Below are 124,439 nucleotides of genomic sequence, written 5' to 3' on the forward strand. Positions count from 1 at the left end.
TCCTGACTCCAGGGCCCATACTCTATCCACTGCGCCACTTAGCTGCCCCTCATTGTCTTGATGTTTCCTGGAATTATTAGCTTCTACTTGCCCAATTCTAATTTTGCGGAATTATTTTCTTCAGTGAGCTTTTGTATCTCTTTTCCCATTTAGCCAATTTTGATTTTTAAGGAGTTTTTCTCTTCAGTGGATTTTTGTGCCTCTTTTACCATTTTGCCTGTTCTGCTTTTTGAGGTATAATGTTATTCAATATTTTTTTTTTGGCCTCTTTTACTACACTGTTAATTCTCTTTTCATAATTTTCTTGTACCACTAATTGTTTTTCCACCTTTACCTTTACTATTCTTATCTCTTTCATTAATTTTTCCAGGAATTCTTGTTAAATTTTTTGCTATATTTTAACATCTATATTTTAGCAGTTGTCTTCACATTGTTATCTTCTCCTGAGTTTTTGTGTCAGTCTTCCTTGCCATCATAGTAACTTATAATGGTCAAATTGTGGCTTTTGTTGTTGTTTGCTCATTTTTCCATCATATTTTTTGACTTTGAACTTTATGTTTCTATATATAGTCTATGATCCTTGTGATATATTGTTATAATATCCTTGCTAGCATTGTATTTATTTTTTGCATTAATATTTATTAGGGAAATCAGTCTATGGTCTTTATTTCTGTTTACCTCTTCCTCATTTTGTATCAGCACATATTTGTTATGTAAAAGGAATTGGGTAGATCTCCTTTTTCATCTGTTTTTACAAATAGTTTATATAGATTAGAATTAATTCTTCTTTAAATGTTTGGTAGAATTTACTTGTGAACCCATCTAGCCCTGGTGTTTTTTCCCCACCCTGGGGAATTCATTGATGGCTTATTCAATTCATTTTTCCAAGATGGGATTATTTAAATACTCTATTTCCTTTTCTGTTAATCTGGGCAATTTATATTTTTGTAAATATTCATCAATGTTATTTAGATTTTCAGGTTTATTGGCATATAATTGGGCAACATAGTTCCTAATAATGGCTTTATTTTCTTCTTGTTTCATGGTGAATTTATCCTTTTCATTTTTATACTAATAATTTGGCTTTCTTCTTTTAAATTAAATTAATCAATGGTTTATCTTATTTTTTCCATAAAACCAATTCCTAACTTCATTTATTAGCTCAATAATTTTCTTGCTTTCAGTTTTATTAATCTCAATTTTAGTTTTCAGGATTTCCAATTTGGTATTTAACTGGGGATTAAATTTTTTTTTTCTCTGTTTGATTATTTGCTGCTGTATTGGGGTTGTGGGCTTCAGTCACCCATGGTGAAGCTCAGGGCCTCTCACTGGCTTTCTGAGGCATGGTCTGATGCTGGCTTGCCTGGATATGGCCTGTCCTGGACTGAATTCCACCCCCCTCCTTTTTTTGTGGGGCAATGAGGGTTAAACAACTTGCCCAGGGTCACACAACTAATAAATGTCAAGTATCTGAGGCCGGATTTGAGCTCAGGTCCTCCTGAATCCAGGGCTGGTACTTTATCCACTACACCACCTAGCTGCCCCCAGAATTTCCCTTTTACTCCAGTGATATTGACATTTCCTACTGACCTTCCAAGTAGTCTTGAGCTGGAAAATTGTTTCACTCTGTCTTTTTGTTGATTCTTCCATTCCTGAATTCATTTTGAGGTGCTATTTTATAGTTGGTTGGAGGTGAATTTGGGAAAGTTCAGGTGATATCCTGCTTTACCCTATCATCTTGGTTCCTGGAAGTTGACTCATTCAATATTTTTAATTATGAATCCACCTTTGACCCAGCAATACCACTAAAAGGTCTGTTTCCTAAGATGATCAGGTCCAAAGGAAAAGAACCAATATGCTCTAAGATATTTATAGTAGTTCTCTTTGTGGTGGCAACAAACTGGAAATTGAGGAGATGCCCATTAGTTGGGGAATGGCTGAATAAGTTGTGCTATATGTTTATGATGGAATGCTACTTTGCTGTAAGGTATGATGAGCAGGTTGATTTTAGCAAAACAGAAAGATTTGCATGATATAATGAAGAGTAAAATGAACAGAAGCAAGAGAATATTTTATAAAGAAAAAGCAATATTGTGTGAAGAGTAACTATGAATGACTAAGCTATTATGAGCACTATGAATATTCAGATCGGGGCAGCTAGGTGGCACAGTGGATAAAGCACTGGCCTTGGATTCAGGGGGACCTGAGTTCAAATCCAGCCTCAAACAATTGACAATTTCTTGCTGTGTGACCCTGGGCAAGTCACTTAACCCCCATTGCCTCCTGTAAAAAAAATATTCAGATCAACTACAAAAGACCTATGAAGGAAAATGTTATCTCTGGAAAAAGAACTGATATGTGGTAGGTAGTATTTACTGCATGGTTTCACATATATGTTTGTGTCAATTATTGGCATTCTCTAGCATGGGACTGGTAAGCAGGGATGGAAATAGCTCAGAACTCAAAATGCAACAAAAACTAAATATACATATATATATATATATACATATATATATATATACATATATATATATATATATATATATATTTAGCGAGGCAATTGGGGTTAAGTGACTTGCCCAGGGTCACACAGCTAGTAAGTGTTAAGTGTCTGAGGCTGGATTTGAACTCAGGTACTCCTGACTCCAGGGCTGGTGCTCTATCCACTGCACCACCTAGCTGCCCCAGTAAATACAATTTTAAAAAGGAAGAAGACAGGCTGGGGTATTAGAAAAATCCTGGAGTCGAAAGAAATACATTTAAATTCCAGCTTTATTACTTATGCTACCTGTGTGACCTGAGGGAAGTAATTTAATTTTTTTGGACCTCATTTTCTCATTTGTAAAATGAGAGGGTTGGTTTAAATGATGCCTGAAATTTCCTGCACCTCTTATGCTCCACTGGAATTATGATTTGCCTCCCTCTCTGGCTTATCTCTGTATCTTTTTCTGACTCTTCACCTTTTTTCTTGACCTCTGATTTCTTGATTCCCAGAGTATTATCTTTGACCCTTTTCTCCTTATATTCTTTTCATAGAAAATTTCATTTACTACCATAATTCATTCTCTGTTGAGGGCTCCTTAATACTCATATCCAACACTGACCATTCTCTCCGAGTTTCAAACCTGCTTCCCCAGCTACCTATAGGAATTATTTACCATTATCTCAAACTCAGTATATCTAAAGCCAACACATTATCTTTTCCCCTAGTTCTGATCCTTTCCCCAACTTTCTTATTTCTATCAATGTACCCACCTCATCCTGTGTCCCATTTTGAAATTTTGGTATTATTTTGGCACTGTCCCTCACCTTTTATACTCAGTCAGTCATAAGTCTTTTCTTGCCTCTTCCTACCTTGTCTCTATTCCCACAGATATAATCTCCATATGGGCCCTTGTATAGATCCACCTAAATTATTTCTATAGTCTAATGATAGGTATTTCCAATGCATTCTTCACACTTCTGCCAGAATAGTCTCCCATATGCATAGGTCTAGCCCATTATCTGCTCAAGAATTTTCAGTGGCTCCTGATTGCTTCCTAAATAAATTTCAAACTCCTTTGTATGAGGTCTTCTACAATTTGGTGCCATGCTATATTTCTAGCCTTAACTTATGCAATTTCTTTCCATGTACTTATTGCTACCACCACATGAGATTATTCTTTTTCCTCTGAACAATTTCTGCCATTTTCCACTTCCATACCTTTTTGTATCTATGCCAATGTTTTCTGGGTCTCAAAGTCCACCCTGATATGAGACATTTGTAAAAGTGCATAGCACAGGGACAGCTAGGTGGTGCAGTAGATAGAGCACTGGCCCTGGAGTTAGGGGGACCCGAGTTCAAGTCAGGGCTCAGACACTTGACACTTACTAGCTGTTTGACCCAGGGCAAGTCACTTAACCCCAGTTGCCTCAAACCCCCCCCCCCCCAAAGTGCTTAAAACAGTGCCTGGCACTTAATTAACTAGGCATTTAATACATGCTTGTTCCTTCCCCTGCTCTTTGCATTTATTAGGCATTTTCTATGTGCAAAGTACTACACTAAGTGTTGGGAATATGAATTGAAAAGTAAGACAGTCTGTACTGTCAAGAAGTTCAAATTCTAATGAGTGAGACCACACATAAGGAAGTTTTTAGCTTCAAGTCAAATTGATGGGTTCTATGGTATTTAAGGTGAGGCGGTAAAATGCATAATGATGCTTGTTTTTTGGTTTTTTTTTAGTGAGGCAATTGGGGTTAAGTGACTTGCCCAGGGTCACATAGCTAGTAAGTGTTAAGTGTCTGAGGCCAGATTTGAACTCAGGTACTCCTGACTCCAGGGCCGGTGCTCTATCCACTGCACCACCTAGCTGCCCCTGATGCTTGTTTTTTAATGCATTTACCCTGATGAAATCATAGCAGTTTCTGATGATATACCATTTGATGGTGCCAAAGAGTTTGGTGACTAGAATTTTCTTTTCTGAGTCTTCAATAGATGTGGTTGTAGGACTTGCCAAATCAATTGCCAGGCTTCATGGTGACCATAATTATTCTCACAGTGATTCCTAGGATAGTTGTTTTCAACTTTAGGCTAGAAGCATTATTATTTCCAAAGTTTTTGAGTTGAGTATTTTGGACTTTCTCCATTGGGGTCAGAGGGGAGATGTTGGTCACAGGGATAATGGTGGTGGTGACAGTGGTAGTGGTGATGATCAACTTCCTTGGTATATCCTGTATCTTGCTTTTCTCCCTCAGACTGCCCTATTGCTTCAGCTAGACTGGCTTGCCTGTCTTGTGAATGGCACTTGGTTGGCAGTTGATAAGCATAGTCCCCCTTTCCACAAGAGTTGCCTCTAGGTAGGTGGTTGATGGCAGTGAGGGATAGACTAGAAGCAAGACCAGTGGTCTGCAGGGTGATGCTACCCACATATGCTATACATGTGTGGAACTATTACTTTGTCTAGTTTCTAGAATCAGCTTCTTCTTACTGTTGCTTATGTAAAGTGTCAGTGAATTCTAATCAAACCAATCTTTCAGGTGGTAACTAAATAAAGGCAGACAGGTGGTAGAATGGATAGAGCACTGGGCCTGGAGTTAGAAATACCTGAATTCTGGGAGCAGCCAGGTGGTGTAGTGGATAAAGCACTGGCTCTGGATTCAGAAGGAACTGAGTTCAAATCTGATCTCAGACACTCGACACTTGATAGCTCTCTGACCCTGGGCAAGTCACTTAACCCTCATTGCTCCACAAAAAAACCCTGAATTCTGAATCTGACCTAAGACATTTCCCACCTGTGTAACCCTGAACGGATCACAGATATAACCGATGTCTGTTTCCTTAATTGTTAAATGGGTATAATGATAGCACCTACATTATAGGGTTATTGAGAAGATCAAATGAGATAATATTTATAAAGTGCTTGGCACCAGTGACTTTAACATAGCAGATGCTTAATAAATGCTTGCCTTCTCCTTCTCCCATAGCACCTAAGAAATGTTTGTTAAAGAAATTGAATTTTACTAGCTTGCATTTGTTGTTGTTGCTAAGTATGGTTGTCCTTTCAGATTTTGAGGACTGGTGGTACAGTGAGTTCTTAGAGTTCTTTTACCTTGCTCAGCATATATTTCCTGGACAAGTAAATGAGTGATTATGTCTAAGGCACAAAAGGTATTAACTTGTCTTTTGTAGTAAGAATTTTATGCAATACAATGTACTGTTTAATGGGTATGATTGTAATGTCAAGTCAGAGTGTGGCCAAGAAAGACAGGCATGCAAAAAAAGAAAAAAATGAGAAGCAGCCATACAGAAGTACAGGAATACCTTGTACCATGCAGTACTATCACATTATAAAAGCATAAAAATCATAACAATAATTCAAAGTAGTCAAATAGAGCATCAAAGCACTTAAGGTTTCTATAACAAAGACAGGACTAGGCAAGTGGAGGACACTGGTGTCGCCTTTTTAGACTTACTTTTCTTCTAGCTCTAATTTATATCTAGACAAACCAGAAAGGATCTTGGGAATATATAACTGTTGGAATATTGGAACTAATTTTGGAACTCCTCTGTAACAGGAGACCTTGCTCTCTACCAAGACAGAAAATTAGAAAAGGAAAGACCTAATATCAGTCTCTGACCTTAATTTAGATTTTATTAGCTAGTTATATTATTATAACTAAAGAGCTCTCAGACTATCCTAATAAAGTTCTAGCCACCATACATGAAAATCTTGGCCTAATGCCAGAAATAGTTCCATATATAACCACTGATCTACTCATGTGGTCAGTAAAGAACCTCCCATTAGGAAAGTTCCTAAGTACTCAATAATTGGCTTACTCAGTTTCATCTAGGCAAGGAATGCAAGCACTCCTAAATATAATAAGTTTATCAAACTCCATCAATCTAGGTATATAAGGTTAATCCACTTTCTTATTAATGTCCTTGTAATGAATAAGGGGGGAAATCTAGGCCACCCACACTGACTGCCCCTAAGATCCCTCTCCAACTCAGTTCCCATGAATCTGTGCAGTAACCACAATCTGATATGAGAGACCCAGAGTTCTGGAATCTTGATCTTACCATATTCCTGTTACATCACTATCAGCGTTTTCCCATGAGACTGTGCTTAGCAAATTGCAGACTTGATTTCCTGTGAGTAATAAACTGCCTGACCTGTGAGCCATTAAACATTTGTGTTGCTTCTCAATACCTCACCATGTTCTAGTGACTAGAGATGAGCTTAGGTGACTTGGTTCTGAAGAGATGAGCTCAGAAGATTATAGGAGGGTGCAATGCCTAGCAGAAATTACTTTCCAAACAGAGCAGGAGGAATGAAGTACCAGTGGAGATTATATGGGGGGGGAACCAAAAGAGACATGCAGAACAATATATCCTGTGGATGAGAGTCAAGCTCAGTGTGAGCAGTGTGATAATGCCAGCAGAAGACATAAGGAGTCCTATAATGTTGGAAATGTGAATTACTCCTTCACTTGTGTTCTGAGGTGCAGGGTGGGTTTTGGAGTAAAGATGTAAGATGGGGCAGCTGGCATTTGTGGTAAAAAAATATGAAAGTTTTTTAACAGTCAGTTAGGATAACTGAAAGACGCCAGTTTTTTGAAGGACCACCCTTTCGGGGAGGAGACCAATGGCATGAGCTACGAACGCCAGTGCGCCACCTGCGCATGTCAGACTGCCTGCTATGCACTCGACTTCCGGGGTGCGAGCTGAAAAGGCAAGGAGAGAACAGAAGTGGGGCTTTTTCCTGCTCTGCTGGTCTCCTGACTGCTGCACAGACAGTCTCTCTCTCTCCAAAGGTGGCCTTCGGTTTTGGTGAGTTTTTATAAGGAATATAGACTAAGTTTAGACTTAAGAAGATTTGTATTGTGTTTCTACTTTCCTATCCTTCTAATCAACATCACCTTGTGACTACCATAACAATAAAAGGTCTATCTAGAAAACCAAAAGCTTCTTCCATTTACTAGTCTGGGAGATAAATTAAGGGAAAGGTTAAGTAGGGGAGATTTATGATCTAATATCCAATTTTGAATCTCACACATTTTATGGGATTTGGCTTTGTATGTAGCTTTGAGAATTATCTGTATTGTGGTAATTGATGCTGTAGGAGTGGATCACAGAACTGAGAGCTAGAAGAGGCCTCAGCAGCCATCTAGTCCAACTAATACCCAAAAGAATTCCCACCCTAACATATAGAACAAAAAGATAGCCAGATTCTTCTTGAAGACTTACAGGTAAATGAAAACACTATCTCGTTAGGTAGCCCATTCCATTTTTTAAAAACATTTTTTTTGGGCAGAAATGAGGGTTAAGTGACTTTTTTCCAGGGTCACACAGCTAGTAAGTGTCAAGTGACTGAGGCTGGATTTGAATCCTGAATTCAGGGCCAGTCCTTTATCCACTGTGCCACCTAGATGCCTCCCCCCATTCCATTTCGAAATTATTTTTTCATTTGATTAATACAGATTTATTTTCTCTTCTTTGTGCCTCTCTTCCCCTTGGGGGAAAAAAAAAAGAAAAACAAAATCCTTATAACAAATATGCATAATCACATTAAACTAATTCCTACAATGACCACATACAAACCCACTACCTCTCTTTTGGAAGGTGTGTAGAATAAATCATCAATGGTCCTCTTGAAGTGTGATTGGTTTACATAGTATCATTAGCTCATTCCAGTTTATGTATGAATGACTCATGTGGCTCCATTTGTTCTAATTGTGGAATTTCAGACAGTGAGTAAGGTATGGGAGTCTTGGGATACACATGAGGGTAAGCAAATCTTAATGATGGTCTATTCACAAATTAACTTAATCCTGATTATTGGACACTAGGAAGTGAGTAGTGTTAGATCAAGAGCTCCAGTTTCAGGGATTCGGAAGATAATTCAAAAGGTTTTATAAACATTTCTGCCCTCATTTCTGTTATGAGGATAAAAAATTTTAGAAGCATTTACTCTTTCTATCTCATCTCTTTCAATACTCATACCTTGGAATCATTTTGTTCTAGTTCAAGAAAATGAATAATATATAGTTTTAGAGTCAGTGGCAATTCCATGCATTGGCATATATATTGCTTGTCAAATAATAACAATTTCTTCTTGGTTAGCAGGAGTTAATTGTTACTATAGGTTCTTTCATCTTTCCTTTTAACTGTGCCCAGGATATATACCAACTTTACTAATTCATAGGAATATTTAATTGAACAAATCTTTTTCTTCCAATTATTTATTAAATCCCACAAGTTATTTTAGTTTTCAATGATATGTGAACAATGTGCTTTCATCATAATCACAGAACTATACTGCAGCATGACATGTTCTACCACCTCTTTTTTCATTTAGGTTTTGTGTCATTATCACTTCCATATCCCTAATTAATGTTCTAAAAGAAAAAAGTGTAGTGAAAAGAACAAACAGTTTCAGCTCAAAAAGATTATTGTAATCAAATCAAATATCTGCTTTTAGCTGACATTTTGGTTCCTGATGCTTTTGGATCTCATTCAAGAAGTAAAGGAATCTTGATTGTGAACAAATACAACCTTTTTTTAAATGTGTGTTTCACTGTCCTCATGAACAAGGGGTGCAAACTCTTTGTTACTTTTTAGAGGCTCTTTAAGGTTTGATTCATCAACATCTATTCCCCCACTATTAGAAGATCCAGTGTTGTTTTCTCCATATTTTTTCTTCATCATCATGTATAATATGATATATAAGATGAACACTGGTACTTCTAACCCTAAATATAAGGAAAAGAAGATGTTTCTGCAAAAGAAGATAAAAAAACAGAACTTTAAATTTTTTAATAAAATGGAATGATTCACATACTATATATGTTTAAGAGGATTTACAATGAATTGTTATAAAATAATAAAATTAAAATATGATAAAAATTAGAATTATGTTTTGTTCCTCTTTCATTGTATCAGCCAGACTATGAAAGTTGCTTAAAAAGATAGTTTAAAAATCAATTTAAGAATTTCTGTCTTTATAAACCAAATATATTCATTCCATAAACTGATGTATTATTGGTAGAGTTGACTCCTGTGAGAAACTAGTTAGTTCATTTGCATCTGGAACAAGTTTTAAAGGAATAAGTAATAAATATGTTGACCTAGAGCTCTTAATTAAGTAGACATATTTAGTAATGATGTAATTTTTCCTTCCTTTTATTCCTCTCATATGAATGACTAGGAGGAAAATACTCATTCATTAGATTTTGTGCATGGTGGAAGATGAGGCTGATTTTTCTTGGAATAGAAGGGAGATCAAAAGACAAAAACTGAAGAATCAGAAGAGAAGGAGAGGCCTTAGAGTTTTGCCCTCATTTTACACAGAAGAGGTAGGACCCAAAAATTGTAGAGTCTTAAAGACTTTTACTCAACTTGTTTCTACTATAGAGTTGGAAGAACCATGGAAAATGGGAAACAAATGAAGATAAAAGTTCCTACAGTATACCCGTTCTTTTTTTCTACTTTTGACTGGTAGTGATAGGACTAATAGAGACGCTTCTGTTAGGGGAAGCCTTATATTGAAGATTGTGATGCTGGGAATACACACACACACACACACACACACACACGTGTGTGTGTGTGTGTGTGTGTGTGTGTATATGACAACAATAACTAACATTCATGCATTATGTCCCCAAAGTTTTGGTATAGTTTTCAGTTCTAATAGCTTACCACAGTGCTTGGCACACAATATGTGCTTAATAAATGTTAATTAATTGATTAATAATTAAAACTGCCTGGGACATACTGGGACGCAGTGTAGAATGTTTTCAGACCTGTAAAGTGCTTTACAGTTACCATTTCATTTGAAACTCACAAATAACCTTGTGTTTCATTATTATCTCCATGAAGAAAGTGAAGCCCAGAGAAGGTAAATTACTAGTCTGGATTCCATAGCTTCAAAGTGCTTGAGCTAGATTTCATATCCAGGTCTTCATGATTCCACATTCAGGCCACTCTGCTCCACATAATTTTCAAACTAATTGTTGCTCATTAATGAAACTCTGCTTTGTTTTACTCCTTTAATAACACTTATTTTTTTCTTCTGGAATATTGTGAATATTGTGTTAACAAGTGGGGAATCCGTTTCAGTCTATTTGGTGGTACAATGAATAAATGTCTTCAGGTCTTCTGTTTGTGAGTACTCCAAAGGGAGTAAGAAAATTTCCCAAGTTGGTTTTGTGATTTTCATGTTATGAACATCTCTAACACAAGGGGAACATTGATATCACTGAGAAGTAGAAAGATGAGACTGATGTCTGCTCTTTGGGTGGGAAAGGTACAACTTATTCAAAAGCAACAAACTAGATTCATCAGGTGGTAAAGTAGCATTGTTTAATAAGAATATATACTTAGGTGAGAAATCTTTCAACTAGAGGTGGGTAACTTTTATGGGAGAATCATTGGAGAAAAGGAGCAATAAGGTATAAATATGCTGTGGCCCATTCAGGAAAAGAGAAGAAATGGAAATAGATCACAAATGTGGCAGGAAGTCATAAGTGACAGAGAATTTCAACTATACAGAATATATGTAGGAAGAAGAGTCCTGGTTTTTGATTTGGGTTCAAATCCTGACCCTGCTACTTACTACCCATGTGTCTTTGACATTTCTTTTTTCTAGGTTTTGCTTTTTTTAACCTTTGAAATAATGGGGTTAGGCCAGAAAATGTCTATGGTTTTGCTTTAAAGCTATCATCCTATTATTTGACTAAGTGTCCTTTGGGGATGAACAAAACACAAACTTTTCACTTGCTTTACTGATCTTCTGAAATTCTTCAAAAGTTGGAAAGAGAAAATGCTATTCTGGGCCTGATTCTGACCAATAAAAAGAAAATAATTGCCAAAGTGAAAATAAGAGGAGTCTTTAGAGGAAGCAAGCACAAACCCCAAAGTGAATATAGCATGACACACATCTTAAATTTTGAGAGCATAGAACTCAGATTCCAGAGAAGCAGAACTGGAATTTAATGGCCTGCCCTGGAAGTCTGCCTGAAAGAAATGGGATACTTTCAAGAATAAAATTCTGATCAAATTATGAGGACAGCAAACATTTATTGTTTCTCTCTGTGCCACACACTGTACTTAATGCTGGGGATACAAAAAAGGTGAAAAATATTCCCTATTTGCTTTCAAAGAGGTAGAGTCTGATGAAGCAGAAAAAAGGCAAACAATACTGTACAAACAAGTTCTATACATGATAAATTATAGGTTATAGGGAAAGCACTAGCATTAAGGGAGATTATGAAAGGCTTCTTGTAGAAGGTGGATTATTAGCTGAGACTTGAAAAAAGCCAGATAAGTCAGGAGGCAGATTTGAGGGAGAGAATTCTAGGCATTTGAGACATTTAATGAAAATAAAGTGTTTTGTTTGATGAACAAGGAGTCCAGCATCAGAGGATGTGCAGGAAATTAAGGTGTAAGAAGACTGAAATGGTAGGTGGGGGCCAGTTTATGAAATACTTTAAAAACCAAACAGAGAATTTTGTATTTGAAGCTGAGGGTAATAGGGAGCTACAAGAGTTCATTGAATACGAAAGTGACATGGTCAGATCTATGTTTTAGAAAGATCATTTTGACAGGTCAGTGAAGGATGGAGCAGAGTAGAGAGAGCTTAAAGAAAAAAACATAACCAGTAGACTATGGCAATAGTCAATGTAAAAAGTGATAAAGGCCTATACCAGGGTTGTGACACTGTCAGAGGAGAAAAGGGCATTTATACAAGAGATGTTTCAACTTCAGAATCAACAAGACTTGGAAATTGAATGGATATAGGGGGTGAGGGAGACTGAATTGAGAATGGCAAGTAGGTTGGGAGTCTGGATGAATAAGAAGTTGGTAGGAAAGATAATGAGTTCAGATTTGTATAACTTGAATATAAGATATCCATAACATATCCAGTTTGAAATTGCAAAACCCAAATTATTTTCATGAGTCAGAGAGAGGAGACTTTAGATTTTGATAAGAATGTAAAAGTTGTGGAAGTAACATCAGGTTACTGAGAAGAAATAAATTGGAATGCATGATCTTATGAGATAAAGGTCAAGAATGTTAATGATGACACAAAAAATCTGAGGCTGGAAAAAAGTACTCAGAATACAAAAACGAACTTTGTATCTATGATGGAGACAGGAGAAATAAAAATTCAGAGAGGATTTTCAGTTTGGATGAGTTTGATAATGGAGAAAAGAGAACTATTTTCTAAGTTTTCTTTTTTCTGCCAAGTAGAATGATCTTCAGACTGGTTAAAATGGAACAGAACAGGTCAAATGGAAATTGAGACACAAGATTCAATTAACTTAAACAGATATATTTACATATAAAATCCAAGGTACTAGAAACCAAGACAAAAATAGTCTCTACCTGTAATGGATATTTTGTTTTATTTAGGGATAGAATAGGCTTACAGATAAATAAATTCAAAGTAATTTGATATGAAGTAGGAGGGGGAGAAAACTAGCAAAGGGGGGAGGGATGGCACTAGATCAGGAAAGAAGAGGACATCTGATTTGAGCCTTGAAGGAAGACAAAAATTAAGAAAGATGGAGGTGTAAGGAACATGAGGGACATCCTGTCCAAATCAAAGGAACTGAAGAAGTAAGGTTGTGTTTGAAGAATAGCCAGAAGTCTATTTTTTCTAAATATGGAATTCTTGAAGTGGAATAGTATATAGCAAAGAAGGATAGAGAGGCAGTTAGAAACCAACTTGTTTAGGACTTAAATGAAATCCTGAGGTGTTTGTATTTTATTTTAATCTCTGGGGCAGGGTTCTTAACCTGTTTTGTGTCATAGACTTTGGAAATATCCTCAAGTCTATGGACTTCTCAGAATAATTTTTGAAATTAAAGATTACAGAAGATTGTGATTATGTTAAAATTGTTATTAAATATTAAAAAATATATACAGACCCCAGGTGAAGAATTGACATTGTTAGAGTTATCCACCACTGACATCATTGGTGTGAGGGAGATTATAGTGATTGTTTGAGAATGACACATTGGTGAGGGGAGAGACTGACATAAGGCAGACCAATCATGAGGTTAATATAATAGGTCTAGTAGAGAGATGATTAGGGGATTAAATAAGGGTAATGGTCATGTTATGGAGAAAATGAATTGAGTGTTAAGACTGAAAAGTGAGAGGGAGGTAAATAAATGGTGTAAGACATGTTCTGAAGGCAGAATCTACAATATTTGGCAATTGATTGGATAGGAGATTGGAGACATAAGGAATGAGGTTGTGCAGCAGAGTGATTGGAAAGATAGTGGTGCCCCAAATAGGAATAAGGAAGCATGTCAGTATATACATGGGTTTGGGGCATAGGAAATAGGTTGAAAGGGAAAGAGTTAAATTTTGAATATATTGATATTGAGATACCAATGGTTCATCTGGGAAGATGTGATATGAGAATGCAGATCAAATAAATATTTGTTGAAAAAAAAAGACTGCAGAATAGATGAGCCAGAGGGCATGCTAGGTATATCAAACATTTGAAGGGCTGTCATGTGGAAGAGGGATTCGATTTCACCTATCTGGTCCCAAAGGTAGAACCAGGGACAATTAGTGGAAATTCCAGAGGCGAAGATAGGTTTGATATTGGGGGGAAAACCTTCTTAACTTTTAGAGCTATCCAAAATTGAAATGGGATGTCTCACAAAATGGAGATTTCTCCTTATTAGAAGCCTTCAAATTGAGACTGTATAATTTGTACAGGAGTGCATAGAACAGATCTGTTGGTAAACGTAGAGAGAAAGTTAGCATTGCTCCCACTTGAGTGTAGTACAAGGGTTCCCAAACTGTTTCACTCCTAGTGTCCCTTGAATTTCAATAAATATCCCAGCACCCCCATTCAATAAGAAGAGAAATAAATTCAAGAGCTCACCATATATAAAAATCAAATAGTTAAATTATATCCTTATGAGCAGATTTAGTTAGAATATACCTTTTTATATACCTTTTCCAAAGGTATATAAAAATGAGTAACTTTCTTATTGGAAATAAGTTAAAAAATCAGATCAAAGTATTTTTCATGCCCCATTGACAAGTCTTTCCAACCCCTTTGGAGTCCATTGTCTGTGTTGGGAACTCCCAATGTAATGAATTAAGTGTCTGAAGGGTTTGAGAAATCCACCAAAAGTTATAGTTCACTTCAGGGTGCTTTAGCCCATGCTCCATGTATGTCTATGATGAGAACTTGTCAGATATGTTATAATAGGAATTCTTTTTGGAGTATGAGTTGGACTACATGGCCACTGAGGTCCCTCCTAAAACTGAAATTCTCTGATTCAGGGACTATGTCCAGTGAGTAGTTAGTGATGTGCAGCTGCAGTACAGAAGAGAACACAGGGTTAACTACATAGATTTGGTAGTGATCTGCATGGAGATGACTCTGAAATCCCTGAGACTAGAAAAGATACCCAAATAATAAAGTGTGCAGAGAAAAGAGGCCCAGGGATAGCCATGCCAAGATGGCAATAAAGAGAGAAAGATCCAGCAAAGGAGATATCAGACAGACAAGAGGAGAACCAGGAAAATATAGGATCAACTGACATTTATACAACTCTTTAGAGTTCACAAAGTACTTGATATACATTATCTCATTTGATCTTCAAAATAGTTCAGTAGTGGTATTATTATACTCATTTTACATATGAAGAAATTGAGGTTCAGAGAGATTAAATTACTTTTCCATGTTGATATAGTTAATGTCAGAGGCAATGTTCAAACTCATATATATATATTAAAATTTGTCATGGTTTGCCATAATGAGAGCCAAGATCCACCGAAAGTCAAAATCAATTTTTGTCCAAGTAGTTGTATCCTTTGCTTATTCCATCAAATTAAAAAAAAAAATTTGCAGGGCAATGGGGGTTAAGTGACTTGCTCAGGGTCACACAGCTAGTAAGCATCAAGTGTCTGAGGCCGGATTTGAACTCAGGTACTCCTGAATCCAGGGCCAGTGCTTTATCCACTGCACCACCTAGCTGCCCCCTCCATCAAATTTTTAACTTCTTGATCAGCTATTTGTGAGAGATCTAGTCTGCTAGCGAGTGGTCTATACATGACTTGTGACTCTTTTTTTTTGTTTGATTGTTTTTTTTATTTTTATTTTTTTTAGTGAGGCAAATGGGGTTAAGTGACTTGCCCAGGGTCACACAGCTGGTAAGTGTTAAGTGTCTGAGGCCAGATTTGAACGACTTGTGACTCTTTATATATTAAATGCCTATGTTGCTGCTTTTAAGAAAAAAAATAATTCTAAAACACTTGTTATACCTGATATTCTAGAGAATTCCTCACTTGTCACATGGTTTAGTAGAGGTAATGCATACTACATTTTTTGTTGCAAACTAGATGGCTATAAACTTCTTGTATTTGTACTTGTGGTGGACACCTCTTTGTTGTGAGGAATCCTTTCTGCCGTTAATGTACTGATTCTTTTTTGCTGATCCACAAAGAGGAGTTTGACTTGGTATTACAGACATGTAAATTCTTTACTCCATTTCCTGTTAGTTGTGGGTCTGGGGTAAACACAAACTTTGACAAAACCAGTTCAGGATGAAGGGTCTTTTCAATAACACATTACATAAATAAGGTGTTTTGCCTTCTAAAATATGCAACTGTGTACTCACTTTTCTAGCTAAACTAGACTGTTTGTTCCTGATCTTATTTTGTCCTTCCCACACTAGAAGGTAAGGGGAGTGGCTTTCCTCATGGTGAGTCTTCCCTTTTCTTACCAGGCCCAAGAAGACCTATAAAAGGTCTCCCTTCCTCCTTGCCTTTCCTTTATCCCTTCTCTGGTCTCTAGGCTACCTTGAAATGATGGGAGCAACAAATCTAATGGGAGATTGAAGACCATTAAACCTTACAATCTGCCTCTGTACCCTAATGTTCTGCAGATGTTACCATTACCTCTATGCACTCCATAATTTCCATCCTCCCCTACCCCATTATTTGGTTTGTTGATGAATCATGAGTACCCATGTGCCTTACTCTTCTTTTTATCCTTGTACTCTTAGAACTTCCTGGACTGTCAATCCTGTAAATGAATTCTCTTTTATACATTATCTTCCACAGTTAGAATATGAACTTCATGAGAACAGACATTGTCTCACTTTTCTATTTGTATCCTAGCACTTATCTCAATGCTTGGCACATAAAAAAACACTCAACAAATTCTCATTCATTCATTCATTCATTCTAGCTACCATGGATCCCCAATCTCTGCTAACTGAAATCCTTCACCTCTCCCAAGGCTCAGCCCAAGTTTTACTTTCTTCTTGGTGTTCAATTTCATCTCCTCTGTTCCCCTGATCTAGAGCTGATTTAGTTTCCCTATCACTCTTTTGACTTCTAAGCATATATTCATTAAAAAACCCTGAAATTAAAGTGATGTATTAAGTTATCTCAACTCTTCTTCTAATCCATAACCTCTAGAATGGCAAGAACTTATAATTTTTCATCTTTGTATCACAAGAACTTAGTGCAATATCTTGCATATACAAAATACTTGCTAAATCTTTATTGAATTAAATTGAGTTAACATTTAATTGAGGTATGTAAATCTGGAACTATATTCCATTTTCAGTGCCAGGGAAACCAAGCTATTGAGAGGTTAAGTAAGTTGTCTAAAGTCATACACTTGGTGGAGTAAAAGCAAAAATTAAGATATTTTAATTATCACCCTTTTCTAGTGATTTTAAAAGTGAGATGATGCATCTAATGTAAAAGTGTTTTGTATGCTATAAAGTACTATATAAATGTAAATTACAATCAGTTTTCACTAGAACATATCTCTTTGTGGGGTAGAAAAAATAAGGATACCCATCTTCATGCCTTCTATGGATCAATAGCTCTGAGGGAAAACAAATGGTAGAATGGAATTCTCTATTGCCTTCAGTTTTCTGTTTGTCTTTTTATCCAAGATTCCTGAATAGGATGTAAACTGTACTTAACCTGGCCTTCCTCAGTCCTTTCAGACCAGCTACAACAAGTTAAACATGACCTTCAATATCAAAGGATTATATCATTTCATTCATTTGGAATAAGTGTATTAATTGGTAAAAAGTCAAGTGATTTCTAGAATCTCTTAATATCAACTTACCTATAGGATATGGAGTCATATAATCTACAAGCTCCTTTACTTCCACATTTATTTTTGCCCCATTTCAGACATGATGAATCTATTGCTGCTCCAAAATAAATGGGGGCTAAAATTCCTCCTATAATAACAACAAAAAAAGTCAAACAAAAGAAGTGGTTCTTAACCTTTTGTGTGTGTGTCATGGAGTCCTTTGACAACCTTTTGAAATCTTTGTATTAGTTTTCAGAATATTATCTTTTAAAGTATAAAATAAGATATGAAATCATAATGTAAACCAAGTACATTAAAGTACCTATCAACATTTTAAAAAGCAACAGATTCACAGACTTCTGGTTAATAACCACTGAATTAAAGGATATATTTCAGAACCAACTGTGTTATACTCTATCTGGATAAATTTGAATAGGAAGACAAACAGGTTTATTGATTCTATCACTTTCACTTCCAAATGGATGAAAAAATTAGGACAACTCATTTTACTATGAAAGTATCAGGGATTATTTCTGGACTTGTCAGATACTAGATTATCATCTATAAGGTCTGATTTGAATCGTACCTAAAGATTTTCCTTGTTAAAAAAACAGTAGCCTGTTATTATGCCATCATAAAATATAATCAATGAAAAAAAGGAAGGAAAGAAGAAAAGATAGAATGAATGAAGTGAGAGACCAAGGGATAGTTAGAGAAAGAAAAAGAGTGAAGAGAGCAAGAGAGAAAGGGAGAGAGAAAGACAGACAGAGAACAAAGATTTTGAATGTTTAAAGTTCTACTGATTCTTTGACATGAGGCCTTCTCTGTTTACATTTTCCTGTGCTTTCTCAGTCTTGAAATTTCTTTGTATATCCCATATTAAACAAAAAGCTGAAAATTCAAAATAGAAAAAGGTACAACAGAAAGGACATACATATTGACTTATATTTTCATCCAAGTATTAAAGTAATGTAATTAACTTCTACAACACGGAGACCAGAAAGAGCCCAGAAAGATCCTTCATTTGCTTTTCAAATCAAGAGATTTTTTCCAGAAGCCATGAATTTCTAAATATAAACTCAGTCAGAATTTTATGAAGGACATTGGATAATTATGAGCAATATCATCTCATAAAACAGAGCCATGCATGGATAATAAAGCAGTTTTAAAGAAAAAAATTTGTAAAATACTTAGTTAAGGAAAATTGTCTACAGAACATTCCAGCATGAAAATCAAAAGACTAAAAACAGAAGAAAAATGAACAAAATTTGAAAAACAAATTGGGATAAATTTTCTACATCAAAGATCGTGGAATTAACATACTGTGTTCTAACATCATAGTTTCAGATATGCTAATAAAGAAGGAATAAATGTGAGTAGAAATGAGAATAAAAGTGGGAAAAACATCCAGGTTGGACCAAATATGTCTAGAGATTTATACTACAAACAATTGTGATATAATTATATGGGCATTGAAAACCAATATCAAGGTTATACAAAGGAGTGAAGGATACCAAAGGCATGTGAAAATCCTTGGAATAGAGTATATCCATGGTGGCAGAATAAGCTGTATGGCCAAATTCTGTACCCCCAACTACTCTAAACACAATATAAGAAGCAAAAAAGATTTAATAATGATAAGTAAATAAAAAAGGAGATTACTGTAGGTTATCTTATCTGCCCCATATCACAAGTTTGACTTACAGATTAGTGACCAGGGCAGAAAATGTGAAATAATGCTCAGCCAGGATTATAGATTCAGTGGCCAGATCTCAGAGCCAGGCCAGCATTTCAGCTGCTATTATACTCAGTCCTCTGTGTAAAACAGTATTAAAGGCATAGATTCTGTTCCCAGAGCTCTGAGCTAGGCCCACAGTGCAGGCTTTCCCAGAGGTGTTCAGAATGACAACTCATTATCAAGAGCTCTAAAGATTCTTTTATATCAAAACATATTTTAGATTTCTTGGTTCTCCTCAAAGTAGGGGGTTAGGATTACCAATTCAGTCCCTAGAGTTTCTAGCTTTCAAAAAAAGGGTTACCCAAGAGCAAAATGCTTAATGACTAAACAAAATAAATACGTTTGATGCCCAGGTGTCAAAGACAAAAACCAAGAAGAAGAGAATAATGTCCAAATGCCTACAAGCAAAACCTCAGAGAAAATCACAGCTTATCCACAAGATCAACTAGAATTTTTAGAAGAAATGATGCAAGAGTTTAAAAGTGATAGTATAACCAGAATTCAACAGTGTGTTGTTTACAAGAGACACATTTGAAACAGAGACACACACACATAGAGTTAAAATAAGGGACTGGAGCAGAATCTTTTATGCTTCAGCTGAAGTAAAAAAAAAAAAAAGTAGGTAACAATTATGATCTCAGACAAAAGAAAAACAAAAGCAGAGCTAATTAAAAGAGATAATCAGGGAAACTACATTTTGCTAAAAGATACCAAAGGCAATGAAGTAATATAAAAATATATGGAAGGGACAGCTAGATGGCACAGTGGATAGAGCACTGGCCCTGGATTCAGGAGGACCTGAGTTCAAATCTGTCCTCAGACACTTACTGGCTGTGTGACCCTGGGCAAGTCACTTAACCCCAGTTGCCTCACCAAACACACACACACACACATACACACACACACATATATATATATATGGAGAAATGAGTCAAATTTGTAAAAAAAACAAACTAAAAAAACAAAACAAAAGCCATTCCTCAATTGATAAGTGGTGAAATGATATGAACAGGCAGTTTTCAGAAGGAGAATTCAAAGCTATCTATAGTCATATAAAAATATTCTAAATCACTATTGATTAGAGAAATGCAAATTAAAATAATCCTAGATGAGGTACTACCTTATATCCGTCAGAAATAACAAATGCTGGAGGAGATTTGAGAAAATAGGTACACTAATAAAGTGTTGGTGAAGTTGTAAACTGGTCCAACTATTCTCAACATTAATTTGGAACATAAAACTTTCTCATTTTCTTTATTTTTGGGGCTTTTTTGACAAGACTAATGTGGTAGTGTATTGCATGATTTCACATGTCTAATTGATATCATATTGCTTGCCTTCTTTGTAGGTGGGGGAGGGGCTGGAGGAAAGGAGATAATTTGAAACTCAATAAAAAAGAATGGTAAAAATAAGTGCATAATAAATATAAAATAAAAATGACTATAATTGAAATGATGTAAGAACTATAAAAGAAAATGAAAGTTATGAAGAGACTGGAAAAAGAATAAATAGTTTAGCACAAAAAATACCAAGTCATCCAAATCTTTGGATGACTCTTTGGGTTTTTTTGTTTGTTTTTGGTGAGGCAATTGGGGTTAAGTGACTTGCCCAGGGTCACACAGCTAGTAAGTGTTAAGTGTCTGAGGCCGGATTTGAACTCAGGTACTCCTGACTCCAGGGCTGGTGCTCTATCCACTGCGCCACCTAGCTGCCCCATAACTGTCTCTTTGAATACTAGTATGGATCAAATATAATTTAATGACTCCATGAGACAATTGGAAATATTAAGATAAAATAAAAAGACAAAAATGAACAATATATAAAGTGCCTCATATAAAAATGATGGTTAGAAATTATAAAATGAAGTAATAAGAATTGTTGTTGGGCTACCTGAAAGACATAACAAAAAAAAAGAACCTAGGCATTATATTTTTAAAAAATCATTTAAGGAAACTTCTCAGTCCCTGTTAGAACAGAGGGCAAAATGGAAAAAAAAAATCCATATAAATTCTTGGAAAAAACCAACAAAACAAAATGGAAGTCCTCCCCACCCCCTGCAAGGAACATCATAGACAAAACCTGGAGCTTTTGGGTCAAAGAGAAGACTACAAGCAGCTAGAAAGAAAATGTTGAAGAATTGAGGAGCTACCATCAGGATCACATAAGATTCAGCAGCTACTACTCTAAAGGAGCAAACAGCATAGAATATGAAATTTCAAATCAATCTTTCTTGCTATAATGTCTTTGCTGACCTCCAATCTTTCACCTCCAACTGCCTTTCAGACATCTTGCATTGGACGTCCAGTAAATATCTTAAGCTCAACATGTCCAAAACAAAACTCTGTCTTTTTCTCTAAACCCCTGCCCCCCCCCACCTGTCCTATTACTTCAGAGGACAACACTATCCTCCCAGTCCCTCAGGTTCAGAACCTAGGAGTTTTCCTGGATTCCTTATTCTTTTTTACCCCCTCCTCCCTATATCCAAGCTGTTGCCAAAGCTTACCAATTTTACTTTTGAAACATCTCCAGATTATACCCTCTTCACACTTTTGACACTGACACCACTTAAGTGCAGGCCCTCATCACCTCATTCTTTGATTATTGGAACAGCTTGCTGTTGTGTCTGCCCCCCCCAAAACCTCTCCCTACTCTAATCCATTCTTCATTTAGTCACTAAAGTAATTTTCCTAAAATTAAAGTTTACTCATTCAATAAATTCCAACTCTTTTGACAAAAGGGAACAAATACAAAATGCTCGATTTGTCATTCAAAGCCCTTTATAACCTCCCTCTGTCCTACCTTTCCAGTTTTCTTACATCTTACTCCCCAACATATACTCCTTTTTTTCTTTTTGTGAGGCAATGAGGGTTAAGTGACTTGCCCAGGGTCACACAGCTAGTAAGTGTCATGCGTCTGAGGCTGGATTTGAACTCAGGTCCTCCTGATTCCAGGGCCAGCGTTTTATCCACTGTGCCACCTAGCTGCCCCATAAAATATACTTTTTAATGCAATGATATTGGCCTTGTGGCTATTCCATGAACAAGAGACTTCATCTCTTGGGTCCTAGCATTTTCTCTGGCTGTCTCCCATGCCTGGAATATTCTCCCTCTTGCTCTCTACTGAATTCACTGGATTTTTTAAAGTTCCAACTAAAATCCCACCTCCTACTAGAAGACTTGGCCAAGTGCTCTTAATTCCAGTGCTTTCCCTCTGTTAATTATTCCTATTTAACCTGTATATAGCTTGCTTTGTATATATTTATTTGCCCATTGTTAGATTGTAAGTTAGATTACGAGGACCTTGCGGGCAGAGACTGTCTTTAACCTCTTTTTGTATTTTCATTACTTAGCACAGTGCTTAGAACATGGTAGATGATTAATAAATGTTTATTTAACATTGTAGTATTTTTAAAGGACCCTAGAGAATCAACTAAAATCTAATTGAAACAATGAACAACTTTAGCAAAGTTGTAGGATATAAAATATGCCCTCGCCCCCCCCAATCAGAATTTCTATATTTTACCACCAAAACCCAGCATGAGGAGATAGAAAGAGAAATTCCATTTAAAGTAACTCTAGACATTATAAAACACAAGGAAATTTACCTTTCAAGTCATCTCCAGGAACTATATGAACACAAATACAAAACACTTTTTATACAAATAAAGATAGATCTAAACAACTGGAGAAATTAATTGCTCTTCAGCAGGCTGAACCAGTATTATACCAATAGCAATTCTACCTAAATTAATTTACTTATTCAGTGCCATATCAATCAAATGACTAAAGGATTATTTTATGGAAAAATTATAACATAATTCATCCAAATGAACAAAAGATAAATTTCAAGGGAATCAATTTTTGAAAAATATTAAGGAAGGTGGCCTAGCTATGTCATATCTCAAACTGTATTATAAAGTGGTATTATAAAATCATCAAAAAAATGTTGTATTAAGAAACAGAGTGGTAGATCAATGGAATTGATTAGATAAACAATATACATTAGTAAATAACCATAGTAATCTAATATTTGATAAACCCAAGGATCCAAGCTTTTGGAGCAAGCACTCACCATTTAACAAAAATTGCTGGGGAAACTGGAAAGCAGTCTGATAGAAACTTGGCATAGACTAACATCTCACATTTCATACCAAGATGAGGTTAAAAAATTGAGTACGGGGGGGGGCGGCAGCTAGATGGCGCAGTGGTTAAAGCACCGGCCCTGGATTCAGGAGTTCAAATCCGGCCTCAGACACTTGACACTTACTAGCTGTGTGACCCTGGGCAAGTCACTTAACCCCCTATTGCCTGCCCCCCCCCAAAAAAATGAGTACATAATTTAAGGGGGAAAAGGGTAATATAAGCAAATTATGGGAGCATGGAAAAATATAACTCAGATCTATGGATAAGGGAAGAGTTTATGACCAAACAAGAGATAGAGAGGATCACAATGAGATGGTTTTGGACCCATGAAGGCTAGGTTTAATCCATACCTCTACTTTGATACATACTGGTTATGTGACCCTGGGAAAATAATTTAACCCTTCAGTGTTTTAGGCAACTTTCTAGGAATAGAAATTATAGATAAGAAGCCAATATTTTTTGGTAGAGAGAATTTCCATATATGGGAGATTTCTGTCCATGAAATTAAAAGTTCTGTCCCCATATATATAATATTAACAAAACAAACAATGAAATTCCCTCAGATCTGTTTCACTTCATTCATTTTGTTGGCTTCAAATTTCATTTTATTTGAATTGCTAAGAAAAGACATCAAATTTATTAGCTGGCAATAGAACTAATCATAAGTAATAATGATGCGTGATGTCACATCAAACACAATATATAAAAAAATTCATAAATTGTCCCTCCTGAAATGCTTGGCACGATAAGAACATCGGGGGACTTCAATTCAAAAGACTTGTTTTCAAAATATGGCTCTAATGTGCAGGTTATCCTGCATGAAATTAGATTTATTTCCTCATCTGTTAAGTGAGATCAAAGCCAGAGATACTGATCCCAAATATACACAAATATTCATTTTAGCAATAGCAAAAAACTGATATGAAAATATTTGGGAATAATTGAACAAATTTTGGCATATAAAATAATTTGGCATAGGAAATAATTAAGGTATGAGATTGTGAATATTTAAAATACAGGGATTGTTCGACAGTTGTATGTAAAGATTCAGAGCAAACTAAACTAAGCCAGAAAAGCAATTTATTTAATTTCCAAAATAATATAAAGTAAAAAGAAAACCTTAAAAATATAGAATTCTGATCAATTCAGTGACTAACCATGACTTGGCAACAAGGGTATGTTTAGTTTAGAAAAGAGAGATCTAGGAGCAAAGGGAAGGAGTATTATAGCTATCTTCCATTGCTGAGGAAAGAGGAATTAGACTTGCTTTCTTTGGCTGAAGAGGGCAGAACTCAGAGTAAAGGGCAGAAATTGTAAAGATGGAAATGGAAGCTTGATGTAAGTAAAAGTTATATAACAATTAGAGCCATCCTAAAATGAAATAGGCTGCCAATAATGGCTCCTTACTTTCATTGAATATCTTCAAACAGATTACAATTTCAAAAGTGTTTTGTTATGAGGATTTTTCTATGTGTATAGATTAGATTCATGGCCACTATGTTCCCTTTAAAATATGAAATTCCAAGATTCAGTAAAAATGTAACTTCCTGCCTTCCTTCTCTCTGAAGAAAGGGCATGGATTTTAGATACAAAAGGAAATAACGTGTCACAAATGGCCAATGAATTGCTTTGCTTTATTTTTATTTCTTTGTTTTAAGAATGAATTTTGCTTTGTTTTTTAAAATTTTTTTTTAGTTAGGATAGAGCCATTAGGAAGTTTTAGAAAAGAACAACAATAAAAATATTGGTCAAAAATCAGAAGGGGTTGATCTAAATGGTCTCTAAGATCCATGTCAGCTCTGACATTCTGCAATTGTTTAAACTTTCCCCCTCATCAAAATTTTAGTATTTCTGTTGGCGATCATCCCTGAGACAGTCAGGTCAAAATCTTTGGAAAAAAAAAAAACTTTGACTTTTCCCTTTCCATCAACCTCATATAAAATCAGCTGAAAGTATTGTTGGCTTGGGCTCCATATCTCTCAAATCCTTCCCCTTATCTGTACCCCAAGTAACCATCCAGATTAAGACCTTCATCACCTCTTGTCTCAACTATTATAATGATATCCTAATTGGGCTTCTTCACTTGTCTCTTTTTCCTCCAGTATATCATTTATAAAGTTGCAACATATACTTCTCAATGCATAGGTCTGACCAGGTCACACTCCTGCTCAAAAAACTTCAGAGATTCTTTATAGAACAAAATCAGTTTTCAGCTTGAATTTTAAGGGCCTCCTCAAAATTACTCTAAGCAAATATTCCATCTTTATTTATACTGGTTCTCTCTGCACATTTTTTTGTTTTAGCTAAGTTGGATCACTAGCTGTGCTTTGATCTTGCTTTGCTGTTTCCTACCTCTGTGTATCCAGTAGGCTATTTTTCTTGGTTGGAATTCAATTTCTCCTCTTCATAAGACTATTCATTCACCAAGTCCAACCTCAAAATCCACCTCTTTCATTGATTTCACTAGTTAAAAACAATTACTCTTCCACTCCTCCCTTCAAATTTTCTTGAAAGACTGGATCCATACTTTCCCTTCACCACACTCTATTTTGTATCATATTTATGTATATGTACTTTCCTCTCCACATTACGTTATATGCTTCTTGAGGGCAAGAACTATGTCTTTTTAAGTCCTAGTATCTCTAATCTCTAACACAATTTCTCTCTTTTAAAATACTTGTTGCATTCAATTTCATAAACATTTTAATAGCTGATGAGTTTGTAATAATACATAAACACACATATGTATGTATTTCATACCTACTGCTCGCAAAGCCAGTAAATGGAAACCCATTGCAAGTGATTTCAGTTCAGGCTCAACATTACTGAAATAAAAACAAAGAGTAGTGAGACAACTCCAGATCATCAAATTATGGAACAAACACTATTCTTAGTGTATTTCATGTACATGCAATACAGGCAAATCTTCTGACTATATAATGTTCTAAAATGGCCCAATTTCCATTAACATATGTAAGGCAGGACTCAAGAAGTTTTAAAACATTCTGCAGGGACTAAGACTGTGTACTTAAAAATGTTTTAGTCTCTTTGGCTCCTCCTTCTTCCTTTTGTAAAGGCCAGCAATTTTTACCCTAGTTTTCAAATTCTTTCCCTCTACATTCTCTACCCAAGCTGAAGGCAAGAAAAATGAAGCCTATTACAAATATGTAGTCACACAAAAATAAATCCCCACATTAGCTGTATTCCAAAATTAAAAAACAAGAAAAAGAAGGAAATATGCTTCAATCTGCACTGAATTAGTTTTCTTTCTAGAGCTAGATAGTATGTTTTATCATGAGTTTTTTCTTAAATTATGGTGTTAATCATAGTTACTTAGTCTTTCAGAGTTGATTATTGTTACAATATTACTGTTTCATTGTAGATTGTGCTCCTGATTCTGTTGACTCTATATTGAATCAATTCATACAGATCTTCCAAAGTATTTTTTTCTGAAATCATCTCTTTCATCATTTTTTATAGTACAATAGTATTCCATCAGTTATGTATTCCAACTTGTTTAGCCATTCTCCAATTGTTGGGTATCTTCTCAGTTTTCAATTCTTTGCTACCCCAAAAAGGTCTCTAAATATTTAGTCCTAATAGCAGTCTTGCTGGGGTGAAGGGTATGTACAATTTAATATTCTTTTGGGTATAATTCCAAGTTGCTTTCTGAAATGGTTGGACAAGTTCATAGCTTCATGAAAAGTGCACTAGTGTGCTAGTTTATCCATACTACTACCAGTAGTTGTCATTTTCCTTTTTTTTGTCATCTCAGCCAGTCTGATGTGAATGAGGTTGTACCTTAAAGTGGTTTTGTTTTTATTTCTCCAATAATTAGTGATTAAGAGCATTTTTTTCATGAGGCTATTAATAACTTTGATTTCTTCCTCTGAATTGAACAGTTTTCCTTTATAATTTCTTGAAATATGACGTCTAGACTTTTTTTTTGTTCATGGCTTTCAGGTAGTTCAGTGCTTCTTAAGTTATATCTCGTCATTCTATTTTCTAGGTTAGTTGTTTTTCCTATGAGATTTTATTCTTTATTTTTAGTCTTTTGAACTGATAAAAATTCTTTATATTTCATGGAGTCACTGGCTTCCCTTTGTTCAGTTCTATTTTTAGGATTTATTTTCTTTAGTAAGGTTTTGTATCTCTTTTACCATTTGACTAATTGTGGTTTTTAATGTATCACTTTCTTCCATAATGTTTTGTACTTTTTTTACTAAGCTGTTAATTCTCTTTACACACCTTTCTTGCACAACTCTCATTTTTTTGGCCATTTCCCCTCTAATATTTGTACTTGGTTTAAAAAAGATTTTTCTCCCCTGTTTGTGTATATATATATATATATATATATATATATATATATATATATATATTTGTGGGGCAATGAGGGTTAAGTGACTTGCCCAGGGTCATACAGCTAGTAAGTGTCGAGTGTCTGAGGCTGGATTTGAACTCAGGTCCTCCTGAATCCAGGGCCGGTGCTTTATGCACTACACCACCTAGCTGCCCCTCTGTTTATATATTTTCAAAAAAAAAATGCTTCTAAGAATTTTTTGTTTTTTTTTGCTGGGCAATGGGGGTTAAGTGACTTGCCCAGGGTCACACAGCTAGTAAGTGTCAAGTGTCTGAGGCCGGATTTGAACTCAGGTACTCCTGAATCCAAGGCCGGTGCTCTATCCACTGCGCCACCCAGCCGCCCCCTCTTCTGAGAATTCTTATTGGGCTTGTGTCCAAATTGCATTTTTCTTTGAGGCTTTATTTGTAGATGTTTATAAGTCATTGTCTTCTGTGTTTGTGCTTTGAACTTTCCTGTCACTATAGAAGCTTTCTATGGTCAGATTCTCTTTGTTGTTGTTTGCTCATTTTCCCCAACTATTTACTTTGACCTTTATGTTAGTGTTGGACTCTGCTCACTTCTGGAGGAATGCCTGGCCTAAGCATATATCTTTTTATATCTTTATGCTATTTAACAGTTCAGTCTGGGGGCCTGTAAGTTTCCAATGCTTGAAAGCTTCAATGCTTCTGGGAAGAGGTTTGTTTATTGCTTTTCTGGTACAACCTCTGCAAGTTTCTGATTCTGGTTAGGGTCTGTTGGATTGTGTGTAGTTGAGTTTTAGTATACTAAATCCTACTAGTTTCAGCTACTATTAGCCTGTAGTAAGGTTCTGCAGATTCAGAGTAACCAGAATGCTTGACTCTTCTTTCGTGTTGGTTTCCTGTCCTGGTTATTCTAGTGTAGGCTCATGTGTGGAGCTAGCAATTAGAACTGAATTTCTCCTTTGCTCTTAAACTCAAAACCACCCAGCTAAATTTTTGGAACTTGTTCCTTCCTTCATACATGGTAGGACCTCTTTTGCTTGGGATCATGACCACTTCCTCCCTCACCCTTCTAGTACTGTGACCCAGAACAGGGTAATAGGTGACAGAGCTACTAACTGGTACACATTCCTATTCCCAGAGCTATAAATTTCAAGGGTTCAAGGGTCCCCTGGGATCTCTATCTGCCCTGGTGATTTAAAACCTTGAGTTCAGTCTTACTGCTCCTGGACATTAGAATGTTTCCTACCACTGCCTTTGCTGCTGCTGTGCTAGCTGTGTTCCTGGCCTGTCCCCACTTCCAGTGTCCATAGACTTCTCTGTCTGTGTTCCTAAGCTGGCATAGGCTGGAAAAAATAACTCACCTTGGTGATTTTTTTACTTTCCTCATCAGAATTCAACATAGCACATTTCCCAGGTTTTTGTGGAGGTATCTTGCGTGAACTGGGAAAAAAATGCTGACTTTCACTCTACCTTCAACTTGACTCTTTCCTCCCATTTGAATTCTGTCTTTTCAGCACCTAACCACATTGTGTGAAAAAGGAGTCAGAATAGGTAAGAAAATAAAAGCTTAGAAAATGTCTAAGACAGACCACTTACATAAACAAGTAAAGAATTCTGGAGGTGACATACTTAAAAGCTCTCAATAAACAATTTTCTGCTTACTTGCAAAGTCTAGCATGGAGCTGCTAAAATCTTTTGTCTTCTCTACTCAAATGCTGCTTAATGTAACTGGAGGGAATTACAAAATTGTATTTACTAGGTCTAATATAAATTTATGCTAGCTAATTTAAACAGGCATCTTACTACAGGAAGGAAGCCAATTCTAGTGCTTCTTAGTGGATTCCTTCATCCACCCATTACATCAACTGTAATAATGAGGCCATTCACTAAGACCTCCCTTTTCTCCACTCCTCTTCATGGAACATCTCCCTGATATTATCACACATCTATTCACTTCCTACATCTGGAATTATTTTCTTCAGTTAGCTTTTGTACCTCCTTTTACATTTGGCCAATTCTACTTATTAAGGAGTTGTTATCTTCAGTGAATTTTTTCCCCTATGGCCAATTGTATTTTTTATGGAATTGTTTTCTTCAGTCAATTTTTGTGCTTCCTTTATCAAGCTATTGCCTCTTTTTTCATAATTTTCCTGCATAATGTTCATTTCTTTTCCAATTTTTCTTCTCTCTTATTTTATTTTTAAAATCCTTTTTAGGTTTTTCCAAGAAAGCTTTTTGGTCTTAAGACCAATTCATCTTCCCCTTTTAAGGTATCACATGTAGGCATTTTGACAGTGTTATCCATATCTGAGTTTGTGTTTTGGTCTTCCCTGTCACCACAATATCTTTCTATGATCAGAGTTCTTATCTGTTTCTTACTCATATTTTAGCCTATTTTGTGACTTTTAAAGTTCATCTCTGCTCCTGGGTCACAGGGGCACTGTCCCCAGATTATTGTGTTGGGGACCAGGGCCTGACCATTGGCTTTCTTTATTGGGGCCTCAGGGACTCTTGGCTTGCTCATTGTGCTGGGGTGGCCCAGCCTAGCCACACCCATTATATGTGGGGTTTCCCGATTGGCAGTTTGACCTCTGTATTGGGGCTGGAGGCTTCACAGCTGACCTGCTGTGCCAATAACCTGCTGAGCCTGGACTGAGGGGCCTCAGCTTTTGATCTGTGCTGTGTCTAAGAGCCTTCTCCTGACTTGCCGGGACACTGTCTGAACTGTACTGGACTGCACTCCCCCTTTACCCAAGTGAGAAAGACCTTTCCTGAAGTCCTTCTAAGTTACCTTAAGCTGGAATATTGTTTCACTCCATCTTTTGTAAGTTCTGTAGCTCCTGAATCCATTCAGAGATTTGATTTAAAGTTGTTTTCAAGGGAAACTAGGGAGAGCTCAGGCAACTTCCTGGCTTCTCTCTGCCATCTTGGCTCTGCCTCTCACTTACTATAATATCTGGTAATGAGATGGCTCTTATGGTTGCCAGGGCCAACCTCTTTATAGCCTATCTATGTTTGTGTTTTCTAGCAGATTTCTTCCACCATAATCCCCATTCACTTGCTAATTTTCAATCTCTCCCTATTTATTGGCTCCTTCCTTTTTGTCTATAATTAAACCAACTCTTCTTCATCACTAAAAAAAATCTTCTGTATATCCTTCCCTGCCTTCCAGAAATCATTCCCTCACTCTTTTCAGCTAAAGACCTTGAAAAAGCCATCTAGAATTGGTGCCCTTTCTTCTTTCACTTTTTTTGTAAACCCTTTGCATTCTGGAATCCAACTGAAACTAATTTTTTGAAAGTTACTGATGATATTTTATTTTGCAGATCTAATGCATTTTTCTTGATAGTCATCTTAACTTCTCTGCAGCATTTGATTTCCTTAATCCTCATCTCTTTCTGGATATACTCTCCTCCCTGGGACTTTATGATGATGTTCTTTCTGTCTTCCTCACTTTCTCTGTATCCTTCTGTGTATTTCTTTTCTTTTCTTTTTTGTTTTTGTTTTTGTTTATTGTAGGGCAATGAGGGTTAAGTGACTTGCCTAAGGTCACACAGCTAGTAAGTGTCAAGTGTCTGAGGCCAGATTTGAACTCAGGTCCTTCTGAATCCAGGGCTGGTGCTTTATGCACTGTGCCACCTAGCTGCCCCCTGTGTATTTCTTTATCTCAATGTCTCTGTCTCTCTCTGACTATTCCTTTTTCTCTTCCCAGTTTTTCACTCATATCAATTGGGGATATCATATCATATCATATCATGTCATATCAAATGGGGATGTTTCTCAATGCTTTGTTAAAAGTCCTCTTCTCTTTTTTTCTTTATACTCTCTTACTTGGTAATCTCTTTAGCTCCTGGGGCTTCATTTTCATTTCTTTGCAGATTATTCCAAGATTGATTTATTTAGTCATATTCTCTGTTGATATCCAGTGTTGCAGTGCCAGTTGCCTTTGGGACAGTTCAGACTGGATCACAATCACCATCTCAAACTCAACATGTCTAAATCTGAATTCATTATCTTTACTCCTAAGCCTTCCTTTCTCCTGAGCTTCCCAATTTCTTTTGTCAGTACCCCTATCCTTCTAGTCACCCAGGTTCAGAACCTCACGGTTATCCCTGACACCCTCCATCATTTTATATGCCCAATCAGTTGCCAAATGTTGTAATTTTTCTCTACAACATATCTCATGTACACTTCCTCTCCACTCATACCTCCCTAATTCAGGCCATCAATAGCTCTGCCCTGAAATATCACATTAGACTTCTAACTGGTCTCCTTGTCTAGAGTATCCTCACCACTCCAATTTATCCCACACTCAACAGCTAAAGTGATTTTCCCAAATTGCAGGTTTGATTATGTCATTCATAGACATAGTGTCACACAGACAGCCAGAAACACATATCTCCTCAGATCTCTACTCAGTAAATTCTGGTAGCTCTCTATTACTTTTAGAACCATTTTTTTTTGTTTAGCATTTAAAATCCTTCATTAATTGATCCTTTTCTACTTTTCAATCTTATATTCTCCTCTCCTCTATGCCATCTTTGATACAGCCATAGTAGCCCATTTGATGTTCCTCTTCTATCTCAATGATTTTTTACTCTTTCTACTTCATGCCTGGAATGTTCAAGTGCCACTTTCTCCAGGAGGTCTTTCTTGGTTTCTTGGTCTACCAGTGACATACCCTATATGATTGTCTTCCATCAGTTTTATACTTATCCAATATGGTCTGATTTATACGTTGTCCCCTATTAAAATATGAACGCCTTGAGGACAGGGACTGTTTTTACAGTATATTTGTATCCGCAGAGATTTTATAGGATCTGGAAAATAATTAGTGCTTAATAAATGTTTGTTAATTGATCAATGCTTTCAATTAATTTCACATTAATTTTTACTTTTATATTAAGCAGATGATGGTATGATTTTATAAAGACTCAAAGATTAAAAATTGGAAAGGATCACAGGAAGCTTGTTTGTCCAATCACAAGAATTTTTTCTCCAACATTTGCTCTTCTAAAGAAAAAAGGAAATGTGCAGTCTCCTGAGGCAACCAGTTCCATTTTTGAATGAATTGTTCTACTTGTTCTAGTTCTAATTGTTAAAGAAGTCTAGTCCATCTAGTACCTCATCCTAATTTCTTTTCTATAGAGTGCACATACCCAGTTCCTAAATAATCTGATTTCAAAGAGATTCCCAAACAGTCAATCCGTTCTTTCGTTTCTGTTAACATATACTTAATTTTAGTTTTAATTGTTTGGTGCTCCACATATTCAGTGCCTTTACAACTCCTTTCTTGATGTATTTATGATATGAAAACCCTAAGCTTCTCAGAAATCTATAAGCCTTTGGTCATTTATATTTCTTGAAAGGTATATCATGATGATGCCATAACAGTCAAAATAGATCCATTTTTGTTTTGTTTTGTTTGTTTGGTGAGGCAATTGGGGTTAAGTGACTTGCCCAGGGTCACACAGCTAGTAAGTGTTAAGTGTCAGAGACCGGATTTGAACTCAGGTCCTCCTGACTCCAGGACCAGTGTTCTATCCATTGTGCCACCTAGCTGCCCCAATAGATCCATTTTTGAAAGATATAATACCAGCTAATATTGGCATCAATTTGTATTTTTACCATAGTGCAAGTAATTCCTCTGTATAATAAACAAATAAACAAATGAACAGCAATCAGATAAACAAAGTCCCCACTCTTCCAAATATCTGTATGGGGAAAAAAAAGAAGCCAGGATATAATTCTTGGGAAACACTAAATTCTATCAATCCAGCATTTCTTTATTTTAATGAAAATCAATAAGGTCAATATGTCTTTTTATCTATTTTATTCTTAATAGAAGATAAAATTATTTTTGTAATCATGTAAACGATAACGATTTTTACATTACTTACCTAAAAACCATCATAAGTCTAGGGGAACCTCCCAATCCTCCAATGAAAGAGCTCAAACTTTGTACTGCCATATAATAAATAAAGTTTCTTGAACAATCATCTGATCTTGAGCACTGACCCAAATGAGCTGAGGTGTTTCTGGATTGGAAATTGTTAGCTTCAATACAGCTACAGTTATGAAAGACCTAAAATAATTTAAAAAATTATTATAAAATGCATTGACAAAACACAACACAGGCCATAAAACATTTCTTTATATAAAAAAAAATGAAGGAAGCATCCATCAACTTAACTAAATATTGGAGAACTCTAAAACCTTCTTGAGTTGATATAGTCTTTCATTTGATCATAGTTTTAGAGTTTGGATATTATCTTTAAAAAAACCCAAATTATTTTTTTCATAGAAAAGGATATTGAAACTCATGGAGGGAAATGAATCGATCAAGATCATAGAAATAAGTAGCAGGACTGGAATTTGAACTTAGGTTGCCTGACTCCCAATTCAGTGCTCTTTTTACTGTGATAATTTGAAAGGTAAATAGGTTTCCTAGAAGTCTGTCTTTATTCTCTATGGTCTAATGTATTATTGAAAAATATTTGGAAGCAACTATTACTTTTTTTACTCATTATATTAAAAAAAATCAACAAGTTACTGCATAATGTCTAAAATGCAAATGAAACACCATTAGCTAATCATTTTAATCTAACTTTCTATATTGCTTTTACTCATAGTTATCACCTCATTTCTAACTTCACTATAACTCAATCACTCATTTGTACCTATTTATTCTCACCTACTTCTTATTAAGTATGACCATTGACTCAATATTGTGTTTGTGTGTGTGCACATTGTTCAAGTAGCTGTCACTGTGTATCAAAATTTGGTGAGCATTTATGTATGTCCATATATACACATATATGTATGAGTGAGTATATGTGATTACAACTCTATCTGTGCAAATGAAAAAGTGGTTTGACATATTTGTGTGTGTATCACACATACAATGGCCTTTTATAACTTAATCTTCCTAGCTGATAGAGCCTCTCTTCTTTCTTAAAATGATCTTGTTTTTTATACTGAATATATTTTGCATATTGTTGTACGGATGAAAAAGAAATAAACTTAAAAAACCACATTTGTTGAATATTTATCATGTACCAAACAATGTGGTAAGACTGGGCAGACATAAAATAAAATTGTAAAAGAGGAAATACCATCTCTTCCCCCAAGGATCTTATGTTTTAAGAGTATGGTATAGCTTATAAAGGAGTAAGGGGTAAAGGAGAGGTATTTTATTTTGGAAAGTTACAGGGAGTTTGAATGGAACCATACAGAAATAGAAAATAGATTGATATACCCATTCATGGAGCTATGACAAAACTGTTTTGATTTTTGTTTGAGAAGGAAAAGGTGTAGGGGAGGACAAAAGTTTGACAGCTAGGGTCAGACTTAGATATAAAGGAATAAGACCATTAATGAGGACAAATACCCCCTGAGCAAGAGTTTGTTTAGGGAGGATTAAAGGATTAATTAAGCGCTTTAGGACACAATTTTTGATCTGGGGCAAGGCATGCATATTGTTTTCCCTGACAACATATATTCTTGGTGACAGGAATTGTTTTGCTTTTGTATTTGTATTCCCAGGACCAAGTACAGTGCCTGATTGTAAGTGTTGAATAAATATTTGTTGATGTAATATTGATTATAAGACAATGGGCACAGCAAGGCAATGGAACTAGAATACCCAACAGGGGCTAGAACTAGAAGGTAGACCAGTCAACAAGGGTATAGTAACTTCTAGGATTTATAGAAGGCTGAAGTTTTAAAATTGAAAGGAATTTTAGAGATCATGTAGTCCAAGCCCCTTAATTTTATAGATGAGAAATCTGACATCCTATAGGGTAAAGATACTTATTCAAAGTCATTCAATTAATCAGTAGAAGAAGAGGAACCAGATACCAGGTCTCTTGTCTCCCAAGCTAATATTTTCCACTCCACTATATTGCCTCTGTTGTAAGAAGTGGTGTCTAGGAAAATAATTTAAGGAATACTATCAGGAAGATAAGATCCAGGGTCTGAGAGGTCAGAGGGCCAATGATAAATGCACTAGTGCTCAGGTACCACTAAGTCTAGCTGTGATCCCAAGGCAGAGACCGTTTATTTTCTGCCCTAGTTTATACTTTTGGACTGTTGTGGATACCCTTGGGCCTAAATATGTTACCTGAAATGAGAAGGAATACTGACTAGGACACACAAAAATCTATTGTTATCACTGAAATATTCTCATTGTGTTCCCTCAGAAATTCAAAGAGAGTTGTTGTTGTTCAGTCTTTTCAGTCATGTCTGACTCTTGTGACCCCATTATGATTTTCTTGGCAAAGATACTGGAGTAGTTTGCCATTTCCTTCTCCATCAGGAGTAAGTAGCCATATTCAAACTGTTCCTGATTATTATAAGATTTATGTTCTATGCTAAATGAAAGTTCCAAAGCTGCCTTCCATTAATACTGTACCTATAAAATAGGTTTGTGAAAATATTTATAGTTAATTGAATAGAAGTAAAAAAGGTCAATTATTTTGACAGTCATGATTTAACTAAATGTACCTCTTTCTTCATTCCTAATTAATTCCTCACTATAGAAACCTTCTTAGAAGAAATAGTTTTATATTCTAGGATTGGTACCTACCTAGAACATTAATTTCATTTTTGTTGGCTTCCTATTTTCTGGAAGGTCTCTTACATATTATCTCCAAGTGTCATAATATTTTACAAACACATACACTCATATTTACAAATTTAAGAGATATGTGACAGTGTGACCTCAGAGTTTGGTGTTTAGATATGGGAAGGTCTGCTTGTATCCACATATTTTGCCCCAGTTAGGAACAAATGTTTTTTTATAATCTCTCTGTATTCAGCAATAAACCAACACTCTTGTGATTAAGCATTTTCCTGAACTGATCAATGGTTGACTGAATTGAATGCAATTGCCCAATTAAATCTGTGATGATTATGATGCAGAAGACACAACAATCACCAAACATACCATGTCCTTTCCACGGCCTACTGAAGCTTTACAACCAGCCAAACAGGGGGATATATAAGTGAGTCCATTGTCCCCACAGACAGGATCCCAGACATTGGCATCACAATTGCAATCTGAGTTGCAGAGAGAAAACGGGGTATTTTGAGGATACGTCCTTGGGTCATTCCTGCAGTCAAAATGTTGACATATGTCAGAAATAAGAGAAAGAAAATTGTCTTCTAAGATAGCAATAAAAAAAACTGATAAAGATATCACAAAGGCAACATTTTAAAATGTATATTTTGCTCCTACAGTTACAAAAAATTGCAATAAATTCAATTAAGGAAAGAAACAAATATAACTAGTTATGACTTCCTGAAGAGAGGCCCTAGAAAAGAGTGCTAGAGTCATGGATTTAGGTTTGGGTTCCATTCCAATTTGGATATGTCATCCTGGGCAACTCATTCCCTTTCTCTGGACCTCAATTTATATTTGCAGCTCAAAAATTCTATGAATGTTATTCATATAGATGAAATGTATATACATATTATATGTTTTTATTATATAGTATTTTGCATAGATAGCCTTTCATCACATAAGTAAATACATTGCAACACCCTTATGTATTGTTATCATCATAATAGTTAGTATTTATACAGTGCTTTAAGTGTTTCACAAATAATATCTCCAAAAAAACATGGAGATTGAGTAGTTGCTACTATTATTCCCATTATACTTATGAGAAAACTGAGACAGTCAGATGTTAAGCGATTTGCCTGGGTCACTTAGCTTTTAAGTGTCTGTGCTAAATTTGAACTCAAGTCTTCTTGATTCTAGGTATAGCACCATGTACCAACTTGCTGCATTGGATCAATCTTGAAAAATCAAGGGAGTTTGAATGAGGCCAAATTTTCCTAAAAGATATTTTCTGGATCTACATGAGTTAATTCTCTTGAGGCAACACCTATCACTATACCATGCCCCATTAATATGTTCTAAAAATGGTGATGTTATTGTTTCTTTCTGAATTGCAGAAAAAAGGATGCCTTGTTAAGGTGCTATTTGGCTATTTCTGCAGTCAACACAAGGGAACATTTACTTAACCTTTAAAGAGCAGTAGTTTTCAGTGCAGACATGAGTCTATGAGGAATATTTATGCCAATGATATCTCCCCAGTGATTTATGCTAGGAGGTGAGAGGATGGCTTGAAATAATAGCAAAATAAGTGGTGGGCACTGTAATAAAGTTATTACTTCATTTGTGTGCTGGTTTTTAGTCAGGTTCTAGGAAAAATAAACCCAGGAAGTCTATACCTTCCGTGGAAGTACTGCTTTTCTTTCATGGTGCTGTTAAAATCACTCCCCAGACTTTACTTTTTTATTTTTTATTAGGCAACTTCCCCCACTATTTGAATAGCCCAAAGTACCAACCCATGTCAGAGGGTTGTTCTAGGGAGTTAGAAAACCAACAATACAAATATACAACTACTAGGCAGGTCAATTCTGATCCTGCATATTCTTGGTGTGGGAAGTCCTGGGCATCAGAAGGAGGCTGGAAGTGTGCATGTAAATCTTGTCTCTGATAGAGGGAAGAACAAGGATGTTAAGATCACTTCACAAAGAAATAAATAGCCTAAAAAAAGGAGGCGGAGGTGTATCCTAAGAATGGTTTTGAGGGTAAATATATATGGTAACCCCAGAATTTTAGAGAAACTGTAAACATTAATAATTTAATGTTTTGAAATATATGTAACATGATGTGGGATTTGGACTCAGAAAGACCTGTTTCAAACATTTACTAGCAATGTGACCATCAGTAAATCATTTGAACTCTCAACTTCAGTTTTCTCATCTGTAGTTTACATTGTCAAAGCACCTAATTCACAGTTACTATGACAATCAAATGGAATTACATTTATATGATATATTTTATATTTGTTACATATATAGTATACATACATATATATATTATACATACACATACATGCATAAATGTTTTAGGTAAGTATAAAATTTTCCCATGATTCCTATATATTTTGTGATGGAAATCAATGGATTAATTATGCTTGGGAATATATAGTACAGAGACTTTTATTTTCATGGTATATATTTAATATTAAAAATCATAATTGATATTATTTACATAGTGCTTACTATATTTCAGGCCTTGTGTCAAGCACTCTACAAATATTATCTCATTTGGTCCTGATGTTCAACGCTGGAAGGTAGGTGTTATTAGTATCATAATTTTACAAATGAGGAAACAGAGGAAAACAGATTAAGCAATTTGCCTAAGGTCACGTAGTAAGTGTCTCAGATAGGATATGAACTTAAGTCTTTCTGACTCAAGGCCAAGTGCTCTATCTACTGTATCACTTGACTGTTAATTATATTATCATATAATTGGGTTATATAATATAATCTTAATCATATAGCATATGTGATATATGATTATATAATATATGAAAACTATACTATGTCATAGATTATAATAAAATGTTATGTGAGATTTTAACATATGTTACATGAGACTTACAATATGGATGACAATATATATTATATAATATGATATATGACAAGAAAGTATATGATTATTTTTATGCAATTATACATGCTATGCAATTGAATAGTTGTTCTTCTGTAATTCAAATTGATAAATAATATTATTACATCATGATTTATTCATATTATTATATAAGTAATTGCTAATAGCTACATACCCATCATAAGTTACTGTTAAGCCAGCTATTGGTCTTCTTTCACAGTTGAATGACATAAGTAGTATTTGTAAAGAAACAGCACAAATGTGAGTAATGAAGAATAATTTGGCAATTCCAAGGTTTCTCAATTTTAATTTTTTAGAAATAAATCCTCCTAAAAAAACTGAAATACCAATAACAGGCATTGATATTACTCCTGGAAGGAAGAGAAGAAAAATAATAATTGAGAATATGTAACCACACTTCTCTGGCATATGTTGGGCAACACATGCATTTTTTTTTGCAGGGCAATGAGGGTTAAGTGACTTGCCCAGGGTCACACAGCTAGTAAGTGTCAAGTGTCTGAGGATGGAATCTGAGGTCCTCCTGAATCCAGGGCCGGTGCTTTATCCACTGTGCCACCTAGCTGCCCCACATGCATTTTTAAATTGAAGTCTTTAACTCACAAATACATTTTCATATTCTCTGAAGGCTAGGCTTCAATATGATTAATCATTCCACATAGGAAAGGAAGCCATCTATTCAAATTTGATGACAACAGTCATTGGTCATACTTCCCCTACTGGCAGGAGAGGATGGATGCTTTCTTTCTTCAAATTAAGAGCACAGCCCATTTTTATTTCTTGCTAACCTTATGCTCTCTACCTAAAGGCCTTGGTTCATTCCAATATTATTCCTTAGTCAAGAACTAAATTTCTGGAAATCAAAGGGATGCCCATCAACTAGGGAATGGCTAAACAACCTGTGGTATATGATTCTAATGGAATAATATTGTTCTATAAGAAATGACAATCAGGATGATTTCAGAAAGGCCTATAAAGACTTATGTGAACTAATGTATAGGGAAGTGAGCAGAACCAGGAGAACATTGTGCATAGTGACAGCAATATTGTTCAGTGAAGAACTGTGAATGACAATTATTCTCAGCAATACAAATGATCTAAGACAATCCCAAAGGACTAATGATGAAGCATATTATGCACCTCTAAAGAAAGAACTGATATCAACTGAACACAGAGTGAAGCATGCTATTTTTCACTTTCTTACATTTTTGACCTTTATTTGACTAATATGCTAATGTTTTACATAATTGCACATGTATAACCTATATCTGATTGCCTCCCAGGGGAGGGAGGAGGGAAGGGAGGGAAGGAGGGATAGGACTTGGAACTCAAAAATTTAAATAAAAATGTTTATAAAAACAGATTTAAATTGCTTGACTTCACACTAATTAGTATATTAAGCATTTTCTAAGTGCCAGTCACCGTGGTAAATGCTGGAAATAAAAATATAAGGAGAAGCAAAAGCAGACCCCACCTCCAAGAGCTTACATTTTAATGGGGGAATGACAATATGTAAAAGAAATCTGAAATATATTACATATATTTGAAGTTGGTGAAGGAGACACTAACATAGATTACTTGAACAAACACATACCATAAGATAAAGGTCACTAATTGTTCTATACTAGATGGTCCTGAACATAATTAATAAATTGATCAATCAACAAACATTTGTTAAGCATTTTACTATGTGCCAGCCCTGTATTACCCATTAGTATGCCAAGAAAAAATGAAAACACACCCTATTCTTAAGGAGCTTACATTAAAATGAAAAAAAAATTACATGAACATTTATAGGTACTTCTGAAATAGATAAAACATCTTAGAGAAGAGGATGTTAGCAACTAGGAGATGGGGAGAATCAATACATGACCCTTGAGCTGAGTCTTCTAGTTTTCTGGTCTATGTAATCTTAAGGCAAGTACATTGAAGAGATGGGGTGCTGGCACAGTGGAGTTTTTTTGTATTTATTTTGTCAGTGATTTAGCATGTATATATAACAAATTAATATTCCAAAATGAGGTATAGGAATTTTCTTTGAATGTATCTGAAAGTAGTAGTAAAAATGACTTCAATGAAGCTTCTCCACCCCAGTACCAATATCATATATTAGACATTTTCTCAGATTCCCACAATCTCTCTAAACCCCCAAACAGAAATTATGCACCAAAGAGAAAACAATTTCAGCTATTTTCATGGTATAGGAACTTGGAGTCCAAAATAAAGTTAAAAAATAAAACAAATAAACCCAAGGACTGATGATCCCTGACCCTGTGCTCACTCAGTACCCCTCCCCTACTTCCCACAATACCACTGTCAGGACTGCAGTAGAAAATCCAAGGATTCAACATAGGCTTTCATCAAAACCCATCCATATAATCATGCCCCCTCCCTCTTTCCAGGACACTAGAGCCCTGGATATATGCTGGGGAAGTTTCCTAGGGCCTCAACCTTCAAGCTTTTCAAGAGTAAAAGTCTAGTGTATTCTGAAATTCCAAAGTACCAATGCTAGTGCCAGGGAAAGCAGCCTCAGACAAATGCACTCTCTGCCAGTGCCAAGAAAAGCAGACTCTGAGCTGTTGGTGCCAGTGGCTTTGAATTCCCACCATTGAGCCCGAGAATGAAGGAACATAGGGAATGGGCCAGGTCACCAGACAAGACATTGTGTAGATGGGCAACTATGCAGCACTCTACCAAGCCTGAAAGAAGGGCACAAAATCCAGCTGGGACAAGTTCTGACTCCCCAAAAGTCAGCTTATGAATCATAAATTCCACAGTGTGGGAAGAGGATGAGACACCTTAAAATCCAGCTCCTTAAGGGGGCTACTTTTAAGAGGCAATGTCCTCTCTGATATCTGCCATAATAGGCACTGTTCTGAGAGAGAGGCAAAATGGAAAAGGGCAATCCATGGGGTAAGTCCTACAGAGCAGTGGGAGAAAGTACCTAAAGTTCAGAGCCTAGAATGGATATCTTGGAAGCTTTGATTGTATGAAGATTATAAAGAAGAGGGAGACCAGCTGATTATAGGGGTGATAAATCAGAGTGAGGGTTGAGAATAAACAGATACTGAAAGAGAAGATGGATAAGGAAGAGAATGAAAGAAATCCTTTTTTGAAGAGGGTCACAAAAATGAAATGAAAAAGAAAAAAATCAAACAAATGAACAGGATTAGCTGAAGAGGTGGAGAGAAAGGGTTTAGCTACTTAACTGAGAAGAAAAAAGAGGGAACCAGATAAAAACAAAACTCTAAAGGGAAAAGTATAATAAATGAGAAGAGAGGATGGCAGGAGAGAGGGAAGAAGAAGAAGAAGAAGAAGAAGAAGAAGAAGAAGAAGAAGAAGAAGAAGAAGAAGAAGAAGAAGAAGAAGAAGAAGAAGAAGAAGAAGAAGAAGAAGAAGAAGAAGAAGAAGAGAGCCATTGGGAACAGGGGCACCTTAAAAATATTGAAGCAAAGTAATTGAAGGTACATAATAATGCACTTATTGCAGAAGATGGGAAAAATCATAACCTGAAAAAATGTAAAGATATATGGAGGAAAATATGAAACTACCTCATAACTTTAAATGTGAATAGATTGGGGGCAGCTAGGTGGCACAGTGGATAAAGCACTGGCCCTGGATTCAGGAGGACCTGAGTTCAAATCCGGCCTCAGACACTTGGTGCTTACTAACTGTGTGACCTGGAAAAGTCACTTAACCCTCATTGCCCCACCAAAAAAACAAAACAAAACAAAAACAAACAAACAAAAAACCCCCAAATGTGAATGGATCAAACAATACAATAAAATGAAAAAGAATAACAGTTTGAGCCAGATAACAAAACCCTACAATCATCACTTACAAGAAACAATTTTTTTTTGGTGGGGCAATGAAGGTTAAGTGACTTGCCCAGGGTCACACAGCTAGTAAGTGTCAACTGTCTGAGGACAGATTTGAACTCAGGTCCTCCTGAATCCAGGGCCGGTGCTTTATCCACTGTGCCATGTAGCTGCCCCACAAATTTTTAATAATATTTAAATTGTTCTCCAATTTTATGTTAAAATAATTTTTAACATGTATAAAAAGTTTTGAGTTCTAAATTCTAGCCCTCTTCCCATCCCCACTCTGACCTGACATAGTAAATAATCCCATAGAGGTTATACATGTGCAATCATGTAAAATATAAGAAACACATTTAAAAAACAAAGACATATACAAAATAAAACTGAGATGGAAAGAACCCTACTATGCATCAAATCAATCCAAAAAAAGCAGGTGGTGTCATCATACAATCAGACTACACAAACATTCAAAAAATAAAAAAAGGGATAAACAAGGAAACTATGTTATACTGAAAGTAACCAAAGTCACAAACCAATATCAGTAATAAACATATGCTTCAAATTCCTTAACATCCAAATTCATAAAGGAAACATTTGGGGGCAGCTAGGTGGTGCAGTGGATAGAGCACCAGCCCTGGATTCAGGAGGACCTGAGTTCAAATCCAGCCTCAGACACTTGACACTTACTAGCTGTGTGACCCTGGGCAAGTCACTTAATCCCCATTGCCCTACAAAAACAAAAAAACAAAACAAAACAAAAAATAAAGGAAACATTTTCTGAACTTCAAAAATACATAAACAGTAAAAAAAATAATGAAAAAAACCCCTCCAATATCCTTTTACCAATTTTGCATAAGTCTAACAGAAAGATAAACCAGAGGGGGAATATGGAACTGAAAATTTCTAGAGAAAATTGAGTTGAGACTTCTGGTGTCCTTTAATTGAGATAGCAAAAGAATATATATATTTCTCTGAACCACATGGAACTTTTACAAAAACTGACCATATACTAGAGCCCAAAAATATTGGAAACAAATGTGAAAAGGCAGAAATAGTAAACACATCCTTAACAGTAATAAAAATAGAAATTGGTTCAGGAAAACAAACAAAAAGACCTAAATTGAGACAGTGATAAAATCTTAAATAATGAGTAGGTCAAAGAAAAAAATTATGGAAACAATAACTATGTAAAAGAAAATTATAATAATGAAAAAATGTACTAAAATTTCTGGGATGTAGCTAAAGCAGTCCTTGGAGAAAACCATATTTTTACAATCATACATTAATAAAATGGAAAAAAAGAGAAGATTAATGAACTGAATATACATTTTAAAATTAGAAAATCAACAAATACACCTCAAATAAGCATAAGAGAGGGGCAGCTAGGTGGTGCAGTGAATAAATCACCAGCCCTGGATTCAGGAGGACCTGAGTTCAAATCTGGCCTCAAACAGTTGACACTGTGTGACCCTGGGCAAGTAACTTAACCCTCATTGCCTCACCAAAAAAAAAAAAAAGCATAAGAGAAAAGATGTTAAAAACAAAAACTCCATGGAAATGATAAATAAAACTAAAATCTAGTTCTTTGAGAAGACTGATAAATTTGATAAACCTTTAGTTAATCTGATTGAAATAAAATAAACAAATACCAATTGATCAGGGTGGAACCATAGCAAAATGAGAAGAACTAAATAGAATAATCAAAGCATATTATGCAAAATTATACACTAACAAAACTGAAAACACAAAGGAAATAGAGGAATACTTTCAAAAATATAAAATATCCAAACTAACAGAAGACCAGATAGAGATCATAAATCATCCAAACTAAAAAAAAAATAAAAAGGAAATATATATAGCTGTAGAGGAACTACCAACTCCCCCCCAAAACTCCAAACCAAACCAAAGCAAAACAAAACAAAACTCTTTGACCTGATTGATTAACAGGAGAATTCTATCAAACTTTTAAACAACAGTTAATACTCATATTTCACAAATTATTCCCCCAAATTGAGAGAGAACCCTACCAGAATTCTTTTATGAAACAAATATGATTCTAAAATCTAAAGAAGTGAAAGATAAAACACAGAAAGAAAATATCGTTAATAACTGACTTAAAATTTTTAAACAAAATCCTGTCAAACAGGCTGCAGCAATTTATCCAAGAAATCATTCATTATGATCAAGTGGGTTTTATATCACAGATGCAAAGATGGTTCAATGTTAGGAAAACAGTTAATATAATTAATCATTTTGAACATCCAGAATCACATGACCATTTCAATAGATGCAGAAAAAGATTTTGACAAAGCACCATACTCCTTTATCCTAAAAACAGTGGTTTTTAGCAACAAAGAAAGCCTTGATTTATACTGACAGATAGGGGAATGTTATGAATGGTGAAGCAGCAAAGGAGATTGAAGATTAGCTAGGAAAGTTGGGAGGGAGGGAGAGACAGAGAGACAGAGAGAGAGAGAGAGAGAGAGAGAGAGACAGAGACAGAGACAGAGACAGAGAGTGAGACAGAGAGTGAGACAGACAGAGAACAGTGCAACCAAGATCTGACAGTATCCAGGAGTTGAGTCGAGGGTGGCCAACAGTGGCATCTGTTACTGGGAGATCAAGAACTATGAAGACTGAGAAAAGACCATCAGATTTGGCAATGAAGAGATCATTAACATATTTGGAGAGGGAATTTTATCTGGGTATTGTCATCAAAAGTCAGACTAAAGAGGTTTGAGAAGCACGCAAGAGGAGAGGAGATGCAATTAGTATAGACAGCCCTCCCCTATACACCCCATTTCGTCTATGAAAGGGATACAAGCTCCAGAATAATAGCTTGAGGAGATGGAGGGGTGTCTAGTGAGGATTTGGTAAAAATATGGGAATTTCAAGCTTGTCTTTAGACTCTAGGGAAGAAACTAATTGGAAGATATTGAAAAGTGAATGAGGATAATTGTGAAAGCAATTTGCTAGAGAAGATTGGAGATGAGATCTTTTTTTTTCAGTTCATTAAATCAACACCTATTTATTAAGCATTCACTATTTTAACAGCACGATGGTAGAGCTGTGAAACACCACATTTATATACAAGTGAGTCCATGCCTTCATGAAACTTAGAGTCTACAATGAGAGTCTCCTAATACAGATTGTTATATGCACACTGTTCTGTAAGTGAATAAGAGAAGTATGAAACAAAGTGCTAAGTGAGGTCCAGGAAGTCATTATTGGCCAATGAGATAAGGTTTCCTGCAGAAGGTGGCATTTGAGTTGGACTTTAGAGGAATTCTACCAAGTTTAGTAGGAATTCTATCAAATATTTAAAGAACAATTAATTCCAATACTAAATAAATTATTTGGAAAAAATAGGCAGAGACTAACCAAATTACTTTTATGAAATAAATATGCTTCTGGTACCTAAAATAAGAAAACCAAAAGCAGAGAAAGAAAATTATTATTTTTTGGGGGGGGGCAATGAGGGTTAAGTAACTTGCCCAGGGTCACACAGCTAGTGAAGTGTCTGAGGCTGGATTTGAACTCAGGTCCTCCTGAATCCAAGACCAGTGCTTTATCCACTGCACCACCTAGCTGCCCCTGAGAAAGAAAATTATAAACAAATTTCCCTAATGAATATTGATGTACAATTTTAAAATAAAATACCAGCAGTGGTATTACAGAAATATATCACAAAGTTCATACACTATGAGCAAGGGTGATTTATACCAGAAATGCAGGGCTGGTTCAATATTAGGAAAACTATCAGAATAATTAGCAATAATAATTAAAAAGCACCAAAAATCATGTGATTATCTCAATAGATGCAGAAAAAGCTTTTGATAATATATAATACTAATTTTCATTAAAAGGACTAGAAAGCATAGGAATAAATGAAACTTTCCTTAAAAGGATTAGTATCAGGGCAGCTAGGTGGTGAAGTGAATAGAACACCGGCCCTGGAGTCAGGAGGACCTGAGTTCAAATTTGACATCAGACACTTAACACTTACTAGCTGTGTGGCCCTGGGCAAGTCACTTAACCCTAATTGCCTCACCAAAAAAAAAATTATTAGTATCTATCTAAAACCATCAGCAAGCATTATTTTTAACGGGATAAATTTCCCCAATAAGATTAGGGCTGAAGCAAGCATTGCCATTATCACTACTATTATTCAATATTGAACTAGAAATGCTAAGTATAGCAATAAGAAAAAAAGGAAATTGAAGGAATTAAAATAGGCAATGAGGAACCAAAACTATCAAACTTTGCAGATGGAATGATGATAGGCAATCCTAGAGAATCGACTAGAATCCTAGTTGAAATAATTAACAACTTTAGCAAAGTTGTAGTTTATAAAAGAAATCCACATAGATCATCAGTATTTCCACATATTACCAACAAAGTCCAGTCGCAAGAGTTAGGAAGAAAAATTCCATTTAAAATAACTAGATAATATAAAATACTTGAGAGTCTACTTCCCAAGACAAACCTAAAAACTGTAGGAACACAATTACAAAAATACTTTTTGTACAAATAAAGTGAGATCTAAATAATTGGAGAAATATTAATTGCTCATAGATAGGCCAAGTCACTATAATAAAAGTGATAATTCTACTTAAATTAATTTACTTTTTCACTGTCATACCAATCAAATTATCAAAAAAATTTATAGAACTAGAAAAACAACAAAATTTACCTGGAAGAACAAAAGGTCAAGAATATCAAGGGAATCAGTGGAAAAAAAATGTGAAGGTATACATACAGCTTAGCATTACCAGACCTCAAACTGTATTATAAAGCAACAATCATCAAAACAACCTGGTACTCATTAAGAAATAGAGTGATATATCAGTGGAATAGATTAGGTATATAATACATAGTAATAAATGACAATAGTAATCTGGTGTTTGACAAACCCAAAGATCTGAGATTTTGAGAAAAGAAATCAGAATTTGACAAAAATTGCTGGGAAAACTGCTTTTCAGTTTGACAGAAACTAGGTTTAGAACAATATCTCATACCATATAATGAGAAAAGGTCAAAATGTGTACATGATTTAGACATAGAAGGTGGTATCATAAGCAAATTAAAGAAGCATGGGATAGTTTACATGTCAGATCTATGAATAAGAGAATCATTTATAACCAAATAAGAGAGAGCATTACAGGATGTAAAATGGATAATTTTCATCACATTCAATTAAACAGGTTTTGCACAAACAAACCAATGAAGCCATGATTAGAAGAAAAGCAGGAAACTGGGAAACTTTACAGTAAATTTCTCTGATAAAGGCTTTCTCTTTTAAATATCTAGAGAACTGTGTCAAATATAGGAATACCAGTTATTCCTCAATTGGTAAACAGTCAAAAGATAAGAATAAGCAGTTTTCAGAAGAAGAAATCAAAGCTATCTATATAATATGAAAAACGCTCTATTAACTGTTGATTAGAGAAATGCAAACTAAAACAACTCTGAGGTACCACCTCACACCTATCAGGTTGGCTAATATGACAGATAAGGGAAATGACAAATGTTGGAGTGGATGTGTAAAAATTGGGTTTCTAATACACTATTAGTGGAGTTGTAAATAGATCCAACCATTTTGGAGAGCAGTTTGAAACTATGTCCAATGGGCTATAAAACACTACATACCCTTTAATGTAGCAATACCACAAAGATTTAAAGGAAGGGAAAAGACCTATATGTATAAAAATATTTAGAGTAGCTCTTTTTGTGGTGGCAAAGAATTGGAAATTGAGGAGATTCCCATCAATTTGGAAATGGCTGAATATGTTGTCATATATGATTTTGATAGAATAATATTGTGCTATGAGAAAGGACAAGCAGGATGATTTCAGAAAAACCTGGGAAGAACTACATGAATTGAAGCAAAATGTAATAAGTAGAACCAGGAGAACATTTGACACAGTAAGAGCAACATTTTACTATGATCAACTCTGAAGGACTTGGCTTTCTCAGGAATACAACGATCCTAGATAATTATGAAAGACTTTTGATGAAAGATGCTTTCCACCTCCAGAGAAGGAACTGATGGAATCTGAATGAAAATTGAAGAATACCTTTAAAAGTTTCTTTATTATTCTTTTTTTGGTGTGTATTTTTGACAACATGGTTAATATGGAAATGTTTTATATGACTACACATGTATAATCTATATAAAATTGCCTTGCTCTTTCAAGGAGGGGGGAGGAGAGAAAGAGAGAGAGAGAGAGAGAGAGAGACAGAGAGACAGAGAGACAGAGACAGAGACAGACAGACAGACAGAGACAGAGAGACACACAGAGACAGAGAGAATTTGGAACTCAAAATTTAAGAAAGCAAATGTTAATTTTTTTTGTTTACATATAATTGAGAAAAATTAAATATAATAATATTAAAAATAATTTTTCTGTGAGAGGGGACTTGGAGGAAATTACAGGTATAGGGAAAACTAGCGCAAAGGTATAGATACAGAGCACTGCAGGAATTGTTAGGGAGAGAATAATACATTTTGGTTAGAACATGAACTTTTGAGGGGGGAGTTATATGAAATAAGATTAGGAGATAGGATGGTGCCTGCATTAGGAGTACCTTAAATACAGAGCAAAGAATTCTAAATTTTACTCAATCTGCAATGGCTCACTGCAAATGATATAGTAAAGTCAAATAGTAAGACTTACCAAGTAAAAAGTTCAATTTTGACAGTGACTGGTCAAAGTGCTGTTCTAAAAATTTTGAAATAAAAGTAATATACCCAATAAAGCTACTAAAGGTAAACAATGATGAAATCAAGTAGGTAACATACATCCAGTTACTAAGGAGACATTTCAAGGAGTAGAAAAAACCTAGAAGAAAAAAATAAAAGCTTTGTTGGAGGAGATAATTCAACAAATTCAGGAAATAGCCCTTTTTTTCTGGGAAGCTTGGTAACAGACTTAGGGATAAAGCAATTAATCATAGAATCATAGAATGCTAGAGTTAGAAAATATACTGACACTATTTTATTTTACTGATGACAAAATTGAGGCTCAGAGAGATGATAGTTTGCCCAAAGTCACAATATTAACTAAGAGAATGATGGTTTTACAAACCAGTTTTTTCATTTTTTTTTTTTTGTGTGTGTGTATGTGACAGAACAATTCCATTGCTTTTTCTGCTACAGGATGGTGCATGATTAGAAATGTTTGTCATTCCTTGGGGGTATTTATAAGGATGGTGCCAATGTATTGGTAATTATACCAGTTTACTTCTTTAACATTTCCATGCATCTATAATCATATCAATCTTGATATTCTTGCCATCAATAGAGAGTATGTTGTAGGGATTGAAGGGGCTTTCTCATTCTGTGAATTTTTAGCCATGTTCTTCTATAGTTAGCTCCTCCAAAAAAGATCCGCCCAATGTATTATTGGATTTCCTTTGGGTGATTTTCTATTTTATGTATCTTAATGCAACATGTTGGCTTTTCATGTGTTATTCCTTCTGCCCACCATACAAGTGGTTCCCTTTGTTTGGGAGCTATACATTTCCTTGGTAGTGTACTTTCTTTCACTTCTTGATGCTTGGAAATATATTGCGGCCCAATGATACCTATTTTAGAATGATTTGTGTCCATAAGATCACCTGCTCTTATGCTAATAAAAAGCCATATGTTTTTTGTTCCTTTGCAGACAAGGTGTAGCACCACAACAAGGATACAGTTGTCCACTGTGTATGTTTGTGTGTGTGTGTGTGTGTGTGTGTGAGAGAGAGAGAGAGAGAGAGAGAGAGAGAGAGAGAGAGAGAGAGAGAGAGAGGAAGGTGAGGGAAAGAAGCAGGAAGAGTGGGGAGATCCATTGGATTATTACAATTAGAAAAATGTTCAAAGAGTATGGGAACTATTTTTTTAAAAGTTGTTGGTGTTTGGGGGATTTAAAGGGAAGAAGAATGACGAGGTAATTAAGCAAACCTTCTAAATGTGTCTAATTCAACCCTGAACTATGGTCAGAAAAAATAGAGGCTAAATTTAAATCAAACCATAACTAGGAATATGTTAAGAGCGTCCTTGAATTTGGAATCAGAGGACCTGAGTTTTAATCCAAATGCTATATGTCACCATGGTCAAGGTACTCTTTTCCTTGGATCCCCAGTTTTCTAAGCTATAAAATTATGAAGAAGGACTAGATGATTTTTCCACTCTAAATCCTGCAATCGAGTGAATAGATAATATTCTTTATATATATTAAACAAAATATACTTTTCCTGGCTTTATCAAATTTACAAAAAATATATAAATTTTTTTGTCCATACTAGAGGACACAGGGCAAAGCTTTTGTTAGCATATAAGGCAAATTGTGGACTGTGAGATAAAGCTTCTTCAAAAACATTTTTTTCATCTTTCTTTACTCCTGCATAAGAAGATGTAGGTTCTAGTCTGGGATTTGGTACCAATCCTGTATACTTTTGGAGAAACCATTTAATTTGAGCCTCTGTTTTCTCATTTGTTAAATAAAAAGTTTGTACTAGATGATCTTTAATTTACTTTCAGCTGTAAGACTGCATTCTCTCTCTCTCTCTCTCTCTCTCTCTTTCTGGATTGCACATTTAATGTGAGAGATTAAAAAAAAAAACCCTATCCTACCATTCAGTGAAAATTTGAATATTTCTTCTCTCCTCCCTCCCATTACCCACATATACACAACAATTTGCTTCCCTTAATTTATATAGACAAACAAAAGTTAGTTTGAAATATTTACCTGCCAAATCTTTAGGCTTCTTGGTTTTCTCCAGATTTTTAAAATTTGTCCTTTGGCACCTACTTTCATTGGTACTAGATACATCCAAAGATGCTGGAGTTTTCCTTTCCTTTGTTTGTTTCTCCAGACTCTTAGGAATGAAAAAGAATAGTATCCCAGAAGCAATACTAAGGATTCCCACTAAGAGAAATCCAAGCCACCAAGCACCAACCCAACGGGAATCAGTTGACTTTATTGTTATAGTGCCTGCAACAAAATAATTTTTAAAAATTCACAATGCAAATGTGTCATTTTAAGAAGTGTTATGATTTTCTTTTACTGAAATTTAAATCACCCCATTTTTCTTTACCTAATGCAGAAAAAAGCAATCAAATAAATGAGAAAATACTAACACTAGTAAAACTTCAATATATCTAAACCATCTGGGAAAAGGAATGAATAGTTCTATTCATTAAATTCAATGCAATAAGACAGTGCAACAAACATATATTGAGTACCTTCTATGTGCAAAGGACAGTGCTATGATAAATTAACAAAGATGAAATGAGAAGCATACCCTGTTTTCAACTGTCTGAGGTTCAGGATTGTGCGATACTAAACTGTTAATCCCCAGGTGGTATTGGAGTTGTATAAATCTCAAATAGCAGCATTGAGCTATACATTCTTTAAAATGGAATATAGCTCTAAATATAATCTAATAGCTCACTTAAATAATAATACAATGACTTACTTTTTCAGAAATGTAGTGTGGCATAGTGAATTTGAGGACTAGAAGACAAGGAAGTTGTCTTTAAGACTTGATCAGCCCAGGGGCTAAGGCTCAAACAATATCTTCATTGATGCAATTTCTTGGTGCCCTCTGCCTAAGTGGATGTAGCTTAGTAGTTAAGGGCATAAAAGGCCCACCTATGTGGAGTCAGTACCCTTTAGACTTTGCAGATGGACTAAGGCCCAGTGGGTCACTATATCCAGCCCTGCTAATCACATACATTTATTAAAGTAAGAATGGGGGACCCATGCCTATCCGGGCTCCTTATATTTGTGTCTTTGTTGAATAGCCTTTCTATTCTCTGGCTAAGTAAGTCTACTTTCGTTAAATGTCGAATGACCTAATAGCAGGTCACTTATGCTTATAAACCTTAATCAACAGGTAAGTGGAATGAACCAGACTCAGTTAACTACATCATTTTTTTCCCCTTTCAAGTATCTAGCTAGGTGCTACAGTGGATTGAGTGCCGGTAGATAGATTACTCATCTTCCTGAGTTCAAATCTGGTCTCTGATACTTACTAGTTGCCTGGGCAAGTCACTTAACCATGTTTGACTCAGTTCCTCACTTATAAAATGGGCTGGAGAAGGAAATTGCAAATCACTCCAGTATCTTTATTAAGAAAACCCCAAATGGGGTCATGAAGAATTCGATATGGCTGTAATGACTAAACAACAAATTCATTTTTAGTACTAATAATATTGGATTTATGTACCTAGAATTAAGTTATTTGTAGAAATATGGTTAATACTAGATCAATCATAAGAATTTCAGAGCTAAAGCAGATGCCAGAGACCATCTAGTTTAACTCACTAGGTCTTAGAGGAAACTGAAGGCCAGAGACTGACTTGCATGTATATATATAATGGAAGGTCTTTTTTTTTTAAACCAGGGTAGAAAGTGAAGCAAAATTTCCTAAATTCAACTATCATCAGTAGATTATTATTATGATCTTATATGTTTGATCTTGTATCAGTTGCTAGGGAATAATCAGGATTTTGCTATGAAGGATACTCACTGGCTCTGGAATGCCAACTTAGTACTAAACCATATCAATTTGAAGACTGGTTCACATTACATCAGACAGACATGTTTAGTTTTGTTCCATTGACTTGTTGTGACAGAGAACTCTTAATGGCCATGCCTTCTCTGGTAGATTCTACCAAGCTAGATGGTCTTCCAATAAGAGTTCATTGAAGGGGGATGCTAGATGGTGCAGTGGATAGAGCACCGGCCCTGGAGTCAGGAGTACCTGAGTTCAAATCTGGCCTCAGACACTTACTAGCTGTGTGACCCTGGGCAAGTCACTTAACCCCAATTGCCTCACTAAAAAGAAAGAAAGAAAAAAAAAGAGTTCATTGAAGGACTATTTTCCTGCCTTCTGAGGACCAGTTTCACAGAAAAATAGCTATCAGTTATTTATTTCTGTAGCAACGGCATTATAGTGTCCATGAAGTAATGAGGTCAGGGCCAATATTTTATTTCACCTTTGTATCTTCCACATTATTTGGTGCTCTGCACACAGTAGCTGCCTGAGAATATTTGTTGAATTTAATGAATTGAATTGAACAAGCTTAGAGAAAGAAATGAGATGATTTGAATCTTTGAACAACTTAGTCACAAATGAAAAATTTGTCTTAACCAATAGCTAAAGAAAACTTGATCAGTGGTTGGTTTCATATATATATATTGGGGGAGTGTATTTGTTTAGGTATATGGAGCAACAAAAATAAGCTAGATGGCTTTTGAAATAGCAAATGAATTTTTTTTGGGGGTGAATCTCTCTATCCATTGTAAAGTTTTGAATTCAACCATCCTGCAGTCTGCAGTTAGAAGACTGGGGAATGTTCATCAACAACCTTATGCCTTTCTAAGATTTTTTTATTCAGCTGTTTTAAACAGTGGTCTAGGGAAGATACTCTCAAAAGCAACCTTGCTAATGTTGTTATGCAGAGGCACTCCTGTGGAACCTTTCTATGAGGAAAGCCAAGACTGTGACTTTGGATGGGAGGTTGTGCTTAAAGGAATCTGGCTGTCAATCCTGAGCATGAGGACTTTGTTAGGAGTGATTATTACGCAGTCTAAGTAGAATTGTGCTGTATATCATTACAAGTGAAGTATCCACATAAAGAGCCCCAGAGGGAGCAGATATCCAAATAATTCCAGCTATATGATACTTTGGAGATATCTCCTGTGTTTTCCTTTGACATATGGAAGCTACTCTCCATAGTAACTCTAAAAATAAGAAATATAAATATACTCATTAATCAGAGCCAGCCATTAGTTGATCAGAAAACACACAGAAAGTTCATTGGGTGATAAAAATGATCAAAACAGTTTTAATCTCCCAATGTGGATACATCTTTCAGTTTCATTAGGTGAAATTGTTCAAACTAGTTCCAAAGTGAAATATTTGGGGTATCTTGTCAACCACCAAATTAATAACTCCATATTGATTTTTACCTTCGTGTTGCATTCTTCCAAAAGAATGGTTTATTCCAACAAATGCCTTTTGAGTTCAGGGTTGGAGAAATTGTCCAAATTAGTTATTGGATCATATATAAAAGCTCCTAAATGATTATTTGAATGTGTTAATTTCAATTGGTTTTGTTAGTATCATATAGACAACACCAAGCTTATTCTTGTTACTGATTACCATGGTTTACCAATTTGTAAAGTAGGAAAAATATATTATACTATATTACAACATTGTTAGATGGGATAAGAAAATAAATTTCTCAGGAGAATGATGCCAATAGATAAAATTCTATAAATGATTATTTGATTTTGTACTTACTTAGATCTACATACCCAATGTCCACATACAGTTTTGCACATAATGATGCCAGAAGAAAACCCATTACTGGGCCAATCATTGACAATGATTGTAAAATGCCTGAAAAATTACAAAATAATTCAACCATTACAAAACCCCCCACATAGTTTAATTGTGTCTTTAACACACTTTTTATTTTTTGGAAGTAAAACACTATAACATTATCCATTGAAGAAATAGATGTCTTTAAAACAATTTCTTTTTTGGGGGGAGAAAACCCCACCATTTGACAAAAAACTATGGGAAAACTGGAAAACAGTATGGAAGAAACTAGGTATAGACAAACATCTCGTATTGTATAGAATTTACACATAAAGGGTGATACTATAAATAAATAAGGAGAGCATGGAGTGGTTTATATGTCAGATTTTTGGATAAGAGAAAAATTTAGGACCAAACAAGATATAGAGAGCATTACAAAATGTAAAATGAATAATTTTAATTCTGTAAAAGTAAAAAACAAGTTTTTATACAAACAAAACTAATGCCAACAAAATCAGCAGGAAAGCAGAAAATTCAGGAAAAAATTTTCCAGCAAGTATCTCTGATAAAGGCCTCACTTTTCAGCTATATAGAGGACTGAGTTATATTCATAAGAATAAATTATTCTCCAATTGATAAATGGTGAAAGGATATGAAGAGGAGCTTTCAGACAGAGAAATCAAATCTATCTATAGTCATATGAAAAAGTGCCCTAAGTCACTATTGATTAGAGAAATTCAAATTCAAACAACTCTGAGGTACCACCTCACATGCATCAGATTGGTTAATATGATAGAAAAGAAAAATGATAAATGTTGGAGGGTATGCAAAAAAACTGGGTCACTAATGCACTGTTGGTGTAGTTGTGAACTGGTGCAACCATTCTAAAGAACAATTTAAAACTATTCCCAAAGGGCTATAAAACTGTGCATACCCTTTAATACAACAATTCTACTAGGTATATATCCTAAAGAGATAAAACAAAAGGGAAAAAGAACAAAAATATTTATAACAGCTCTTTTTCTAGAGGTTAAGAATTGGAAATTGAGGGAATGTTCATCAATTGGAGAATGGCTGAACATATAGTGGTATATGATTGCAATGGAATATTATTGTGCTATAGGAAATAATAAACAGGATCATTTCAGAAAAAAAACCTGGAAAGACTTACATGAACAGATACAGAGTGAATTGAGCAGAGGCAGGAGAATATTGTACACAGTAAAAGCAATATTGTATGATGAAGAACTGTGAATGACTTAGCTATTCTTAGTAATACAATGGTACAAGACAATGCCAAAGAACTCATGTTGAAAAATGCTATCTGCCTCCTGAAAAAGAATTGGTAACACATTTTTTTTCAGGGTAATGGGGGTTAAGTGACTTGCCCAGGGTCACACAGTTAGTAAATGTCAAGTGTCTGAGGCTGGATTTGAACTCAGGTACTCCTGAATTCAGGGCTGGTGCTTTACCCACTGCACCACCTAGTTGCTCCCTGATAACTTCATAATACAGACAGAAGCATACTATTTTTCTTCTTCCTTCCTTCCTTCTTTCCCGTTTTCTTTAACAAAATGACTAATATGGAAATGTTTTACATGATTGTACATGTATAACCTATATCAGATTGCTTAATATCTGAAGGGGGCAGGGAGGGAAGGAGGAATAGAATTTATTTATTTTATTTTATTTTTATTTTTTTGTGGGGCAATGGGGGTTAAGTGACTTGCCCAGGGTCACACAGCTGGTAAATGACAAGTGTCTGAGGCTGGATTTGAACTCAGGTACTCCTGAATCCAGGGCCGGTGCTTTATCCACTGCACCACCTAGCCGCCCCTGAGGAATAGAATTTAGAACTCAAAACTCAAAACTCAAAAAAAAAAAAGATTGTTAAAATTGTTTTGACATGTAATTGGGGGAAAACAAAATAAAATGACAAAAATTCATTTTTCCTCAAAAGAACACATTGATGGAATATTATTATGAGGGTAATCAAGGAAGAACAGATTTAAATAAGTGATTACTGTTACACATTCTAATTCTATGATGATGACTTCTCCCAACCCTCTTATTGGTGGAAGAATATACTAGTCTTATTTAGTCTCTGGATGATGATTTGAACACTAGAGATGAAAAGGGTAAAGGAGGGTATATTGAAAGGTCATTTAAATCATAAGGACACTATATTCATCTCATAATCTTGGGCCACATGGTATTTAGGAAGTAGTGAGTTCAGGGAGAAGTCTACAACAGTAAATAACAGAGACAATTACTTCTCAATAGGTAGAGCCACCTATTAACAAATTGTTTAAGGATGTGCTTTAATAAGGGTCAAATTGAGGGAGAGATCCTGCATCTCTCACCAAAATTCTAGGAGGTGTTACTAGGTGACTGTCAGAAGTTAGGGCAAGAAGACTGAAGCTTAGTTCCTTACATGGGAGGTCTTTTTCATATAGGGAATTAGGGTCAAGGAAACAATTTCCTTAGGGCTGTGTCTAGAGAATAGAAATAAGTTGACTTTAAGTTCCTTATATGCCAGAGGCCTAGGGGAAAAAAGTATCTAGAAATAGTAGGGGAAAGAAAATCAAGATGAGGGATATTTAAAAGATTTTCCTTCAGTCTTAGGACTTTCATAGCCATATCTACAGTTGGAGAAAGGCCATTAGTCCAATCAAATTGAATCTCTATCAGTTAAAAACTTAGGACTATACTTAATGCCCAGGCTGTATTAGATGGGCTTGCTGAGCCCATATAAAATCAAGCTGATGGGTCAGTGAAGAAGGTGAGGTAGAGGTAAAAAAGAATATGCTTTTTTCCTAGTTGTACTTATAAGAAAAAAATTGATAGTTACATCTCCTATAATTTTGTTCTTCATTATTTTAACCACCTAAATATCTCTTCATCTTGTTTGGTAATAAAATAATTTATATATTCCTTACTGTTCTTTAAAAAAAGATTCATGTGCTATTTTTAGGAATCAGGGTTCAGGGATTAGAGTAAGATGAAAGCTATCTTTTCCAAAGTTGAATTGAAGTAAGCTAATCACAACAGGGGTTTCCAATGAATCATTTGTTGATTTGCCCCTAGAAGAAAGGAATGGAGTCAAAGGGTACAAAATGTATCCAAAGATCACAAATATATGTTACCTATATAAAAAGTAGAATGTCCTTCTTTAGCAAAATTATCAATGTATGTGAGTCCAAGGGGTGTAATCGGAGTTTCCCCAATTCCACGTAACATATTTCCCATCAGCACATATATCCACATAGGTAAACCAGATTCTTTTTTGCAACCTTTGAACATAAGAAAGTTGGTTTCTTAGCATTATATACTTATGACCCTATGTTATTTTTCTACCTGAATATGTTTGTATTTCTTTAATTTAAACAACTTTATTAGTCTAATTAGATGTCAAATGTATTTTCATGGTCAACTAAATATATATCTTGGGAGAAAGAAACATATCTGTCTTTGCAATGTTTTTTTTACATTAATTATCATCAGTGCTTACCTGATTCTAAAAGTACAGATGATTTGTTATGGAAAGTTGAATTGAGATCAATTGAGCAAGGAATGTAGCTTGCTGTTGAGTTCTCAAGTGGATTAACATTTAATGTTGTGTCATACCTGTAACTATGATAATATAATTGGAATATTAAAGAAAGTATTGCCAAGCAAGTTATTCATGTTTTATATGCCAACATCACATAGACCAATTTCATAATGCACTATTTTTAGTAAATGGATAATGGATAATAATGAATTAGGAATGTCCATCAGAAATAACAATATAATCTTTTCCAAGTAGAACCAGCAACTAGGAGCTAACAGAAACCCTTCAACATTGTTAAAGGAATTTTTAAAAATCCCCTTTCTATTGTTTTTGTGTGTATATATGAATATTCCATTTCAACCAGACTCCTAGAACTGTCTTTGGACCTCATTACTCATTAAGCTGCTTTCTCCAAAGTTACTATTTCTTAAATGATAAATATGGAAGCTTTCCTCCAGTTATTTTCTTTCTTGGCCTATAAGACTTTGACACTACTGACCACTCACTCCTCTTCGACATTCTCCATTCTCTGAGTTTTCATGTAACTATTCTTTCCTGCTTCTCTTTTAAATCACATGACCACTCCTTTTCAGACTCCATGGCTGGTTAATCATCCATATATTCCTTTACTTTTCTCTTTGTCTAATTCTCCTCTTTATACTATCATCAGCTCCCAAGGGTTTGTTTCCTCAGCTTCAATAGTCCCTCTCATAGAGACTATGGAGGCTGTTACCAAATTCATAGGAGGGAATGAAATCTTGGGGAGTTAATAATTTAATCTGTAATTTGTGAGTAGTATGTAATGAAAGTGGAAGATGAACTTTTATTCTTAAGTGTTTTTGAATTATCTTGGGTGGAGAGACTATTTGTGGACAAAGAGAAAGGACTAAGGGATCTTGCTTCCTGAGTAATAGAGTTATTTGATTGTCAAGGATAAAGTTATTAAGACATATTGAAAGATCTAAATTATGGGACTTCATTTCCACAGTCAATGTTGAGAGATTGCCTTGATATAATCATTCTTAGACCTGTTACATTATAAATGATTGATATCTGTTTTATTCTTTGCTACACTGTGAATAAATCATATATCTAATAACAGACATTTTTCTAAACCTAGGAAATTAAAAACTATATGTGGAGAGATGAGCAAAAGCTTGTAGTTAAACTGGTTTCTCTAAATTATTAAATAAATAGCATAGGCTTAGAGCAATTTATAAGGAAATAGAAGATATTCTTTGATTTCTTTAGTAGTATTTTTTTTTTGGTGAGGCAATTGGGCTTAAGTGACTTGTCCAGGGTCACACAGCTAGTAAGTGTCAAGTGCCTGAGGCCAGATTTGAACTCAGGTCCTCCTGAATCCAGAGCCAGTGCTTTATCCACTGTGCCACCTAGCTGTTCCTTTGATTTCTTTAGAACACAAGATGATAATTAGTTTAGTATTGAGTGAAATAGCATGTAGAGAAGGGTAGTCCTACCTAAAATCTGATACACATCAGTAATAGCCTCTAAATACCAGTGATAGGTTTGTCACCTACATGCCAAAGACATGTAAATATATTCAGTCTCCCTGCTGAGCTCCAGCCCTCCATTACCAACCTTCTATTGGATATTTCAAACTTAATGGCACAAAGGCATCTGAAACTCAATATGTTCAAAATAAAAATCACCAGCCTTTCCCCCAAATCATCCCTCTGCTGAACTTTCTTATTTCTGTTGAGGGCATTCTTTGAGCCTGCCCAGTTCATACTGTTACCCGTGACTCCTCACACTCCCTTTTCCTACATTTTCTGGTGTAGTTGAGAGAGGGCTATACTTGAAGTCAAGAAGAGTTTGATTCCTGCCTCATACACTTAGTAGCTATTTGGTCCTGGGTAGGTCACTTGAACTTAATTTCAGCTTCAGTTTTGTTATCTACAAAAAGATAAACATTATGTAATAACAATTCACAGGATTATTTTGAGGACTGAATGAGAAAATATATTTAAAGGACTTTGCATACCTTAAAGTACTACATGAATTTCTAGTTATTATATCTAATCAGTTGCAAAATTTTGCCATTTCTGTATCTATAACCCCTTTTTATCTATTCAGTGAGCTAACACTTTAGTTCAGGCCCTTATTACCCCTGATGTAGGTTATTGCAATGATTTCGTATTTGATTTTCCTGCCTCCACCTATCCGTTTTCCTTCCCCCATCTATCCATTCTTCACACTACTGTCATTCTGCTATCTAATAAACTCCAGGGACTCATTAATGTTTTTAGGGTAAACTATAAACACTTACGTTTGGCTTTTAAAAATTTTCAGAGCTTGGTTCAAATCTGTCTTTCTAAGGTCATTATATATTACTCTCATTCCCATTAAACTTAGCTTCTTTTTTTTCCCTCACATATGGCACTCCATATCCATTTCTGGGCCATTCTCTATGTCTAGAATTCCCCCCCACCCCCCCGCCCCATGTCATCTTAAAGAATCTTTCACTTAATTCAACATGTAATTCAAACACCGTTGTGTACACAATGCCTTTTCTGATCCCCCCAAACTGCTATTAGCTTCATTCCCACACTATCTTATAATTATTTTGGACTTATTCTTCATTATTTATATTTGTACATGTTGCCTCCTCATAATAGAATGTAAGTTCCTTGAGGGAAGGAACTTTTTATTTTTGTTTCTTTGTTTTTATATCCTCTCTATTAGCAGGCTTCTTGGCAAGTAGTAGTGAATAATAAATGGTTGTGGTTGATTGATTAATTGATTGACTTAAAGAACCACCAATTCCCTTTGCTAAGGAAATCTGTTTTGCCATTAGGAAAATATTTCTCAATTGTGATATCACACTCATTGGGGCTTCATGAGGATGGCATACATATACTGGATCAAAGTAAAAAATTAAAACCACAAAAATGGAATTATTTTAAAAAGATACATTAGTCTTTACAAATTACAATCCTACATTTAAAAGTATTCCCTAAAACCTACATTAAAGAAAAAGTGATTATGTCACCACAGATGTTTGTCGATTTCATGCATAGAATGTTAGAGATGGCAGTAATCTTAGAAATTATCCAATCACCTCATCCATGTTGTCCTTTACCTCTAATACCAGGAAAATATTCATCTGTTTAATTGTCAATTAAACTCCTTAGCTAATGCATTTTCTCCTTATCAGAATGATAAATTCTACTAGTTGTTATAGAATTCATAAACATGAAATATACATTAGATGTAAATTTATAACCTTTTCATTCACTTTCATATGATTTCCCAAACCTTTTTGATGTTCATAAGCCTTGGCTATAAAAGTAGCTGTCATCTATACTAATATATGTGGAAAGTTTACCCAACATTTTCATAAACTTAGAGAATCTTCTTAAAGAGAAATTGTTTGTAGTAAGCCTGAATATTTGGAATTCTATTTCTATATTTACAAATGATTATTGTTTAATACTTAGGGCAGTAAAATGAACTGGAGAAGGAAATGGCAAAAAACTCCATTATCTCTGCTAAAAAAACTCTGCATGGGGTCATGCAGAGTCAGACATGACTGAAACAACTGAAAAATAACGCAACAATTGTTTAATACTTACTATCCCATGAAGAAGTGAGGTAATGCAGTTAAAATACTTCCAATTCCCATAACAAAACATCCAATTCCAATTATCCGTGGAATGTGTGATTTGGCTCCAAAATGACTTACCAGGGTTATCACCATTAAATTGCCTGGAAGGAGAAAAATTGCATTTCAGTATAATTTAATTCTCTAAGTACAGTATGGCTTGAACACTTGTTATATGAAGTATTTGGTGGTTGCTGGAGGGAGTACAAATGAAAAATAAAGTATTAAAATTATTGTCTCTGTTCTCAAGGAACTTAGACTCTATCTGAGCAAGCCAAACAAATACATATGAAATATAAAATTTGGTTGTGTTGTCCTAAGTACAATAATAAGATTGCAATAGTCAGAATACAAATAAGGGAAATCATAATTAAGAAAGGATTCATGGAGGAGGTGAGACGTAAACTGAGTCTTGAAAATATAATAGGTTTTATTTGGAGAGAAATAAGAAAGGAAAATCAGCAAACATTCATGAAAAGGATGAGAATAAACGTGACATGTTATTTATAATCAAATGATTGAATTGACTGGGAATGAGCAAGCTATTATGAGACAATTACTAGCTCATGTCTAAGCATAGATCAATATACTTGGTAAATTTATTATGGAAAAATCCACAGAATTAGTAGCACCAAAGCGGAAGGAAAATGTAGTTGGAAATAAAAACAATGCCCAAATGGGACCATCTATTGAAAGAGCTCATTTACTCTTTAAAAATATGAACAGATCCTTCCAAGGGATCAGACATCTGAAGAAGTTATTGCTAAATCCTCTATAGGGTAGTATAGTTTTCTTTTTTTTTTGTGTGTTGTTTTTTTTTTTTTTTTAAGTGAGGCAATTGAGGTTAAGTGACTTGCCCAGGGTCACACAGCTAGTAAGTATTAAGTGTCTGAGGCCGGATTTGAACTCAGGTACTCCTGACTCCAGGGCCGGTTCTCTATCCACTGCGCCACCTAGCTGCCCCGGGTAGTATAGTTTTCTTGAAATAAGAAAAACAAAGAGAAGAACAATTTAAAAAGAGAAAATCAGCTTTTAGCTATGAAGAAAAAAATGCTAATCATGGCCCAGGAATTACAAATACCAGAGTATTAAATATTGCAAAAAGAGAAGTAATTTTTTCCTACTGAAACTCACATTTACATTCATGACTATACAAAAAAATACTGTTGTAAGTTCAAGGAAGCCTTAATATCTGACCATAGACATCATACTGTAACACACACACACACACACACACACACACACACTTTTTTTTTTTAATCCAGTGATCCTGGAATTTTGTCCCTGTTGAGAGAATAATGGATTCTAATAAAGTATGTTGGTATACTGAGAAGTAGAATTGTTGAAAAACTTATAAACATTCCCAAATGGAAATAGAATACTTCAACATGACCTGTCACCATATCACACATCATGCAAGGCTACAATATCTGTCTAAGAGATGCAAATAAACACTTTTCAATAGACTGGGAACTATTATGATTTATACTTATTTGAAAACACAAGACTTACAATCAAGGGTATGTTTAAAAATGGACTGTCAAAAACTGTGATATCTGATATAATAAAAGTACAGTTTTGTGATGAAGAATTATATTATGATATATTTAAAGAATTGTATTGAGTGAAGAATTATATTGTGATGAAGAATTGAAGAATATGTAATACAATCTCAATGCCAAATAATGTAAAATAAGTGATTATTGAAAAGTGAGAACATAAAAATACTTTGTAAGATTTAAGTCAAGTAGTCTGTTTACCTCATTCCAAATAACTGACATAGCACTTCCACTCTGAACCATGAGAAACTTTCATTATATTCTACCATAAATATATCACTGACAGAAACATTGAATGAATAAATTATTTTGTTGAGCAAATTTGAATTTAGTATAGGAGTTTTTTGTAGAATATGAGTTTCAGATAGAGTGAAACATTGAAATAGAGATGTACAGGTGGTGATTATAATAGCAATATAGAAATCAAGTGTTATCTAGATTTGTGAAGGAATCAACATTTAAAGCTTTTTGGAATGAGTAAGTTATCTAATGCAGATAGAGTATAAAGAACTGATGAGGAAAATCTGCAACTAAAAGACAGAAGAAAGAAATTAAGTAAACCATAAAGATATGGTCAGGGAAATAGGAAGAAAACCAGGGTAGTGTAAATTCCTAGAATTCTGGAGCTGGAGATCACTTTATTTTACAGATGAAGAAATTCAATAGAAGTTAAATATTATATGAAGTCACAGAATTTCTTCTTGGGCAGGAACTTGATTAGAACCTAAATTTCCTTATTCCTAGTGACATTTACCCTACCACACCATGTGACTAGTTAAGTTCTAGGAATGAGGTAACTTCTCAGTAATGTCAAGTGTATGGCGAAAGTTAAAGAGGATGAATATATATGTAAGGGACAGACCCTTGATAGCTCCTTTGGCAGAGGTTTAAATCTGATTATGTGAAAAGCAATTCTTGAAAGGGGCAGCTAGGTGGCATAGTGGATAAAGCACCAGCCCTAGATTCAGGAAGGCCTGAGTTCAAATTCAGCCTCAGACATTTGACACTAGCTGTGTGACCCTGGGCAAGTCACTTAACCCTCGTTGCCCTGAAAAAAAAAGAAAGAAAAAGAAAAAGAAAAGCAATTGTTGAGTTAAATCTACCTTGACAGTCCTATGGAGCATAGGTCTACCTACAAATTCTATCAGATAAAGTTACTGAGTTAGTGTCTGACTCAGTTTTGAGATTGCATTTGCTTATTTTTGTAAGGTGAATAGTAAACAACAACAACAACAATGCTAGAGTTTTTAGAGAATATAATCTGCTTCAGTGATCTGAATATGAATTGGAGAAACTTTTAGGCTAATGACTGGGGAAATAAGTAATAATAGCTAGTATATAGTGTTTTAAGGTTTTTAAAACACTTTACAAATATTATCTCATTTTATCCTTACAACCATCCTGAGGAGTAGGTGCTATAATCATCTCCATTTTATAGATAAGGACGTTAAGACCAATGGAAGTTAAGTACTTTGTCCAGGTCATGCTGCTAGTAAGAGTGAGGCCAGATTTGAACACTGATCTTCCTGACTCCAGTACACTTTTCATGGCACTATTTACTTCCATTGTTCTATGATTTTGCTACAAATATCCTTTACCTGATTATAGACAAAGAATGAGAATGTGATTACTAACAGAAAGATGAGGAAAGGTCATTCATAGAGAGATCTAGATGATGTAGCAATAAAGGTTAATGGGAGAGACAGAGAGACAGAGAGACAGAGACAGAGAGACAGAAACAGAGAGAGACAGAGTGAGGCAGAAACAGACACAGAGACAGAGTGAGACAGACACAGAGACAGAAAGACACAGAGAGAGACACACACACACAGAAATAGAGAGGGAGACATAGAGAAATACATACAGGGAAACACACAGGGAGAAAGAGAGAGAGAGAGAGAGAGAGAGAGAGAGAGAGAGAGAGAGGCAGACAGAGACAGAGAGAGAGAGAGGCAGACAGAGACAGAGACAGAGACAGAGGCACACAGAGAGAAACACAGAGAGATGTGTCAGAGGGACTAACTCTCTGGGCACCAAGCAATTGGTTGGACAATAGAAAGGTGGAGTATTCTCTATGCCATCTGACTTTGAGAAGATAAGAAAAAAAAAACAATAGAAATTTTTTAATGCCTAACTTAGAATCTTAGATTTGGAATAGTCTTTAGAGGTCATCTTGTCCAACCCATAACTGAATAAGAATTCTCTCTACCATACTCTTTAAATAGGCTATCCTTTGCTTGAAGATATACAGTGAGGAAAAGATCAATTATGTACCGAGGCAACCCAATTAAATTTTGTATGGTTCTAAGTATTTAAACAGCTATCTTTATATCACTGCTACTTTAACATTTTCAAAGTTTATTTAAGAAGTCTGGCAGTAAAGAACAAGAAATATATGGTAGCAGTAGGATAAAATAAAGAGATGTTCCAATTTTTTAAAAAATGTATTTATTTTGCAGGGCAATGGGGGTTAAGTGACTTGCCCAAGGTCACACAGCTAGTAAGTGTCAAGTGTCTGAGGCCGGATTTGAACTCAGGAACTCCTGAATCCAGGGCCGGTGCTTTAACCACTGCACCATCTAGCCACCCCCCCCAATTTGTTTTTAATAAGTGGAATGCTGTGTATATTTGATGGAAGAAATTGTGGAAGAGAGACAAAGATGGACAGAAAGAAACAGAGAGGCACAGAGAGAGAGAGAGGAAGGGAGGGAGGAACAGCTAGAGAGAGGTGTCAAAAGACTCACTATGAAACTACACATCAATTAATTTATTTGAGATCGGAACTGTGAAGTTATTTTTCTTCTCAAGATGAGACTAGTTATTGATTTTAATGAAATAAAATTACCTATTTCAAAGCTTCCATCGATTAAACCAACTTCAGAGGATGTTGTCCCAAATCTTCTTTCTATCTGAGGGATGGAACTTTTCATAACAATTACTGCAAGTGATTTGCAAATAAAACTAAATGACAGCGCTATTATGAACATCTGTTCAAAGGACAAAATGGAAAGGAAAACATGGTTGAATAAAAAGGCAGAAGTATTTCTGTGTTTGCATACATGAATTTAAGACAAACCCCTCAAAACATGACATTCATTTTTATTCTCAAAGGTGTGCTCAACTTTCATAATATTACATTTATCTTTCTCACCATTTTCAACCTAAGAATAAGAAATTAATTAAGTGGGGTAGCTAGGTGGCACAGTGGAAAAGGCACCGGTCCTGGATTCAGGAGGACTTGACTTCAAATCCGACCTTAGACACTTGACACTTACTAGCTGTGTGACCCTGGGAAAGTCACTTATCCCTCATTGCCCCACAACAAAAGAAAAGAAATTAATGAAAAATGTTAACCTTACCCACCAGCATGTCAGTAAAGAACTCATTTAACTCAAGTTTCACAGCTTCACTTGGCAGAATTGCCAGGGTGATGATATTTTAAGATCAATTAATCACCAACTCCTAGGTCTATCATTAGATGACCTAAAGGAGCCATGGAAATAAGCAATATTTTCTTCTTAACATCCAGTGTATTAATAGAATCTTATCAAGTGAGAGGGAGAGAAACAGTTAAGCTGATTTAATGACAGTAGTCCTAATCACATATGTAATCAGGAGCCAAGAACAAACAGGCATTTTTCTATGGCACTATTTGGGGGAATTATTTTGGGGAGCTACAAAAGGTAGTTCAAGGTGGAAATCATATGTAGACACTGAGAGAACTCTGTCAGTACTATTAAATGTATATACTTTTTTGCTTCTGTATGAGGGACCACAGATCATGTGTGTAATAACTGCAATTATATTTCCATGACAGAGGAATAGGCAAAAGAACTTGAGAAATTTGTCTCTAAGTATTGGCTTATTCAAGAGATTTGAGGTTCTTGGATGAGAAGAAAAAGACCATTAAAGAGAAGAGACATAGAAATGGAAAGGATTTGAGGGACCAACTACATTCTACAAAGGAAGAATATAAGGCTTAGACAAAGTGTGAGGTCATACAGGTAGTAACAACCAGAGATAGAATTCAACATAGAAGATGACCAGAAAGAAAAGAAAAAGATAATGAGGATTCATGATATTATAGAACATTAGAACAGTAAAGAATTTTAAAGATCACCCTGGGAAAATCATTTTTAAGAGTCAGAAAACCTGAGCTCATATTTTAGTTCTATTACTTAGTACTTTTTGTATGACATTCAGTAAGTCACTTTCCTTATCTGTTCCTCATTTTCCTTATCTGTAAAACTAAAAGTTTAGACTAGCTGATTCCTGAGTCACTTTTCAGCTTTAAAACCTAATGTCCTATGAAAGGAGAAAGAAATGGTGTGGTATTTCACTGGAGCAGGAGAAAAAAGTAAGAAACATACTTTTTTTCTTTCAAAAGGGTAAGTACAGCACTTCTGAAATGTCTTCTATTTTCCACAATGCACATTATACTTTGCCCCTTTTCCTTCATCATCCACTTGGCTGCCAAAGTAATATTCCAGTAATGCAGGTCTGACATGTCACTATCTTTTTCAATAACCTCCAGAGCTCCCAATCTCCTTCGAGATTAAATATAAAATCTTCTCTTTGACCTTCACAGTGCTTCATAACGTGCCCCTCCAACTTTTCCAGTTTTCCTACGTCTTACACTCTCTTTCTTCCAATACACTCCTTGGTTTAATGACACTGACTCCCTTAGTATTCCTTGACCAAGACACATTATTTTCCAATTCTTATAATTTTTGTTGGCTGTCCCCATGCCTGGAATGCTCTCACTCCATTTATTCACTTTTTTTTCCCCTTGACTTCCCTTTTCCTGGCTTTGTTCAAATCTCAGCTAAAGTGCCAGCTTCTATAGGAAATAGTAGTGAAAGACTGAGTGAATGACCAGCTTATGTATTAGGATGTGTGTACGTTATTGTTGATTGTCTTTCATTTTTGAAGAGGACCAATGACACCATTGGGTGATATCTTGACTTATGCATGAATTGGATTTAAGTGAGGTAGTATTGCACAAAGTCAGCCTCACTCTCTCTTCTAGCGTCCTAGAGGTCCAGTGGCAAGACAAAACTCGAGATGACTGGCAATGACCCAGGATGCAGTGGATGACTTTGGTGTCTTCAATGTCTGATCAAGCCCTAAGAGCTCTATAGTGCCTGCTTCAGCTGCCTTCATGGCCATCAAAACCAAATTGTTCTCATCCACCCATTCTGCTGGGGAAATATTTTGCAGTCTTGGAGTAGATATTCCCTAACTTACTGACAGGCTTGAGGTCTATTGGTTACCTTAACCTGGGTTAACCCATCTGCCATGATGGTTTATTGGGGTGTGGCCATTGCACATGCTAATTTCTTGGAGCCATAAGTGACATTTGAGTGCCAGCTAGATGCTGAAGGTGGATAAGCAGCCCTAAAAAGGGCTCAAAAAGCCCTCATACCAGAGGCCCTAGTGCTCCTTGAATATCCCATACAACTTTCTTGGTGAAAGCCAAGAAATAATAGTCTATTAACTAGAATAATCATAAGGAAATATTATTCCAAAATGTATAGATTTGAGCTAAATTGGCCTGTAGACAAAATTTATATCCCTGAACATATATTAACAAAGAGAAGGGAGGATTAATCAATTAATAATACAATTGAAAAATAAAAGGAAAAATTAATAATCCTAAAATAAGTATAAAATATGATATTTGGAAAATAAAATTTAGATAAGTATATTGAAAGTTAAAATGACAAAAATTACACTAATGGTAATGAAGCTTTTATTTTTAAATTAAAAAGACATACTATTGATAAATGATAGGTAATTTGATTTAAAGAGGTAAAAAATTAATGACATCAAACCTTAAAATAGACAGTTCAAAGTCAAGGAAATCATAAAAATGATCAGAAATTGCTATACTCAGCCTATATGAATGTAAGTGAAAACAAATGAAATAGATGAATGTCTACAAGAATATAAAATTTCATAATTAACCTAATCAACATGTGAAAAAATAATTAAAGCTCTTATATATTAATTTTCTGTGGGAAGTGAGGAACACTTCCTAGACCATGGGAATGTACAAATATTCAAAGAGCTAATGATCAGAATATTACATAAATGTTTTAAAAACAGGAAACAAGATTGATCTTCAATCTATGCCTTCTTTGAAACAAATATAGCCCCAACCACTCTTCCCGTCCTGCCTGGAATGATTTAAAAAGAAAGAGAACTTTAGACCAATAATAATCATGAATATTCATACAAATTTACTAAATAAAATACTAGAAAACTACAGTATTTGCAAAAATACCAACCATCAACAAGTTGGTTTCATTCAAAGAACACAAGAATTGTTCAGCATTAAAAAAAATTGGCATAATAATAAAAGTAAGAAAAAACCCATGATTTCACTGATGAAGCAAAAGTCTCCAAAAAACAATATTTAAGTTAAAAACATCAAGAAATATAATAATTGAGATCCTTCCTTGATATGATAAAAAAAATGCTTCTCTAAAATTAATAGCTAGAGGCCTCTTGGGGGAAAGGTAGACCAAAATACACCTTCAGAAGAAGAAGATAATTACAAAGTCAAAGCTCCAACATCCAAAGCTTCCAAGAAAATTATGAATTGGTCTCAGGCCATGGAAGCACTCAAAAGGGACTTTGAAGAGAAAGTAAGAGAGATAGAAGGAAGATTTAGAGAGCGGAAGGAAAGAATGGAAAGAGAAATGATAGCAATGCAGGAAAGTAATGAGAAAAAAGTCAACATCTTGAAAAGCCAAATGGGAAAGGAAATCAAAAAGCTTTCTCAAGAAAATAATTGCCTAAGAATTAGGATTGAACAGATGGAAGCTGGTGACTTTATGAGAAACCAATACACAGTATATAGTACTTTAAAGAGAGATTTCTTTACAATAAACCCATGAGCTTGATTATTGCAACAACAGTAATAGATAACATTTATATAGTACCTTATACTTGACAAAGAATTTTATTCACAATAGCCCAACAAAGTATCATACATTTTGCAATCATCATCAGTCATCAATCAATCATTATTCATCATTCCTCATCATCAGCTTCAGTCAATCCTCATCATTGTCAATCAATCCTCCTCAGCATCAATCATTCCTCATCATTAATTGATCCTCATCAATCAATCATCATTTCCCTCCAGTCATCATCAATCCATCGTTATCATCATCATCTTTCATTACTTTTGCCTCTGCTTCAAATTTTTTTACAATTACTATTGTTAACTGTTTCTCTCCATCCTATTCCCTTCCCATGATATTTACTCTATTTTATGTCTTCTTTTGCCATATACCCCCTCAAAAGTGTTTTGCTTCTGGCTAACCCCTACCCCACTCTGCCCCCCCCTTCTTTCACCCCTCCCTCCTTATCCCCTTCCCCTCCTACTTTCCTGCAGGGTTAGATAGATTACTCCACCCAATTGAATGTGTATGTTATTCCCTCCTGGAGCCAATTCTGATGATCTTAAGGTCTTTGAGCTAATTTTGATGAGTGTAATTTTCAAATTATCTCTCCTGGATCTATTTTCCAGGTCAGCAGTTTTTGAAGGAAGATATTTCACATTGCCCTCTATTTTTTTTTAAAATTCATTTCAATTTGCTTTATTTTGTCATGGTTTCTCATACAGTTACTAGCTTCCATTTGTTCAATCCTAATTCTTAGGCAATTATTTTCTTCAGAGAGCTTTTCCATTTGACTTTTCGAGCTGTTGACTTTTTTCTCATGACTTTCTTGCATCACTCTTATTTCTCTTTCCATTTTTTCCTCTACCTCTCTTACTTTATCTTCAAAGTCATTTTTGAGTGCCTCTATGGCCTGAGATCAATTCATATTTGTCTTGGAAGCTTTTTATGTGGGAGCCCTGATATTGCTATCCTCTTCTGAGGGCGCACCTTAATCTGCCTTGTCACTAAATAAACTTTCTTTGATTTTCAACTTTTTCTGCCTGCTCATCTTGCCAGGCTATATCTTGACTTTTAACTCCTTCTTAAAGTGGGGCCATGCTTCAAGGCTGCACTGTCCCAAGCTTCAGGGGCCCCAGGTCATATTATTTAAGGAGGGGCATGTTCTTCACTTGCCTGGCTTATGCTCTAGTCTGTAAATAACCCCAGACCAACTTGCTAATTAACCATAAAAACCAAAATTTTGTTTGCTCTGGTTGTTTACTCTGAGGATCCTGTGTCACTCCTTTACCTGGGCTGTCCCTCAAGATTTCTTCCTGGTTCTCTGCTGGGGTATGACAACTGAATTCCTCCTCAGCTCCCACAGAAAACACTGTAGTCTCCCCCCCACCCTGGCCAGTCATTCAGCCCTCTCATCAGACCATGAGCTTAGTTCCAGAAGATGCTGGCACTGCAGATGATTCAGAGGTTTGGGGTAAATTTCTCTGTTGCAGCCTCCCTGGGACTGGATCTGTGCCAGTGTGATCACAGGGTTGGATTCTACTCCCACCTCTCTCACTTATTTTCAGTCTTTCCCTTTCTATTGGCTCATTGCCTACTGCCTACAAACATGCCCATATTTCCCATGTCCTAAAAAAAAGTACTCACTTGAACCTTCAACCCATGCTATATCTTTTCTGCCTTTTGTAGCTAAACTCTAAAATATTGTCTACAATAGGTGCTTCCACTTTCTCTTTTCTCATTCTCCTTAAGCTTTTACAATCTGGTTCCTGACCTTGTAATTTCACTGAAATTATTCCTTCCAAAGTTATTGATGATCTCTTAGTTGCCAATTCCAGTAGCTCTCTTTCAGTCCTCATTCTTTTTGACCTCTCTTCAGCTTTTGACAATGTTGATCACCCTCTCTTCCTTGACATTCTCTCTCTCTAGTTTTTTGAGATAACACTGTCTCCTACCTAAGTGCTTTTCCTCAGTTTACTTTGCTATATCCTCCTCTCACTTATGCTTTCTCAATGAGGGTACTCCTCAGGGTTCTGTTCTGGGCCCCCTTCTCTTCTATACTTTTTCACTGGGTGATCTTATAAGCTCCCATGGATTGAACTCCCATCTTTATGATGATGATCATCAAATCTACCTTTCTTGTCCCAATATCGCTGCTGAACTCCATTATCAAATCTTTGCCTGTCTTGCAGACTTTTAAATAGGGTGTCCAGTAGATATCCTAAACTTAATATGTCTAAAACAGAACTCATTATTTTTTATCTTAATAATCCCTCTTCCTACCTCCCCTATTACTACAGAAGGCAACATCATTTACCCAGTCCCTCAGGCTCACAACCTAGGAGTCTTCTTGGATTCCTCACTATCTCTTACCCCCCCTCCAAATCCAAGGTAAGGCCTGCAAAATCTCTCAAATATGCCCTCTTCTTTCCTCTGACAGTGCCACCATTCTAGTGCAGGCCCTCATCACCTAATGCCTTGATTATTGTAATAGTCTGTTGGTACATCTACCTGTCTCAAATCTCTTCCCCACTCCAATCCATCCTCCATTCAGCCACTAAAGCGATTTTCCTGAAATAAAGATCCAATCATTCCCCATCCCCATGCTCCTACTCAACAACTCCAGTGACTTCCTATTGTGCCCAGGAGCAAACACAAAATATTGTTTGGCATTCAAAGTCTTTAATAATCTAAACACCTCCTACCCTTCCATTTTTCTTACAAATGACTCCCTGACATCTTTGATCCACTGACATGAGCCTCCTGACTTCCAACAAAGAAGAAACTCTATCTCTTGTCTTTAGTCATTTTCTCTGGTTATCTTCCATACTTGGCATGCTCTCCCTCTTCACTTTGCTTACTGACCTCCCTGGATTAAGTCTTAACTAAAATCTCACTTTCTTCAGGAAATCTTCTTCAACCCCTCAATTTGGATACCTTCCCTCTGTTACATAATATTTTTCAATCTCTGTTTCTGTCTGTCTGTCCATCTGTCTGTCTGTCTGAATCTTTCTCTACAAGAGTTATAATCTTAAGGATATTAAATATCTGGACAAAAAGAAGGTGTTTTTATGATCTCAATATATGAGGAAAATAGCGTTTCTTTAGACCTGAACCCAAGATTGATGCATGACAATAACCAAGTGTTCTTGGTAAATTAGACTTAAGCCTAGATAATCCTTCTTGGCAAACCACTGCTTCCAGACTCCTGGGATTTAGATTTGAAAGGGCAGAGGGAATTGATTACATCAAAGAACTTGTCAGAAGCAGGGTCCAAAGAATATATAAACAGATAAATTTTGTACTCAGTTTGTATAATTGCTTTATGAATGGAGTATATTTCTATTCTAAAGACAAATGCTAGGGACTTAGTCATACAATCATTCAATAAATAAGCCAGTCAGCCAATAAATAGTTCCAGGCACTATTCTAAATGCTGGGGATACAAGAAGAAGCAAACAAGAATCCATATACTCAATGAGTTCAAAATCTAGTGAAGAAGACAACAAACAAACATTAGCAAAGACAGAAGATTAAATGAGGTTGTTTTTTTTTGATGTTTGTAGTCAGTAAGGAATAAGCCAGTAGACAGGAAGAGATAAAAACAATTAATAAATTGGGATGGCAGGGAGGCAATCTGCTGGAGAAGATAGGATGGAATTTGATTAATTGAGCAGGAGGAAAGATTAGCCTTGATAAAGAGTAAGGTTACCTTATCATGTGAGACAAATATTATGCAAGAGATAGTGGCAGAAGTCTATATGCAATATGAGATCAGGAACAGTGGAGAAGAAGGCAGCTCAGGACAAATGTCTTCATTCTTTTTTCCTGTAAAATAAATGGCAATTTTCTCACCTGAAAGAGTTGGGGGACAGAGAGCTATGGAAGGTTCAAGGAGGAATGAAAAGGTTTGGAAAAGCCACTTTGAAGAGTGGGACAGTGAGTTGATAATGATTGTCTACCATCATTGAGAACCCAGTTAAGGTTGTATAATATAAATTTCTTGTGCACCCAGTTAGAATAGTTTTTTTCCCCACCTACATTCAGGACCACCTGAAGATGTAGAAGAAGAAACACAAGATGAAGAATGGTGGGAGTGACCCAAAGCTGAGTCTTGGCAGGATGTAATTAGTGAAATCATAAGGGTGTTAGGTCCTCAAGAAAGGATGACAGTAGAGAGCTGAATTGGTTCCCTAAGGGGTAAAGGGAGGGAGACAGGGAGAGAGTGGCTAATGCAGGGGAAATGGCCTGGGAGAGAAATGAGAGGTCAAGTGATTGAAGGTCATGCTATGGATGAAGAGTAGGGATTAGTAAGGAAAGGCAGAAGGAGAAGTAGAGGACTATTAATTTATGTTTTGATAAGGGAATTTGGAATAATGGGAAGATCAAGTGTTTGATTATCTCTGTGTGTTACTGAAGTAGGGTAGAGGACCAGGTCAGGGAAAGTGAAAAGTTTGAAGAACTTATTGGTTAGGGTGTTTGAGGTAGAGTCAGTATGAGTTAAAGTCAGGAGTTGAGGAAGAGAAACATCAGGTCAGGAGTTGAAGACGAGAAAAAAGTTGTGAGCTGTGCACCAAAATCATTGAGTAAGAAAGGAGGGTGATTTGGAGATTTGTAGACAACAGCTATTAGGATTTTGATTATGTAGTAGAGGTGATTTGTATGAAGCTCAAAAGAAGAGCAGTTACTGAATGAAGATAGAGAGAGAACCTGGAAGTCACAATGAAGAGCAAGGAGTATTTCAACTGCCTGGTTCAAACAGTGAACTGAGGGGAATGAGTTGAAAGTACAGCCAAGGATGGCCAAGGATTCTGTATTATCATGGGGGAAGCCAGGTTTCACTAATAACTGAAAGACTGAAGGAGTTTAAGGGGAGTTTGTTGCTTATGGAACAGACATTCCATGGGGCAGAGTGGAAGGGCTGGGTGGTATTTGCTTAGAATTAGGAGACAAATGCATACAGTAGTTTATTGTTCAGTATTTGATGCCAATCATACTAAGTATGATAAATGTGCTATTGCGACTTTAGTGGGATAAAGGAGAAGATGGAGGACAGTGCACAGTAGGGGGCATAGAGCTATGGAAAGGTATGGGCCTAGGGCAGGAACAGTCTGTCAATCTACCTTCCTGTTGTTGTTACTTTAGGCATCTGTAGGAACAATTGTTTGCCAACTTATCTGTCACTCCTGCAGTGGTGACAGGTGATTAGTATAGGGATAGAATGGTCAGCAGCTAGAGCCAGGTTGTGACTGCTTTTCTGCCATCTGCTTGCTAATGGTAGAAGTTTGTGTAGCTGATTGTCTAAGGCAGCCCATGATAGACTTAGTCAGGGGACTAAGTAGAGACAAGCAGTGATTATGGTTATATACATTAAATAACTGCTAATTTCCTTAGTTCTAATAGTTTCTTCAGACGCTCCTCATAGATCAAATGCATAAGTCCTAGTGCCTTCTCTTTAATACATTATATCTAATTTAAAACATTATATATAAACCTTGGTAAGCTTATTTGTTATTCCTGGTTTCTACTTGCTTGAACTTGTCTCTGTAAAAGGAAGTATAGTAATGTGCACAGCACAACAAGAGGAACAAACAATATGTTTGGGTTTTTTTTTGGTGAGGCAATTGGGGTTAAGTGACTTGCCCAGGGTCACACAGCTAGTAAGTGTCAAGGGTATGAGGCTGGATTTGAACTCAGGTCCTCCTGAATCCAGGGCCAATGCTTTATCTACTGCACCACCTAGCTGCCCTGAGGAACAAACAGTATGACAGTTCAATAACATAGTATCACATTTTATAGTGCTTCTCCCAACCATGACAAACCATCCTACTCTTTAAATATTACTTAAATATTTAAACAGAACAGGTTTTTCCATTAATCCCTAAACAAATAGACTTTGTGTCTTTTCTCTAAAAGGTCAGAATTACAAGTCATGTATTTAGAATTTGCACTGACCTTTGTGATCTTTTCTTAACTATCCAGGCACAAATTAAACTGAAGAAAAACTTTTGGGTAAAAGTGTACTGACTGAAAATATGCAGAATTATTTTTGAAAATCTCCAAATCATCAGTCCCTGTTTTATCATTGGACAACTCAAGACCTCTGTCAGGAAGTGGAGCAGACAGGCTTTCTCACCATTTTGGAGGTGGAGGAATTCAGTGATTTCCCCCCTCCTCAGTAGTTAGCTGAAGAATCAGCAAGCTCAAATTTTGTGATTGCTTATTTTTTTCTCATTATATTTATTCATCCTAAGGAAATAATGTTAATAATAATAATGAAGAAGAAGAGGAGAAATAGCAGGAGGAGACAAGAAAAAGAAGTGGGGAATGAGGAAGAGAAGAAAAGAACGAAATTAGTTAGCCTCTTAGTACTCTGATCAGGATATACCAAGAAAAGAAGAAAAAGTAATTAGGGACCAAGCATGACCTGGAACTTTCCAGAACTTTACATGTTTTCAATAAGACTATAGGGTTACGTGGGGCCATCTACCTTAAATGCTCTCCAATCTTACCATGGGACATGAAGGGGGTAATAGGCCCTATGCCTGAGTGATGGTTTAATGGGTGGAAGAAGACTTTCACACCTTTAGGGGTCTGCTAGACACAGTTAACCATCATCCCAGGGGACCACACTTAATTGAGAATTGGAGACCTATGTGAATGAGAGGTTTTGGAGAGCTACCACATAAAGGACAAAGATGTCTGGATAGAGGTGGTAAGAATTCCCTCAGTACATGCCCCTGCCAGTGTCATAAATCAGTTAACATGCATAATGAGGATGGATTTGTTGGTGGGGGTAAGGTGGGTTCTCATCCCAATTCAGGCTATCATTTCTGCCCTTTCTATTATAATAGGGAAGCTCATTGGAAGTCCCAACACCTGCCCAAACCATTCTGTAACCTTAATATCAAGCAGTCTAACATTTTGGGGAATACTGATGAATTTTCCACTATTATAATAATATGAAAAATGGTAGAGTTCTCTGTTACACCACATTTGAAGATGTAAACACTTTAGACATTCCCTATAGTTTGTTTCTGGATGGCTTATGTATTATGAGCATGGTGATATCTGTTCTTTGTTACTTAACGCCTTTTCTGGTGAGTCCCTGTTATACAAAGGACTTGGATAGTGTGTCCATCAGTTTTGGGCTGCCTGGATAGTCCACAGGCTGATCAATGTGGGTAGAAGGAGAATTTAACTCTATTCTTTGATTCTTTTTGTTTGTTTGTTTTGTTTTTGGTGGGGCAGTGAGGGTTAAGTGACTTGCCCAGGGTCACACAGCTAGTAAGTGTCAACTGTCTGAGGCTGGATTTGAACTCAGGTACTCTTGACTCTAGGGCCGGTGCTTTGTCCACTGCGCTACCTAGCTGCCCCTACTCTTTGATTCTTGATCAAAGATTTTGCAATCAAGGGTGCCCACCTATTAGGGCAGGACCAGTGACAAAACTTTTCTTATTCACTCTACATTTAGCATGTTAAGGTAGGTCTTTATAGCTCTTCCAAAAATGTCAGGATACACTTTTTTGCCAAATGGAATAATTTTCTGGGGAGAATCAGGCACCATTTATGTCCTTCATTATCCCTAGCTCACCTTCATTTGAAACCTTTAGCCTGATACTGAAAAGATCCATATGTCTTGGCTCCAGGAGAATTTCAAGTTGTCTTTCTCAATCTTATGTTCACTTTTCCTTTTGGATGGTTTCAACAAATTGTTGCCTTAAAAGTCAAAGGGGGCTTTTCATTGAAGTGTAGGAGAGCAGATGCTGACCACATGGAGAAAGAGCAAGTGACACCACATAACCATGATCAGGGACAAATCAAGTAGGAGATAGGGAAAGCTGTGATCAACCAATCCTTCCCTAAGTCCATGGGTAAAAGTCAGAAGATAAGCAATGGGACTAATGATCAAGGTACACTGAACCAGAAAACATGGTTTCATTCACCTAGTAGTGATGTTCTCAGGGAGTCAAAGGACCTGAAAACATGGAATGAGTGACTGAAGAAGAGGAGGGGAGATAATACTTCAGGCTTGAAGGATAACTTTCAAGCCAAGAGTCTATAAACCTTTGTCTTCTGTTTCCAGATATAATCCTGGAAATTTTTTTGGAGTGAAGATATACACTGAGTCTTTCCCATTCTGGCATCCGACCTTCAGATGCTAGTTACTATGTCCTAGAGTACTTCTTCTGTTGACTGCAGACTCCACTGTGAATTTACTGGCACATGTTTCTTGTGACACTATCTTCCCTGCTTCTTCTGATGCTTTTCTCCATCTGGAACAGGACTCTGTTACTAAGGTTCTAGAAATTATGCCTCCAGTCCCTGGGAAAATCAATCCATTAAAGTCTGGAACTCCTGTCCAGGGATTGAGCTATCTTGACTGGAGCTATAATGCTGCCTCCATATATACATACACATACACTATTCCAATTCCTATGTGCACACTTACTAATTCACTCCATTTATCTGACCCCAGACCAGACCATGTTTTATATCCAGTCCCATCATTCACCCTGGCCATTTTTCAACTTGCCTTAAAGTGACTGTCACTATACCAGATTTTTTTTCCTAGGGTACCACTGACCAATATGCTTTGTCTCTCCTTATAAGAATGTGGGCTTTTTGAAAACAGGGACTGTTTCACTTTTTCATTTGTATCCCCACCACTTAACACAGTCTTGCCCTTAGTAAGTGCTTTTTCTTTCATTCATGCAACCTCCACTCATTCATTTTTTCAGATGTGTCTCAGTAAGACAGACAATCAGGTTTGTCTGGTCATTAACCATCTTGGTACCCCTCAAGAAAGAATCACAAATATTACTTGTCCCTTCTTCCCCTGTCATTACTGGTCTAATTTTACCTATTATTTTATGTTCTTTTAAGCACAGGACCTGCTTTTTGCTGGGATGATCCAGTGTCCCTTCTTTCTGATAGTCTCATATTTAGTGCTCAGTATTTTAATGAGGACAGTTCCTATATATGAACATACAAATCCATTCTGACACTTTCCCATACTTGATCTATTAATATAAAAATGTCATGTATATGTGTATATATCTGTGTATAAATACATATATATATTTATATATATATTCTGATACTAGATAGATGTTATATGTGTGTATATCTATCTATATCTATATGTATCTTATCTATATCTGTATCTACATCTATAATCTACAATCTACATCTATATCTATATATCTACATCTATATTTGTATCTATATGGCAAGTATCAGAATGAAGGGACTAAAATTTTGTCCCTTTGTCCCTTTGTTCAGATTTTCAATTTTAGCTCTAAGCATGTCATTTCATCAAGAAACCATCACTGAGAGGTTCCTAGGCTTAGTTAAAGGTTCTGGTGACCTGCAAAATTAAACTGATATCTGAAGGATTTCAGCGTTTGGGAATTTATTTCAATTAAGATTTTTCTAGAAAATTCTGCTTAGGTTATCTATCTATCTATCTATCTATGTATTCACTTATTCATTTATTTATTTGCTTGTCTATTTATTTACTTATTTATTTACATATTTAATTATTTACTCATTTAATTTATCTATCTATTATTTATTTGTTCACTTATTCATTCATTCATTTATTTACTTATTTGCTTGTCCATTCATTTTTAATCTATTTATTTACTTATTTATTTACTCATTTAATTTATCTATCTATTTCTTTATTCACTTATTTATTTGCTTGTCCATTCATTATTTATTTACTTATTTATTTACATATTTATTTATTGACTCATTTAATTTATCTATCTATCTACCTATTATTTATTTATTTTGGGGGGGGCAGGACTTCTAATATAATCACCATGAATTTGATGAATTCTCTTTGCCCATGAAGATCAACACTTTCTATGTAATTTAGAGTCTTTGAGTGTTTTTCAGGGTAATATTAGCAGTATGTGTTGGTGGTGAGACTTGAATTCTGGGATTTGTGTCCCTGGCCTAATTCTCAGTCCACTTTGCAATGCTGTCTCTCCTCAACAGTGTTATTCCTCTCCAATTAGAAACTTCTCTCATTTTAATTATAATTACTCATTTGATTATTCAAATATAAAAAATAATATAACTCATTGAACCTTCAAGCCACTGATACATTTAGTTTTCTTCTTGACTGATGACTGTGCATCTGTTGAATATTGATTTGAGTCCTTCCTGGTATCTGAGAGATCTGGTTTTGGTGCCATGTTTTCTTGTCTTGAAGTTATTACCTGGAGGGAGAAGATCAGATTTTTCTTTATTTTAATGTATGAAATGATTACTACCTTCTCCTTTATCCAAACCCAGTTGTGACATATCTGTCTATATCAAAGAAACTTTGAATGTTATCACTGCAACAGATGTTTGAGATTGTTCAGTCAAACCTTTTCTTCTATAAATGAAGAACTAAGACTCAGAGAGAAGTGGTCTGAGCAGATCACAGCTAATTTTAATAACTAAGTTGGAATGAAACCCAGAGAATTCTTCTCTCCTACCATACTTTGCTGTAGTTATTATCTCCATTCAGATCAGTCAAATATCAAGGAGTTCTGGAAAGTCTGTTCTGTGTCCAGTACTTTCCTAGGTCTCCACTAGCATAATATAGAGAAAAAATCCTGGAAAAAAAGAACATTGGGTTTTATTCCTGAATTTGTCATTAACTACCATGTAATCTTGTCCTACACAATCTCAATTTCCTCATATGAAAAATGTGAAGTTGGATAAAATAGCTTTTCTCTAAGGTTACTTCCAAATAGAAGTTAATATCCTTTGGATCAGGAACTGTTTTTTTAACCTCCCCTTTCCAATATTGTGCCCTGCACACAGTAGGCACCTAATAATAATAATTGTTTGCTTAGGAGGCAGCAAGGTGCTTCAGTGGATAGAGTGTTGGGCTTGGATTCAGGAAAACCTGATTCCAAATCTGATCTCAGACACTTAATATCTGTGAAACTCTGGACAATTCCCTTAACTTCCTTTTTGCTTTGATCCATTGGAGAAGGAAATTGAAAACAACTCTAATAACTTTAACAAGAAAATCCCACAGTTAGTGTCATCCACAGGGTTACAAAGATTTGGACATGACTGAATGACTGAACAACATTAACTTGTTTGCTTAATAGAATTGATTTCCAGCTGTTAAATTCTATGGGTTGGGGGCAGCTGGGTGGAGCAGTGGATGGAGCTCCGGCCCTGGAGTCAGGAGTACCTGAGTTCAAATCCGGCCTCAGACACTTACTGGCTGTGTGACCCTGGGCAAGTCACTTAACCCCAATTGCCTCACTAAAATAAAAAAAAAATAAAAAAAAAATAAATTCTATGGGTTGATGGATAGAAGGAAACTATAAGACAATGATTCTGTTTGTAATTTTTTATCTAGCTAGAGAACACTCATATACAAGTAGCAACAGAAAGACAATACATGGCTATATAAGAAATCATATACTAAGTGCTTAATGAATAAATAATTAATCATGACTAAATGTATTTATTATTATTATACATTGAAATTTAATTATAAATAAATAAACAAAATTAAGGGTTGCATAGTGAAAACAAGAAATCTTACAAAAATTCAGAAAAGAAAGGAATTCATTTTAAGCTAAAGGAGACAGTGGAGGAGGAGGGATTTGAATTGATTCCTGACATTTGAATAAGATTTGGATAAGCAGAAAAAAGGGAGGTCATCATGAGCATTCTTCAGATGGAGGTTTTGCTTTAAAATCTACTCCATCATGGACCCAAATTCAAGCCCAAATAAATTTGATTGGTTACCTTGGCACCCTTGATCTGTCAAGAATGTCAGTCTTGCAAGTGTCCCACACTGAACATCACTCTTTTCATTTATATGTTATTTATATACCACTATCTCACACTTATTGTCATGCCCCCTGTATATACACACAGAAACACTTTCCCAATTCTTTCATTTTTCTCATCCTTCAAAGACACAATCATTAAATATCTACTCACCTTTTCTCTGTAGCTGGTTATGACAACCTCTCATAATAATAATCTTTACCTCCTCAGATCTTTCAAAGCAAACCACTTTCACTCCTCTGATGCCCTCACTGTGTCAGGTATTATATTTACTTTGTGCAAATGAAACTTTGTGTTTTTTTTTACTAGATAGCAACCTTTCTGAGTTAAGGGTCTCTGCCTTCTCTAATCTTTTTTTCCTCTCTCAGGCACTGAACAACCCAATGATCCACGCACAGTAAAGGCTTAATAAATTGTTATTGAATTGAACTGAATCAAATACACATATTCACAACTATGTGACTAAATTTAAAGAAGTCATCTGACCTTAGTTTTGCCATCCATGGAATGAGAGGTTTTGACTTCATGATCCCTCAGTTCTAAAATTACATGACTGCCTTTCCTCTCTTGGCTTTATTGGCGGGAAAACAAAGGTCAAAGTATTAAGGGCTAGATAGGAAATTAAAGATCATATGATCATTATTTGTATGGAGGAAGAAACTGAGTAGCAATAGTACAGAATGAATCATAACTGTTCATGGTCCAACCAAGACTCCAACCAGAGTCCCAATATCCTGATTTTAAATTTAATGCTTCAGTTTATACAAAGCCATCCACTGACATTGGGTGGGATGGAAGGACCACTAGAGCTTACTTGTGCTCATTGTTACCAAGAGAATGATTGTCTCCATTGTAATCCAGGCAAATATTTCCCATTGCTATTCAGCAAGTATAGTTACATGACAATGGGTAGAATAATTCACACCAATGATTAAAAATGAAATCTAGGCATCTATATTTTGTTCCTGCTTGCATTTTTATTAAAATAACAGGCATGAATTTCTGATGTGTTTTCATTTTATATTTAAATAGAGCATGTGTTGTTTTTTAAAAAAGATTTAGTTTACATATATTATAAAATAATACATAATAAATAAGAAAATATGGTTGAATTGTAGTTTGATTGAACCTGCACCAAAATATCACAGAAACACTGAATTATTTAAATATGCATATGTGTATGTGTAATTTATTATTTGTTCCATATATACAATTTCATTCCAATGACTTTACCAATGAGGAAAATCTACCAATGCACAGGGTCGTCTGTGAAAAAAGAAGTTAAGTGATTCTTATTGCCTTAACTTCAATTTCATATAGTCAGCAGGATTTAGAGACAAGACTTGAATTCAGTTTTTTCTGAATCCAAGGAAAACTTTTTACCTACTAGTTCACTGCACCATGTATGTATGTATGTGTGTATGCATGCACACACACACACATATATATATGTATATATATTACAAATGTAATGGAACAGTTTTTATGTATACATTTCAATGTATGCACTTAAATATAAAAGATATTTGGGTCTAAGTTTTGATTGCATTAATCAATCAACCAAAAAGCATTTATTAAGTACCTACTATGTGCTAGCCATTGTGCCAGACAGTAGAAATTCAAAGACAAACATGAAAGTGGTATTTCTTTCAAGGGCTTACATTCTATCTGGGGAAAAAAAACATGTATGCACACAAATACAAAATATACAAAAGGTAATGTGGAAAGGGGAGGACTTTTGTATATGGTAGCACCTAAATTGTGATTTGAAGGAAGCTATGGATTTTAAGAATGACTGTTGATATGTTTGGCTGAATTGTGGTGAAGGTGGAAGTTTTGGAAGTTGAATGGTCAACTTCCAAGTTCAATAGTCATGAATTGAAGTCAGGGTATTTAATGGAACATCAATGCAATTGATGAGATTCTTTATTACAAGGATGGGGGCTAGAGTGGACAAGTTAGTAGATATAAAAGTCCTTGAGAAAAAAGGGAGAATGATGAGAGGATTAGCAAATGACTTCCTTTGGGGATCCTGAGAAGGTGATATATCTCTGTACAGTGATCCTCCAAGGAGGAGAGGTGGCTAAATGATGGAAGCAGAGAAAGGGCTTGCAAATGGTATTGTTGGACAAAGTGAATGCACACTCTTCCTTTTGGACCAGTGTATCAGGCTAATCCTGTTCTGGCAAGGAGAAGTAGGGCAGCCATATCTTTTAGAAGGATTTAGGTCTCTTTAAGTGCAAGAAGATAAAGATGAGAATAAGACATTTATGATATAGCTCACTTAAAAATGTAGACATGAGGGGCAGCTAGGTGGTTCAGTGGATAGAGCACCGGCCCTGGATTCAGGAAGACCTGAGTTCAAATCCGGCCTCAGACCCTTGACACTTACTACCTGTGTGACCCTGGGCAAGTCACTTAACCCCAATTGCCTCACCCCCCCCAAATGTAGACATGAATGTGTAATAGATATGTTACTAAACTAGAACTTTAAGTATAGGTCCAATAACCAAAAATTGTGTCTTTTCTTTGAGGATCAGTTTGAAAAATGCTTATGACCAATCAATCAATAGGCATTTATTTAAAAATTACTATGTGTCAAGGACTATAATTAGTACTGGGGATATAAAGAATTTGTAATCTGAAGGAATTTACATTCTAATTGGTACCCAACATATCAGAACACACAAGATAAAAAGTAAATGGGGGGCAGCTAGGTGGCGCAGTGGATAAAGCACCGGCCCTGGATTCAGGAGTTCCTGAGTTCAAATCCGGCCTCAGACACTTGACACTTACTAGCTGTGTGACCGTGGGCAAGTCACTTAACCCCCACTGCCCCGCAAAAAAAAAAAAAAGTAAATGGAAGGTAATCTCACAAATTTTGATAAGACATGTCTACCAAGGTCCACTACTTCCACAATATGGGTTCAGATAGATATTAACTAAAAGGCTACAGATTCATTAAGGGTGGGTGTAGGGCAAGGCTCAAAATATACCTCCTCAACACAGTTTGCTTTTTGCTTCTGGTAGTGTTTTGGTCTCCTGGTCAACTAAGGGCACAAAAAGTCCTATCCACATTGTCTGGGACCATTCAGACATGGTGCATATCCTGAGACCACAAAAGTCACCATACTCTCATCCACTGACCAGACTTGTTTCTATATGGAGAGGAAAAGGAGTCATGTCTATTTAAGCTATGTACTACTCTATTTTGTTCAATATCCTTACTATGTTAGGGCTAAGTAGACTTTTTTGGTAAATATTTAATGGCCTAGAAGTGCCACTTTTGTCCCAACATTAAATATAAGCTAATAAAATTCTGGCATCAATCTTGTCCCTAACAAGAGAGATGGCACTAGAAATTAGGGAAACCAGAATGACTTTCTAGAGAAGATGGTTCTTAAGGAGAGACTTAAAGGAAGTCAAGGAATCTTAAAAGTAAGAGGCCGAAAGGGAAAGAATTTTAGTCATAAGAAAGAGATAGTGCAAAATCACAGAGATGGGAGATGTATTGTTGTTTGTTATAAATAGAGAGTAGGCCAATATGGCTGGGTCTTAGAGTTCACAAAATGGAGAATATAAGAAGATTGAAAAGATGTAAAGGGACTAGATAGAACAGAGTTTAAAATTGTATAACAAAATACTTTAAATATTATCTTGGAGGTAAGAATGAACCACTCTAGTTTAGATGAATGGGGTAAGGTGGCCTAGGCAGGTCTACACTTAAGGAAATTACTTTGATGGCTAAGTAGAGGGTAGGTTGGAGTAGGGATGAATTTAGGCAGGTAGAGCAATTAGATGGCTATTGTAATAGTCCAAGAGAGAGGTGGTGAAGGCCTGAGATAAGTCTATGCCTCTGTGGACAGAAAGAAGGGTATGTATGAGATAGTTGTAGAAAAAAAGAAATTGTAACATTGGGAAACTGGTTGTATATATAGGGTGAGTGAGAAAGAAAACTGAAGGATAGCACTGAGGTTTTGAATATGGGCTATAAGAGGAATGATGATAACTTCGACAATGATAGGGAAATTCAGAAGGAAAGATTTGTGATAAATTAGCTTTTGAAAATTTTGAATTTGAGATGTCTTCAGGACACTCATTTTCAGATGTCTACAAAGCAGTTGGTGACATAGGACTAGAGGTCAGGAGAAAAACTAGGGCTGAATAAATTGGTTTGTAAATAATTTGCATGGAGATGATAATTAAAAACAAGAGCTGAAGAGATTGAAAAGTGAGAAATCCCAGAGAGAAAAACATAAGACTATTAAGGACAGAGCAATGTGGACACTGGTATTTGTTAAGCCTAACATGGATAAAGATCCAGAAAAAGAGACTAAGAAGTCAGACAGGAAGTAGTCAGACAGAAAGGAGATAAAAGGAGGAAAGTTATGAAAACCCAGAAAGGAGAGAAAATAGTCAACAGTGTCAAATGCTTCAGTGAAGTAAAGAAATGTGAGGACTGAGAAGCAACCATTAGATTTGGTATTTAGGAGACTTTAGTAAGACAAGCTTTACTTGAATGATGAAGTCAGAAGTCAGATTCCATAGGGTTTAGAAGAAAGTGAAAAGAGTAGTAGAGGTAATGATTATACATGATTTTTTTCAAGGACCTTCACTGAGAAGAGATGAGAGATGCAAGATTATAACTGGCTAGGATGGTAGATATAGTAATGATTTATATTAATGATCAGGAAGACTAGATTGTTGATGTTCAGGTTGCAGGGAAGGAGATAGTATATATGAAGTGATTAAACTTAGAGAATGAGGATGATGGGGAAGGCAATTTCATAAAGAAAATACATAGGAATAAGATAAGGAATACATGTAGAGGAGTTGACTTTGGCAAGTAGAAATGTCACCTCATTGGAGGCTTGTAGTGAAAGAGAAATAATGGAGGATTATGTCTAAAGTATGTGAAATGATGAAGAAGGGAGGGGAGAGAATAACCTCAATTTTCTGGTGAAGAAATAATATAGGTTTTCAGCAGAGATGGTTGGGGAAGGGAATACCATGAGAGCTTTGAGTAAATAAGAAAAGATTTGGAACAGCTGCTCTGTTGAATCGGTTAGGAAATCAGTTAGGGATAAATTGTAAGACTGCTTTGTTGCAGTAAGGTCCCAGCTGAGATTAGTGGTTTGTTTACAGAGGACACAGTAGGCATGTTTTCTTGATTCCTTCCAGTTCCATTCAGCAACATACGAGTGAAGACTAGAGGAGCTGCCCATCAGTGGATAAATCATTTGGTATTGAAAAATCATGGAATCATCTATTAAGATATTGAGGATTCAAGTTATGCTCTGTCATAGACTTGCTGTGTCACTTTGAATTACTTAAACTCTCAGTGATTCAGCAAACTCTGATGCTATTGTGAAATAGCTGTTGATCTTTAGTGGTTTCCTCATTGAGAGTTTCCTAAACCAGTGAAGTCACAGGTCTTTGATCTTAAAAATTAAGACTATAATACAAAAAGTAAGAGGATATTTCCATAATTAGAGTGAATTATGGGTGATATTATAAGGAAGCTCAGAAAAAAAGATTATCTGGAAGCATCATCACTGGATTTGGAGTCAAAGGGCTTGTTTAAGTATCTCTACTCTGCTACTTACCTTTAAATTTTTTAAATTTATTTTTTTAGTATACTTTTTTGGGGGTGGGGCAGTGAGGGTTAAGTGACTTGCCCAAGGTCATACAACTAGTAAGTGTCAAGTGTCTGAAGTCAGATTTGAACTCAAGTCCTCCTGAATACAGGGCTGGTATTTTATCCACTGTGCCACCTAGCTGCCCCCCTTTAAAAGTTAGGTGAGTCCTCAGGAAATAAATATGTTATGATATTTCCAACCAAGTCTGAGATTAAAAACATTTTTTGGGGGGGGCAGGACAATGAGGGTTAAGTGACTTGCTCAGGGTCACACAGCAAGTGTCAAGTGTCTGAGGTCAGATTTGAGTTTAGGGCCGATGCTTTATCTACTGTGCCACCTAACTGCTCCCCTGCTACTTACTTTTGTACTTAGTGCAAATTGCTTAAAGACCTATTTCAGCCTCAGTTTCCTCATATTTAAAATGAAGAGACATTGACCTAGATAATTTCAGTTCTAAATCAATAAAGTTGAGGCAGCTAGGGGGTGCACTGGATAGAACACTGGCCTTGGATTCAGGAGGACCTGAGTTCAAATCTAGCCTCAAACACTTGACACTTACTAGCTGTGTGACCTTGGGCAAGTCACTTAACCCTCATTGTTTTGCCCCCCCAAATAAATAAATCTGGTAGTCTGTTTACCAAAGCACACTAAATCAATAAGGCCATAAAGAAATAGCATTTTTGTTATGTTTTGAAGGATGTATAGAAGTTCAAAAGCAGAGATATCAAATTCTTCTCCAATAAACAGTGAATAAAGTCTAGAATACCTAGGTTCAAACGTTGCCCCAGACATACACTACCTCTGTGACAAAGGGCCAACCATTTAACCTTTCAGTGCCCCAGGAAAATTTTTAAGACTGTGAGTTGGGGAGTGGGTGCTGCTCTGAATCAACAGAGCAAATATCCATATTGCCAGTATATTTGGTTGAGAAACATGATTTCATATATCAGTATATTATAACTTAGGAGTGGATATGTGCATAGCTTTGTGTAAAATGCATGCATATATAACAATCTCAAAGAGGATTCCATTACATTTAGATGTAATATATGTCTATACGCTTATATCCATAGACTTTTATATACTTATATATTTCTGCGATTTCACTGAAGTATGTAATATCAGGTTGCAACTCATCCTTTTCTTTTTGTATTACATGTAACACTTGTATGTAAAGATATATGGATATAACACACACATATAAACAATATATCAAATCAAGAATTTAAAAGTTTCATTCTTTAGTCAAAATGGAAGCATGAAATTTGTGCTATAGAAACATAAATAAAAAAGAACCAGCAGTGGATGACCATATTTTATTTGTAATAGCTAAACATAAATTGTCAGACCTGCTTTCATGGGATTATATTTTTTAAAAAGGAACAGGAAAATATTATACTTGATTTCAATGGGGACAAACATTCCCTTGGTTATAATTAGTACAAGTATGGCAGGGTGGGAAAGAACACTACATTTTGGATTAGAATATTGCAAAAACATAGATGTTTAGAGATGATAGGGACCCAAAAGACCATCTAGTTCAATTCATGCCTGAAAGACAATCCTTTATGTACCCCCAAAATGCTCATCCAATCTTCTCATGAAATTCTCTAGTTAGCTATTTCTGCTTTTGGAAAGATCTTAATAGAAATTTATTTTGTTTTCATTTTTTCCTGACACTGAGCCTAAATGTGTCTCTTTGCAACTTTGACACTTTGCTCTTGGTTCTACCCTCTGGGGCCAAACAGAACAAGTCATTTCTGTTCCAAATGAAAAGTCTTCAACACTTGAACACAGCTATCATGTTTCCCCTAATCTTTTCATCTAAATGCAACACATCCTCGGTTAATACCATTCTTCATTACATAACATGGACTTTAGATCCTTCACTATTTAGGCTTACCTCCTCTGGAAGTTTCTAGTTTATCAAGGTCCTTCTTAATCTGTGTAAGCCAGATCTAAATACACTTTATTTGTGGCCTGACCAGGGTGAAATACAGAGGGTCTCTTACCTCCTAGAAGTTATACTTTTAAAAATAGTAACCCAAGATGACATTAACTTTGTGAGCTGCCAAAGTTACTGCTGACTTACATCAAGCTTATGGTCTACCAAAATCCCAAATCCTTTTAGATCTGGGTGCTTTTTTCAGGTTTGACACCAACTAGCTGTGTGACTTTGTGCAAGTTACTTAAATGGTCTGTACTCAGTTCCTTATCTATAAAGTTAGGGGGTTGGATCAGATTATCTCTTTAAGTTTCTTCCAAACTCTAACTGGCCATCCAAAGATAATGGTATGAATTTGATAATTCCCTTAGCTGAGCCAAGAGTGAGAAGGCAGAGTCATTTAATTTTAGATCTGGAAAGGAGCTTAGAGATAAAATCAGTTACTCTTTTTTGAGGTATCCAAGGTTAAATTACTTTCCTGAGATTGCAGTTAGCATGGTTGGGACTATACATAGGAACCTCAGTACTTTCTAAGGCACCAAAATTCCTCTCAAACAGCATGTCACCTTTGTTAAACCTGCAGGTTCTTCTCCCTCTCACCTCCCTCACTTCCTGAGACTCTCAGAGTAACTGAATGGGATGTTTAATTACTGTTTTGAGTCTCGAAAAGAGAATGCCATGTGTCTCAAGGAGCTGAAGGAGGGGAAACAGAGATAATCTCATTTGTTGTCTCTGGTTTCCTTTGAAATTTAATTCTTCCCATACTCACATAAACTGCTATCAAAACTAATTTTCCTGCAGGTGTACCCTGACATCTCTCTATTCTCATTCAAATACCTCCCAAAATGACTACAACTTCAATTACCATAAGTGTCTGTGATCACTGGGACTTACTTATGGAGAGTACAGGTAGGATGTGGGGAGATGAGCTTTCTTTATAAATTACTTGGATAGCTGAATAGAGTGTATATACTTGAGGAATGACGTAGACTATGTTGGGAATGGGATAAAAGGAATTGGAACTCTACTCAAATATTCTACTTTATCTACCATATCTGTTTGGCACTTACCAGAAACAGTACTTCCCATTTCAAAATTGATCTATGCACAATTCTCAAATTTATCTTTAAGCACAAAGTAAAGACAAAGCATAGATACATTTAAAATAACATTTGAGTAAATAGAACAAAGTCTTTAAACTACCTTTATGTTGGTAAATTGAAATATTTTTCAGGAATATTCATAATGCTTACCAAAACTGATTGGGTAGAAAAAATATTTCAATTAACAAATCTAGAAGGTTCTTACCTAGATTTAGAATTCAACTTCAGCTGCAGTACATCCATCCCTTTTGCTGTTACTATTGAATGGCCTGTCTTTAAGTAGAAAGCTCGGTGTTGGCTTTTTTTTTCTTAAATTTTAATCACTCTAGTGATGATTAACTATCTTATCTGGTCATAATCCTAGTCAAATAGAAATAAATTGCTGAGTTAATGTAAACTTTCAGGAAATTGACATTTCTTTTGTTTTTTTAGCATCTTCTATTTCTTATAAGCTTATATTAAAAAATATAATAATGATGTGTTCACCAAATTTTATAATTACATTAATTATATTAAAATTACATTGAATATATTTAAGTTTTCCATTCTGGCTTAGCACAGTGTTTTACTTGTTGACTTGTCCTGTCTAGACTAGAGCTCTCAGAATGATTTGAACTATAACACTGGTATCTATTTACTCAGCTTAGATAGTCACTTTGTATTTCTTCTACTAGATGATATTTAATTCGGATTATCACAGGCATTTTGTGCCATTCAATTTAGAAAAGGTAATTAACAAAATTATTTCCATACGTTCCTTTCTCTTTTAAAAAGATCAAAGTCATTCTATTTTGCTCAATGTAGAGAGCCCCTAATGTAGGGGTTTTAACAATTTTTGTGTCATGAGCCACTCTGGGAGTTTTATGAAGCTTATATACCCCTCTTAAAATAATCTTTTTAAATACATAAGATAAAATACATAGAATTATAAAAGTCAATTATATTTCCACCTCAGAGAGAGGGGAGGGGAGGGAGTGAAGAAGGGAAAGAATTTGAAACTCAAAAATAAATAAAAGTGTGCATTGTTATTAAATAAATAAATAAATGAAATGAAAAAATCAATTATAATGAAATACATTTATCAAGTAATATATACTTAATAAACAAATTCAGCTTTAGAATTTTGGTTCTAATGTATTCTACAGTTCCAAAGGCTAATCTGATGCTGATAAATACTAAATTCTCTGCTTAAAATAAAAGGCTGTTTTTCCATGCAATTGGCTTTCCAAATGACCAAGTCAAGGAACTTGGCCAAAACAAAGAGACCTTTGCATTCTGGATTCACCATGCTATTTAATAGGAATAAATGGAAAGTAGAAATTTGAACTCCTTCTAGTCCTTTACAATTAGTTTCAAATCATCAGAAATAGTGAGCTACTATGGCTATAGAAAATTTCATTTATATTTTTTGAGGTTATAGAAGTCATTAACCATTATATTACCATGTACCCGTGACTAGTGTATATACTAGGACACAGGTCCATGGGATTTGTGTGAATGCCTTAATTTCATTTTGTGCTTCATATTTTAATTAACATCTGTGATTTATGGGACTAAGCATAGGAGAAGTAGTTATAAGGTCCACAACTTTATAGTCTACATTATTACAAAATTGCTCCATTTGCCAGAAGACCATTATTGAAAATAACATGTGGATTCATCTTCAGAGACTCATCTCTGGGAACAGCTTAGTAGATAGATCATACCGGCAAACTAAGTATGGTTTGTTCTTCATTCTTGATGAGGAGAGTGATGTCTTGACTTGCACCTGAATTGGATTTAAGTGAAGCAGAACTGCATAAAATTGTCAATCTTTCCCTCTCCTCCAAAGTCATTGGAGTTCAGTGGCAACACACACACATGTACACACACACATACAAACATACACACACACAAAGGCAAACACAAGAAACAACAACTGGCAATGGCCCAAGATGCAGTGAGTGACCTCTGCCTTTCTAAATTAAGGTCTTTCCTAGCTCACATTTTGTCTTAGGCAATGTCCATTCAATGAATAAGGACTAGGCAAAGGATGGCCTGATTTACCATCACAAAAGTATTAATCTGGGAGGGGAAAATCCTAAGATTTTCTGGTCAGAACAGAAAATAATTGCTATTTGTTGTTGTTTAATCATTTAGTCTTGTCCAATTCTTCATGACCCCATGGACTATAGCAAACCAGGTCCTTCTATCCTTCATTATCTCTTGAAGTCTATATGAGTTCATGTTCATTGTTACCATGATACTATTTATCCATCTTAACATTTGACATCCCTTCTTCCTTTTGCCTTCAATCTTTTCCAGTGTCAAGGTCTTTTCCAATGAATCCCATCTTCTCATGTAGACAAAGTATTTAAGCTTCAACTGCAGTTTTTTTTTTTACCTTCTATTAAATGCTTGAACTAATTTCTTTATATTTTGACTTGATTGATCTCCTTGCTGTCCAAAGGACTCTGAAAAGTCTTCTCCAGCACCACCATTCAAAAGTGTCAATTCTGTGACAATTTCCTTACATTCTAACTCTCATGGCCATCTGTTGATGCTGGAAAAACCATAGCCTTGACCATACAGACCTTTGTTGGTAAGATCATGTCTCTGCTTCTTAGTATACTGACCAGATTTACCATAGCTTTCATTTTAAGAGCAAGCTTCTTTTAATTCCATGGCTGCAGACACTGTCTGCACTTATCTATGAGCCCAAGAATATAAAATCTGATGCTATTTCCATTTCCTCTCCCTCTACTTAGGAAGAAGCGATGCTGCTAGTTGCCAAGACCTTAATTTTTTATGTTAAACTTCAAGCCAGATTTGACACTCTTCTCTTTCACTCTCATCAAGAGGCTTCTTAATTCCTCTTCACTTTCTGCCATCAGAGTGGTGCTGTCTGCGTATCTGAAATGTCAATCTTTTTTTCTAGAAACCTTAATTCCAGCTTTTTCACCATCTAGTTGAGCATTTTACATTATGTACTCTGCATATAAATTAAATAAATAAGGTGATACTATATAGCCTTTTCTTACTCCTTTTCCAAGCTTAAATTAATCAGTTGTTTCATGTTTGGTTCTAATCATTGCTTCTTGACCAGAATTCAGGTTCCTCAGGAGACAAGTAAGATGATCTGGTAGTCCCATCTCTTTGAGGGGTTGTCACATTTTGTTGTGATTCACACAAAAGCTTTAGTGCAGTCAATGAAGCAGAAGTAAAGTGTTTTTCTGAAGCTCCCTTGCTTTCTCCATAATCCAGTAAATGTTGATGATTTGGTCTCTAGTTCCTCTGCCTTTTCAAAAACCAGCCTTTTGCTAATTCTTGGTTCACTTATTGAAGGCTAGTTTGAAGAATCTTAAGCATAATCTTGTTGGCATGTGAAAGAAGTGCAATTGTTTGGTAATTTGAACATTTCTTGGCATGGCCCTTCTTCAGGATTCAGACATAAACTGATTCTTTTCTCTAATTCAGTACACTGCTGAGTTTTCCAGTTTTGCTGACATATTGCATGCAGCACCTTAACAGCATCATCTTTTAGGATTTTAAATAGCTTAGTTAGGATTCCATCACTTCCCTTAGCCTTATTATCCATGCTTCCTAAGGCCCTCGACTTTATTCTCCAGGATGTCTGGCTCTAGTTCAATAACCACACCATCATGGTTATCTATGATGTTAAGATCTTTCTTGTATAGTTCTTTTGTGTATTCTTGCCACTTCTTAATCTCTTCTGCTTCTGTTAAATTCCTGTCATTTTTGTCCTTTATCATGCTCATTTTTGCATGAAACTTTCCCTTGATAGTTCTAATTTCTTGAGGAGATCTCTTATCTTTTCCATTCTATTGTTTTCTTCCATTTTTTTTTTTGCAGTGCGTATCCCTCCTTGCTCTTCTCGGAAATTCTGCATTCAGTCAGGTGTATCTTTCCTTTCTTTTTTACCTTTCATTTTCCTCTTCACTCATCTATTTGCAAAGTCTCATCAGATAGCCATTTTGCTTTCCTGATCTTTTTCTTTAGAATGTTTTTTCTTAGTGCCCCCTATACAATATTGCAAACCTGTGGCCATAAAGTTCTTTAGGCATTCTATCTATCAGATAAAACCCCTTAAATCTATTAATCACCTCTACTTCATATTCATAAGGGGGTGTTATTTAGGTCATACTTATATGGTCTGATGGGTTTTTTTGATGTAGGCTTCAATTTAATTCTGAATTTTGCAATAAGAAACTTATGATCCAAGTGACAGAAAGTTCCAGGTCTTATTTTAAGTGACTATATAGAGCTTCTCCAACTTTTATTGCAAAGTATATATTCAATATGGTTTCTATACTGACCATCTGGTGATGTCCAAGTGTAGAGTTGCCTTTGGGGTTGTTAAAAAAGAGTGTTATTACCAGAGAGTTATCTCAACAAAACTCTATCAGTCTCTGCCCTGCTTCATTTTTTATTCTCATGCCAAATTTGCCTTTATTCCAATGATCTTTTTTTTTTTTTTAAGTGAGGCAATTGGGGTTAAGTGACTTGCCCAGGGTCACACAGCTAGTAAGTGTTAGGTGTCTGAGGCCGGATTTGAACTCAGATACTCCTGATTCCAGGGCCAGTGCTCTATCCACTGCGCCACCTATCTGCCCCCTATTCCAATGATCTTTTAATTTCCTACTTTAGCATTCTAATTCCCCATGATAAACATGACATTTTTGGTGCTATTTCTAGAAGATGTTGTATGTCTTCATAGAACTGATAAATTTTGCCCTCTTTTGCATCAGTTTTTGGAGCATAGACTTGTGTCACTGTGATATCAAGCAGTTTGCATGGATTTGAACAGACATCATTTGGTCATTTTTGAGATTATACTTCAATACATCTTTTCTTACCCTTTTATTGACTATGTTGGCTACTTCATTTCTTGAGGAATTCTTGCCTGCAGATATATATGTAGTAATCATCTGAATTAGACCCACTCATTTCCATCCCTTTAAGTTCACTGACACTGACACCCAAGATGTGGATTTTAATCTTACCATCTCCCATTTGACCACGTCTGGTTTACTTTGGCTACTAGATCTTACATTCTAGGTTTCTATGCAATGTTGATCTTTACAACATTACACTTTCCTTTCATCACCAGATGCATCCACAGCTGAGCTTCCTTTCAGCTTTGGCCCCAGTGCTTCATTAGTACTGAAGTTACTTGTAATTATCCTCTGCTCTTCCCCAGTAGCATATTGGATACCTTCCAATCAGAGGGGCTCATCTTCCAATGTCATCTCTTTTATCATTTTAGTCCATGGAGTTTCTTGGCAAAGATACTGGAGTGTTTGCCATTTCCTTCTGCAGTAGATCACCTTTTGTCAGAACTCCCCACTATTTCCTTCACCAGCTCATTTTACAGCTGAAGAAACTGAGGCAAATAGGGTTAACTGACTTGCTTAGGGTCATACAGCTAGTATCTAATGCTGGATTTGAACTCATGAAGATGAGTCTTCCTGATTCTAAACCCGGTGCTGTAACCACAATGCCGCCTAGCTTGCCTAAACCATCAAAACCTAAACAATGAGCAACAAAGGCTTGGGCTGGGGGCTATTATTGTCTTTTCAATGAAAGCCAGAGTAATTTGAGTTTATCTTCTATAATAGCTCTTTCCTATGTACCTAGAAAAAGTGAGTAGGTCTTCCCTATGCTAAAAAATCAAAACCAAAGCCAGAAATCTTTCTCTTGTTCCTTCTATCATATCCTGCTGTAATTACAGCTCTTTCCTTTTCACTGAAAAACTCACTCACATATGATATCTCAATTTCTTCACTACCGCCATACTCTAACTCCTTTCAGTCTGGCTTCTTCCTCCACCATTCTACTGAAAAAAACCCAACAAAAACAAAAATGAAAAACAAACAAACAACATCTCAGAGGTGGGTCATCACTAACCTCTTAATATCTGAATACAGTGACCTTTTTCTCATTTCTTTGTGGATTTTTTCAGAAGAGTTGACACTCTATTCTAATGTACACTCTCTCCTTTCTTAGTTTCAGACACAGAACCATCTCTTGATTCTTCTTGTTTTTAGAAGACAGTCTGTTGTTTGGTGTCCAAAGAAATAAGTTGAAACCCCAGCTTTGTTCTGTATCCTACTTGGGTGACTGTCACTTCCATCTATCTGGGCCTCATTTGTAAATGAGAAGGATGGATTAAATGATTCCTAAAGTTTCTTCTATCCCTAATCTGTGCTCCATAATAATGATTGTCCTATGTCTCCAACTGGTTTATCTTTGTATCTTTTGATGACAATTTATCCTTTTCTGGAGCTCTTTAATGTGGATGGCACTTGAGGTTCTTAGTCCCTCTTTTCTATATATTTTTTCTATTCACTGGAGTTCCTTTGAACCTTATCAGATAATGAGTTGAAGTTAAAATGTTCAGACTTTTTTTTTCTTCTATTACAGAGGTTTTTCAGTCCCAAGGCTTTTGTGGCCTGCAGGTAAGGGGACTTGAGGAATTTGGCTTAATGTTGGCAGGGTATGGGCCATTTGGAGTTAAATAATTCTCAATTTGGATAGCACAAGGAGATATTTAAAATTTCATATAATAATCACAATAACTAATACCTTTTCCATATCCAATATAGCTTTAGATTTAATATGGAATATTAAAGGGGTGGTGGTGGATGAATTAATCACATGACCTATCCTTGCTAGTTGGAAACTGAAGTCAAAGTTTTGTAATTTCTAACTCTTAACTAAAACCAAATCACTGTACTTTACTGAGTATGTGCCTTAAATTACAGATGAGTATATTTAAAAAGATTCTTACTATGACTCCTTCACAGAAAACCATTATTACTATTACAAGTCTTTTAACAATTGAATCCATAACTCAAAAGCATTAAAAATTCACATTCTAACAATATCTTGAATATAATGAACTTTTAAACTGTTAGGCACTTTTCATTTACATTTACAAATCATATAACTAAAAAAAAAAACCCAACAAAAAAACCCAAATCATATAACTGACTTAACCTAAAACTAAAAAAAATTTCCTGATATAGCATAACAATAAATTTCACTTAAAATGAGACCAGGATCGATTCAATTACACCTGCATCTATTTTCCAAAGGATATCAATTGATAATTTCAAGCATCTTAGTATTATTTCACACAAGAACCATTTATTCCAAGCATTTCAAATTTCCTGGTGTTTTTCAGCTATTCCACTAAAAAAGATATAAAAAGTGGCAGTATATAGCCAATTTTAACTATAATAAATCCTATTACACTTAGCTACAGTTCTTATCAGATTGTTCCTTCCCCTATAGCAGAAACTGTGGAAAAAGAGAGGGGTTTAGGTGTGGCATCCTCCATTTTGATCCTAGCTCCCTGAATCTTTGTCCATTCACTTTTAAGTCAAACTACAAAACTTTCATTCTCAATCTTTCTACTTAAAACAATATCAAACTTCCTCACTCACTCGACATGCTTAAACCATCTGAAACTGGCACAATGGTGCCCTAACAACTATCTAGAGAAGGTGGGGGGCTGAGATCACATGGCCTTGATACTGCTCCTCTGCAGTGTAATGGCCATCCCCCACTTGTCCCACATATCCTTCTCTTTCCATATTTTCCCTCAAGCCTTTATTTCTTTTTCCTAATCCTTCAAACCCATTATTCAGACCAGCCTACTTCACTTTACCTATACAACCATATCCAAGATTTCACTTATGTGTTTTTCTTTTTTTTCAAAGCATTCTAAAAAGATTTAAATACACATTATCTATTATATAATTGAATAGGAATCCCATAGAAGTTATAGCAATACACCATATAAAAGGTTACCTTTAACTTGATCGGTGCTGAACTTTAGTTTGTAGGATTATCCAAATTTCTTAACGAGATAGCACATAAAATTCAATGATCTTTTTGATGATATCCTGATGATACAAAACTTTTTCCTTATTGTTGAGGCCTGTCCAGCTTTAAAAACAACCCAGGGAACCATATGTGGCAAAACTGACTTTCTATAGTTACTGAAATGGCCCATTTTTTCTAGTTGGAAGAACTTTAAATGAGTATTTTAATACCACATTCAATTTCTAAATAGTTTACAAGGTAATATCAGAGTAGCAAGTTTCTTTCTATCTTTCCCCACTTCCTTAACCTAGCCACAGCTTGGGGGTAGTTTTTTCAATTAATTAAAACTTTTCCTTCTAAATTCCGTGCACAAAATTACATTCTCAACAGAAACTTGAACACACATAAGAGACAATCTCACATCAGATAGATAGTATTAATGAAACACATCTTTATTTTCTTGCAGCTTCCTTTCTCAGTCCTCCCATTCCCCACTGATGCTCCATTGTCAGGGAAGAAGAGAAGGGAGAGAAAAAGGGAGAGAGAAAGAGACAACTTTATTTGCTTTTAAACTTTTCTTTAGCATAACCTTATTTAACTTAATTTAGACCAGTCAAAGGAGTTCCAATAAGCCAATTTAATTTGTATTATCTTTAGACAATTCTAACCATTTTTTACAATATTTGTACACATCAGAACCATGTTTATTTATTTATTTATTTTTTTAGTGAGGCAATTGGGGTTAAGTGACTTGCCCAGAGTCACACAGCTAGTAAGTGTTAAGTGTCTGAGGCTGGACTTGAACTCAGGTACTCTTGACTCCAGGGCCGGTGCTTTATCCACTGTGCCACCTAGCTGCCCCAGAACCATGTTTCTTAATGATTTGTGATGTAACAGATCTATAAGGGGTTTCAGCCAAATGAGATATTTTGAAATCTGTATGATCCAACCTTTTACCCTGAGGAAATTCCTACCTTTGAGAAATAGTGTGAGGTCTTTCCTCTACTGAGAGCTCTTGAGCTTCTTCAGGGGACAAAAATTCAAATTAATAGTGAGAATGCTGACATTTGAGTTGAAAACTAGAAAGGGCTTTTCACCTTGCAAGCCAGAATCTGTAGCTTATTTGGGAGAAAACCTCCTTGAAGTGCTTGCCATGGCCTGTGTTCCAGGGTGAATTATGTATCCAATTTCAATCAAATACAAGTCACAGTCACCATTTTGGTCATCAAATTTTTGTTTTTATGCCAGTCACCTACAGAACACATATCAGAGAAATTATGTTCATAATTTCTTCTACAGGAAAAACCAGATTAGAGATAGACAGGAAAAGCACAGTGCCAGTTTATTTGTCCAAAGAAAAAACAGGCATGAATAATTCAGAGACCCCTTCCAAAGAAGAAACTGGAAGACATCTTTTTTGTGTGTGTGATGGTACATAAAGAGGGTGTTATTATTTTCATCAGCATGATACAAATCAACTTAAGAGCAAACACTATGCCAAGAATTTATGAAATATGAATCAGATTAACAATTTCAACTGTAAAAAGAATGTATGAAATGGCAATCAGTTTGATAGTTTTACTTAAAGGAAACATTATGATAAGATTATATGATTCCAAAAGGGGTTTGTCAAGGATGAGGATGCACAGATGTTTTTACAAGATAGGGACTTACTACTGTTTGGGGAAAACTGCCTCAGTTTACCCAAATAACTCGAGGAGACCACCAAGTCAAGCAGAGACAGATTTATTACATTCCCGCGGGAATGGGCAAACTCAATGCCTGAGTCACAATAACTAATACATGCCTTGACCTTTTATAGGGGAAGTCCCCACGCACACTAGGGCGAGCTCACAATCTAACATCCAATCCTGTCTAACCTAGGGTGCGTGTTTAGCTCATGATCAATGTATGGAGACATGCATACATGTTCCAAGAACAAGGGGGAAAAGGGGAGGGGGAACAAGGTCAAACCGAAGGAAGAGGGAACAGGGGAGTGACAGTCAGATGTTTCAGATCTCAACAGTTCCCACTGACTCCCCTCTCCTGGCCTCTATCTCTAAAGATATTCAACTTGAATAACAGGAAGAGTCACTCAGGTGTTTCAGCAATGTTTTGTAGTCATGTTAATTTTAGAAGGATGACAGGGTTAAAATTTATCTTCGGCTATGTTGGGAAATCAAAGAAATAGAATAAAGAATAAAAGAATAATCCATTGTTGGGACCCTAGGGTCAAGGGGATTCTGCTCTGAGAAAAAGAGACATGTCACTTAACATCTGGTCTCAACTTAATTGCCACATCCTGTGCCGAGCCCTGTCCTTTCTTCTTGAGTCCCGAGTGTTGAATTGGTGGGCAAACTCCCGGACCCACTCAACAGGGACTGGGGTTCTGACACATGATGGATTCCAGATAAAACTAAGATGTAGCTGACAAGTGGGGAGACTGAGCAGAAGTAAAAATACTATTAATTGGCAAGAAAACATAGGAGACTGAGAATTTGACAAGCAATAAACTTTTAAACTAACTATACTGGAGCGGGGCTGGGTACTTTCCAGACCCCATCCTCAGAGTTTAATCTGACTCAAATCCATAATCATCTCATACACTACTATCCTGGGGAAAGAAGTCAGTACATAGGGACTTATCTCCTAACTCTTTGGGTTCAGTTTAGAGTTCAGTTGGAGGGCATTTTGCTCTTATTAGTGCAAGGTTTCATAAAATCCTTTTAGATAATAAGGCAGATCCATCAAATCCAGGTGTTTTAAATACTCATCAACCATCTCACTTGTATCTAGATGATTAAATTTGGCATAACAAAGAGGAATCCTAAATTCTTATCTCCAGTCCTAACCTCTGCCTGAGAGCAAAATGTGAATCTCAAACTATGTATAGAAATAATTCACCATTACCTCAAATTCAACATTTAAAAATTCAACTTATATTCCCTTTCATCTAAATTCTTTTTTCTGACTTCAGTATTTCTGCCATTGTACCCACTTCATTCTGTTTACCACTTAGAAACCTTGGTACTGTCTTAAATGAATATCATTCTGCCTCACCTCTCACATTCAATCAATAACCAAGTCTTCTCTTGCGTATGCCCCACTGTCTCTATTACCACTGTTACCATCTGCATACAGACCCTCGTATAGATTCACTTAGATTACTTCAATCACATTCTGTTTAGTCATTTTATTATTATTATTATTTTTTTGTGTGGTGCAATGAGGGTTAAGTGACTTGCCCAGGGTCACATAGCTAGTAAGTGTTCAATCACATTCTAAGATATATTTCCTTATCTGTGTCCAATCTATTCCTCACACTGCTTCAATAATAGCCTCCCTTATGCAGAAATTTAGCCAATTATCCACTCAAGTATCTTCAAGGACTTCCTATTGCATGTTGAGTATATTTCAATTCCCTTTGTCCAGAATTTAAGGTCTTCCACAATCCAGTGCCATCCTTCATTTGCAGCTTTGACCTACTCAATTGCTCTCCATGAAATTTATGTTACAATCACATGAAATTATTCTTTTCCTTCTGAACATGGCCTTCACTTTCCCACTTCCATACCTTTGATAGTATCTATGTCTCTTGTTTCCTTGTTCAGAAATATTCTCCTTCTCAACCATTTATCTCTTAAACTCCTAGTCATTCTTTAAAGTCTGGTTAAAAAGCCACTTTCTCTTTGAAGCCTCTTCTGACCCATCACTATATGTAGCTGCCTTCCATCTTGGACCTTATATAAAATTAATTCAGCACCACTTTAATGCAGTTATTATGTATTATATTCATCTGTGCATTTTTTTTTTGTATTACCCTACTGATTTCCATGCAGGCATGCTCACATTAGAACAAAGCATAATTGGGTTAGAGTAAGAAGGGACCATAATGGACACCTTGCCCAAACTTCTGATTTATATAGTTGGTATTTAATAAATGTTTGTGGAGTTCAAACAAGAAATTAAATTTGATCATCACTGTTCTATAACTATAATACAGTTACAGTATAACTATACAGGAATAAATCATATCAGTAACAAAACTAACCAAAATCATATGATTATCTCAATAGATGCAGAGAAAGCTTTTGACAAAATGCAGTACTCATTCCTAATAAAAACACTAGAGAGCATAGAAATAGGTAGAGGTTTCCTTAAAATAATAAGCAGTATCTACATAAAACCACAAGCAAACATTATATGTAGAAGGACTAAATTGGAGGCATTTCCAGTAAGATCAGGGGTGAAACAGGGATGTCCATTATCACCTCTATTATTTACTATTGTACTAGAAATGTTAGGTTTAGAAATAAGAGAAGAAAAAGGAATTAAAGGAATTAGAATAGGCAAGGAGGAAACAAAACTATCATTCTTTGCAGATGATATGATGGTATACCTAGAGAATCCTAAAGAATCAACTAAAAAACTACTTGAAACAACTAACAACTTTAGTAAAGTTGCTGGATATAAAATAAATTCACAAAATCATCAGTATTTCTATACATGACCAACAAAACTCAGCAGCAAGAGATAGAAAGAGACATTCCACTTAAAGTAACTATAGCCAATATAAAATACTTGGAAGTCTACCTGCCAAGACAAACCCAGGAACTCTATGAACAAAATTACAAAACACTTCTCACACAAATAAAATCAGATCTAATTAATTGGAAAAATATCAATTGCTCATGGATAGGCTGAGCTAATATAATAAAATGACAATTCTACCTAAATTAATTAACTTACTCAGCGCCATACCAATCAGACTACCTAAAAATTATTTTGTAGAGTTAGAAAAAACAATAACAAAATTCATCTAGAGTAACAAAAGGTCAAGAATATCAAAGGAACTAATGGAAAAAATGGTAGAAGGTAGGCTAGCCATACCAAATCTGAAACTATACTATGAAGTAGAAATCATCAAAACTATTTGGTACTGGCTAAGAAATAGAGTGGTAGATCAATGGAATAGGCTAGGCACAGGAGACACAGTAGTAAATGACTTCAGTAATCTACTGTTTGATAAATCCAAAGACTCCAGCTTCTGGGATAGGAACTCAGTATTTGACAAAAACTGCTGGGAATACTGGAAGATAGTATGGCAGAAACTAGGCATAGACCAACATCTTGTACCATATGCCAAAATAAGGTAAAAAATGGGTACATGACTTAGACACAAAGGGTGATACTATAGGTAAATTAGCAGAGGAAGGAATAGTTTACCTCTGAGACCTAAGGAGAGAACAATTTATGACCAACCAAGAGATAGAGAATATTATGAAATGCAAAATGGATGTTTTTTTTTTTTTTTGTGGGGCAATGGGGGTTAAGTGACTTGCCCAGGGTCACACAACTAGTGTCAAGTGTCTGAGGCAGGATTTGAACTCAGGAACTCCTGAATCCAGGGCCAGTGCTTTATCCACTGTACCACCTAGCTCCCCCAAAATGGATGTTTTTAATTGCATTAAATTAAAAAAGTTTTTGTACAAACAGAAGAAATGCAGCCAAAATTAGAAGAGAAGCAGAAAGATGGGAAACAATTTTTACAGCCAGTGTTTCTGATAAAGGCAAAATTTCTAATATATATATATTATTTTATATATTCTAAAATGTATATTTATTTCTAAAATATTATTAAATTTATAAGAATGTAAGACATTCCCCAATTGAGAAATGGTCAAAGTATATGAACAGGCAGTTTTCAGAAAAGGAAATCAAAGCTATTTATTGCCATATGAAAATATGCTTTAAATAATTTTTGATTAGAGAAATGCAAATTAAACCAACTTTATGGTACCACCTCACAGCTATCAGATTGGCTAATATGACAAAAAAGGAAAATAATAAATGTTGGAGAAGCTGTGGAAAAATTGGAACACTAATGCATTGTTGGTGGAATTGTGAACTGATCCAACCATTATGGAGAGAAATTTGGAATTATGCCCAAAAGGCTATGGGACTGTGCATACCCTTTGACCCAGTAATAACACTAATAGGTCTGTATACCAAAGAGATCATAAAAAAGTGAAAAGGACTCACATGCACAAAAATATTTCTAGCAGTTCTCTTTGTGGTGGCAAAGAATTGGAAATCAAGGGAATACCTATCAATTGGGGAATGGCTGAACAAATGGTGTATGAATGTAATGGAATACTATTGTGCTATAAGAAATGATAAGAAGGCATATTTCAGAAAAAAACGTGAAGGACTTAAATGGACTGATGCTTAGTGAAGTGAGCAGTACCAGGAGAACATTGTACACAGTAACAGCAACATTGTGCAATGATCAAATGTGATAGACTTCACTCTTCTCAGGAGTACAGTGATCCAGGACAATTCCAGGGAACTCATGATGGAAAATGTTCTCTACATCCAGACAAAGGAACTGTGAATTCTGTTTGTGGATTAAACCATGCTTCTTCCACTTTTTTGGTTGTTGGTGTTTTTTCTTTTTTTGAGTTTTTCCCTTGTGTTCTGATTCTTTTTTCACAACATGAGTAATGCAGAAATATGTTTAATGTGATTGTACATATATAACTTATATCAGATTGCTTTCTTTCTTAGGGAGGGGGGAGGGAAGGGAAAAAGGGAGAAAAATCTGGAACTAAAAATCCTATGAAAACAAATGTTGAAAACTATCTTTGCTCATAACTGGAAAATAATAAAATAAATACTTTAATGATAAAAATAACTATATAGGAATAAATGAACAAAACATTTATTCCACCCTTCTTTTGTGCTAAGCATTAGGTATCCAAAAAAAAGTAGAAAGTAAGACAGTCTCTACTCTCAAAGAATTCATAATCTAATGGGAGAGACTACACATATGTAAAGTTTCAAAAGCAAGTCAGATGGAAAGGTCCCATGGTCCTCAGAGTATAGTAGCAAAGCAGTTATTAATGCCTCTTTTTATTTATTTATTTATTTTCTGTTTAGAATTTTATTTTCCAAATTGCATGTAAAAACAAATTTTGACATCAATTTCTTTAAACTTTGTGTCCCAACTTCTCTTCCTCCCTCTCTTCCCACTCCCCCCCCCCATGAACTCAAGCAATTCAATATAAGTTATACATAAGTAGTCATGGAAAACATCTCCACATTAGCTAAGTTATGAGAGAAAAAAGATAAACTTCAGATTAAGGAACTATAAAAAATTATGCTTCACTCTATTTTCAGATACCATCAGTTCTTTCTCTGTATATGGATAGCAATTTTCATAAGTCCTTCAGAGTTATATTGGATCATTGCCTTGCTGAAAATAACCACGTGCTTTAGCAGATCATCTTATACTATTGCTGTTATTTTGTATACAGTATATTTCACTCTACTTCAGTTCATATACCTCTTTCCAGGTTTTTTTGATAGCAGCCTGTTCATCATAACTTTTATATTGTACCTTAAACTTGACAAATAATTTTCTTCACCATAGCCCAGCAAAGTAGGTACCATACGTTTTGCCATTATAATCAATCATCATAACTGTTTCCCTCCATCCTATTCTCTTTCTCATGATATTACTCTATTTTCTATCTTTTTTTACCCTATTCCTCCTAAGAATGTTTTGCTTTTTACTGCTCTCTCCCCCACTCTTCCCTCCATTCTTTCATCCTTCCCTCTTTATCCTCTACACCTCCTACTTTCCTGCAGGGTTAGGTAAATTACTCCTCCCAATTGAATCAGTATGTTATTCCTTCCTTGAGGGACTCAGGTGAAATTAAGGTCTTTGAGCTAATTCTGTGTTCTAGAATTACTCTTTTAAAATGGCATTTCCACTGATAAAATCATAGCAGTTTCTGATGTGAACCATTTGACACTACCAAGTTTAGTGACAAGAAATTTATTTTCTGGGTGCATCTCCTTAGGGGTTGTTTCCCAGGATTATGGCTTTGGACATTTGGCTGAATGTTTTTCTGTTACAAAGACTGGAGTTCAGGATACTGGGCTATCACCATTAGAGTATGAAGGAGAAGATAGTATTAAAATAGTGGTGGTCATTTAACTTACTTGGCACTAGCTGTATTCTGCCTGTCCCTCAGCCACTCTGGTTCAGTAGGAAGCCCTTCAGCTAGGCTGATTTCTATGATCTTTTTAAAAATATTTTTTATTTAAAATTTTGAGTTTTAAATTCTATCCCACTCTCTTTCCCTCCACGACCTCTCTTTGAGGTGGTAAGCAATCAGATGTAGGTTATATATGTGCATTTCCACATTAGTCATTTTGTATAAGAAGACTCAAAGAAAAGGAAAAAAAATGAAAGTGAGAAATAGCATGCTTCAGTTGGTATTCAAGCAATATCTGTTCTTTATCTGGAGGCAGATAGTATGCTTCATCATTAGTCCTTTGTCATTGTCCTAGATCATTGTATTATTGAGAATACTAAGTCATTCACAGTTTTTCATCAAACAATATTGCTGTTACTGTATACAATGGTCTCCTGGTTCTGTTCACTTCACTATATATTGGTTTATATAAGTTTTCCCAGGTTTTTCTGAAATCATCCTGTTTGTCAGTAATTTTCCATTATAAGCATATACCACAACTTGTTTTGCCATTCCCCAATTGTTGGGCATCCCTTTGATTTTCAATTCTTAGCCATCACAATAAGAGCTGCTACAAATAAATTTTGTATGAATAGATCCTTTCCTCTTTATTTGGATGTCACTGGACTATAAACCTAACAGTGGTATTGCTGGATCAAAGGCTATACACAGTTTTATAAGCCCTTTGGGCATAGTGACATATTGCTCTCCAGAATGGTTGCATCAATTCACAACTCCACCAATAGTTAATTAGCATCCCAGTTTTCCCACATCTCCTCCAACATCCAACATTTTCCTTTTTTGTCATGTTAGTCACTCTGATAGGTATGAGGTTGTACATCAGAGTTGTTTGAATTAGTATTCCTTTGAAGTGTGATTTAGAGAATTTTTAAAAATAGCATTGATTTCTTTGTTTGAAAAGTGCTTGTTCATATTTTTTGACCATTTATCAATTAGGAAATGACATATATTTTAATAAATTTGACTCACTTCTTTATATATTTGAGAAATGAGGGCATTATCAGAAAAAATCTTTACCAGTTTTTGACTTTCCTGATAATTTTGGTTGTATTGATTTTGCTCATACAAAAAGGTTTAAAATTTTATATCATAAGAATTATCTGTTTTACATTTTGTAATACACTTTATATCTTCTTTGGTCCTAAATTCTTTCTCTGTCCATAAATCTGATCAATAAGCTATTCCATGCTCTCTTTATTTGCTTATGATTTTACTCTTTATGTGTAAATCATATGACCATTTTGATCTTATTTTGATAATGTGAGTGAGATTTTCCCCACCGCTTATATATGAGTGATTTAACTGATAATAATCAGTATTATTGACTACAAAATAAGATTTACTCAATTCTAAAAGTGATTTACTTAATCTTAAGTATTCTCTAGTCCCTTGGAACTTAAAATTCTAGCACTGAGCATAGGTATTGTATAATTTGTTCATTTCTATCTTCTGAACATTCTTTTCATGATTCGATTCAATGTGGTACTTGTAAACTTGACTCCTGACCACATGTTCAACTAAGGGTCACAAATCAGCTTTGTAGTGATGTTCCTTTTCAAAAGGATCATTGTGGTTAATCACAACCCTGAAAATAGTATCTACTAAGCTGAAGGAACCAATCAGCATTGAGATATATGGCCTGTTGCTTTAGAAATATGCTTCAGGATGAAAGACCTAACCATGTTTCTTTAGAAATATATTTTAGGACTAACTGTTTCCCTCTTGTGATTAGTTGGTTAGATGGCCCTTGCCACTAAAGATAATTTTCAAGTTTCAATGTATCCTCTTCTGTACCATTTGCAATTCTCTGAGGGTGCAATGGGAGGAGTCTATGGGGTATAAATACCATCTCCTGTTACTGCTTGGGTTCTTTCAGGTGCTACCCCTGAGACTGGCTTTATTGTGAGATAGACCCTCTCTCAATAAACCTATTTTCTTCAGCTTGGAGACTTCACTTTTCTTTTTTTTCATCGGACTTAGAAATTTGTGCAACAGTATGTGGTATGAAATGTTGGTCTATACTTAGTTTCTGCCACATACTGTTTTTTAGTTTTCCCAGAAGTTTTTTTTGTCACATAATTAGTTTTTGTTCCAAAAGCATGGGTCTTTGGGTTTATCATATACCATATTGCTGTAGTAATTTGTTTTTGTTTTTGTTTTTTTCAGGCAATTGGGGTTAAGTGACTTGCCCAGGGTCACACAGCTAGTAAGTGGTAAGTGTCTGAGGCCGGATTTGAACTCAGGTATTCCTGAATCCAGGGCCAGTGTTCTATCCACTGCGCCATCTAGCTTCCCCCTGTAGTGATTTAATATAGTGCAATTCATACCAATTCTATTCTACTGATCCATCATTCTATTTCTTAGCCAGTACTAGATTGTTTTGATAATTATCACTTTATAATACAGTTTAAAATCTGGTATAACCAGACCACCTACTTTTGCATTTTTTCTTTTCATTGATTTCCTTGACATCCTTGAGATTTTATTCTTCCAGATGAATTTTGTTTTTATTTTTCTACATCTGTGAAATAATTTTTGATAGTTATTTGGTATGACACTAAAGAAATTGATCAATTTATGGAGGATCATAATTTTATTATATTGGCTTAGCCTACCCATAAATAATTAATAGTTTCCAATTGTTTAGATCTGATTTTATTTGTATGAGGAGTTTTTTATAGTTGTGTTCCTGGGTTTGTCTTGGCAGGTAAACTCTGAAGTATTTTATATTGTCTACGATTATTTTAAATGGAACTTCTCTTTCTATCTCTTGCTAATATATAGAAATGCTGATGATTTATGTGGGTTTATTTCATATCCTGCAACTTTGTAAAGTTCTTAATTATTTCAAGTAGACTTTTGGTTGATTCTCTAGGATCTTCTAAGTATAACATCATATCATCTGCAAAGAGTGATAATTTTGTTTCCTAATTACCTGTTCTTATTTTTAAATTTACTTTTCTTCTCTTATTACTATAGCTAACACTTCTAGTATAATATTAAATAATAAAGGTGATAATGGGCATAACTTAGTTCACCCCTGGTTGTACTGTGAAGGCATCAATCTTATCCCCATTATATATAACGCTTGACAATGGTTTAAAAATATTACTTATCATTTCAAGGTAATCTTAATTTATTCCTATTCTCTCTAGTGTTTTTAATAGGAATGGGTGCTGTATTTTGTCAAAGGATTTTTCTACATCTATTGAGATAAACATGATTTCTGTTGGTTTTGTTATTTATATGGTTAGTTATGCTAATCATTTTTCTAATATTGAACTAGCCCTGTATTCCTGGTATAAATCCCACCTGATCATAGTGTATTATCATGGTGATAAATTGCTATAATCACTTTGCTAATACTTTATTTAAAATTTGTGCATCAATATTCACTAGGGAAATTGTGCTACAATTTTCTTTCTCTGTTTTAGCTCTCCCTGGTTTAGGTAAAAGCACCATACTTGTGCCATAAAAGGAGTTTGGTAGGACTCCATCTATTTTTCCAAATAGTTCATATAGTATTGGGATTGATTGTTCTTTAAATGTTTGGTAGAATTTCTGTGACTCCATCTGGTCCTGGAGATTTTTTTCTTAGGAAGTTTATTGATGGCTTGTTCAATTTCTTTCTCTAAGACTGGGTTATTTAAGTCTTTTATTTCTTCTTCCATTAATCTTGTTAATCTACTTTTTTTTGTAGATATTCATCCGTCTTACTTAGATTGTCAAATTTATTGGCATATAAGTGTATAAAATAGCTCATAACAATTGTCTTAATTTCCTCTTCATTGTTGGTGAGTTCACCCCTCTCATTTTTTTTTTACTTTTTATATTTACACTTTATTTTTTTCTGTACAAGGTGAATAATTTATGTATGCTTCACTTTTTCATGAGTTATCTAAACATTACACAAAAACAGGAGTATTCACATTTAATTTTATTGTGTACACCTTTACTATTTAAACAGCTGACTGCACACAATGCAAACGGTCCTCATATGATGTAAAGCATAATTTCACTTGGTACATTTTCTGCATTGTAAAGAAAAAGTTAGTGACATGTTCTTCAATTTCAAGATTAGTTTAAATGTTTTAGTAGAAACAAATGTGTGCCCCCAAAATATTATTTTCATGAACTTGTTTTTCAATTTGGAAAGTCCTTGTTTCACTTAAGTAAATGCCAAATGATGCTTTCATAATTATTTATAAAATGAGCCATTTTCCACAATAAGTTGATATAACTATACAAGAAAACTATTAAAACTATTGGTCTTAATGTTAATGTGAAACTGGGCACAGAAGTCCTCAAACAACTGATTTTTTTTAAAAGTCCAAACTGAAAAAATCAAGTCTTACCACAAAGGAAATTAAGTCAACTTGACAAAAATTGTTGAAATCATTCCAGAGTTTTTAATGTTCAGGACAATTCGTGTTTTTTTTTTATTTGATTCACTCTGCTGTAGATTTCCTTCTTGATCAAGATGAACTGTAGACTTACTTTCATATATAGTGCTCATTTCATCAAATATCTTATTACTTATATTATCTTGTTCTACTTCACACAAATAAACATCAATAGGTCCTTTTGTGATCTTTATATGTACTGTTATACAATCTTCTTTAGGAGTTGGCACTTCCAATTTGGTTTCTTCTGGAGCCTTGACTGCAACAACAATTTGTTCATGGAAAGCTTGAATGTTATAGATACCTTGATAGGTTACATATGCTAATATTTCATTTTCTTTGTCATCTGTTAGTTTAAAGAGGTGCTGAGCACAATCCTTAATTAAGTTATCCAAAGCTTTTTCCATTGCTGTTAAGTCAGTAAGTTCATCCCTTATCTTCTTTTGATCCAATGCCACCAAGATCAGATCCAATCCACTCAATATGGTTCTTAGATCTTTTTTGAATGAGGTCAATTCCATCTAATACATTGGTGATGTCATATACTCTTCGCTTCCATACTCTCAACGTTGTTGCAACTTCATTTAAATCAAGAACTCCACCAGGAGCAGATTTGATGAGCTCCATAAATTTACAGGTTAAATAAACCAAAGATACATCATAACAAGGTTTTGTGACTCTTAGTGCTTCAACAGTTTCTCCAGGTGGACCGACAGCTGGGAGATTCAGCTCATGGACTCCAGCTTCCTCTGGCAGACCTTGGCGTCTGCAGTGGCGTCTGGATCCCCAGCCCTCAGCGAAGCGGCCTTCAGGGCTCCCCCCTCTCATTTTAGATACTAGTACTTTGGTCTTTTCTTTTTAAAATCAAGTTAACCATTGTTTTATCTATTTTATTGTTTTTTTTCTTATAAAACGAGCTTCTAGTTTATTTATTAGTTCAATGGTTTTCTCATTTTTAATTTTACTAATCTTTCCTTTGAGTTTCAGGATATTCAATTTGAAATGTTTTTTAATATTAAACTTTTTATTTAAAGTTCTGAGTTCCAAATTCTATCCCTTCTTCCCTTTTTCCCCTCCCTCCTCCCTGAGACTGTAAGCAATCAGATACAGGTTATACATGTGCAATTATGTAAAGCATTACCTTATTAGACATTTTGTATAAGAAAAATTGGATAAATGAAAAAATAAAAGTGAAAAAGAGCATGCTTCAGTCTATGTTCAGTCAATATCACTTCTTTCTTTGGGGATGGATAGTATGCTTTATCATTAATCCTTTGGAATTGTCTTGTATCATTATATTGCTGAGAATTGTTAAGTCATTCACAGTTCTTCATAAAACAATATTGCTATCACTGTGCACAATGCTCTCCTGGTTCTGCTCACTTTACTGTACATCAGTTCATATAAGTCTTTCCAGGTGTTTCTGAAATCATCCTGCCTGTTATTCCTTATAGCACCATAACAGTCTATTATGATCATGTACCACAGTTTGTTTAGCCATTCCTCAATTTATGGGCATTCCTTTGTTTTCAATTTGGTGTTTAATTGGTGATTTTTATTTTATGAATTTTGTAGTTTGTTTAGTTGCTGCCTAATTCATTGATCTGCTTTTTTCTCTTTTACTGATGTAAGCAATTAGAGATATAAATTTTCCCCTAAGTACTGTTTTGGTTGCATCCCATAAATTTTGTTTCATTGTCATTTTCTTTAATGAAATTATGGATTGTTTCTATGATTTGTTCTTTGATCCATTTGTTTTTTAGGATTAGATTATTTAATTTCTAATTAATTTTTAATCTCTCTTTCCATTTCCATTATTTAATTTAACTTATTGCATTATGATCAGAAAAGGATGTTTACTCTTTCTGCTTTTATACATTTAGGGTTTTTTTTTTTTGTGTGTGTGTGTGGGGGGGGCAATGAGGGTTAAGTGACTTGCCCAGGGTCACACAGCTAGTAAATTTCAAGTGTCTGAGGCTGGATTTGAACTCAGGTCCTCCTGAATCCAGGGCCAGTGCTTTATCCACCACAGTCCCACCTAGCTGCCCCCTTTGCTTTACTACATTTGGTTGTGAGGTTTTTATGTCCTAATATATGGTCAATTTTTGTGTAGGTGCCATGTACTACTGCAAAAAAGGTATATTCCTTTCTATTCCCATTCAGTTTTCTCCAGAGATCTATCATATCTAACTTTTTCGGAATTTTATTCAATTCCTTAACATTTTTCTTGTTTATTTTTTGGGTTAGATTTATTCAGTTCTGAGAGGGAAAGATTAAGGCATTGTATTGTTACCTTTCAGCAATCTATAGTTTTCTTATTTATCTCTTTTTATTTATTAAATTTATTTTTGCTTTTGCTTTGTCTGAAATCACAATTCCTACCCCTGCTTTCTTTCTTTCACCTGAAGCATAATAGATTCTGTTCCAGCCCCTTACCTTGAGCCTCTGTGTATCTCTGTTTTAAATGTGGGGTTTTTTTTTTTTGTTTTGTTTTGTTTTGTTTTAGTGAGGCAATTGGGGTTAAGTGACTTGCCCAGGGTCACACAGCTAGTAAGTGTTAAGTGTCTGAGGCCGGATTTGAACCCAGGTACTCCTGACTCCAGGGCCGGTGCTCTATCCACTGCGCCACCTAGCTGCCCCTTTAAATGTGTTTTTTGTAAGCAACAGTATTGTAGGATTTTGGTTTTTTAATTTTTTTAATTTGGGGGGGGGTTTAAATGCATTTTATTTTAGGCATGACACATTTTAAAAAACTATGCCTCCACTCCAAATAAATCAATTTAAGGAATAAATGAATAAAGCTCAAGATGACATCAGTCCAAGTTTGTCCACGTCCTGGTGTTGTGTAGATGCCAAAAAATAGCAGCCAGTTATGATGACAGGTGATTCAAAGTAATCAGTGGAATTTGCTAACATTTCTCCATTTCTAAGCCATCCTTAAAGAAAATCACATATGGGGTAACACCATCCTCATGGAAGTCCAAGAGAGCCCCCATGCCATCTGGATTCATGTTTTCCCCTATGAAGAACTGATAGTTTTTAGAATTGGCAAGAATGTGTTTGATTTGTTCTGTAGCTCCTGTCATAAGTGGATTTACTCTTTCTGGCTCATGTTCTTCAAATCTGCCTTTAATTGATTTCTTGTAGTCTTTGATGTACTTTTTGTAAGATTCTTTTGTGAAACTTGTTTCTTGCAGATGATGGTTTATTACTCTGTCAACTCCAGTGATTACAGTGGCATTTGTTCCTTCACCCTCAGGACCTTCAGTAGAGGCATTTCCACCAATGAGTGAATCATCAATGGTACCCTCTGTCCTATTGACCATCTTCCCCTCCACCTCCAGGTACAGCCCATTTGTGATCTCTTGGATTTTGTAAATGTCAGAGGACATTTCATCATGGCTGATGAGGTATCCCTAGAAGATTAGGGTGGCAGAAGGAGGGTGGCAGTGGCTCTGGCTCCAGCACTACAGGGAGTTAGCTCGCTGGTGTCAGCATGATGCAGCCAGAGTGACACTTGGTGGTGGTGGTGGTGGTGGGGCGGGCAGAGAGGGGAATGGGTGGAAAAGCAGATATTTTTAACCCATTCTGCTATCTACTTCCATTTAAAGTGTGAGTTTATCCCATTCACATTTATAGTTATGATAACTGTATTTCCCTCCATGCCATTTTCATTTGTTTATTCCTCTCCTTTTACCCCCAACCTTTCCCTTCTCACAAGTGTTTTACTTCTAATCGCTGCCTTCCCCAATATACCCCTCCATTTTATCAGTCCCCCTTCCTTCTTCTATTAGCCCTGTCTCATTTTTACTTCTTTATAAGATAAGATAGATTTTTATATCCAGCTGAGTATGTATGTTATTCCCCCTTTGAGCCAATTTTGGTGAGAATAAGGAAGCTTTGCCTGCCCCCCCCCCAATTTCCCTCTACTTTATAATAGCCTTTTGTGCCTTTTTAATGTCAGATAACTTACCCCATTCAATCTCCCCCTTCCTTTTTCCAGTAGAATTTCTTTCTTACCCTTTTATTTTACTTTATTTTATTTTTGGTATCATCCCTTCACTATTGCCTTATATCCACACCCTCTATTTATATATACTCCTTGGAATTGCTGTTATAAGTAATAAAGTTGTTAATACTTACAAATATTATCTTGCCATATAGAAATATAAAGTTTAACTTTATTGAATTGCTTATGGATTTTTCTTTCTTATTCCCTTTTTACCTTTCTTTCCCTTGAGTCTTGTATTTGGAGGTCAATTTTTTTTTTTTTTGGTGGGGCAATGAGGGTTAAGTGACTTGCCCATGGTCACACAGCTAGTAAGTGTCAAGTGCCAGAGGCTGAATTTGAATTCAGGTACTCCTGAATCCAGGGCCAGTGCTTTATACACTGCCCCACATAGCTGCCTCCCACTCCCCATTTGATTTTTAAAAGCCTTTTTGAGCTCTTCCAAGATGGCTTTTTAGTCTTGAGTCCAATTCATCTTCTCGCTTGAGGCTTTGCATGTAGGCATTTTGACTGGATTGTCCTCATCTGAGTTTGTATATTGGTCCTCCCAGTGGCCATAGAAGCTATCAATGCTTAGGGTCCCTTTTTGCTTTTTACTCATATTGTAGTCTATTTTTAAACTTATAAAGTTGAGGTCTGCTCCTGGGGTACAAGGGAAACTTTTGCCAGCTTCTTGTGCTGGGGGATAGGGGCCTTGTCACTGGCTTTCTGCTCTGAGTTCTCTGTGACTTTTGGATTCCTCATCGCACTGGGCTTGTTCCCTGTGCTGGGATGGCTTGGCCAAGTTGCACCTGTCCCATCAGTGGTTCTTTGGTTGACAGTTTGCCCTCTCAGGAAGGGCTTGCAGGTCTCATGAATGGACTGTTGTGCTACCTGCCTGCTGAATCAGAAACATGGGGCCTCAGCTACTGATTTGTGCTGTGTGCAGAAGCCTCCAGCTGACTTGCCCGGACCCCGTCTGTGCTGTTCTGACCTGCACTGACCTCCCCTTTTGCCCCAGTGAGACAGACCTTTCTAAATTATCTCAAGTTGGATGATTGTGTCTTTCTGTCTTTTTGTGGGTTCTTCAGTTCCAGAATCTGTTTAGAGGCTTGATTTAATGTTATCTTTGAGGGAAACTTGGGAGGGCTCAAGCAACTTCCTTGCTTCTCTCCACTATCTTGGCTCCTAAGGCAGTTTTCTTTGATAATTTTTTGAAGGATATTGTCCAGGCATTTTTTTATTATGTCTTTCAGGTAGTCCAATCGTTCTTATATTACCTTTCCTGGATTTATTTTCTAGGTCAGTTGTTTTTCTCATGAGAAATTTCACATATTCTTCTATTTTAAAAAAAATTTAAATTTTGTTTTATCATATCTTGACTTCTTATCCAGTCCTAGTTTACACTTGTTTGATTCTAATTTTTAAAGAATTATTTTCTTCAGTGACCTTTTGTACTTGCTTTTCCATTTGGCTAATTCTGTTTTTTGGGGAGCTATTTTCCTCAGTAAATTTTTTGTATATCTTCCCATGCTATTGACTCTTTTTTCATGATTCTCTTTCTTTTCCCAAATTCTCCTCTACTTCTTTAATTTCCTTTTTTATGAAAATTATCATTCTTTTAAATGTTATTTATTTATTTATTGTGGGGCAATGAGGGTTAAGTGACTTGCTGAGGGTCACACAGCTAGTAAGTGTCAAGTGTCTGAGGCCGAATTTGAACTCAGGTCTTCCTGAATCCAGGGCCAGTGCTTTATCCACTGTGCTACCTAGCTGCCTCCTCTAATTTGCTTTTAAAAACTTTTTTTAAGCTCTTCTAGGAATTCTTTTTGGGCCTGAGACCAAATTACATTTTTCATTGAAGCTTTACTTGTAGGCATCTTGGCAATATTGCCCTCTTTTATTTTTTTTGGTGAGGCATTTGGGGTTAAGTGACTTGCCCAGGGTCACACAGCTAGTAAGTGTTAAGTATCTGAGGCCAGATTTGAACTCAGGTACTCCTGACTCCAGGGCCGGTAGTCTATCCACTGTGCCACCTAGCTACCCCAATATTGCCTCTTTTAAGTTTATGCTTTGATCCTCCCTTTCACCATAGTCACTTTCAGTAGTCAAACTTTTTTTGTTTGTTTTGTTTTTGCTCATTTTATGCTTTTTTGGGGGTGGGGTATGACTTGGTGCTTTTATGTGAGACTTGGTCTCTAATTCTGCCTTGTCTCAAGTTGTGTTTTTTTTTTTGTCAGGACTTTGGGTCTTACTGTTGGTTTTCCCTTGGGCTACAGGGCTTAGATGCTTGCTTTTCTCTGTTGGGTAGGCTTCCCTTCTGGCTTGGACTTGGGGTGGATCTTTCTTGTTGACTTCCACTGGGTGTGGTGTGGGGGGCCTTACTGCTGTGTTGCTATAGTAACAGAGTCTTTCTGGTGGCTGGCCACCAGAAAGGGGTCTTGTTACTGGTTTGCTCCAGGAGTAGTATAGTGCTCCTGGGTTGATATGGTAATAGGGTCTCTCTGTTTGCAGGTCTTGGAGGAGTAACTTTGTTGCAAATCTGCACAAGAGTTGGGGCCCCTCTGCTATAGAAGTAGAATCTTTCTGCCCCAAGGACAGGATTTTACCTTTGGCTAACCTCAAGGTGGAGTTTCACTACTGGTCAGCAGTGGATTCAAAGCCTCTCAGGTGGCCTGTTTTGAGGGTGAGGTCTAGGACAGGACCTAGCTGTGCAAATCAGACTGCTTACTTGACCAGGGAGCTGCTGGTCAGCAGGAGGGTGGATCCTTGCTTGTGGTTTGCCCCAGGCCCATCGCCTTGCTGCAACTCCCTCCCCCACTTCCCTGTTGCTCTCAGACCCTGCTCCCCTCCCACCCCAGCAAGATAGACCCTTTCTGCTAGTCTGGTAAGCTGTTTCTGGAATAATTCTGAGGGTGTTTTCTAGTTATTTGGAGGAAAAAATTGGGAGAGCTTCAGAGAGTTCCATCTTCAATCCACCATCTTGGCACAAGAAGACTTTCCTGTCTTATAAATGGCTGTTGGTGGTGTTGTCTGGTTCATTTTCCAAAGGGATTATTTCTCACCTGGATGATATCTATGAGAGTTTTAGGACAATTAGTCTGACTTCCTGCATATGCATTATATAATTTTTATTTGTTGTTGCTAAGTAAGTTTGTCCTTTCCAATGGCAAGTACTGGTAGCAAAAGGAGGAGTCAGGATTCTTTCCCCTAAGACCAGTAGAAATGACTTTCTTCTTTGAGCATGTTAAGTGAATGAGTATTTCTAAGGCACAAGTGTGTTAATGCCACTTAAACTAAGGATTTTCTACAATTCAGTGTACTGGTTAGGGAAGTGACTTCAATGTAACTCAAAGTAGGGCTAAGAAAGACATGGATGCAGAGAAAATACTGAGAGGAACCAGACACAAGTAGAGTCATGACCTCTACAATGCTATAGATTAACATTATTGAGACATTAGAAATAAAAATAATTCACTTGTAGGAAAAGAAGAGCACAGAGGAATCCAGGATTTGCATAACAAAGAAAATAATGACGTTATTTCTTACTGTAAATTTCCTTCTGGTTCCAATTCATTTCCAGATAAGCTAGAGAGGGTCTTGGAGGAATATACTACTCTTGGAACCCCAAATTGGAGTTCTCTAAAACCAGACTGAGGACTAGAAAAAGAAAGACCTAATCTTAACCTGGGGAAATTCTTCCTGGTTTTAGTTAGCTGGCATGTTGGCTAAGACTTAAGAATTCTCACCATGGGGGCAGCTAGGTGGCGCAGTGGATAAAGCACCGGCCCTGGATTCAGGAGTACCTGAGTTCAAATCCGGCCTCAGACACTTGACACTTACTAGCTGTGTGACCCTGGGCAAGTCACTTAACCCCCATTGCCCTGCAAAAAAAAAAAAAAAAGAAGAAGAATTCTCGCCCTGCCTCAGCAAGGTTCTAATCTCCATGTTGGTGGGGCTAAGGTCTGGGAATACAAAAAGACTCACAATTTAGTGGTGGAGATAACAAATGTTTTATACAGACACACACACACACACACACAGGTTAAATGGGGGAAAATAATTGCCAGAGAAGGCACTAGAATTAAGTGGGATTTGTAAAAGCTTCCTGTAGAAAGTTGGTACTTGAAGGAAGCCAGTAAGTAAAGATGAGAAAGGATAACATTCAAGACATAGGGGGACTGCAGGTCTGGGTATAGACATATGCTAGTGACTAATACATTGTCTAATGTGTGATGCTTTGAACACTTGTTTTCTTTCTCAGTACTTTGACCACAATCTACTACCAGCACCCCAGCAGTCAGGAGTTCAGATGTCTTGGCTGTAAGCTCAGATGACTATAGCAGGGAGCAATGCCTGGCTGAAATTACTTGCCACACATGTCAGGAGTGGCAGCAATGTTTCAGTAGAGACTCTAAATCAGAAAAGCCCAGCAGACCAATATAACTAGCAGAAAAGGGCAAGGCTCAGTGAGAGCAGTGCCTTAATTTTATGGGAAGACATCAGGGGTCCTACAATGTGTGAAGTGTGAATTATTCCTCTCCCTAGATTCAGGACAGGTTTGGGAGTATATATGTCTTTTTTTTTTTTTTTGTAGGGCAATGAGGGTTAAGTGACTTGCCCAGAGTCACACAGCTAGTTAAGTGTCAAGTGTCTGAGGCTGGGTTTGAACTCAGGTCCTCCTGAATCCAAGGCCAGTGCTTTATCCACTGTGCCACCTAGCTGCATGGGAGTATATATGTCTTAAGAGGCAGTTGACAATTCATGGATATAGGCTTTGGATATAGTTTTTGGAGTCATCTGTATTCTGGTGGTAATACTATGGGAATGGATAGGAGAATCATAGAATTTGAACATTGGAAGAGGCCTCAGAATCCATCTAGTCCAACCAATACCCCAAAGAAATCCCTACCCTAACATATTTAGCAAGTAGATACCAGCTTCTTCTTGACTTATAGTGGAGGTAACTCATTACCTCCTACAGAAGTCCATTGCATCTCTAAAATAAAATTTTATTTTTAGTTAAGATTTATTTTCTCATTCTTTCCTCCTACCAATTAGAAGAAAAAAATTGCAATTTATACATAATCAAGCAAAACAAATTACCAAAACAAATTCCCATTTCTCATATACAAAAGTGTGTTATATTTTGCATATTAAGTCCATTACCTGTCTTTCAGGATGTGGGTGGTATAAATCATCCACAGTCCTCTGGAATCATGGCTATCTATCGCACTGATTAGAGACTTTAAGTTTTCCATAGTATTCATCTTTCAAATGTTATTATTTTATAGATTGCAAACTTAGTTTTGCTAACTTAAATGTATCAATTCACATGAGTTTACACAGGTTTCTCTGAAATCCCCTTCACAAATTCTTATGGAGCAATAGAACAATGGAAGTAATATTATATAACAATTGGAATGACGCCACCTGCTGGAGAGCTACTGTAGGAAAGCTCCGTCATGAGGAGAAGGCCTAGAATTTTAGCCCCTTACAATTACTTAACATTAACACCATAATTTGTCAGATCTTGTTCAATTCATGGGCTCTCTTTTAGTTTTAACTCTTTGCTATCACAAAAAAGAATTGGTATAAATATTTTTGAATATATAACTTCCCTTTCCTCTTTTATTTTTGCTTGGCAGTATGGGTTAAGCGACTTTCCCAAAGTTACACAGCTAGTAAGTGCCAAGTTTCTGAGGCCGGATTTGAACTTAGGTCCTCCTGAATCCATGGCCTATGCTTTATCCACTGATCCACCTAGCTGCCCCTTCCTCTTTCTTTAATTGCCTGAGATATAGACCTAGTATTACTATTGCTGGGTCAAAGGATATGCTATTTAGTAACTTTTTGTTCACAATTCCAAATTATTTTCAAGCACCAGATCATTCCAATTACTTGTTTGAAATTTTTTTTCTTACATCAAGACTATTTTTTGCCATTTTTCTTTGGGGCCAAACTGAACTAATTCAATTACCAAATTTACCATTTTTCACTCATAGATATTTTCTTTTCTTTACTCAAAGAGCTACTCTCTTAGTTTAGATCCTCATTGTCTCTCACTTGTACTATTGTCATGGCCTTTTTTTTTTCTTTCTTGGTGAGGCAATTGGGGTTAAGTGACTTGCCCAGGGTCACACAGCTAGTAATTGTTAAGCGTCTGAGACCGGATTTGAATTAAGGTCCTCCTGAATCCAGAGCCAGTGCTCTATCCACTGCACCACCTAGCTGCCCCTGTCATGGCCTTTTAACTGATTTCCCTGTCTCAAGTCTCTCTTCATTTTATTTCATTTTCTACTCAACTCTCAATGTGATTTTTCTAAAGTTGTCTTACTCTCTCATTCCCTTGCTCAGTAAAATCTAATGATTCACTACTACCTCCAACACAAAATATAAAGCACTCTATTTGACATTTAAAGCTTTTTATAACCTTCCTCTTCTTGTTTTTCAGTCTTTTTCATTTTATTTCCCTCTATGAATTCTATGATCCACTTACACTGACCTACTTGCAGTTCCTTGAACTTTTCTATGCATTGATGTCAGCCCTTCCTGGAATTCTCTGTCCTCTCTCCTCTGAGTCTTAGTTTCTTCTGTTTCCTTCAAGACTCATCTTTTATATACCTTAAGATTGTATAAGAAGCCTTTTCCAGTGTTTGGGCTACTAGTGCCATCTTCTCTCAGAATAGCTTCTGTTTTGGAAACATTCTTGTAGTATGTACCTAGATTCTTAATATATTCTTATTGACTGGCTAAATAAAAGCTCCAGATGATTCTCAGACTAACTGCTTTCAAACCATGCCTATCTCGAGTGGCATATGTCAAACTGATTTTTGGAATCTAAGTAATGGGCCTGAAGTCAGGAAGACCTGGATTTGAATACCTCCTCTGTTACTAGCTATGTCACAGTTTATCACTATAATTGTTCTTGAATTTTCAGTTTTTTAATCTGCAAAGTGGGAATAATTATGATAATATATGAAGTATATACCTTATAGGACTATTGTGAAGCTCAGAATAGGTGATATACATATATATGATAGCTAGATATATAGATAGCTAGATTATAAATATATGTATAAATTTATATATTATATATATAATTTATATATACATTTCTTTTTAAACCTTAAGGAGCTCTATTAATATCAGCCTTTAGTAAATAATAGATTAAATTCTGGAAGATGCTTTCGAGGTCTAGTCCTTTCATTTTAAAGATGAGGAAGATGGAACTTAGCAAAGAGAAATGACTTGTCAATGGTTCTAGCAAAAATAAAATGATTGTGGTAGGATTCAAACCCAGGTCTTCTTGACTCTAAGTTCAACATAATGTAATAGTGGTGGGGGTCCTTAGATATTCCTCTTTAAGGAATTACATTTCTTGCACACAATCCAATTGAGTAAAATGGTCTTTTTTTGGTGGGGCCGTGCAAGAGAAAGTAAACAAAACTTAGCCTAGAGGGGAGGAGATGGTTTAGAGTGCTATGAAATATCTTCCTCCTTGACTGTAAGGGAGGCCAAAGCCTTTAGAAAGGATGGATGGTGGGGAATGGATGGGGTGACCATCTGCCTATGGAAAGTTCCCTTTGGGGGTAGGGAAAACTTGGATAAGGGGTGATATGGGAAAGGCTTTAATCAGGGTGGTTGTATCTCTGTCCCCTGGCACAGTTCCTGTAGCAGCCATGCCCAATGGGCTTATCTCCCTGTGGGGTGGGAGAGACTTGAATGAGGAATGGTGGTCTTGACTTCTGGAGCTATCTTTATCACAAAATCCCCTTATTTCTCCCTACTTCTTAGGTGTGTCTGTCCTTCAGTTTAGCTTCTCAAGGAGAAAACTTCTGAGGACAGACCCATATTAATACTATCCATAATGTCACATAGCCTCTCACACAAAGCTTGCCTTCAGGAAAAAACCTTTGAAGTAGTTAATGGTTTGTAGAATGGTTTCCACTTCCTTTTCCTATTACTCTTTCCCTACAATATTTTATTTCCTCCTTGACTTTCCTTAGACTTCAATTGTTCTGATGTTTTCTCTATATTCCCATTAAACCTGATTTTAGTTAATGTTAATAATCAACCAAAAAGGATTTAAGTACTGTCAGGTACTGTGCGTGGTGCCATGTATAAAAAAATGAAATAATCCCTGCCTTCAAGAAACTTACATTCTATCATTACCTTATTTCAACATATATGAGAATGAATGATAAAACTCCACATGTTCTAATTGTGGAATTTCAGGCATCAGTGTATCAAGCATAGGAGGTTTGGGGTGCAGATGGAGAAAAGTGGATACAATTAATTTTCTATTAAAAATTAAGTTATTATTGATGACTGGATTCCAGGAAGTAAATAATTTCTGATCCCATTATTGGGACCATTTAAAAGGTATTGCGAAGACTATTATACTCATTTCTATCATGATGGAAAAAAAAATGTGGAAGTGTTCATTCATACTCTCACATCTTTTCCAATGCTCAAAGTCACCTACCTCTTGATGATTTTGTCCCAATGCAAGGGATTGGAAGACAGTCTTATTGTAGGTTCTGGATCCCACACATTGGTAGACACAAATTAAACTTTTTGAAAAAGAGAACATT

The 124,439-nt window shown here is 35.7% G+C and overlaps 3 protein-coding genes across 5 annotated transcripts; all 3 read right to left on the reverse strand.

Moving 5' to 3' along the window:
• Nucleotides 1-8,705: 8,705 nt before the first annotated feature.
• On the reverse strand, nucleotides 8,706-91,859 carry LOC122728395 (solute carrier organic anion transporter family member 1B1-like). Of its 3 annotated transcripts, none has more exons than XM_043966977.1 (15): nucleotides 91,764-91,859; nucleotides 81,152-81,283; nucleotides 66,986-67,127; nucleotides 62,553-62,685; nucleotides 58,918-59,039; nucleotides 58,553-58,699; nucleotides 55,386-55,484; nucleotides 51,821-52,066; nucleotides 49,766-49,930; nucleotides 39,425-39,620; nucleotides 36,727-36,892; nucleotides 33,680-33,864; nucleotides 26,214-26,278; nucleotides 17,604-17,721; nucleotides 8,706-9,257 (listed from the first exon to the last, which is right to left on the reverse strand). In XM_043966977.1, exons 2-15 carry the CDS (start codon nucleotides 81,257-81,259, stop codon nucleotides 9,041-9,043), a joined length of 2,109 nt encoding a protein of 702 aa, XP_043822912.1. In that variant the 5' UTR covers nucleotides 81,260-81,283; nucleotides 91,764-91,859; the 3' UTR covers nucleotides 8,706-9,040. The 3 variants fall into 3 exon arrangements, with proteins under 3 accessions (XP_043822912.1, XP_043822914.1, XP_043822913.1); XM_043966979.1 differs by lacking the exon at nucleotides 91,764-91,859 and adding an exon at nucleotides 74,764-74,879 and having other exon boundaries at nucleotides 81,152-81,285; XM_043966978.1 differs by lacking the exon at nucleotides 91,764-91,859 and adding an exon at nucleotides 78,646-78,770 and having other exon boundaries at nucleotides 81,152-81,276.
• A 19,958-nt stretch (nucleotides 91,860-111,817) lies between these two features.
• LOC122728878 (transcription factor E2F6-like) lies at nucleotides 111,818-112,841 on the reverse strand. Its single transcript, XM_043967600.1, is given in 2 exon segments — nucleotides 111,818-112,301; nucleotides 112,303-112,841. Coding segments are annotated over 2 exon segments (864 nt in total). The 5' UTR covers nucleotides 112,683-112,841.
• A 1,727-nt stretch (nucleotides 112,842-114,568) lies between these two features.
• On the reverse strand, nucleotides 114,569-115,644 carry LOC122729642 (translationally-controlled tumor protein homolog). Its single transcript, XM_043968615.1, has one exon. The coding sequence runs from the start codon at nucleotides 115,244-115,246 to the stop codon at nucleotides 114,764-114,766; it is 483 nt and encodes a 160-aa protein (XP_043824550.1). The 5' UTR covers nucleotides 115,247-115,644; the 3' UTR covers nucleotides 114,569-114,763.
• Nucleotides 115,645-124,439: the final 8,795 nt, after the last annotated feature.

The sequence above is a fragment of the Dromiciops gliroides genome, chromosome 5, assembly GCF_019393635.1.
Source record: "Dromiciops gliroides isolate mDroGli1 chromosome 5, mDroGli1.pri, whole genome shotgun sequence".
Taxonomy (NCBI): domain Eukaryota; kingdom Metazoa; phylum Chordata; class Mammalia; order Microbiotheria; family Microbiotheriidae; genus Dromiciops; species Dromiciops gliroides.

What these genes read in the sequence shown, in the direction of transcription:
- LOC122728395 (XM_043966977.1), bottom strand. Translation starts at nt 81,259, where the DNA reads ATGGCACCAAAACCAGATCTCTCAGATACCAGGAAGGACTCAAATCAA. An exon ending in CGATGGAAGCTTTGAAATAG is followed by an intron (nt 62,686 to 66,985) that starts GTAATTTTATTT and finishes TTCTCCTTCCAG; the next exon opens with GCAATTTAATGGTGATAACC. An exon ending in CCTCACTTCTTCATGGGATA is followed by an intron (nt 59,040 to 62,552) that starts GTAAGTATTAAA and finishes ATATTATCATAG; the next exon opens with TTACAGGTATGACACAACAT.
- LOC122729642 (XM_043968615.1), bottom strand. Translation starts at nt 115,246, where the DNA reads ATGTCCTCTGACATTTACAAAATCCAAGAGATCACAAATGGGCTGTAC.